Raw genomic sequence first — 111,710 nt, forward strand, 5'->3', positions numbered from 1 at the left:
AGCTGAGCAACATGATTGTGGAGCCTTTAAAGCAGAGAGTTATAGTTTGATAGTGAGTAAAACTTTATCAACAGTAATACTTTGACTACGAGGAAAAGCTGCCGGAAAGATCTTTAACAGATAACTTACCTGACTTACCTGAAACATCAGCCACCACCACACACGGAAACAGCAGAACGATCAACAGCAACAAGAAGAAGTTCATCTCCGCTGAATAAAGATTAACAATCCACCGACCGCAGTTCAGAGAAACTGGATGAGGCACCGCCGTCTGGTTTTCTTAACTCTTTCTCTCACTCTCACCTCGACACTTTCTCTTTCGATTTGCCCCACCCCACCCATGTGACCCTATTGCAACATGTTTCAAAAACAAAACAGTAAGAGCAACAGTCCTGATTCAGCATTGATACTGTGACTACAGACAGGACTTTTCCATTACTACATTCATTCATGACCGTGACGTCTATTATCGGACTTTATCAGAGACAACCTGGTTAAACATTAACTGGCTCAGAGTGAGTGAACTCTACTCTCAAAGCCCAACTTGATTTTTATCTAGTTTTAACTTTTGCCTGGATAATGCAGACAAAAGCTTTCCACTTGCTTGTATTTTGTTTAAAATTTCCTCAAAATTTCTTCTTTTAAACGTTAGTACACAACTAAAAAAAAAATCAAAGTGAAAAATCAAAAATTGGCAGAAGGCTAGTAAATTATCCATGTTGATTAGCTGACCCATGAATTATGACTTTTTTTTTTTTTTTTTTACTGTTGTTCTCAACAAAATAATGTTGAGCAGTGTAAAATCTTTAATCTGTGTTCACTATGTTGAATGAACAAAACAGTTTTTACAGAACATTGTTCCCCCCCCCCCTTTTTTTCATGTCACCACGTTCAGCACACACAGATATCATCACTTCAAGTTCACAACCAGTTTAACATTAACTACAGATGTTATTATTATTTAGGCTACATTTCCAAAGGAGCCTGTAACGCCGCATTATGTAATAATGACGCATTATGTAATAATGTAATAAATCTTCACGTCATTATGTAATAACGCCGCATTTTGTAATAATCTGCCGCATTTTGTAATAAAAATCTTGAACGCAATATGTAATAAACTTTGCCGCATTTTGTAATAAGTTGTTACATTTTACATCACTTATTACATATTGCGGGTGTTACACTTTTTTATGAAAAAAATGTAATAATTTGGTGCATTATGTAATAAACCACCAAAATGGATGTCTTCATTAGAAAAAACATTAACAATAATACACGCTGCTCCTCCTCCCCGCTGAGCAGAGCGGTCTCCTCCGACAGCGGGTCCCACGCGGATGGTAACCGCTCCGCGTCTCTTCCTCCCCCCTTGCCCACCGACAATAATACGCCCGGGTCATGTTCGTCTGTGGAGGGATGACATGGACCACGGTCCGACTGGAGCTCCAGGCCGGGTCCAGCTCTGCTCCAGCAGCGGCAGGGGCGGCTGGGATCACCGCCCCGGAGCCGCAGCTGGGGCAAGCTGGGGGGGGGGGGGGACTAGTTATTAGTCAAACTCTACATTTTTACCGTTCACTATGCATTTATATTATTATTCATATGGGCTCCACCTGTCAATGAGGGGTGTCGGAATGGAGAGCTGTCCCCGTCAAGGTGACACACGTGGAAGAAGAGGTGCAGTTTATTATGTTTCACCAACGAGGAGCTATCATTACGCACGACTTTTACGCACTGCTGCGCGCTCATTAGTGTCCGTAATTAAACCTTGACACTCATATCAAATCAAACTTACATTACAGACAGGTGGATTGGGTTCTCTGTCTCTCTCTCCCACTCCGAACAGACAGACGGACGCAATCAGAAAGGAAACAGAGGCTGCGCATTGATCCTTTTTTCCTTTCTGGGATCAAACGGATCATGTGCAAAACAAGCACTCCATATTAATAACATATAACGCTCATTATGCTTCCAGCCTGTCTAGCCTCTACCTGGTGTTTTTACTAAACTTAACCAACTCCTTTCTTCATTGCCTGAACCTAACCAAAGCGAAATTTACTTTTTTCCCTCCCTCTCTCTGCTGTCAGCAGCAGCGGCGGCTGCAGCAGGCTCGCGCCCGTGAAGTGAGCTCAAGCCGGCCAGGTTCAGCCGTGCTCGAGCGGAGGGGGGGAGAGAAAAAAAAGTGTATTTCTTTGATTATCAGTTTACACATCTTGATCAGCATTTATGATGGTTGTGTGCGATCTGACATGATCTGGCTCTCTGACTGAATATGGTGATATTCTGGGCCGCGCGTGTATGTGTGTGATGTGCGTAGAGAGAGAGAGAGAGAGAGAGAGAGAGAGAGAGAGAGAGAGAGAGAGAAAGCTGCATGCTCCTATCAATGGAAGAGCTTGTCACAAAGTAGCGATGACAGTTCGAACTAACGGGACCTCCCACTGGTTCGACCTCCTATTGGTCCGACTTGTGGTTGATTTTGTCGGAGTAACGGGAGGTCGAACCAGTGGGCAGTTCCCTCAGGGGAGTCAGTGGGATAGATAGATAGATAGATAGTTAGATTTGACCGTCCTACTGGTTTTAGAAATTAATTCATATTTATGATTCATGCATGCTGGTATGCTTAAAGTCAGTGTTATTCTGATGGTCCTAATGTCTTTTTTTTCTAATGAAGACATCCATTTTGGTGGTTTATTACATAATGCACCAAATTATTACATTTTTTTCATAAAAAAGTGTAACACCCGCAATATGTAATAAGTGATGTAAAATGTAACAACTTATTACAAAATGCGGCAAAGTTTATTACATATTGCGTTCAAGATTTTTATTACAAAATGCGGCAGATTATTACAAAATGCGGCGTTATTACATAATGACGTGAAGATTTATTACATTATTACATAATGCGTCATTATTACATAATGCGGCGTTACAGAGCCATTAAGAGATTTTTCATTACCATGGTAGCAACAGTAGTGCTAGCTTAGTAACCGACGCCGCTAACCGCTAACAAAACATCTCGCTCGTAAAATTAACGTCACGGTCACGCGTCTAAAAACGTCTCAACTCACCGAGTAGCGGAGAAACCCGACGTTTGCTCCGTCGAGCAGAAACTGAAGATGCTTGTCTTTGTTTTCTAACACATCCACAGTCCGAGGTAGTCCACTCTTCATGTTGTGGTGAGTCTTTCAAACGTTTTCCCTCCATTTCTCGACGTCTCCTTCTTCCGGTCTTGTGTGCACTTCACGGCCCGCTCCGGAAACAGCAACTTCTCTTACCATTACACTCCAAACGGATGTATCATAGGACACCAGTGGTAAAATTATCCCTTTTAACCTGAATAAACAGTGATGAACAACGGAGTTAACATTTCAAAACACATAATAGACTGTGTATCACACGATTCTTGGTAACCCTGAATACTGAGGGGATTAGTAGGCTACACAGAGCAAAACTGTATGGTGGCCCTATTTCAGGCAAGGGCAAACTAAGGCCCGCGGGCCAGATGTGGCCGTTGGGCTTTTTAATCCGGGCCCTACTGGTACAAAATTGTCCAAATAATAACAAAGACTGCCAACTTTGATGTATTGAAAAAGAAGAAAGAAGAAAAAAGAAAAAAGAAAGAAAAGAAAATGCAATCTGAATGCAAGTTTTCTTTTGCTTTTAGGTAGCTAATGGCTTTTACACATGCCTCACCCAAGAACAAAGGCCTTATCACAATCTTTTATCTATAGAGCAATAACTCTGTGGAATAGGCTAATCTGCCTCAATACCTCTGTTATACTGAAAGTAAACGGGTATTTAAAAAGAAATTGAGATCCTATTTTATATGAGCTGTACACAAGTACTACAAGTGGTTCCATTTTGCTGTCTAAGAAAAACAATGTTTAAGATTTGTGGAAATTTTCAAATGTTTGTTTTAACTTTTTAACATTAGGTAGCTATATTGTGATTGACTGTATTTGTATGATATGTTGAGTATGTGACGTTCTTGTGTAGCCTATATTCTGTGTTCCTTGTGGGCCCCAGGAAAACTAACTGGCTACTAAGGTACCAGCTAGATCCTTAATAAACAATTAAACAATTTGTATTAGTTCACACAAACACTTTCCATCCAGCTGATACTGGCCCGTCCGTCAAACTTTAAAACTCATTGTGGCCTCTGTGCCAAACTGTTTGCCCAACCCTTGAGCTTTGAGGGACACTGTAAAATTGTCATTGGGCTATCTATCTATCTATTTGTAGTGCAGGATTTTGATTTTTTGGGGTGTAAGTAACACTTTTAGCCACATGGGGGGGCACTAGAGGAAATGCAAAATAGTGCAGTCAGTGCATACTGAGTAGACCAAAATCCCCCTAATTAAAGCAAACAGTGCAGTTAGGTTTTACTTTGTTTTCTAACTGGTAATATTCTTGTTCTCACCGCAGAGAGATAAACTTTGAAGCTACATATGATAAGTTGGACACAGTCGACAGATCAGTCTTCAGTGTCGATGAGCGTTAAAGTGCAGACGTCTCTCCATTGCTCGGGGTCTTTAAATGAACTACTTTTGTTGCTTTGTTTCCTGTTTGACGGTAGACCACCTCTCTTGTGGCTGCGACTGCTGCTTTCATGTTTGTGACGAAGTTTGATTCTCACGTCAAAGTTTCTCAAGCAACTGAGGACACAATTATTTTGAAACAGCCAGTTCAAGTTCATCAACCCACAGTGAGACATGTTCTCTGTAGAGACAGTTCTGTCTGTGGAGCTGCAGCAATTAGCCAATTAACTAATTAACTGCTCATCAGAATAATAATCCACAACTATTTTTATAATCAATCAGTTCTCTTCAAGAAAAACTACCTCTCACACATTGTGGTTTGACTGCTGGTTGGCTAAAAGAAGACATTTAAAGAATCTCTGGTTTTCAGATTAGCAGCATTTAGAAACATATAGCCTAGTCTGATTTGTTCCACAACACTGATCATGTGATTTCCTGTCTGTCTCAGGCTGTGGTAGAAAACTGTTGAAGCTTCAAAAGCGGTCAACGCAGAATGGAGATCGCATCAGCCTGCCTACTGCTCTGTGAGTAGCTACACTATTTACTTTTACTTGACTAAACTTTTTCTTGACATCATAGTCAACACAGAGGAGTCCAGCATCTGGAGTCCTTTATTGACAAATTCATTCATACTGGAAGATCATTGGGGTGGGGGATGGGGGGGCTCTCATTTCCAATGTTGTTAAGTAGATTGATGAACATATACCAGTTAAATGCAGAACACCAAAGAGAACAAATAAGAATCAATGAAAACAGGTATAAACAAAAGACAAAAGGTGAGATTAAGGAAGTATAATGATAAAGAGGTAGGCTACCAACAAATCCAGTTTAAAAATCTGGATTTAGCATAATAGCCAAAAGTTCTTCAACATTCACTGTGGATTCAATGGACATGGAACATCAGCTCTGTTGTGATGAGTCGACTGAATTAACGTGTAAATGACATTTGATGGCAATCATGCCTTTCTGAGAAGGCCGACCATACAGGAAGTGCCAATGACTATTATAAGAATCACAATGAACCGAAGACAGAAACCTCAGCGTGGTTGACTCTGGTGCCTCTGTGTCTGCACCAACACGACTCACTTTAATTTCAACATTTAACACAGGAAATATCTACGGCTCCAAATGAAATGAAATCCATTTATGATTTTAATTTCTTTGTCTGACCTTCCCCTCTCGTGCAGCTGCACTGAGCATCAGCTTCCCCTGTTGTGCAGCCACACTGAGCATCACTCCCAACAGATCTCAGTTCTTCATGTATGATGAAATCCTTTTGAACTGTGTGAGCGGCTGGACCGTGAGGAGGAACACCGAATTCCAGAAGTCCCAGCCTTGCCAGTATGGCTGGGCGATCCCACGTAACTCCTCCTGCACAGTGGAGGCCGCCGACGCCACGGACACCGGAGTGTACTGGTGTCAGTCTGAGCGAGGAGAGCGCAGCAGCACCGTCAACATCACAGTGGCCGGTAACACTTTGTTTAGTCACTTAAATCATCACTATAGTCATAGCAATAGGTTCGTTACCTTTAATTGTCGGTGCAAGCTATTTTTAGAACGGCGGAGCAGAGCCGCTCCGCGAGCTGCTCAGAGCTAGGCTACGGAGGCTCATGGGATTTCTTGGTTTCCCTCATCAAACTCATCAAATACACAATCAAACAACTCCACAACGCTCTGGTGGACAAGTTGTGACCTGCACATTCACCACGCTATGAGATAATAACACAATGTTACCAGACAAAGTTGTTTTAGAGGGAAATACATGCAAAACCGCTGATGCACGTTGCCTTCAGGGACAGTTTTTCATCAAGCAGTCTCTGTATTTCCCTCTAAAACAACTCTGTCTGGTAACGTTGTGTTATTATCTCATAGCGTGGTTCTATAAGTAGCTCACACCAACAATTAAAGGTAATGAACCTACTGCTATGACTATAGGGATTATGGCGATGGGCCAATTTGCCAAAATGTTGAACTACCCCTTTAAAGCTAACAAAGCAAACCCTCATATCAGTACAACTGCTCCTGTATTTCAGACGGTGTGATCCTGGACAGCCCTCAGTTTCCTGTGATGGAGGGAGAGGAGGTGACGCTCGGATGCTCCTACAAGGAAAGAACCCAACCTGAATCGACATCAGACTTCTCCGCTAGCTTCTACAAAAATGATGTGTTCATCGGCAAACAGAGGAAGATCGTCTTCAAGGCAGTGTCCAAGTCTGACGAAGGTTTCTACCAGTGTGAACACCCCTCGAAAGGAAAGTCCAAGCCGACCTGGCTGTCAGTGACAGGTGACCATGCAATAGTCTACAACAGTTTTTCTGGATGTTTAGGTTTTATTGCTCTCTTGGTCGCATGTAAAGATAGTTAAAGTATTCAATATTACACTTTCTGAGTGATCCATTAAAAATAGAGCCGATTTCAGAATACACCCAGAGAAACCAAATCCTGTAAGTCAAAGTGGGCGGGGCTTAGTGACTACTTTGTTGTTAGAGCACTGGAATAAGAGAATAACGACACTTCCATTGACTCCCGTGGTAAGGGTTATGCGCGAGTGGCAGGATATGGGTATTGCAAAAGTGCCCAGAAAACCCATTCACTCCAATGTATGTGTGTTGCCCACTTGCTTCAAAATTGATGAAAACGGCCGTGTTTTTGTTTTTAGGTGTCTTGGTCATATCAAATTACACTTATTATTTGTTTATTATAAAATATAGATTCAAACATTCATGTAGAAAACTGTTTTTTTTTTGTTTTTTTTACTAGAATATGTGTTAATGTTTATCTGTAAGGTGTCCACCATGATGCTATTAACGTGGGTGATCTAGAAATGTCCTTAAATTATTGAAAATGCCGCACTTGCTCATTCACCAACAATGCAGAGATGTCAGTTCTTGGGCGCTTTTGCAGTACCCATATTCCACCATTAGGAGGCACTTCCATTGGACCAATGGAAACCGGCTGGTTTTAAGACTCAGTTTCTGGATCTATGGGACTTTTTTTGTGTAACATTTGAATCAAACATTGTTGTTTTCTTCCTCACAGTCAGAGCTGGGCCGACTGTTCCTCCGACCTCGGTGGTGCCAACCCAGAAAACGCCAACCCAGTTTAATATTTGGATTCTGGTGGGTAGCGTCCTGCTGTTGGTTCTCTACAGCATCCTAACCATAGTGAGCATTTACATCCACCGAAAGCTGGCTCGCGGTAAGGACATCTCTGAAAATCCAAATGTCAGTCGAATGTATTGATCTGTTTGTGTGGAGAAGTTTCCAGCTGTTGGTTCTTAGACTAAAACTCTGCAGCGAGCATCTGTTTGTTCAACAATAAGTTGAAAACTGCTGTGGTTAATGAGGTAGGACCACTAGCAGAAGCAGCAGCAGAGCTTGTTTCTATAACAACACCAGGAAATAAAATAATAACTAGGGTAAATGTTCATGCAGACATCAGTGTAGACCACTGACAGGTCGGGGTTGTGTTGGACCTCAAACACAGTGACAGGACGAAGCTCTCACTTTGTGTGTAATGTTGTTTATTGTGAATAAAAATATAATAAAATCAATGTTTCTGAACTTGAACTTGAACTCTCCCTTCACCGGTTTTCCACAGTTCGAGCTTATGCTAAAATGAGAGCTGCCAGTCGTCTTGTAGAAGAATGATGTGTCCTTGGTCTGACTTGGAAGAAGAAAAAGAAGAAAGGGAAGGAGAAGGAAGAATAATCCCTTTATATTATCCCTTAACAAATATAATTTCCACCTGCTTTTGAAGAGATATTGTTGTATTTTCTAATAGTGATGGACTCCAGGTCACCGTTCCTGTCTAAACTAGTTCTGCGATGTCTGTTGAGCATCTACCTGCAATGAGAAGAACCTGTCAATCAATCAGATGCTGTTGAAGTTTACATATGAGTGAAAATCAATTTAATTATCTAAGTGAATTTTATTTAGTCTTTATACTTTGACATCCTCCCCATTTTTTTCCCATTTTGATTTGTCTTTGGGATCATCAGGTAAGAGAAGAGCGGGAGCAGGCCCACTTTTTGTTCGTGGGTCAGTTCCCCCCACACAGTTGTTGTACACAGTCGTTGTAGTACCAGAATTTGGCCACTAGATGTCACAATGTTTTCAGAAAATGGATTTTGATGACTCAGTTTGCCTTTGTACCTGTTGCTTTGTTGCGTCACGCTCTTTTATTTCACCTTTATTGTCACTGTGTCTTGTTAACTATCCTCTATCTAATGAATAAATAAATCTAATTAACATCTGGTTGTTTTTATGTTACCTTCCCTTCACAAACACGTTGCACATGGACACATACTAAACATATAAAACAAACACAAAGCTTTTTGTTAAAATCTAAATCTAAAAAACACAAATGTACAGTTTTTTTTTGCAGCTTTTCATTTTTACTATCACATTATTTGGTGTCATGGGTGTTTTTTCCTTCTCATCTCAATCTAAATGTAGGCCTATAAACTGTATGAACTACATGAAACAGGAAGTGGTCACGACCCACATCCTCATATGAAACACCTGCTTATTCTTCGGCGTCTTTTGTCTCGCGGTGCAGTGTGATCATGCTATCAGTCTGATGTCGACTCTTAGCTGGTGATGACCTTCAGACTACAATAAGCACATATAGACAAAATGCAAATAAGGCACTGGTTTTACAAGCTCTCGCCTCACATCAAACCGAACCGCGGAACACTTTCTTATCACTGGATTACTTTTTGGTGAACCCTCGATGTGCGTGTAAGTTTTCATTTCCTGGTTTGCAGAGAAGTGATTGTGTAGCTCATCACATGGAGGTATCTGGTGGTCGTTGGTCGATAAACTCGACTTTATTTTGGTCATGGTTAAAGTAGGGTTGATGTTGTGTGCACACATCAAAGACAGAAACTAAAAAGCCAATGTTATCAAGGTCAAGGTCAACGCTATTGTCCCACCACGTGTTAAGTTTTTTTTTATGCAAACAACTGTGGTGCAACCATTAAAGAGGAACTAAGCAGGATTTCTCCCGTGGCTATGCTACATTTTTACCTTCTGGAGTAGTTAATGTAGTTAGTAAAGCTCTGGAGTAATTGTGATAGTTAACTACATGACTTGTTACGAGTGAGAACGGAGGCTCTCTGTCTTGCACCCAGCATCTCTTGGCTGAAAACCAACTTTGGAACATCAGTGTAGTACTTGGCTGCCGTTAAGACAGATATACACGTTTTAACATCGTATATGTTTTATAAAGTAATGCACCGCTCCATGGATTGATTTAAAAACACATGTAAGGGCGGTGGGTTAGCAAAACAGAGGAAAAAATCTTTAAAAATAAAATTACATATAAAACAATCATCAACTACTGTATAAGCCAATGAAAAAAAAAAGATAAAAAACAATCGTCAGAAACCAAAGACAACAATATAAACATGGAGCATAACGCATAATAATGAATAACCAGTAACAGACAGCAGCTCTTATGGTTTTCCTCTGCACCAATCCAGGGCTCATGTAGGTTCAACACAGTGAACAAAATGAAACGTGACAACATGATCACAACGACAATAAAAGAAAATTCCAAATACATGGATGGATGGATTTCAGTCTAACTAGGTTTTTATCTTAAATAACAGCCTGAATTATCATTGAGTTTCTGAATATTGTGAACACGTCATTGAGGAGTTGTTTCCCTCTGTAGAATAATACATTACCATACATGTTTCCATCGACCTGAAGTAACCTTGATAACCTGTGGCCCTGAACTCAGACCTGTGATGTGTGGTTGTATCTATTGTATCTGATTTACAATGATTTTAACAGTTACACCCAGAAACACTAATGTATGTTGAAATGACTTAGAGACTGGAACTCTTTAACACATGCCACTGAAACTACAAACACTTGTTAGCAGCTGTCCTCATGTATTTTGAAGCTGAAGCGATGACGGCTAATAACCAGATGAGATGTTTGTCTCGTCTTGTTCCTTGTTGTTTCTCACAGGGACACATGATGTGGATTCTGGTGGTACCAGTCACCATGTGTGAGTGTTTTTATTTCACTTTTTCCTTTGTTTTACTTCATAAATGTCATTTGGGGCACTGTATGACTTAATGTGCTGTGTCGCTCTATGCAGTGCTTCTTGCTATCAAAATGGTTCCGACCCTCTACGAAGCAGAAGAGTATGAAAACATCACCGTTGGATGGGACGCTGAAACCAAAACAGACATGTCTCAGATCAACATGATCTGCTTCTTCTTGTCGGAGTATCCCAAAGTTTTCTATCACATGATAAAAGGTGTGGAGGATCCAAAGTCTCAGGATCAGCAGTTCGCAGGACGGGTTCAATGTAACCGAGACGCTCTCAGACAAAGACAAATCAGGCTTCATGTGTCCAGAGTCACAGCTGCAGACTCTGGAAACTACAGGTGTGACGTGGCTGCGAATTATAACAAAGTCACGAAGCAATGGGAACTGGAAGACACGGGTAGGTGAATGGGTAGGGAAACTGATACGTACTATATACCACTGCTACTGTACTGATACAAACACTGTTTCACCCACAGAGGAGTTTGTCTTGAGCGTAAGCCAAACCAATCATGGTGAAAATATGGACGAGTCCATCAACACAGGTAGGTCAGGAGATGATCAAAAATGACCAGTTGGCCATGCATTATGCATTATGTCAAGGGCCAGTTGTTATAATGCAATAATGATGTCATGTTTGTTGAGAATCACAATGGAAAATAGAGCAAATGAGAACAGAGAGTGAGATTTTCACTCACTTCACTATTTCAACAACCCAACTTCCAGCTGCTTTGGCCCGGTCACGACTGAGAGATTGCATTGAGTGATAAAAGTTTAGTTTTGGTTAAATAAGTTCAAGATACATTATAAAGATGCGGTGCAGACTGTTCTCTTGTGTGTAAGAAAGAAGTGTGTCCTGGTAAACTCTTTGCACCACATATCACATCCAAACACTGATGTACTGTTTTCACGCAGGTGCTAACAAACCATCATGTACAAAGCAAAAAGAAGATGGATGCAGTTCTTCAAGGATATTTGGACCATGTCTGGGAGCTGTAGCCCTGGCATTATTAATTGGCGTCTTTGTGTATCTTGTGGTTTCAACTCTACGATCTCGTACAGTTACTTGGTTGACGCCAACGGTCAATTAAAGGTAACTACGGTACATTTAGATTTGTTGCAAGTTTCCTTTTTTTCTAAAAGTTGTTCTATACTGAACCTTGTCTCATGTTTTACCCCACAGCTCAAATGAATGGGATGAAAACTGCATTATTTCAGCTGTGCAAGAAGAAAATCAAATCTGTACGGTTTTTGAAGAGAAGAAGGTCGAACCCACACAATCTGTATATACGGCCACACACTAAGTGCATCAGACCTGTGAATGTCACTTTTTAACCCCTCTGTCTTTTTTTTCTGTGATAAGCCCACCATTAGTATGTGTTTGTTTATATAGCTAATGGTTTTGAATCCTTGGGCCCCTGAAAGACTCCCTCCCCCATTTTTTCCCCTTAGTTTTTCATTTGTGTTTAAATGAGTCAGTATAGCATTAATTAAGTATTAGGCATTAAGTAATGTAATAGTGTAATAGTTATGTAATACTGTAGTAATAGTGTCATGTGCAGTTGAAGCTGTCACCTGGGGGGTTATTAATGCCCAGTGCAGTGCTGTTACTTTATGGTTGACCAACTTTTAACGATGTATTTACCCAGCCAAGCGGCATCTGTAGGTTCAATCTTTTTCCTGAAGTTGCCAAGTAAAGACGTGTTCTCAAGTGCATCCCCGGCCTGATTATTGTCTCCTGCACAATATACTACAGTCAGTGTATTAAAAACTGTATGTCAGACTGAATTCTTCTTTCTTCTTCCTTAACCCTCTGACTGCCGATGAGTCATCATATTCATTTTACAATGTGAATACACAAATAATATTTTTCATTTGAAGCTTTCTGTCCCAAATTCTGCCGAAGTAGCTCTGTCTCCAGGTGGGCTCAAACCAACAACCTTCCGGTTAACAGCCAAGACACGCTAACCGATTGTTATGGCAACAAGTTTACAAAATAAAAGACCCACAACGTTCAAAATATAACACAAAAAAGAAAAGCTTACGGTAGTCATGTAGGCCTACCTGTCTTCATGCCTGATGTTTGAATTTATACCATAAAAGAATCATATTTAAGCCAACTTCTCCAAGAGCTCCATGATATAATATATTGATGTTTTGACATTTATTTACACAATTAATTGTGCATTAGCTATTTACGTGAGCAAATAGAGAATACATAATTATTTGGTGTTGATATGACAGATAAATATTAAGATTACGATTAACTTTATTGTCCTCAATGAGGAAATTTGGCTCAGGGTTAAAAAGTGCTGGTCACAGTCATATAATAGTTGTACACACATATTCACATACACAATTATGTAACAATAGTTGGAGCAGCATTTTGGATCAGAAAGAATCAGCTTGGGGCTGACTGTATTTTTTTTTAAATAAATAGTAATAGCAACATGATTTACATGATTCACAAAGTAAAAAGAACAACATGATTCACAGAATTAAAAAAAATTACATAAAAGTTTTTTTTTTTTTAACAAAATAGAGCTCTATGATGTAGAATAAAGACAGAATAAAGTGCACAGATTGAATGACACCTTGTGGCATCCACACAAGTAAACACACACACATTGCACTACATTCTTGTGGAACACCGCCACCTGCTGGAAGAGGCAGTGTCTGTTCTTTAACAGTTTGACAGATAATAAATAATAAAGATTTGTACTGTAAGCATCAGTGATTTGATATGACAGACACAGATCGTTGATGCTTACATTACAAAGCACCACAGTGTCATTGAAGGTCCCTTCTTGTAAAGTGCAGTGGTGTTGTCTGTCAGGATGACCTTTCTGTGTTTAACTTTGTTTGTTTACTTCATGAATGACGAGGTTTAAGGATGTCACAGTAAATATAAAACAGGGCCCTCAAGTGGTTGTGGATCAGGACACAACGTCTGACTCTGAATCCAGTGTGGATTCGACCTCCACACAGACGAGCACAGTCGTTCTCTAAAGCTTTGTGACGGCTACATGGTACTGGACAACACTTCATTTAAACAGCCATGAACATTTAGATATAAGCATTCAAATATTATTCCTGCTTCCTGTGTGTAAACTGTGTCTTCATGTTTCCCCTTGATTTGGTTCAATCATTTCAGTTGAGTTTTCTGTTTTTTCCTCCTCAAACATTGATTTATGTTGACGGCACCACAAGAACATACTAACAATAGAAACACCAGGGACAAGCAGCATCATAGACCCAAGTATCACATAAAGGATTTCAGGATTGTCCTTGATGAGATCACCTGAAACGATGGAGCACAGAGCAGCTCAGTGTTTATACAGAAAAGTGTCTTGGACATTAACAGAACCAGAGGAGAAGGTTGTGAAGATTTCTACCTGTGATGTGAATCTGAGTGTCTCTGGTCTGGTTGATGAGCTTCTGTTGGACTCTACAGGTGAAGTTGTTGGTCTTGTGTCTCTTCTCCACAGTCACTCTGCTGCTGACAGTATAGAGGACATCAGGACCTCTGACTGTCTCTGTCGGTCCAGCAGAGAGCAGCTTTCCCTCAGCGTCCAGCCACAGCAGCTCAGGCTCTGGATACCAGCCTTTAGACTCACACTGTAACAACACTGAGCCACTGGTGATGGGAACAACCTGTATGACAGGTGAGGAGACTGAACCTGGGGACAAGAGGAGAAAAGTCTCTTTAAAGGGATACAGTAGTTCACCCAAAATTGAAATTGGACTAAGGGCTGGGAGAAGTTTCAGAGTCCTCCGTGGCTTCTCTGAGTTACAGGGGGTCTCGGTGTAGCAGTGCATGTCCATATAACGGTTGCAAATGGATACCACCTGTCTTTGTAACAAAAAGACACACCAAAAAACATCCAAATACCTCCATGCTGCTCGTATGTAATGTCCGTCTTGTATTGAAGCCCCAAAATGCGAAGTTGTCCCGAAAAAAAATTAAATAAGTCTATATTTCAAGCTTGTTTTGTAGCAGAAGCTTATCGAAGTTCGTTTGAACCAGGAAGAGGAGCTTCCACTACAAACAAGCTTGAAAAATAGACTTATTTAATTTTTTTCGGGACAACTTCGCATTTTGGGGCTTCAATACAAGACGGACATTACATACGAGCAGCATGGAGGTATTTGGATGTTTTTTGGTGTGTCTTTTTGTTACGAAGACAGTTGGTATCCATTTGCAACCGTTATATGGACATGCACTGCTACGCCGAGACCCCCTGTAACTCAGAGAAGCCATGAGGACTCTGAAACTTCTCCCAGCCCTTAGTCCACATGAGGGGGAGGAGATAATGAGTGCAATTTCAATTTTGGGTGAACTATCCCTTTAAGTCTATTGGATCTGCTTTTGTCAGTCGCTAATGTTTGGTCGTGAGTCGTGACGTATGTTATGCGCCGGGAACAAAATGAAGCTGCTGCATGCTGTTTATGATGATTGCAATGAACAGAGCAAAGCGAGTGTGTGCTGTGAGCATGGCTTCGCAAACATCTCTGCGCTGCATTGTGTACAAACTAGAACTTCAAACTTAACACAGAACCTCAATGTCATTGTTCGTAGCCCCTCTGTCTGTTTGCAACGAAAACATTTCAATCCCTGGCAGAGTACTGAAGGGAAATGAAACGTATAGGCAGGCGGAGCCAGGCTGGTACTCACCAACAATGAGATGGACAGAAGCTTCTTCCTGCATTGAGTCAATGTGACATGTGTATTTTCCTTCATCAGACACTTTCACTCTGGAAATTTTCATGGAGATGTTTCCTCGTTCCAGTTCTTCCAAAAACACTTGAGTTCGATTTTTATAAGACTGATTTTGATTCCAATACTTCCGTCCCTCTTCATGAATATGAATGTACTTTGGGTCCAAACCAGGTTTGGTCCACATCACTGTCAAGCCAGAGGCACTGATGGGAGGTTCAAGGCGACATGGTAGGATGACATCATCACCAGCCAAAGCTGTGATTGGTTGATGTGACGAAAGAAACTTTGACTGAGCTGCAGCTGAAAGAACAAAAACAACAATTTTAATTCCAGTCATCACAAATAATCAAACTTGAGAAACAGAGAAAGAAGAGAGTCACATAAGAGAAGAGTCACACAGAGAAGAGTGTTGGTGAATCATGTCAGTGGCTTCTGTCTGTCTCTAATGTACTGACCTGACTTAACATATTTTAGTACTAGTAATGTGTTGTAATATTGTATGTGTTTATGCTATTTTCTACTTAAAATGTATTCTAACCTTTTGTATTGTATTGTAACACCAACCTGCCTAGAGGACTCCAGATGGAAATTAGCCCACGGGCTACAATCTGGCACATTTGCACGTACTACGGTACATGTTTTATTAATGTGCACTGTCCTGACCAAGGGGGCAGTTGTCGGTCTGAGAAGTGAAGCTCACTTCCGCGTTCAAAAAACTGCAATCCCCTCGGATTCCTCTGGGGGCTGGTGTCAGAAGGGAGCATTCCCCATAGACCCCCATGTTAAAATCGCCGACTTTACATCCTCAGTAAACATGTTAAAAGCCTGGTGTCAGAACGTTTTTTCGTCTCAATTGATAGTTTCTACCCCCGCACACACTCTGAGGGGGGTGAATTTTTTTTAACTCTACTGTTTTACTGTTATTAGGTTAAAATTCTGGCCAATCAGGGCGCGGAAACGTTGAGTGACAGGTCCGAGCAGCTCCGTGGACAGCTGCTTCGAGGCCAGTGGGCGGGTTAGGGTTAGGGTTAGGGCCGGCCAATCCAACATGGCGCTGTTCAGGCCGCCATATTTGAGTCACAAAAACGACTCCCCAAAACCAATGGGTGACGTCACGGACGCTACGTCCATTCTTTTTACAGTCTATGGTCCTGACTTCTAAATAAATAAATTACAAATTACAAATTACAAATGACTGTAGTGTTTCACATTACAAACATCCGACTCTCTACCTCTGAATATTTACATCTGTTTAGATTAGATCAGCTTTGACTTTACCTCTACACGCATGTGTCACAAGAATGATCTTAAGATGAAAAAGTGCAATACACAAATCACAAGACGGTCCCATTGCTGGAGTCCATCACATCATGAGGAATGAAGAATCACGGGTTTCTGAAAATTAAAAAGGAACACGTGAAGAACAAGTGAGTGAGGAACTAACGTAAGACACATGATCACTCATGGAGAAAACAAACAAACAATGGATCTTGAAAAGAAACGAAAGTGCTCTGATCGTTCTTCAAACCACAGACCACGGACCCACCGTCTTCTTTGTGTGTGTTTCTTCCTCACACACCCATTAGAGTTGAAACAATAAGTATATTTGTGCTTGAATAAAGCATTCCTGCAGTATTTTCTAAGCAGTTTTTTGGGTGTTGGCACCAGTGAAAACCACAACTCTTCCTGTCATAACTTTACTCAACATTGTCCTTGTTGAAAATAACGGTCCTGAAAGAGGAAGTGCTGTACATGGGTTTTGCGGCAGTTATAAGTTGAACTCGGTTACCAAGAATAAAAACCTCAGCCTGTTTTATCTCTAAGGCCTAAAACATTGATCCAACACAAGTCAGAGAACATTTAACAATTAGATCAACATTACAGGGACTTTATGATTTAAAAGTCTGCTATTTAACAAAGTATAAAAAAACAAAAAAACTGAACGTTTGTAACAGAGAAGGATTTTACATCAGGTCTGAGCTGAATGCAGGTTCAGGATTTCCAAACCAGTAAAACACCACACAAAAACTAACTCCTTTTCATTTAGACAACAACAGTATCAACTGCTTTTTAAATGCATCTAGGGTTCAAACCTGTACACACGTTAGGCTACATAACAGTCGAAGCTTTTACATGTTAAAGATGATTTTATTGACGGATTCAATATTTAACAGACAATTTAACAGAAATAAGCAGTTCTTACCGACAGAGTGATAACAGTTGGTCCTCTGAGAAACAGCATGGCATAATACTGATGAAATGAGGAAATGAGGGGCGGAGTGTGAAATCTCAACGGTAGTGTCAGAACGAGGGGGAGGGGGGGTGTTTTCTACAGAGGCTTTTGTGTAGTTACTAATCAATGAATCACAAAATGTTTACATTTGACAATAATATCATTATCACTGATTCTTTTGGCCACAGTTATTGTTAGAGAAAATAAATAGCTTTTTCTTCTTTCAAGGCTGTGTCACAAACTAATTTCCCCTTGGGGATAAATAAAGTATAATCTAATCTAATCTAATCTAATCTAATCCAATCTAATCTGATCGAACAACAGTTCATTTATGACAGTAGGACAGTGTGCACGTTCATGCAACACAACAAACACTGTTGTTCACACACAATAATGACTCCATACAATTGTGCACATATACTGTACAGTTGGTGATGAAGCACAGTCGACAGGAAACCACAGTGTGGGTGGTGTCCCACATGATGGGATGGATTTAGGTGTTAAATAAAGATTAACGGTTAAAGCGAGAGTGTAAAGGAAGAGTCTAGTAGGTGTGGACGAACTGAAACTGTAGTCTTACCATGCTGGTGGCAAACCGTTGGGTGTTTCAGATACTTTATGAATCTTTTCTGGGTCAAATAGCCTACAGTATGAGCTTGTCTAGCTCAGTGGGTAGAGCAGGCGCCCCACGTGCAAACGCTACAGTCCTCTGAATCGGTTGTGGCTAGATGGCGTACACGAGCAAATCTCGTTGAGAACTCCTGACTGGTTAAGTTTAGTAAAACTGACATGTCCAGGTGTAAAATAGGGGGAAAAAAAGCAAAAAGTAAGTGAAGCTATTGGTTGGGTTCAGGCACAGCTAAGTAAAGATTGCATGTTTTCTAGGACGTCACTTCCTGCAGCTCATGTAGCAACAACCCTCTAAATCCTACACCATAGTCCTTTGCTGCAATGTCGTTTCCCTATTTCCTGTCTCTCTCAACTAACCTGTCAATAAAATGCAAAAAGACACAAAAATAGACTTATTTTAGCTTTAAAAAAAAAACAAAAAAAAAACAATAACAACATCCATCATCCCACGTGGCTCAGTAAAGCAATAACAGGTCAGATGAGGAGCTGAGTGGACAGAGAGAAGCTGCTCAGTGGAGCTGTGAGGTGACTCCAGTGTGAGCAGCAGTGGCGCCATCTGGTGACACAAACACGTGACTGCAGCTCCTCAAGTAGTTTGCTCCTCCAGCTGCTACAAGGTCTGAGAGCTGAGTTAGTGAAGACAGAGACATGGAGGACTGACGTCAGGAGACAGAGGCCCAATTCCAATTCTAATTTTCATCCCTACCCCTAGCCCTACCCCTTAACCCTTGCCCCTTGAAATGGAGCAACAAGGGGTACAAATTGGGACACCCCTTCAACAATCACATACGTCATCAGTCGTCTCTGCGTGCTTTCACATAAGCAGACGCTTTTGCCACAAATCCTGTATTCAAAACCATGTTAACTTAATAAAATAAAATAAAATTTAATGCAGGCTACAGAGCCCCCAGGCAGCGCTGTCCAATACACACATCAAGATTCACTTTTCAAACAAACTAATGCGACTGCCACAATTGTTACATTTCATCAATGAGACCAGCATTTATCTCCTAAAAAGAATGTAACTACCCGGTGGTAAACCTTTAAAAACCTGCGGGTAAGTTAATTAGCGATTGTCTTTTCTCCCGGGATGACGACGGAGGTTGGCCGGCTGACAAACTCTCCGGACGGATGGTGTCTCTGTGATGAGCCGTTCGGCTGTTAACTGAAAGGTTGGTGGTTCGAGCCCACCCGGGGACGGAGCTTCTTTAGCTGAGGACTGGAGAGAAAGGAGATTGATACTATTTCATATTAACTGTTTATTTGAAGGACGGTATCCATGGCTACAACATAGAGCCATGCAGGATCAATGAAACATTCAAGTGCACCTGGACAGTTCACCAGTGTTCAGAAGCTGTTGAAGTGAATCTGTCAACAACAATTAGCTGCATCTCAGTAAATGAAAATAACATGGAAAAGTTTATTAAATTCAAAAAGTAAAACTAATACATTATATAGATCCATTACAGTTCATGTCTTTATTTAATTTCTGTTAATTGTAATAATGATTATGGCTTACATTTAAATCATATATTACAAAAGTCCAGTAAAAAATGCATTTTAAATATGGAAATGCACTTTTCCATGATAATCTAATTTATTGAGATGCACCTGTATAACCATGTAGGGTCAATTGAGGATTCAAGTGCACCTATACACTTCACCAGCCTTCAACCACTGTTGAAGTGAATCTGCCAGCAACGATTATATGTAATGTAACTGTGATTGATTTGTGGAAAATAAACTTTTATGTGTCAAGTTGGAGCAGAAGCAATGAGATATTTTTGACTGCATAAACCTCACACTTTACAGAAATATATCACAAAAAAAATCCAAAACTGCATTTATCCTGAAGTCTGCTTCAAATTGGATATTCTACTCCTGTGAGATCATAGACAGAGATTTAAAACATTATTAATGATAATATAATAAATATAATGTAATATAATATAATATAGTCAAATAATAAACCTCTGTATATATGCACAACTCACACATCTCAAAATAGATATTCAACCAGTTTAAGATTAAGATGAACTTTGTTGATTCCAGGCTGAGAAATGACTGACACAACAACAACAACATCAACACATGGGTCACACAGAAAAATAAGAGAAGAATAAAATAGAAACAATTTGTATAAAAATATAGCTGAACAGTTGTAAAGTGTAATGGCAGTGGATAGGAAGGATTCAAGGATTCAGGAAGGATTTTTTAATATACACACACACATCACAAAAAAAATCCTTAATACAATTTATACAAGGTGTAAATATCAGACATTTACAACTGAAAACTTAAAAAAAAAAAAGACTTTTGTGTCAAATCTGTGTTAGCAGGACAATAAACATCATGATACTGTTGAAGACAGCAGCAACTGCAGCAGCGACCTCCTGAGCAGTGTTGGGAGTTCCTACAACAATGAGAGAAGTTAAAGCTATTAAAACCACTGAGTTATGCATTTTATATAATATTTTATTGAATTAATAGCAATGTTTGGTATACTATTTTGAATTCAGTGACCCCCTGGCATTGTATTGTTCTCTGTTTTGTATTTTTTACTAAATGTAATTCTTGAATTGTCAATAAAATTTGCTAAAAAACAAAACAAAAAACAACAACGAGAGAAGTCGGGTTAAAGGTCACAGTGAATGTCAACAAACACCATCTATTAATGAGTCAATTCATATTTCACAGAGTTCAGTCTTGTTACCTCTCTGGTCGACTGTTTTTTCTGTCACTTCGTCTTCTTCAGTTACAGCTGTAAACACAACAAAGTGCTGATCAGACACAAGGCTTTGATTAAAAAAAGACTTTCATCACAGACACCAGATCATGGATCATGGACCAGAGAACGAAGACTCAACTAGCAGTGAACCAGTGTTGAGATAGCCGAGGCTCGTGGTGCGTTCAATGACATCCAGTCAGCGTTTGTATGAGAAAAAGAGCAACTCCTGTTGGTTGTAATATCTAATGTTTATGCTGCTGTGTAAAATACTTACAGAGATTCACACTGCTGCATTTTCTGCCCCCATATCCAACCATGAAACAGCAGCAGTACTCGGCCTCATCGGACGCCTCCACCGTCCTCAGTCCTAACGTCCAGTTTTCTCCTTTGGAGGGGAGCGATGGGACTTTGTCTTTGTACGACAGGAACTCCCTCCCTCCAAGAAAACATTACATCTTCACCACCTTTAATCCACTCCAGTATAATGTCCTCACTGTCAGTGAAGTGTTTACAGGGTAAAGTGATGTTTCTACCAACTGTCGCCTTTACTGGTGAAGTCCCTTCAAAGTGATCCTTTTCAACGGGACAGTTTGTGGGGTTACCTGTAACAAACAGCACAAACAACACTTATTATTATATTATATTATATTATACTATATTTGGATATTAAAACCTACATGTTGACACTTAACTGATTTCCTCACTGTGTGTTATTATCTATAGGGAAAGTCCTCTTGAAACCCTGTCAGGCTCAATAAATGAAATCATAGGCTACTATTATTACACCTACTGTTGATTGGTGTGGAGAAGATTAATTTCAAACTCATCTCTTAATCATCACTGTACTCATCACAGTGATGTTTGGATTGCTGACTCACAGTAGCTGTAGGCTATTCGTCTCGTGCTGCATCTCTCTACACCCAAGAAAAACGAAAATAAAATGACTTCAGTCAGTAAACGAACCAACATCATTACACTGTTACACAAGCTGAAGAAATATGTTATATGTTATTTACATCTTAACTTCAAACATTAAGATATAAAATGTTAAGATATAAAACGGATCTTTTAAAACTTCTAAATGTCATAATTTCAGCAGAACAATGCTCTGTAAAGTTGTACCAGCTATATGGCCTGCTCCTGTGGTGCCTGGTTTTTATGACTTTCTCACCAAAGTTTCATCTCAGAGTCAGAAGCTTTTTAAAGAAGCTCATTATTGAAAGGTTGAGTTTCGTTTTCTCCTCATCTCTCTGTTGCACAATTACACAGACAACAAATCCTGGAGCACCACATATGTAAAATAGATGAACACTTACTGCAGAGTGTGATCCCCAGAACCAGCACAAAGGTGCACAAAAGCACAAAAAGTTTGGTTTCCATTGAGAAAAGAGCAAAAAAAAAAATTCTGTCAGATGTTTATCCAACCAGTCAAAATACCTGTGGAGCTGCTGTCACGGTTTCACCTACAGTAAATGGCACATGCAGGAACTCAGGTGTTAAAAGGCACGGAGCCAAAATATGCACACGCCCATTTCATCTAGGGACTGAATGAGGATTTCTGAGGTGGCTAACACTTTACTTGACGGGTTAGTGCATAACGCATTCATAAGACTGTTTATAAGGTGTTTGTATCCATGACAACTTGATAAGGCATTCATGCATTGTTATGGTCCGGCTCAAAAGACCACAACAAAAACGATCAAACGGAGGATGGAGGAACAATAATAAAGGTACAATTTATTTACAACGTAGGAGAATGTGCAACAGAACCATAACCAAACATAAAACAAACGAAAAAAGGCAACAGTGGCTCGGACTGAGCTTCAGCTGGCGGCAGGCAGAGAGAGAGCGAGCAGACTGCCAACCATCTAATATAGACCCCGACACAGGTGTTTCACATCAGGGCCCCGCCTCGCATCAGCCACTGCAGGGGGGAGGGGAAAATACAGAGACAGAACACATAGACCGGCCTGGGCCGTCACCCCCCCCCACCCCCCATCAAAACAGGGTCCCACCAGGAACCCTGTGGACCAACCAGCCACAACAAAATTACAATAATATATATATATATGTAATAGGCTATATTACCCAATAACTACAATAATATACATTACCCAATACCCAGTTTTCAACATGTGAGGAAAACACCATTTACTCCCAATTCTCAACATCACCTGCGTGACTCCCATCCCTCCCAGCAACTGGTACCTGGAAGCAATTTAAGAGAGAGAGAGAATACACAACAGAGAAGCAAAAAATCAAACAGGAGCACGAGACAAAGCGTCGGCCACCAAGTTGTCCTTCCCTTTAAAATGCCTTATATCCAAAGTATAGGCCTGGGCTGTCACAACATTGCTACATTGCTATTCATTTGGGTTTGTAGGGTTAGGGTTAACTGAATGACACTTAATAACAACATTATGACGTTGACATAATGTTTATGACACGTTCATAACAGTGTCATGTCACTCTTATGATGATACCTTCAAGTAAAGTGTTACCTATTTTTTTTAACTGCGGAATGTGGACCCAAAGGCAGACCTCACCTCAGTAGTAACAACAATATATTTATTACTGAAAGGTCAACAAAAAAGTCTTCAAAGTGCAACAGAAACTTACAAAGTACCAACAAAACGGTCAACAAGCAATAAGTACAACAGAAAAATCTTGAAACTGAGAAACGTGAGAACTCAATACAAAGGAACACAGGAACAGGACATGACACACGGGCAAGATATGCTGGACAACAGGTAGCAACACAGACGGGCCGACAGACTGACAGAGAACACAAGGGCTAAATACACAAGGAGAAACAAGGCACAGGCGGGGAAATCAACACAGGTGAGATCATCAAATGGTGGGAAACTTAAGGGGTGGGACACATACTGTACTTCAAAATTACTGTAATTAATAAATAACTGAACTGAAATCCTAACAAGAGACAACATTAACTGACTAGTATTTTATATAAATCTTTATATTATCAGAAGTAAAAAACAGTTTTAGTTTTGTATTGCAGATTTTGTAGCCCATACCAGTATACATGATGACCTTATCTTTTATCACTTAAATAACTTGTCTTGACCCTCGAACACAACAATGGCACCCAGGACGGAGAGTACGCTAACATTAGTTAGCAAGCTAACACTGACGGTAGAGACATAACATGTCTGCTCTGGTGCAACGACTTTAAGGGTAGATTCACGATTCTAATATAAACAGGTCATCATAGAAACACTGCAGCTTTCATTAAAGGAGCTGTACGCTAACGTTTGCAACTGTTTACTGACCAATCTAGAAGAAATGTTGCTAGTTCAGCATCAAACGGACAACATCAATGTTTGCGCCTCTTTCCAAAGGTCTTGTTAGCCAGCTAGCCCTACACTTTCTGTTCTTGCCCTGGTTATGACATTTAAAACGGTCGCAGCAATGTTTACCAACATCTACTCCTGGCATCAGAGAAAGCTAAAGCTAACAATTAAAGTTTAGGTAAGGTTAATGGACTGAGCTGTTGAAAACAACTCTTCAACACGGACACAATGACTAATACATCTCCTAGTGGGAAAGAACCTGCTGTGGTTTTGCGTGATGGTTGTTGCTATGGCTATGTTTGTTTTGTTTTTCAGTTCAGTTCAGTTTATTTAGAGTGGAAATTCACCCGTATGGTCTCAATACACTTTAGTAGTCAATCACAATAAAATCAATCAATGGAAAAAGTTGACTGGCCAAATAAGCAAAAGAACACACAATAAGACAAGGCAATAAAACAGACGAGGATAGAACAATTAGAAAGTCAAATAACACCAAAAACATTGTGTAGAAAGGTGTTTTTAAAGAAGTGATTTAAATATTGCAGTGGAGAAGGCCATACAACCAATTCTATGACTTATTGTGAGTAGGTACTTCTGTCTTTCAGGCATATACTGTAAGCAGCATGGCTTCTTTAGGGAGTAGGCCTACTGTGTAAGTCACCATCGTTATCACCATGTTGTTGTCATGTCGTCATGTCAGAACTTCCTAACCATCCATCAGGAAGGTTATCAGAGCCATGAACAAGGCGGTAGACTCTTAGTGGTATAATCAGGACACTGCTCTGTCATTATTTATGAAGAATTATTTAGAATAGAGAGTTCAGGAAATTGATTTTCACCAGGTTGTATATGAGCTTTAGACTTAAGTCCATCCTGGCTGAGTTATTGTGGGTGTTAATCTGTTGTTCCGCCTGCCACTTCCGCTCTGTGCTCAGGATGTGGCGAAGAGTCAGAAACTGTGAAACTGATACAGAGAAACAAAGAAAACTTCAAAACAGAATGGACCTCTCGTCGATCTGCCTCTTTATGAGTAAGAAACTTGACTTTACCTACCTGGGCTGATTTTTCTTTTTCTAGTTGTCTCTTTCTTGTTGGTCTGAATTTGAATGTGTTGTTTTGGTTATTATTTGCTTGGACATCATTATACACTGCTGTTTACGTTAGACTTGATGTGTTACTCTCTGTCTCATTTGTGTAACTAAATTATGTAAATAAGCACAACTAACAGAATTAACTCTGTCATTCTCAAAACCACAGCAGTGAAACAAGGGGGCAAAAAATATCTCATGTTGTCAGACTGGCACCGATGTCAATACTCAGTGTTCAGCAGAAATAGAAAAGATGCATCTGCGGTAAAGGTGGTAGGATGGAGACTGGATTTAGACCAGATTTAGACAGGTTATAGACTGGCTGTAGACTGGATGTGGACTGGTTGTAGACTGGAGGTAGACTGGATATAGACTGGTTGTAGACGGGATATAGACTGGTTATAGACCGACTGTAGACTGGATGTAGACTGCCCACTGAGCAAAGAGACGTCCAAACGACGTCTTTTCTAAGTCATTTTTGCACGTCTAATATTGGTCCCCTGAAGGTGCAGACTGTTACTCCAGACGACGTCTTTTTCCAACGTCTAATGAACGTCCAGTATTGACGTCCACAGGACCGCCGTATAAGGGCTATTTGTTGTCCAAATGTGGTCATTATAGACGTCTTTTCTGCGTCAAAATTTAAACCGACATCCACTGAACGTCCACAGGACCGCCGCATGAGGGCTATTTGACGTCCAAATGTGGTCGTTTCGACGTCTTTTTTGCATCAAATTTAAACTAATTTTAGACTTCGTTTTTATACTGCTTCTAGGCTCTGTGCATAACTGTAGTCCCATTTCAGAAGGTGTCGGACTGTTCCAGTTCACTTTCCTATAGCTTCATTTGGTTTTCTCAGCAGCAGATTACCTGGAAATGCATGCAAAGGTGTAATGCATTTCCAGTTCAAACCTGCTGCTGAGCCAGATGAAGCTACAGGAAAATTAACAGGAAACAGATCCTCCACCTCCTGTAAACATATGGGACTACAGTTATACACAGGTTTACCAATAATAAATAATAAATCACAATTCAATCCCCATTCATTTATTTCCATCTTTATTTTCTTAATCACTGGCACAAACATGTCATTCTAATAAAGTTATTGGTATCTGTTGAAATTAATACTGCTGGTAAAATACTAATAAATACATAAAGTTACACAGCCCACCTTGCTTGGGTCTGTGGCACAACAACAAATATAACACAATAAAAATTAAAGTGATAAACTCAATGGGTCTCATTCATGAAACGTGAGTAAATCTGTGTGTAGATTTGCACATAAAAGCTCACTCTACTAAAACTCTACTCCGGATTCATGAACGGTGCGGGAAACTCAGTTTTGATCGTAAACACGTGTGTAACTTCATGAATGCCAACCCATCGTAACCTAACAACACGCCCCCGGTGATCAGCAATTAGCATAGATCTCCATACATGAATAGCCATATAAGGAGATCCTGACCACCATATTAGGAGGTAGGTGCATCCTGCTCACCTGCGGCCATGACGCAAACGAGGAAAGAGGGAGAGAGAGAAAAAAGAGAGATCACGGATCGAAGTCATTTTGGGTGAAGTGGAGTCCAGAAAAAATATTTAATTCTCTTCTGTTAGTCGTGGTGTGACTGGGACAGGTCAAAGGCTGGAGGGAAGAAACAGATTTAGTAAATTAAGTAGGCCTTTCCTTGGTTGATTAAAGAACCGTTTAAGAAGTAAAGCCAGAATAGTTCGATATGAAACATAAAAAAAAATAAAAATACACACAACTACAGAGCTACAGCAGCGACGGGAGGAGGAGGCTCTTCACAGCCTCAGCTGTAGAGGAGCATGGTTGTATCAACACATGAAGTTATATAGGCAGGTAACAGGTTATATTGTTACAGAAGCACCACCCGTCTGTCACAGCTCCATCCAAACCGGTGCCGACTGCGCTGCTGCGCAGGGTGAAGTGTGCGCCCACCGAGCCTGTACTGTAGCAACACAAAAAAGTTTTTTCCGGTTTTATATCAGATTATCATCATCATTAGATAGAGCCTTGACGTGTTTGTGCGTGTCCGATCCCTAAAACGTCTCTCTCTCCAAATATTTCTAATTGTTTGTCATGTTTAAATTACGTGTTTCAAAGGCGTCGGCGTATTTTGAACATGAGAGAGAGTAATATGGATTAAAATTGTAATTTTCAACAGTGACAAGCAGTATTTATTTGCATTCCTACATTTACACAAGCGCTACACACAGTCCAGAGCAGGTGTAGATTTTGTGAGTAGCTACGAAAAAATCAGCACTACTAAAAGATTGATGAATGCGGAAATCCACGTAAATTTGCGCTGCTCAGGGTTTACACACAAATCCGTGCTGCTCACATTTCATGAATGAGACCCAATGTGTTTTGAGAAGAATTACAAATCAGAACCAACTACTGCATACTTAACACAGAAAATACATGTACAAAAGTGATACAAAACTGTGACAAGATTCTCCAAAATGGATAATCAGTCCTGGGTGACTGCTGTGTATCCCTCTCCTCCAGCATGTGTCTTTATGAAGTCCTCTTTGGCTGTGTCATCAAAATGTATGGCTCCATCTGCACAAGAAGAAGAAGAAGACAAATAATTAGAAATATGCAAAGACAACCTGCAGCCTGTGTCTCCACTACCAATACTGGATTCATACAAAACCATATGTCATAAGATATGACATATGGGCTTACCTTGTATTGCTCTATAAACCTTTGTCTTCTCCCTTGATATTAGATGTCACCATCAGGTCATTAGTGAAGAGCCTATAGGGGAAAAAAACATTTATAAATAAATGTGAATGATACAGTGCTTTGCAAAAGTATTCATACACCTTGAACTTTTACTTTACACATTTTGTCATGTAACAACAGCTTGAATTTATTTTATTGGGATTTTTTTTTAAATACATGCAAAACTCTGGTGGAAACTGCACAACACACCATCCTCACTGTGAAACAGCACCCAGGAAGAGTAGCTAGTGGAAGCTTGTGTGTATGACAGAGCCCAGGAGGAGCTCTGTACAGCAGAGTATAGGAGGGCTGTTAGCACTGTTAGCTGTCCTGGATGCTAGTGAGTGCAAGCAGTGGATGCTATCCGCTAGCCCGATGCTAATTTCCGCTAGCACGATGCTAACTTCCGCTAGCCCGATGCTAACTAGCGGTGGCGACTAGCATCCGTGACTACCACTCACATCCCCGTTTACCACAACAGTCCTCATAGCTACTCATTACAGCAAATAGAGCAGACACCGGGGCCGTGAAGGTGCACGCCGCAGCGCGTCTTGTGTGAACGACACATTAAAATGGGCGCCGGAAAGAAACTGACACTATAAATGCATACAGTAAACATAAAATCAACTAAACCAACCGAACTTACCTTCCACTTAGTGGAAAACGATGTTGTTGTAACCAAAGCGTTATGTTGACCACAGTCTGCTTCTGCAGGAGAAGAAACGGCCAGTTGCTTGGTGTATTTCCTCAGCCAACCAGAGTGGCGTTTGCTGGTGCCTCAGCCAATCAGAGTATGATCACATGCTGCCTCAGCCAATCAGAGTGCCTTTGACTAGTTTAAATAATAAAGGCTCTTATCAAAGACTGTTCAAAATTATATTTACTTCTCCCTACTCTTATGAACCATGATCGGGTGAAATTATTTTCTGAAGCCATAATCTCCCACAAATTTCATTTCAAAATATATAAATTAAAATATTAATTAATTAATTAATTGAAATAAAATGAAATGAAATTGAAAAAAAAAAACAGTAGGAAAAACAAAGATGTAAAATAACAAAATATCACATGTACTCAAGAACAACAATGTCTTAAATGAGTTTAAATTGAACATAGAAGAGATGTCTACAATGCCCACATTTGGACGTCATCTGGAGTAACAGTCTGCACCTTCAGGGGACCAAAATTAGACATATAAAAATGACGTAGACAAGACGTTGTTTGGACGTCTCTTATAATGTTTAATCACAAACAATATATATTCGTATTTATTAATCATGTTGATAACAATATTGTTATTTGTCCACTACTACTATTACTAAAACTACTACAATCATTAATCATGTCAATTTCCTGCACCTGTCTTAGACGTCCAAAAAAAGTGACCAAGCCTGACGTCCAAATGTTTAACTGCATATTGACGTCCAAGTGGGGTCATGATTAGACGTCCAAATAGTGGACCTAGTTTGGACGTCGTTTAGGCGTCCAGAATTGGTCTTGGACCGACGGACGCAATATAGACATGATCTGCACGTCCATCAGACGTCCAATGTTTGGTGGGTGGTTGCAGACTGGATGTAGACCGACTGTAGACTGGATGTAGACTGGATGTAGACCTGATATAAACTGGTCATAGACCGACTGTAGACTGGATGTAGACTGGTTGTAGACTGGATGTAGACTGGATATAGACTGGTTGTAGACTGGATGTAGACTGGATATAGACTGGTTGTAGACCGGTTGTAGACTGGTTGTAGACTGGTTGTAGACAGGTTATAGACTGGCTGTAGACTGGATGTGGACTGGTTGTAGACTGGTTGCAGACTGGATATAGACTGACTGTAGACTGGTTATAGACCGACTGTAGACTGGATATAGACTGGTTGTAGACTGGATGTAGACTGGTTATAGACTGACTGTAGACTGCATATAGACTGGTTGTAGACTGACTGTAGACTGGATGTAGACTGGTTATAAATTTAATGTAGACAGAAGGTAGACTTAATTTAGACTGGATATAGACTGGATGTCGTCTGGTTTTAGACTGTAAATTTGTTGTAGACTGGCTATAGACTGGTTGTAGACTGGATGTAGACTGGTTGTAGACTGGTTGTAGACTGGCTATAGACTGGCTATAGACTGGTTGTAGACTGATTGTAGACTGGATGTGGACTGGATGTAGACTGGATGTGGACTGGTTGTAGACTGGATGTAGACTGGATGTAGACTGGCTATAGACTGGTTGTAGACTGATTGTAGACTGGATGTAGACTGGATGTGGACTGGTTGTAGACTGGTTGTAGACTGGATGTAGGCAGGATGTAGACTGGTTGTAGACTGTATGTACACTGGATGTAGACTGGATGTGGACTGGTTGTAGACTGGATGTAGACTGGATGTGGACTGGTTGTAGACTGGATGTAGACAGGATGTAGACTGGTTGTAGACTGGATGTAGACTGGATGTGGACTGGTTGTAGACTGGATGTAGACTGGATGTGGACTGGTTGTAGACTGGATGTGGACTGGTTGTAGACTGGATATAGACTGGTTATAGACCGACTGTAGACTGGTTATAGACCAACTGTAGACTGGTTATAGACCAACTGTAGACTGGTTATAGACCAACTGTAGACTGGATGTAGACTGGATATAGACTGGTTATAGACCGACTGTAGACTGGAAATAAATTTGATGTAGATTGATGGTAGATTTAATTTAGACTGGATATAGACTTGACGTCGTCTGGTTGTATTGTAGACTGGATGTAGACTTGTTGTAGACTGGTTGGCACAGGTCTAACCACGTCATGTCTGGTTTCAGAGAAAAAGCCGCAGCAAGTTTCCACCCACGATCCTTGATGATGTCACCCTGATGGTTTTGTTTTCATGTGTGTCACTTCCTGTGTGAACCCACAGCAGCCACGCTGAGTGTCCATCCAGACAGGACTCAGTTCTTCCAGTTCGAGTCCCTCAATATGAGCTGTGCATACCCGGGGAACTTCAGCAGCTGGACACTGAAGAGAAACACCTCCAGTGAGAAGTCTGTTTCCTGTGAGGTGGGCTGGGGTCGGCGCAACGGCTCTGCCTGCATCAATCGCAGTCTCTATGAAAGAGACTCCGGTGTGTACTGGTGCGAGTCCGAGGCCGGGGAATGCAGCAACGCCGTCAACATCACAGTCAACAGTAAGCACATGTTAAGCAGAAGGGAAGAACCAAACCAATGTATCACATACTGACAACCCAACACCAAACTTCAAGATGAGGCATGGGTGCAGATCCTGGGGGGGGACGGGGGGGACATGTCCCCCCCAATTTCTGAAAAACATGAATTGCCCCCCCCCCAATAAAAATACCCCAAACTATTCAAAATTTAAAGGGACAACGAGGAGTTTCTATTTGGTTATAAAAAAGTCTCACATGTGGATGAATCTACGTTACCCACACTTGTTAATGGCTCCATTTTCGATAAATATATTGTTCTGTCTCTATCGTTATTTTGTTATTATTAGTTGTGGCCGAATTGCTGGTCGAGCCGACCAGCGTTTCCTTACTTTCGGTTTTGCTTACATGAGAATAACGCAGCCAAATCGCTGTTTATGGTCGGAACTACGATGGTATGTGATCGTCTTCGAACCTCTGACTTTAATTCTTGATGAATGAAAACATGAGTCTGTCTTCACGGTGCGCGCGGAGGCTCATAAATGTAGTGTGAAAACACTTTGCTTTTCCAAAACTCCTCGTTGTCCCTTTAACAAATGTATTTTCAGACTTCACATTCTTCACATCTAAAAATAAATTATTGAAATGGTGGAACAAATAATGTTTGACAAAAATATTTCTGACTCCACATCCCATCTCTGGTCTCCTCCACGACGATGCAAATGAACGGGTAGTTTCTTACACAGACGCTGATGATATCAGCAGGCTTTAAAAAAACGACCCCCTCAATCTTAGGGCTTCATATTTTGATATTCATCCATATCAATGAATCATGCATAAAGTTCCATACACTGGGAGAAAAGGAAGATGGTGAGAAGAATTGGGGATCTGGGAGGGTCGGTGGGAGGCGAAAGATAAGAATGTGAGTATAGACATTACATGTCCGAGACCCTTTAAAATATAATTTACCAATATAACAGCAGTGATATAAGCTGTTGGCTGTTTAGGACAAATAAACAAGAAAGGTAAGCACAATAAATGATTCCCTGCGCAGGACTTTTTGAATGATATGCCGAGACTCTGCGGGGTTGTGATTTATGGCGGCATGGTATGAGTTGCATATGGGCAAAAAAAAAAAAAAATCTCTTTTGTGCCCCCCCCAATCCTGGCATCGGATTTGCACCCCTGAGATGAGGGATTGATAAACAAGGAAAGTCCAATGATCACGGTTCGCTGTTGTGTATTTCAGAAGGTGTCGTGATCCTGGGGAGCCCAACACTTCCTGTGGCCGAGGGAGAAGAGGTGACGCTTCGCTGTTTCTACAGGGAAGGAGCTCTGAGGCTCTTGTCAGATTTCAATGCTACGTTCTACAGAGACGATGTTTTCGTCGGCAACCACCCCGAGGGGAAGATGATCCTGTCACCAGTGTCCAAGGCCGACGAAGGTTCCTACCGGTGTCAGCACCCGACGGCAGGAGAGTCGCCACAGAGTCTGCTGGTTGTGACAGGTGACCATGATGATGATGGCGATGATGATGTCTTTCTTTTTATTCAGTAATGAACCAACCAACCTTGAAGCTGACCAGGTCAAATTAGACACTTCATAGCAAATCATTTGTGGCATTAACGTCTTAAAAGTATGGTGGCCGACACCATAGGGCAGGGGTGTCCAAACTTTTTGCAAAGAGGACCAGATTTGGTGAGGTGAAAATGTGTGGGGGCCAATCATTCATCCTGACATCCTTTGAACCATTAATGCAAATGAACTATTTAATACATTTTTTGATTGCAAATCACATTCTTTTCATTTCTTCACATTGAATACAAATAAATCTGAACAAGTTTTTACCAAAATCACTCTGCCTTTCATATTTGAAGACCACATAAAATGAGGAAAAATCTGTCTGAAAAAATTTGAAACATTGCATATTATATTTTATATTATATCATATTATATTTCAGAAATGGGCTGGAAAGGGTCAAGGGTCATGCGGCCACAGGTCTGCTGCCATCTTCTGGTTAAATATAAAATAGCTTTTTTATGTATGTGTTTTTTTCGGGGGGGCTTTTTGTACGTGCTGGCGGGTCTCATATTATTGATTTTATGAATGGGAATTTGAACATGAGCCAGACTTTGGACATGCCTGCCATTGGGCAAATGGCCAAATCACAGAAACAATGCAGAACCAAAAACTTGCAAAACCCCAAAACAAACGCAAGAGAGACATGCTGTGCGACAAGACCCTCCTTAAGTTTGGCTAACTTTTGGAGATATTTACAATATTATAAAAGAGCAACAGATTTACGTAGCTATGTATTTTAGCGTGCTAGAGACTTTGATTTATAAGAGCTTGCCTTTCTAATTGGTCAATTACTGCATTCTAAGGTCTGTATAGCAGAACGTTACTAGGGACAGTCTACATCTGATCGGCACTGACATTTGTTAACTTTCCGATAACGTAATCTGTATTGTTAGTGGGAGACAAGTGTCCGAGTGTTGTGATTGCATTCAACATTAGTTTTCTGTCGTCTACATCGTCTCCTCATATTGGTCACTTGGTCAAAGAGATGACATTAAATGCAATCACAACACTCGGGTGAGATTTTCTTTTTGCATTAGTTTTGTGGGTTTGCATTTTTTTTGGTTCTGAGTCGTTTCTGACAGCAGCGTTTCTCAGTTGCAGTGTTTTTCTGTTGCATTTGTTTTATGTGTTGTATTTGGAGCGTTTTGCTGTTGTGGTGTGTTTGCCCTTGTCGGCCAATGTATAAAATACCTGTCTGGCAGGTTTCCTGAAACTTCTTTTTGAGTCGGGTCTTTCTTAGTTTGTAAGTGGCTGGGTCATGGAGATGAAATCTGAGCCTGACCTGCTGTTGTTTCATCCTCACAGGCGGAGCTGGGCCGACGCTCAACACCTCCTCTGCTCCCATGTCTCTGCCCAGGCTGCTGTTCACTGTCCTGCTGATTGTCCTCTACACTGTCATAACCATCCTGTGTGTACACCTGTACCGACAGCGAGCTCAAGGTAAGAACCAACAACAACAAAACCAGATCATACTGATCCCTGTCGGTCGTTCCCACACTCTCTAAACTTTGTAAGCATTGTTAAAGGGACAACGAGGAGTTTTGGAAAAGCAAAGTGTTTTCACACTACATTTATGAGCCTCTGTAGCCTCGTAAACCAGCCGCTCCCGGAAATGCATTTCATTTCATTTCTGAGGGAGAGTCTGGCCTCATTGCTGTTGTAAGCGTTTGGCCTGAAACCCTCAGAAGGCCGAGCGAAAGTAAGGAAACGCTGGTCGGCTCGCCCAGCGTTTCCACCACCACTAATAATAACAAAATAACGATAGAGACAAAACGATATATTTATCTAAAATGGGCCCATTAACAAGTGGTAACGTAGATTCATCCACATTAATATGAGACTTTTTTATAGTCTAGTATAGTTTTTTATAGAATTTTTCGTTCTGCCACTGGAGAAACTCCTCGTTGTCCCTTTAACGTCTTAGCATTTTCAGTTAAAATTCCTCAGTTTGAGCTTCAGGTGAAACCTCACGGTCACAACCAGAACTGACTTGCAGTCTGCATCACAAGACAAAAAAAGCCCAACTCCCTTTGTGTCAGTCTCCTTGTGGTTAATGTGGTGATGTCACTTGCAGCAGAATTGACTGAAGGCAGCTGCTGCAAAAACAACAATGTCAGTTACAAGAAAGAACAAGTTTAAGACTGTAGTAGAGAGAGACAGTTTCAGACACCTGAACGTCTCACAGCCAGAGGACGTGATTTGAACATGAACAGAAATAAAAATCGGTCCTATAGAGTCAGGATGTCTGTCTTCTCTTCCTGCAGCTCGAGCTGATGCTGAAAGACAAGCTGCACACTGAGACAGAAGAAGCAGAAGAAGAAGGAGAAGAGCAACTGACCAGTTATATGCTGACCACTATTATTACTTACTTATAACTTTTACTCATCTGACTTTCAAAATGATGAATTTTATTGTTTCATCATCTAATAGCTGCTGTAAAATGATCATAACCAATCAAGCTTGATGCTTTATACATTATAATGTGTTGTTCCCTTGGTAACAGGGCTGAGTTGTCATCTGCATTTTATCGAGTGCTCCAGTCTTTTTTAATTTGGGTTCAGTCCCTGTGAAGTGACCCACTTGACTCCCACGCCTGAACAATAAATAGACTTCTGTTGTCTGTATTTACCTGCATGTTCCTGCCTTAACTGAGCTAAAAAAAATAAAATAAAAATAGGGATGGTTTCTATAAATTCACTTTGATGCTTAGAGCCACTGTAATACCAAGAACTGGCCACTGGGTGTCTCCAGCGGGCAATTTTTGGTTTTACATTCTGTTAGTCAATCACTGAAAGGCATCAAAGGCATCAGACCACAGCTGAATGATGGACAAAAAAACAGTTTAGCATCAACACAAGATCAAATCCAGGATGATCCAGTTGTCTGCAGGTTTAGAGGGGAGTCACTCACAGTTTGTAGGACACGGTTCTGGTTCTGGTTCTGGTTCTGTTCTGGAGTCTCAGATCTTTGGTGCTTTCTGGTGAACCAGCCCATGTTCACACCAGTTTAAGTGGAACTGGGAGGACGTTGCTTTGCATTACTCAGGAGGAAGTAAACACAACAGTGGCAATATTTTTGCTATTTTTGCTTTCTTTATTTGGTCTGGTGCTGGAGCGAACCCAGCCTTGACCATCTCTTACCCAAGTTCAAAGATAAGAATGACTTGACTTTATTAAGCCTCAAAGGGAAATTCGTATGACTTGTTTTTTCTTGTTCTGCTTTCTAGCTTTTCTTTATGACAGGCCGTTTAGGAAATAATTCATACTACACTATACTAATTGCCACCAAATATTCTGTTTCCTCAGCAGCGTATGATTTTCCTCCAGGTTGTCACACACTGATGATGTTCGCAGAGAAGAACCAAGTACTTTTTGGTTCTTTGGAACCAACTTTGATTTTGGTCTGATGCATCGGCCGGTTCAAAATTGTGTTCAGGAACTGAAACTGGCACACGGAGCCCTCCCGGTGTGAAAACCCTGTTGGAGGTGTTGAGGTGAGACAGTCTAAGTTGCTGAACAGGTGCTGTCAGATTTAATTGCCTCCCTGTGCTTTTGATTCAAACAGCAATTCTTGCAAATCTATACCGTTCATCATGTTATGGGTCCTTCCCTTTTTTGAGAGATCTACAGTAAAAGCTGTGGATTATTGGCCTCTGGTGTGCAAGGGCCTCAGATTGACCAGACTTTTACGTTTTTTACAGCTTGTTGTGATTATGAGAGCTGGTTAAAGCAGAAGTAAGCGGAATGTTTGTGTTAATATAAGTCTTAAATAGTTATATCTTCCGACAGCAATCACTTACATAGAGTGTTTGGTCTGAAACACGGGTCTGTCAGTCACTCTGCTCTGCTCTGAGCCGAGGAGAAAACTTTCCTTGTATCCTACAACCTTTATCCAATGAGGAGAGAGAACGGCATAAAGGGGCAGTCCTCTCTGTGTGTGCAGCCAAGGGATGCGCGTGAATGTGGTGACGTAGGGACGAGGGCGGGGACTGCTAACTCCATCGGCTGACAGGAAGTTAGCCAAAACCGGGGTCATTCCCATGTTCCCACAGCCTAATGTTCCCACATTTCTAACTTTTGTTGTCACTGAAAATTAGGCCCTATGTTCCCACAGCCCTTTGGTCCTACCATTGGTTGGGTTTAGGCAATGAAGAAAGGAGTTGGTTAAGTTTAGTAAAAAGACCCGGTAGAGGCTAGACAGGCCAGATAGATAGAGTCCAGATAGGTGGAGAGTCCAGTGGGAACATAGGACCTAATTTTGAGAAAAATCTTAGAACTGTGGGAACATAAGGCTGTGGGAACATAGGCATAGACCCGCCAAAACCACCGGATCGCTTACTTCTGCTTTAATCAATAATCAGTAATGGTAATATGCTCACAGGTAAATGTTCATACGTTGTTTAAAGCAGAAGTAAGCGATCCGGTCGTTTTGGCTAACTTCTTGTCAGCTGATGGAGTTAGCAGTACCCGCCCTCCTCATGGATCTATTGGTCCTCGTCCCTACGTCACCACATTCACGCACATCCCTTGGCTGCACAATACCTGCTAGCCAACATTAGCCAATACACACAGCCCTTTATGCCGTTCTCTCTCCTCATTGGATAAAGGTTGTAGGATACAAGGAAGTATACAAGACGTTTTCTCCTCGGCTTACAGCAGAGCAGAGTGACTGACAGACCCGTGTTTCAGACCAAACACTCTATATAAGTGATTGCTGTCGGAAGATATAACTATTTAAGACTTATATTAACACAAATATTCCACTTACTTCTGCTTTAAATAAAAGCTTCCATCCAACACTCTGGAGAGACCTTTACAGCAGTCTGACCTGACCTGTCTGACTGGTTTGTGGGTGTGTGGATATGTATACATGTAGGTTAAGATATGTGTGAGATAAATTCCAGACACAGAACCAGCTCAGGTTTATGTTATACCAGGGATTTCTCTCAGCACCAAAGGATCAGACATAAAATATATGCTACATGCTCCACCTACAAATACCTTGGCTTCTGGTGAGACTCTACGCTGCGCTTTTCACACCACATCTCTCAGTTACAGGCTAATATATAAGGTCTGGGCCAAACTTGGTTTCCTTTACAGACATCGTCATGCCTTCACCTCTTCTGCTAAACTGACTCTCATCAAACTGACTCGATTTCGATTACACTATCTATCGTGCAGCATGTAAAGGCACTCTTGCTGTTGTAACTAATCCTCACTATTAACCCTGTTTTTCTTTTCTTTTTCTTTGTCTTTCATGTTCTATCAATTTAGCCGCCCTAATGCCGCCCTAACCCTTTGTAATACTAGTGTGTTGTAATTTATCTGTCTGCGGGCAAAACGCGCAGCTTGCCTGTATGACTGAAAAGCCGTTTTGTTTAACCCTTTCCGTCCCTGTCACTCTCTTGCCGTTTGTCTGCATAGCCATGCTTGTGTATTGTCTCTGTTGTTGTCCTGCTACATGTCTGTATAGTTGTGCTTTGTGCCACCGTCTTTAACCGATTTTTTCACAGCCCTCTCTCCCCCTCCCCTCAAGAAGATTGTGCTTTTTGTCAGGCCATCATTGCAAATAAGAACTTGTTCTTAAAGGGATAGTTCACCCAAAATTGAAATTGAAAATTGAAAGGGCTGGGAGAAGTTTCAGAGTCCTCCGTGGCTTCTCTGAGTTACAGGGGGTCTCGGCGTAGCAGTGCATGTCCATATAACGGTTGCAACGGTTTCGTCAGATTTGGACGTACTGGGAAGAGGAACCAACTTTTTTTTGGTCTGATGCACCAGCCGATTCAAAATTGTGTTCAGGAACTGGAACCGGTGTGAAAACCCTGTTGGAGGAACTATTGAGGTGAGACAGTCTAAGTTGCTGAACAGGTGCTGTCAGATTTAATTGCCTCCCTGTGCTTTTGATTCAAGCAGCAATTCCTGCAACTGTCAGATGCCACCTTTAATTTATTACTGTCATTACTGTCAGTGCCAAATAGTCATCAGCATCAGTCATTGGTCAACAACAGAGTTTATGGAGTAATTTATGTGATTTATTTTATTTAGAAGTCAGGACAAGGCACATTAATGAAACATGTACCGTAGTACCTGTAAATGTGCCAGATTGTAGCCCGAGGGCTAATTTCCATCTGGAGTCCTCTAGGCAGGTTGGTGTTACAATACAGTACAAGAGGTTAGAATACATTTTAAGTAGGAAATAGCATAAACACATACAAAATTACAACACATTACTGATACTAATATATGTTAAGACAGAGCAATATGGTAGAGGCAGTTAGGACATTAACGGTGATTACACGTTTGGTTGGCTCTGAGCCACACCTTCAGGTGGCTCTCAGGTGGCTCTTAAAGGTAGTCAAGGTAGGGCATTCCTTTATGGGTATTCATTCAGTTGTTTCAGAGGAAAATGCAAAGACTGCTTGATGAAAAACTGTCCCTGAAGGCAACATGCATCAGCGGTTTTGCATGAATTTCCCTCTAAAACAACTCTGTCTGGTAACGTTGTGTTATTATCTCATAGCGTGGTGAATGTGCAGGTCACAACTTGTCCACCAGAGCGTTGTGGAGTTGTTGGATTGTGTATTTGATGAGTTTGATGAGGGAAACCAAGAAATCCCATGAGCCTCCGTAGCGTAGCTCTGAGCAGCTCACGGCTCTGCTCCGCCGTTCTAAAAATAGCTTGCACCGACAGTTAAAGGTAACGAACCTACTGCTATGACTATAGGGATTATGGCAATGGGCCAATTTTCCAAAATGTTGAACTATCCCTTTAAAGAAAACCCCACCTGGATGATTCTGTTGTCATGTGAGACTAAAATGGAACTTTTTGGACTAAATTCCAAGCACCATGTTTGACCCAAACACAAACGTGTCCAGAGCTAGAGAGACAAAGAGACTGATGGCTGTAATTAAAGCAATAGGTGGATATGAAGTTCTACATCAGGGGGACTGGTGACTGTTACAACTCTGTTAATCTGGTTAGTTAGTTAGTTAGTTAGTTAGTTAGTTAGTTAGTTAGTTAGTTAGTTAGTTAGTTAGTTAGTTAGTTTCATGTATTGTCCACGGTGTGGAAATTTGTTTTTGGTCTCATAAAAACAACAAGCAGGACAACAACAACAAGAACAGCAACAACAACACTTACACGCAGACATCTTCAGGGCAAAAAGCAGGACAGCAGTGGCAGTTACATTACAACACATCAACGGGGCATGGTGTTCAATGCCCCAATTGCATTAGGAATAAAGGAATTTTTTAAAATATTACGATTTGCCCTTGGCACTTTGTAACGTCTACCAGAGGGAAGAAGTTCAAACTCCCTATTGAGTGGATGAGAGGGATCGTTTGCTATTTTGACAGCTTTTTTCCTAAGCACTTCCTCGTACATACAACTTAATTGTTTCTGTCTTGTCCCTATTGAGAGTGAGGAGTTGTCGTCACAGCTCAGAGCCCCACCCCCCTTCTCCGCCATGATGGAAGGATTCCGGTGGCAAAAGCCTTACTAGTCTATGGGCAAAACAAAATCGTCTACTCCGTAATTTACTGTTTTACAATGCCTGGAAATCACTGCTGTGTTAAAAACTGCTCCAGTGATTTACTTTCTCCTTATTCTTTCTTGTAATTTGTTGATCTGTTGGCGCAAAAAAGAGCTAGAATTTAGTCCGTCTCTGTGCTGTTCTGATGACGTTGCCCCTGGCAACCGATAGCGTCTCCTTCCATCATGGCCGACCGGACTGTAAAAAGCTCAAACCCCGCCCAGATTAGACCAAATCGGCACGTGACTCCTCACTCTCAATATGATTTTTGAGGCAAGGTTTACTATAGATGTTGATGTTAAGAGTAAAGTCATAAAATGGGGTAAACCTGTAAAAAAGTTTGTGTTCAATGGGTTTTGAATGATTTCAGCCTGTGCAGTGTGACAAAGAATCCACTTCTGTTGCTGTTTCAAAGGGCGTGGGATGGTTTTCTATAGGCTGTGGCTCTATACATCTCTTGTCACCTACTTTGCCTTGGCATGTTTTTTTTTCTACCACGGTACGCCATTGTGCGATCTTTCATTGCATGCTATAGGCGTGACATCTTTCAGCTGTTATACCAGTTTATCAACAATTATGCTTAAGGACCGACTGAGTGTGTCAGGGCAGTGAGTTTACTGAGCTGAGAGCAGACAGGAGCTCCGTGTGTCTCCACCACAGTAAGTAGTGATCATTGTTGAATTGATCCTTGTGTAAATGTCGTGTAGACTCAGTGAGACTCAGTGTGTTGATGTTGCTTCACTTCTCTGTGGAGACGACAAGTAGAATCTGGTTGGTTCGGGTGGAGGAGACAGAGTTGATCAGGTTAAACTGTGTGTTATTGATGGTTTCACTTTCACTCCAACAGTAGAAACAGTGACAGTGTTCAAGTGGTGATTTAGGTTTTTTTCTTTTTCTTTATTAGTTTAGTTTAATTTATTTCGTACCAAAACAAAGAAAAGAACAATTATGCTCACAAAGATGTACAAGATACAGTGCAGGAAGAGGCAAAAAAAAACCACAGGCGCACTCACTTACTAATGACAAAGAAACATATAAGAAAGCTAAAACAAAACAAAAATAGAAAATGAACACCAATACTAAATAAGTTACTGATGAGCAATTCAATATTTCTTTAAACACCATTTAAAACATTTCATTGATGTGCCTTTATTTCTTAGATTGAGTATCTATTCAACAGTATTGCACCTTTGTATCAAACCTCTGGAAGTAAGACATTTAGGAGGATGAAGATGATATAATGCCTGTCGAGTTGAACCTCTGAAATTGGTCTAAAATAATCTTTAAAGTGAACGGGTATACACTTCATGTAATGTTTCATATGTAAAAAGACAGATGTCTGAAACAAAGGGGCATCAAATTCAAAGTGTTTTTTGGGGGGGTTTTGTATAAATCCGTCTGCAAAACTAGAATTTGATAAGATCGATTGTAATTCTTTGCACAAAGCAGTAGAAAAAACGTTATTATCAAAAGGTGTTTATATAAATAATTATTATTATAACTTTATTTAACCAGGTTTGTCCCATTGAGATACAAAATCTCTTTTGCAAGAGAGACCTGGCCAAGAATGGCAGCACATAAAGTTTCAACACATTGTCGCATTAATCATAGACAAAAAAAACAAAAACAAAAAGAATACAAATAACAATTGGATTTTCAAAATTAGTTAAAAGAATTTACAAGATTAGTCAAACATTTGCACTCAAATAAAACATTTGCACTCCTAAAGCCTGGATGTGATGGAATTTATCATGGACTTGAATACATTCAGAGTGACCAGGCTTTGGATAGAGCTTTCTATTTTTTATGAGTATATGTTTCTTTCTCATTAGTGTATTTCTCTGAATTTGAATTTCTTCTGTGTTTTTTTTGGCCTATCTCTGCACTGTATCTTGTACAGTATGTCCTGCATAGTTTTTTCTGTAACACTTCACTTGACAGGTGGGTGCATACTAAAGCACATTCATTTGTAATGCGTTCACGACAGCTTCATGAGGCATGATTCTCATACATCGGGTTAAACTGCTATCTAATGACGACCTGGAGATTCTTTTTTCAAAATGAGAGCGCCGTAATTGCATCTGGAAATACAAGAACAAAATATGGTTTATGAATGTTACTTTGCAGGTCACTTTAACTATACAAGTGGAGAGGGATTCGTAACTGAATGGCAAATGATGCTACCACTGGGATGTTTTGGTGTGTGAGTAACTTTGAAAAAAGCAAACAATGCATCAATTCTCCATACATGACTTCAACTCAGCCTTTGTACGAGTTGGTATAAGTAGGCCTACTTCCAGGTGCAATAAAGGCACTTTGATGAAACATCTGGGTAACACACTATGTATCTGTCACTGTTTCATTACATTTATTTTGAAAACCCCCCCAAAAATCTAGTTTGTTATTCCATAGCAATGTAACCTGATGTATGAATGCCTTATGAAGCCGTCATGAATGCATTACAAACACCTTATGAAAGGTCTTATGAATGTGCTATGCACCCACCCGTCAAGTAAAGTGTAATCATTTTTTCTTTGTTTTGTTTCAAAATGAATTAAACTAAACAAAAAAAATTGTCTTGACTTCAGCCTGAATAAGAAGTAAAGAAACGCTGTCACTGTTTCTACCTGAACCAGAAAAAAACATTTTGTCTACTGCTTTGCGCAATTAAAGGGACAACGAGGAGTTTTGGAAAAGTGAAGCATTTTCACACTACATTTATGAGCCTCCGCGCGCACCGTGAAATTCAAGACAGACTCATGTTTTCATTCATCAAGAATTAAAGTCAGAGGTTCGAAGACGATCACATACCGTCGTAGTCCCGACCATAAACGGCAATTTGACGGCGTTCTCATGACTCGCTGCAAAACCGAAAGTAAAGAAAGCTGGTCGGCTCGACCAGCATCTCCGCCACCACTAATAATAACAAAATAACGATAGAGACAAAACAATATATTTATCGAAAATGGGCCCATTAACAAGTGTGGGTAACGTAGATTCATCCACATTAATGTGAGACTTTTTTATAACCAAATAGAAACTCCTCGTTGTCCCTTTAAATACAAGTGACGTACACGCAATAGAGAGTGCTGACTTTTTCTTTGTCATTTTGCTTTTTTGGTCCGGTGCCCGATATCCATCCAGTTCTCTTCTTTTGTTTCAGAATACAAAACACACCATGTTTACTTCTCCCAGAATTTCAGGATTGGGAAGGTGAGGTACATCCTGCACATTTCAACAGAACCTTCAACAGAAGGGTTTTAAATAAAGTTCACCTGCTCTTTCTCAAGTTCACTCAATACAGAGCATCAGCACCATCTAGTGGTGAAAGCTGTGAACTGCACTCTCCTGACTGTAGTGGTTGTGTGAGTGTAGATGTAGTTGTTGATGTGTTGTTGTCTCCTGTGACAGGGAGAAGATGATGTGCTGCTTCCTGCTGCTCCTCACACTGACCTCCTGTGTCTGTGGTGAGTTTACTCCTTCACTTTATTCTCTACAAACTGATACAAGTCCTCAGTTAGTCTGCTCCTCACTTTCCCTCTGTCTCCTCAGAACCAACATTTGTAGTGAAGGTGACACAGAGCTCCTATCAGGCAGAGGAGAACCACAACATCACACTGGAGTGGACCTTCACCAACACTCAGGGTTCATTGGATTCCCTCATCGTCCTCTGTCAAGTGTTCAGAGATGACAGAGTCTCAGTCCTGTATTATCTACGTGAGGGCGTTGAGGTCTCAGAGACTCAGGATAAACAGTTCTCAGGACGAGTCCAGTGTGACAGAGACGTCCTCAGAGAAGGACGAGTCAGACTTCATGTGTCCAGACTCAGGACTGAGGACTCAGGACGGTACAAGTGTGAAGTTCTCACTGGACATAGTGGGTTGGGCTCTGACTCGTGTCAACTGAACGTCGCCGGTGAGTTGAATCAGTTCAGCCACCAAAACCCTCCAACATCCAAACACTAAATATTCACTTTACAACCAAAGTGTTCCACAGAGAAAATCTGTCACTAGAGAAGCAGAAAATATTCACTGGCGATGATGATTGGTTTAATTCAGTCTCTCAGCAGGAGAAAGGTTTCCTCTTAAACTATAACAGTTTTCTTGTCTGTAACAACATCTATTGCATGTCTGTCCGTCCTGGGTGTGGGATCCCTCCTCTGTTGCTCACCCTGAGGTTTCTCCAATTCTTCCCTGTTAAAGGGGACAACGAGGAGTTTCTATTTGGTTATAAAAAAGTCTCACGTTAATGTGGATGAATCTACGTTACCACTTGTTAATGGGCCCATTTTCGATAAATATATCGTTTTGTCTCTATCGTTATTATTAGTGGTGGCGGAGATGCTGGTCGAGCCGACCAGCGTTTCTTTACTTTCGGTTTCGTGGCGAGTCATGAGAATAAGGCAGCCGAATCGCTGTTTATGGTTGGGACTACGATGGTATGTGATCGTCTTTGAACCTCTGACTTTACTGTAATTCTTGATGAAAGAAAACATGAGTCCATCTTGCGGCGATCAAAGAAATGAGCGAGGCTCATAAATGTAGTGTGAAAACGCTTCGCTTTTCCAAAACTCCTAGTTGTCCCTTTAAAGGGGTTTTCCATGGAGTTTTTCCTCAGTCGATGTGAGGGTCTAAGGGCAGAGGATGTTGTTACGATGCCATGTAAAGCCCTTTGAGACAAACTGTTTGTAAAAACGGGCTATACAAATAAAATTGCCTTGCCTTGCCTCTTCAGATCAATCACCACATGTTTATGTCCTTTACAGCAGAGAGACCAGGACCAGTGAGATCTGAACCAGAGAGACCAGGACCAGTGAGATCTGAACCAGAGAGACCAGGACCAGAGAGACCAGGACTAGAGAGTAATGGGATGATCGGTTTATATGTTGTACTAGGACTAGTAACAGTTCTACTGGTCAGGAAACTGAAACCTCTCTGTCTCTGCATCCTTTCAACTCATTGGCCCACTCCTCTGCTTTCCTCTGAGTCCATCATCTGACCTTTGACTTTCACATCTCTCTTCATGCAAATGAACAGAGCTGTTCCTCTCTATACTCAACACTCTCCTCTTGTTACCTGTTGTCGAGGACTTCTTTTGTATGATCTCTTGTACTTTTCAATCATATGTAGTAATCAACAATGGCACTTAGGTTTCTACTGCAATGTTGTGTGATAAATGAATGAATGTAGATGTTATTGTAACGCTGTGCTCATGTTAGGGGTGTGGATTTTTCATTATGCGTATGAAATATGAACATTTTGCAAATAAACCTTTGTTTTCATGTGAGAAGTTGTCATCAGTCCCCTGTGTGCAAATCTTTTATGTTAGACTCCAAAGTTCTCAAAGGAGATTTTGTCCTCAACAAAAATGTAAACTGGAAAATGTGAAGAAATGCTGAAAAGGCTGAATCTATAGCTGAAGAGTCACACATAGAAGGTGAAATGCTGAATGTCAGAAATGATTAAAAAGCTGAAGAATCGTCTTGTATGTGTGTGTAGTATGTAGTAAGTATATTATACTCCTTAACTTTTTTTTTACTTTAATATCTTAAACTATAGTATGTACTTCTTTGTATGTATGTAGGCCTTTTCTGGACAGATGCTCTACTTCATGGGTTCCATAATTTGCTTAGAAGTCATCCGACCTAATGGGATATGCATGGTTCAATATGACTGAATGATCCTGTTGTCTTCTCTAATGGGTAAGAGACATGGGATACAGGATATGGTTTTCTGCTAGCCTAAAAGTTAAAAGGTCAAGTCAGAGGTCACTGGCCATCTGGACGGGAGCTTTCTCTCTGTCTGGAGAAGGTGGAGTGTTGGAGATAAGCCAACATATAAAAAGGAAGGTTTTTGAGTTGAGAGAGATAGATCTCATATTGGCACCAGAGATGCTCGGAGGACTTCTCACATTGGCACCAGAGATGTTCCAGGATTCAACATTTTTTGTACACTGTTCTTCTTCTTGTTAATAAACTTCTTTTTTGAACAAAGAGTTTGTTAACGAGCTCCATCTTTCACCTGTGTGACTGAAACTACAGCTCTCTGTGAGAAACAAGTTTGTCCTATCAGATAAATAGCCTAACACAACTGTGATCAGTCTGAGACGAACACATTTAGGCATTCATAGAGTAAAAACTGGATTTCTGAAGGAGAACTACCTTGCTTTTTTTGTTTGTTTTTTGTTTGTTCTTCTGTACCTAGTCCTCAGATGAAGTGGGCTGGGCTCGAACCACCAACCTTTCGGTTAACATTTTAACATTTAACATGCTAACTGATTGCGCCACAGAGACATATCCAATGTTGAAATCCACTGAATATTGGATCTATATTCCTAAATGTCTCTCTGTTTCCTGATGTCACTCATTCACTCTGCAGTCACATGTTTGTGTCACCAGATGGCGCCACTGCTGCTCACACTGGAGTCACCTCACAGCTCCACTGAGCAGCTTCTCTCTGTCCACTCAGCTCCTTATCTGACCTCTTATTGCTTTATTGAGCCACATGTCACAGAGTGTTAGTAATTTATGCCCAAATTATTGCATTTTAGAAGTGTTTCCAGTCAAATAGGCGGTTCACAGCCAATTATGACTGGAACACCCACTAATGTGACTGTTCACAACAGGAGAAGAGACCTGTTGACAGGGGCTGAAGGCAGCTAGGGTGGTTGGTTAATGGAAGGGCAGGGCCTCTGCATCTTATATTAATTACATACATTAGAATGAGACAATGCAGAAACATAAATGTTGATTTTACTCAGGATGTACTTAATATCAATTGGGAGCGCTTTGAACTTATTCCCTATGTCGAGGATGCATGGAACTTCTCGTATACTGACTTTATGAATATTGTTGATTTACATGCTCCATGGAAGACATGGAAGATCAGGATTAAAGGTCATCACTTACCCTGGATTAACCCTGAGCTAATTCATCTTTTTAAAACGAGAGGCAGGGCCTGGGCAAAATATAGATCCACAAGAGACCCTATTGACTGGGAATCCTACAGATCTCCAAGGAATCTATCTAAAAACAAAACCAAGTTAGCTAAATCCAACTATTACAAGGTCTGTCTCTATCAAGGTTTTCAAAACCCTAGACAATTCTGGAAACATATTAACAATATTCTCAACAGGTCTCAGAAGGTTTCCATAAACTCAATCAAAATTGATAATGAAATTGTAAATGACACCCCTATCATCTCTAACTTGCTCAATAAGCATTTCTCAACCATTGGAAGTACCTCATTTGTTGACTTCTCACACTCCCACAAATACTAGCATATAGAATATAGAATAGAATACTATAGAATATAGAATATAGAATATCCTTTATTGTCATCATACAATGCATGACGAAATTAGCTGCCTGCAACCCATGAACGGCGCATAAATAGATAAAAACAGAAAGTAGGAAAATATATACAATTTAAATAAAACAAGAAAACACAAACACATCAGTAGCACTCTTAGACTCCTGGCCTTCAGGAGTGTACTAATGCTGAGAGCTCCATTTCCCTTCGCAAAATCTCACCAATGGAAGTTTAGTGTGTAATCTGTGAACTGAAGGAAGGTGGTGCTGGTCCTGGTTTATCTACACAAGTGCTACACAGACTCAGGAGCAGGTGTAGATTTTGTGAGTAGCTACAAAAAGATCGGAACTACTAAAAGCTGCGCACAGTTTACGTCCAGTTGGTTCTGATGGGTCCTTCTTTGAGGGAGCTGAAAGGTCAAAGGTCAGACTTTTTGTCGAGTGAATGGAAGATTCATCGACCGAAGGGAAGTCAGTTCTCTGAGAATCAGAGTTTCTACAGCAGTGAACTGAAGTCCCATTGCAGGATCTATGAGTTGAGGAGCAGCAGAGTTTGACCAGTAGAACTGTTGTTACTACTGCTACTAACACCAGTCCCAGTCCAACATAGAAGCCGATTCTTCCCCAGCTCTCTGGTCCTGGTCTCTCAGTTGGTCTCTGAGTCTCATGTTGAGCAGCAGCTGCTGTAAAGGACATCAAAATGTGATGATTCATCTGAAGAGGAAACCTTTCACTTTGCAGTACAAATATTACACTCATAGATCTTATTTTATGTCTATTTTTAAAAACTTCCACTAGAAACCTTCAGAAATGTGGTCTTACAACATGTCTCTGTAAAAGGTTTAAATGTGTTGTAGAAAGTCCTGAAGGACAGAGGTCTGTGAGTCTCTGAGAGTGGACTCTGGGACTGGACTGATGTGTTTACACCAAACAGCTGGAAACTCTTTACTCGGATTGACTCACCAGAGACGTTCAGTTGACATTCATCAGAGCCACTCCCATGTTCAGTGATGATCAAACACCAGTACATTCCTGAGTCTTCTATCCTGAGTCTAGACACATGAAGTCTGACTCGTCCTTCTCTGAGGACGTCTCTGTCACACTGGACTCGTCCTGAAAACTTTTCATCCTTAATCTGTTCAACACCCTCAAGTAGATGATACAGGACTGATCGGTTCTTGTGATCATCAGTGAACATATGACAGTAGACGATGAGTGAGTCCAATGAACCCTGAGTGGTGGTGAAGGTCCACTCCAGTGTGATGTTGTGGTTCTCCTCTGCCTGATAGGAGCTCTGTGTCACCTTCACTACAAATGTTGCTTCTGAGGAGACAGAGGGAAAGTGAGGAGCAGACTAACTGAGGACTTGTATCAGTTTGTAGAGAATAAAGTGAAGGAGTAAACTCACCACAGACACAGGAGGTCAGTGTGAGGAGCAGCAGGAAGCAGCACATCATCCCTGTCACAGGAGACAACAACACATCAACAACTACATCTACACTCACTTTTTCCAGTGCTCAAATGGCCACATATGTGATTATATTTTGTGAGTTTGACATTACACCTCAGCACCATCCCTCACTGGGCTTAAATAAAAGATATAAATAACTAAATAATATTAATTAAAAAGAAACCAAAAAGAAAAAGAAACAAGTCTGTGAAGATGAGCTCACTAAGAATCACATTTCTTTACAAATATGTATTCTGATCAAGGAAAAGAAAAAAATACTGTATACTTAAAGAAAACATGTGATAATGAGAAGAAGAAAAAAAATGAAGAAAGCAGTTTAAATGTTGAGAATAAACTTGACCTTTTAAGAATAGTACTTTATCAGTCATCTTACTCAATCACAACATCTCATCTACATGTATTACCATAGAATACGGTGCTTGTTTGCCATTTAATGATCATAAAAATAATGTTCAGTAAATTATAAAACAGCATTTTTATGGTTAAATATTTATTTACACAGTGAAGTTTGGAATTAACCCTGAATATAAGACGTACAATCATCTGTATAGAAGTTCCAAAATTTGTCTGTGATATCAAAATAGCAACATCTGAGCAATAATTATGTGTCTGGTTCTCTGTCTGAAGTCGATCAATATTGTTAATATTGATATAAATAAACCAGTCCATAAGATTAGGACGTATTTAAGTCATGAAGTTAATCAAGTGTTCTCACCAACAACAGGAGCTCTTCGTGGGTTTAACCAGCTTCCTTGGTCCTCAGATCTTCAGTTATAGAGGTGAAGAACAGGTGAGTGTGGTAGCTACTCGACACATTGTTCCATTTTACGTAAAAAAGAGATAACAACAACAATAACCGATACTCTGGTGGCTCTGTGATTGTCCTCTAGAGTTTCTGGGTGTCGTCTTCTGGGTTGGGCTCGTTCCACGAAGGATAAAAATCTCATTATGTCACTCACATAGATATGAATCTACCTGACGCACAAACTTCAGTGTGAGTGTGCGTTACAGCAGATGAAGGTGAAAAAACACCAAAAAGAGCTTCAATGCAAAAATAAATGTATTTACATGACGTCTCGAGCGCACAGGCTCTTCCTCAGGTGTTACATATGCGATAAGAGCAGACCGATAAATATCTGTCATTCTCCACCACAGTAAGTTGTGATCATTGACCCTGGTGTACAAATGCTGTGTTGACTCTCTGAGACTCAGTGTGTTGATGCTGTTTGATCAATATCCATGTTAATCTTTATTTGATTGATTCACTGTTTCATATTTAAAGCTTCATATTGGACTTTGATGTGTAACTGTGTAAAAATAAAACATGAGTGATGATCAACAGAAACAGTTGATTCACCTGCATCTTCCTCTTGTTTGTCAGCTGCTGCTTCCTGAGCAGTTCACCTCACTTTTGTTCACGAGTCCAAAGAGAAAGAATTTCTTTATAGTTTTGGGGAAAGTAAAAGTTCATATAAATGATGATGGATCTTTTTCAGCTCTAAAGCTCAGACGGTGTCAAACATCATCACAATAAATAAAATAAAACCTTCTCACCTCCTCACATTACTTCCCTGTACTGACATGTCAGACCAGTATTTCAGTAACACATTACGAATGTCAATCTAATCAATCAAGTATCATATTATTATTTATAACAACACTGAGGTGAATTTAGGTTCCACTCATTAGAGACACTTTGTTTTGTAATTCCCAACCTTGTTTTTCTGTCACATGTTTTTGAGACTTGACCACAGATCCAGAGTCAGTTCCTCTCTTGTCTACGACAGAGTGGTGTGTGACAGACAGGGACAAATGACAGATACAAATCTGATCTGTTGTTTTAGAAGAAGTTGAATTCCATCACTTGTTTTTATTAGAGTGTCACAGTTTGACCTGAGTGATGTTGAAAACTGAGCTAACTCTGCCTGCCAAACCAGTTTCTATCCTCATGAAGTAAATATTTAATCTACATCTTAAAGCACCAGCCCAGTTATGCAACCAAGAATATTTGGTTGTGGTGGACTGTTTGGAAGCAGCTACTCTCAGTTCTGTTCTGTCCTTCTTGTGTCTCTCCTGTCTGATTTCTTCTTTTCTATCATGGAGTGATGCACGAGGACTGACTGGGACGACTGTGATCAGCTGTTTCTGTCAAGAGGAACTGGAATTCCGTGTGACCCGACAGGCAAGGGAACCTCCCTAACATTGTCTGTCAAAACAATTTTTTTGAAATTGGAGGAACTGATTCAAAACGATCCATAGAAAAGTACAAACAGCAGCCACTTCACTTCAACACACAGGAGCTCTGTGTGTCTCCACCACAGTAAGTAGTGATCATTGTTGAATTGGTCCTGGTGTAAATGTAGTGTAGACTCAGTGAGACTCAGTGTGTTGATGCTGCTTCACTTCAAGTAGAATCTGGTTGGTTCAGGTAGAGACTGTCTGAAGGTTTCTATTAGGGGTGGGCAAAAATATCGATATGGCAATATATCGCGATACGTTATACCGCGATACGATATCGATATTCAATATTTAAATATCGATTTTTTTTTTCAAAAAAAAAAAAAAAATTTTTTTTTCAAATAATAAATCATGTTTCAGACCTAAATCCAATTGAAATATGTTGTTGTAACTTGCACTTGTATAAAATGGCATGGATAATTTGAATTACATTGTTTTGACTCAGTTTGTCCCATGAATTATCACTATCGTCTGATGTACATACAACTCGGATTTTAAGATGCATAATGCCTTTTACATTTTTCAGTGAACTATGTAGAATATCGCAATATATCGCGATATATCGCGATATATCGCGATATATTGCAAAAATTTGGATATTGCAATATCGTATCGTATCGTGACTCAAGTATCGTGATGCGTATCGTATCGTGAGGTCCTTGGCAATACCCAGCCCTAGTTTCTATCAGTGCTGCTGCTGCTTTTATTCTCCACGACAGATGGATGTTGAAACTGATGGTTTCATGTCACTGTTACATTAGTTAATTGACTAATACTCATATTGATTTTCTTTTGACTGAACATCCATTGCTCATCAAAAGCTCAATTTTTGACTTTGATGTGACACTGTGTGAAAACAGCAACAAACATCAGTGATAATCAACAGAAACAGCTGGTGAGAGACAAATTAAGTCAAACACATATGGACTATGGATGGTAAAACAGATGCATAATAAGAGCATTTAAAGGGACAACGAGGGGTTTCTATTTGGTTATAAAAAAGTCTCACGTTAATGTGGATGAATCTACGCTACCCACACTTGTTAATGGGTCCATTTTCGATAAATATATCGTTTTGTCTCTATCGTTATTTTGTTATTATTAGTGGTGGTGGAAATGCTGGGCGAGCCGACCAGCGTTTCGTTATTTTCGGTTTTGTGGCGAGTCATGAGAATAACGCCGCTGAATCGCCGTTTATGGTCGGAACTACGACAATATGTGATCGTCTTCGAACCTCTGACTTTAATTCTTGATGAATGAAAACATGAGTCTGTCTTGCGCCGGTCAAAGAATTTTACGGTGCGCGGAGGCTCATAAATGTAGTGTGAAAACACTTCGCTTTTCCAAAACTCCTCGTTGTCCCTTAAACATTGCTATTTATGTAAAAAAAAAAGGGAATCATTTATATGTTTTCATGTAATTTGTGTTCTTTACACTGATGATTTCTTCCGTCTCAGACATCAACAATGAAACCTGCTGCAGTGTTGAAGAAGGACCATGTATTCCTATTTGTCTTTGACGAATGAAACTCAACGGATGAACACACAGTCTGAAGGACTTGTGATATATCCAGAGGTATGACAGACAGAGCATTAGCACCATCTAGTGGTGAAAGCTGTGAACTGCACTCTCCTGACTGTAGTGGTTGTGTGAGTGTAGATGTAGTTGTTGATGTGTTGTTGTCTCCTGTGACAGGGAGAAGATGATGTGCTGCTTCCTGCTGCTCCTCACACTGACCTCCTGTGTCTGTGGTGAGTTTACTCCTTCACTTTATTCTCTACAAACTGATACAAGTCCTCAGTTAGTCTGCTCCTCACTTTCCCTCTGTCTCCTCAGAACCAACATTTGTAGTGAAGGTGACACAGAGCTCCTATCAGGCAGAGGAGAACCACAACATCACACTGGAGTGGACCTTCAAAGACATTCAGGATTCATCAGACTCACTCATCGTCTTTTGTGAGCTGTTCACTGATCATCAGAATGAACCAAAAGTCCTGTATCATCTACATGAGGGTGATGAGGTCTCAGAGTCGCAGAATGATCAGTTTTCAGGACGAGTCCAGTGTGACAGAGACGTCCTCAGAGAAGGACGAGTCAGACTTCATGTGTCCAGACTCAGGACTGAAGACTCAGGACTTTACCAGTGTGAAATTCTCAATGAATATGGAGGGAACTCAGCCTCATGTCGACTGAACGTCTCTGGTGAGTTGAGCTGAGTAAAGAATTTCCAGCTGTTTGGTGTAAACACATCAGTCCTCTCTCAGAGACTCACAGACCTCTGTCCCTCTGAAAGACCACCAGGTCTTTCTACAACACATTCAAACCTTTGGACACATGTTGGAAGACTTTACCTGAGGGGATTACCCACAATTACTTTCATACTAATAGTTCTGCTATGTTAAAAAATACAGTCGGATTTTGCGTGGAATAATTATGCATTTAATTATGTTCATTTATGCAGGACGTACCAGAGGTGTTTTCTTTCCTGGTTCAATGAAAAGCTTTTTTTTCCAGATGAATCATCACATGTTTATGTTCTTTACAGCAGCTGCTGATCAACATGAGACTCAGAGACCAACAGAGAGACCAGGACCAGAGAGACCAGGACCAGAGAGCTGGGGAAGGATTGCCCTCTCATCTATCTATATTGGACTCTATATTGGACTGTCATTAGCAGTAGTAGCAGTAGTAGTAGTAGCAGTATTAGCAATAGTAACGGTTCAACTCTGCAGGTCATCTTCATGTCATAAATCCAGTGATGGGGAAAAGAACGTCAAGACAGTGGTGTGAAGATCAGCAGTCAGGAGCTTCTGTCTTTCTTCACCAGACTATCCAGCATCTGTTACAAATTTTGAATGTATGGTCATGTTACTGTGGATTTTTTTTTTTTTAATAATATGCCTTTAATAAATAAACCTTTATCTTTGTATGAGAACTTATTTGATTCATGTGTGTTAATCTTTTAATATCAGACCCCAAAGTTCTCAAAGAAAAGACTTAATTGTATAAACTGGTAAATGTGTGTGAATGTTGAACGCTGAATCAGATCGTTGAAGCAATGTGGAAGTAGCTGAAGAAATGCTGAAGGGGGCGTGGCCTTCATGTTCACACTCAACAATCCCTGAATACTGGATCTAATTTCTTCTTGACTTCTGGCTGATCAGTAATAACATCTCTACGTGTCCTCTGACTAACTCAGCTCTCAGACCTTGTAGCAGCTGGAGGAACAAACTAGTTGAGGAGCTGCAGTCACGTGTTTGTGTCACCAGATGGCGCCACTGCTGCTCACACTGGAGTCACCTCACAGCTCCACTGAGCAGCTTCTCTCTGTCCACTCAGCTCCTTGTCTGACCTCTTATTGCTTTATTGAACCATGTGTGTTGATATATGTTGTTGTTGTTGAGTCTTTGAGAAACTTCTCGGACTGAGATTGAATTATTTACAGACAAGAAACTAATGACAACTTTTATATGAATGTACAAATTAAGTTTTATTTACACTTACATATTTTATTATAATGATACATTCACATGGACGTAATATTCAAAACCTGAAATGTTGAAGAGACAGTCTCAGTTTGATGAGTCAAGAGTTGAGCTGATGTTCTCTGACTTGTGTCTGAAGGTTCTCAGTCATCAGGTCATTAAGAGCTGAAGTTAAAGGCAACTGGACTTCTTTTGGTTCTTGAAGACGTTTCCAAAAAAAAGAAACAGTGAGAGTCCCAGGTGTTTAACCATTAAGGTGGAGACGACACCTTGGAGGTTAGAACAGAAGAAGCCTTTTGGATGAGAGGTGAGATGTCTTCAGGACCCAAAAGAAGTCCAGTTGCCTTCAATATCAGCACTTAGTGAGTTCTGTTGACTTGTTCTGACAGTGAGAGGGTCCAGTTGGTTCTGTTGGGTCTGACCAGGTGCTGGTCTCCTCAGTCTGGTTGTATGAAGACAGCGAGGGAGGTGAAGGGTCAAGTGTCAGACTTTCTTTCTCAGTTCTCTGAGGAACAGAGTTTCTACAGGAGTGAACTGAGGTTTCATCACTGGATCTCTGACTAGAGGAGCAGCGATGCAGTAGAAATGTTGTTGCTGCTACTAACACCAGTCCCAGTCCAACATAGAGGCCGATTCTTCCCCGATTCTCTAGTCCTGGTCCCTCTGGTCCAGGTGTTTCAGGTTCTGGTCTCTCAGTTGGTCTCTGAGTCTCTGGTTGATCAGGAACTGCTGCAAAGGACATAAACATGTGATGATTCATCTGAGGAGGAAACTTTTCACTTATCACTACAAATATTTCACTTATAAATGTAACTTTATGTCTATTTTTAAACACTAATAAACACCAGTCACATTTAGAGATATGGACTTCAAGGTTAAAATGTGTTGTAGAAAGTCCTGAAGGACCTGGTGGTCTTTCAGAGTGACAGAGGTCTGTGAGTCTCTAAGAGTGGACTCTGAATTGTGTTTGTAGTTGTAGAATTGTGTTTGTAGTTGTAGAATTGTGTTTTTCTACTTGAATGATTTTTTTTCTTTACTTGAAGAAATATGTTTTTTTTCTGAAGCATGGTGTATTTATTCGATAGTTTGTTTGTGAATCGTTGGGCGCGAGTAAAACATGCTTTGTGGGGTTTTGGCAGTAATTTCACTCCATAACTCTGGGACTGGACTTATGTGTTTACACCAAACAGTTAAAAACTCTTTACTGGACTTAACTCACCAGAGACGTTTAGGTGACAGGTGTCAGAGCCTTCACCATATCCAGTAAGAACTTCACACTGGTACCGTCCTGAGTCCTGAGTCCTGAGTCTGGACACATGAAGTCTGACTCGTCCTTCTCTGAGGACGTCTCTGTCACACTGGACTCGTCCTGAAAACTCTTCATCCTGAGACTCTGAGACCTCAATGCCCTCATGTAGATGATACAGGACTAATGGTTTATCATCAGTGAAGAGTCGACAGTAGACAATGTTGGGCTCTGCTGAACCCTGAGTGGTGGTGAAGGTCCACTCCAGTGTGATGTTGTGGTTCTCCTCTGCCTGATAGGAGCTCTGTGTCACCTTCACTACAAATGTTGCTTCTGAGGAGACAGAGGGAAAGTGAGGAGCAGACTAACTGAGGACTTGTATCAGTTTGTAGAGAATAAAGTGAAGGAGTAAACTCACCACAGACACAGGAGGTCAGTGTGAGGAGCAGCAGGAAGCAGCACATCATCTTCTCCCTGTCACAGGAGACAACAACACATCAACAACTACATCTACACTCACTTCATCCAGTCAGGACCAGGCTGCTTCATCTTCATCTTCATCATCCTGCTGCTACAACCTGGCCATCAGAGGACAGGACCCCAGACCTCCATGCTGATGGAGCAACAACCAGCTACAGGAACTTTACATTCACACTGAGACAAACTCTGGAGCTGCAGTCACCTGCTTCTGACACAAGGGGGAGACAGAGTTCAATACTCCACTGAACTTTACACTGACACGCCAACAAACTGTTACCATGGTGACAATGAAAAGATTAGCATGATGATCTGGTCATGTACACCTGTTTGCACAACACTAGTGTGAAAACAACAAAAACAACAACAAACTGCTGTTCAAACACAATAGTAGAGCCTTTTCTGTTTTGATAATACAAATAAAGTATAAAACATCTACAAACTTGTTTGAGCTGCAAAATTCAGTTAGATTAACATCTATAATGTCATCATAACAGGTGTTTAGTGAAAACAAAAGCAGAGTGAATGAGTGTCCGTCAGCACCTGTCAGTAAGCCAGGTGTAAAAGAACACCAGACCACCTGTCCTTTGTTCCTCCAGGGTCCTTCCTCTACCTCAATTACCTGTATCTATTAAACAAACAGAAAATGGCTGAATATATTTTCTGAGTGTTGCAGTTAAAATTACACATTACACTTCTGCACCATCCCTCACCAGGCACAAATGGCCAAAACAGGAGTGTAGTATCACTGCTGTTTTAGAGGGCTGCGCACTGGAACCTGTGTACCCAGTGTATTTACATTACCCTGCCTGGGTAAATAAATAGGAAAGTTTTCTCCTCGGCTCAGAGCAGAGCAGAGTGACTGACAGACCCGTGTTTCGGTCCAAACACTCTATGTAAGTGATTGCTGTCGGAAAATATAACTATTAAAGACTTATATTAACACAAACATTCCGCTTACTTCTGCTTTAACAGAGGGAACAAAACTGACATTTACCATAAATAGTCAGGGACAGTTTTTCATCAACAGTCTCTGTATTTCCCTCTAAAACAACTCTGTGTGGTAACGTTGTGTTATTATCTCATAGCGTGGTGAATGTGCAGGTCACAACTTGTCCACCAGAGTGTTGTGGAGTTGTTGGATTGTGTATTTGATGAGTTTGATGAGGGAAACCAAGAAATCCCATTAGCCTCCATAGCGCAGCTCTGAGCAGCTCACGGCTCCACCGTTCTAAAAATAGTTTGCACCGACAATTAAAGGTAACGAACCTACTGCTATGACTATAGGGATTATGGCAATGGATATTGTGGAAATTTGCCACAATATCCCTTTAAATATTTTTTTTATTTTGTTTTAAATCAATCAAAGCTCCATGAGCGAAAAAAAAATGTTCTCACCAACATCAGGAGCTTGTTGTGGATCTTCCAGCTTTCCAGGTCGTCAGATCTTTGGCTCAGAGCAGAGGTGAGCAGCAAAGAACGGTGATGAACAGTCGGAGTACATCTTCACAATTCATAATTCAACTACAGGTAGGCTACTTATCCAACTCTGTTTTACTTTGGAATTAATTTGAATAAAGAAATACATGGAAATTTTGTCCAGAAATTTGTCCAGGAAGTCTCACTCTTCTAGCTGTTGTCACTCTCTCTCTCACAGGTATATTAGCTTTTAGTAGATAGAATGAGAGAAGTCATGTGGTGTGGAGTGAAACAGGCTGTACCAGCTGCCACATGTTTACAGAGGGGGTGTAACCTACCTTTGTTTCCTTAACAAAATGTGCAGGATGTACTATACCTCACCTGCATTGATCCATCCAATTGAATTGAATTGAAATTTGTTTATTTCGGTCATACAACACCAACATCAAAATCAACCATTCTGTGTGAACAGTTTACACACACACACACACACACACACACACACACACACACACACACACACACACACACACACACACACACACACACACACACACACACACACACAAAGTAATGATAAAAACTCAACCCTCCAATTATGTGGTAATCATGGTCTGTTTGCATTGTGCATGTAGTAGGAGAGACAAAGACTTTGTGAATCACTATTTGACTTGAGCCATTTTGAGGAAATTTGACAACTAAGAAGTAAAGAAACCTAACTGGGATGCTGTTGTAGTGAAGCTGTCCCCTCTGGGTTCATTTAAAACCCAACCAGTGCTGCCTTCACTGTCCTGGAGAATAAGAGGAGCAGCAGCACTGATAGAAACCTTCAGACAGTCTCTACCTGAACCAACAGCAGCATCAACACACTGAGTCTCACTGAGTCTACACTACATTGGTTATTACTGTGTGCAGTAGGTGTGTACTTTAGAGGTGATGCACTGTTGTGTGACCGAGTTGTCTCTAACTCACCAGCCAACAGAATTTGCATCTACTTCTTCTTTATGAGCTGCAGCCTCCTGATAAAACACTGCACTTCTGTTTGGGCCCAAAGAGGATATACATTCCCTCTCTTTTCTACCACAGAGTGTGGTGAGTGACAGTGAGGAATTACAGATACAAATCGAATCTGTTGTTTTAGAAGAAGTTAAAATCAAGCACATAAGAGTGTCACAGCGTGACCTGAGTGATGTGGGAACCTGAGCTAATGTTAGCTGCCAAACCAGTTTCTATTCATAGCTAAAGTTGATTATCTCACACGAAATCTTAAAACAACAGCGAAACCAAGAATGTTTGCCTGGTTGGTACCAGATAGCAAGTATTATTATTATTATTAGTTTATTTGGGAGGGACAGTGCATGCTAATGAACATTTTTTCACTAGGAATAAAATGTAAGCAAGCCGGAGTGTAGCCAAAGGCTAATTTCCATCCGTTGTCCCCAAGAACATTGAGAAGCAAACAAAAAACAAGTATAAAAGCAGTTTCTCCAAACAGTGACTTCCTGTGTCTCCACCACAGTAAGTTGTGATCATTGATCATTGATGGACTCTTTGAGACTCAGTGTGTTGATGCGTTTTATTCTCCAGGACAGTGAAGGCAGCACTGGTCAGGTTTTAGTTAACTGATCAATATTCATATTGATCTTTATTTGACTGATTCACAGTTTCACATTTAAAGCTTCATGTTTGACTTTGGTGTGAAAATCAAACATCAGTGATGATCAACAGAAACATCTGGTGAGAGAAACTCTGCTGCTTCATGATGGTTTGAAGGTTTCACTCCAACAGTAGAAACAGGGACAGTGTTTCTTTCTTCACAGGAGGATCATCACACAGACTGGAGATACATGAACTCGCTTTACTGTGACTTCCTCTAAAATCAATATGGACTCTGGTGAACTGATGCATAATAATAGGAGTTGACTTCCAATATGCATTAGTTAAAAAAGGTGATCATTTTATTGTTTTCATGTCGTTTGTGTTTGTCTTTGAGAAATGAACAGATCAGCACTCAGACTGAAGTTCTTTTGACTCATCCAGAGGTATGACCTCACTCAATACAGAACATCACCACCATCTAGTGGTCAAAGCTGCAAACTACACCTGTAGTTGTGTGAGTGTAGATGTAGTTGTTGATGTGTTGTTGTCTCCTGTGACAGGGAGAAGATGATGTGCTGCTTCCTGCTGCTCCTCACACTGACCTCCTGTGTCTGTGGTGAGTTTACTCCTTCACTTTATTCTCTACAAACTGATACAAGTCCTCAGTTAATCTGCTCCTCACTTTCCCTCTGTCTCCTCAGAACCAACATTTGTAGTGAAGGTCTCACTTCCAGCCAATTAGCTCAGTGAGTTAGAGGATGGAGCGACAGCCTTGCACTCAGAAACAAAGCTGTGCAGGGTCTTTAGAAAAAAATGGGAATCCCCGCCATTATGAAAATTGGAAGTCTATTTTCGGAATGGCTGGGTTTCGGAAAGGCGGCGTGTAACCAGAGGATGGTTCTTAGTGTCAGAGATTGTGAGTTCAAGCCTCAATTAACACAGAATTGACATTGTAATGTCTGTTGTCTTCATATTTTGTCTCTTCTTTCTCAGAACTGGCTAAATTTGTCCAAAATTGGCTGACCCTGACCACTGCTGCGAAGCAGCTTCAATTATTATTATTATTGGTGGTAGTATTATTAGTATTAATTTACAATGTTGTTGAGTCTTTGTGAAACTTCTGGGTCTGACATTGAAAGATTTACACACAAGAGATTGATGACAACTTTGTATGAACGTATAAAGTTTATTTACAACATGGGCTTTTTATAAAAAACAATGACACACCCACAGTAACATGAACATAATATTTAAAACTTTCTTGAAAACGTTTCTAAAAATACTGGTGAGAGAGTCTCAGGTGTTTAACCCTAACGGTGGAGAAAACACCTTGGACGTTAGAACTGAAGAAGCCTTTTGGATGAGAGGTGAAATGTCTTCAGACAGGAACCAACAGAAAACCAGTTTCCTTCAATATCAGCACTTAGCCCTTCAAAGTCTATTTTCTTCTGTATTTCTCTCGCCTAGTCTCCTTGTGTATTATTGTAATGTTTGTAAAGCCTCAGACCTGTGATGCACAATTGAGCAATTGACATTTTTCTTTTCAGGACAACCTGGGCTTTAAAGGAGAATTCCGACCATTTTTGACTGCAAAGGAGTTACACCATGGCTACCCTGCGCTCGGAATAGCGACAACGCTGACCTATGGGGGCAATTCTTTCAACCACAACAATCAAATATCTATGGTACATGACTGGAATCCTTAGAGACACCACTGAACTCATATAGTGTACAGTATAAACAGTATAAACTTTGTGTTTTTGCATCAGACAGCCGAACTCTGAAACATCCTGGAAAGACATTACTATCCGATCACAGAGCGCCTTCTCCCTGCCACAGAAACAAACACTTTTTCCTTGTTGTGATGATTTCTTTACAAAAATAAACGGTCAAGCAGTGCAGGGGTAATGTCAATAATATCTCCAACCATAATTGCATAATAATTGCAATCATACAAGGCAACAGAGTGAACACCTTGATGTAAATTAATACTGTGTGGCACAACATGTACGGCATACGGGTCTTCTATTGGACCCAGGATTTTAAGGCTGCATTACTTCTGGGTGAGCCACGGACATTAGTGTTGCGAAAACGACGTGCAGAACGATTCATGATTCAGTTCATGACTCAGCCATGAGGCTTGTGTTCACTGTGTGGTAGTCTACGTTCACGCTCACGTTCACGAACAAGATAACACTAACAGACTTGACAGCGAGCTTGTTTGATAGGCTCAAATGTCCTGTTTCTGATTTTGAAAAAATGATGTTGCTCCTTCAGCATTCTGGAGATATCCTTGATGAAGTGGAACATAACCCCCGCTATGATATATGATGGCGCCGACTTCAGAGGGTTTATTTCTGTTGACTCGTTCTGACAGTGAGAGGGTCCAGTTGGTTCTGTTGGGTCTGACCAGGTGCTGGTCTCCTCAGTCTGTTTGTATGAAGACAGTGAGGGAGGTGAAAGGTCAAGAGTCAGACTTTCTGTCCCAGTTCTCTGAGGAACAGAGTCTCTGCACCAATGAACTGAGGTTTCATCACTGAATCTCTGACTAGAGGAGCAGCGGAGTTTGACCAGTAGAAATCTTGTTACTGTTGTTACTGCTACTAATAACAGTCCCAGTCCAACATAGAGAGCGATCCGTCCCCAACTCTTTGGTCTCTCTGCTCCTGGTGTTTCTGGTCCTGGTCTCTCAGTTAGTCTCTGAGTCTCATGTTGATCAGCAGCTGCTGGAAAGAACATCAACATGTGATGATTCATCTGAGGAGGAAACTTTTCACTTTTCAGAACAAATATTCCATGCATAGATCATATTTTATGTCTGTTTTTAAAGACTTATACTAGAAACCTTCAGAGATGTTAAATTACGACATGTGTCCACAAAGGGTCATTGGAGAAAGTCCTGAAGAACCTGCTGGTCTTTCAGACTGGACTGATGTGTTTACACCAAACAGCTAAAAACTCTTTACTCAGCTCAACTCACCAGAGACGTTTAGGTGACATTCATCAGAGCCACTTCCATACTCAGTGAGAACTTGACACAGGTGCCATCCTGAGTCTTCAGTCCTGAGTCTGGACACATGAAGTCTGACTCGTCCTTCTCTGAGGACGTCTCTGTCACACTGGACTCGTCCTGAAAACTCTTCATCCTGAGTCTTCCAGAGCTCAACACCTTCACGTAGATGATACAGGACTTTTGGGGCCTGGTGATCAGTGAAGAGTCGACAGTAGACGATGAGAGGTTCTGCTGAACCCTGAGTGTTGGTGGTGAAGGTCCACTCCAGTGTGATGTTGTGGTTCTCCTCTGCCTGATAGGAGCTCTGTGTCACCTTCACTACAAATGTTGGTTCTGAGGAGACAGAGGGAAAGTGAGGAGCAGACTAACTGAGGACTTGTATCAGTTTGTAGAGAATAAAGTGAAGGAGTAAACTCACCACAGACACAGGAGGTCAGTGTGAGGAGCAGCAGGAAGCAGCACATCATCTTCTCCCTGTCACAGGAGACAACAACACATCAACAACTACATCTACACTCACTTCATCCAGTCAGGACCAGGCTGCTTCATCTTCATCTTCATCTTCATCTTCATCTTCATCTTCATCATCCTGCTGCTACAACCTGACCATCAGAGGACAGGACTCCAGACCTCCATGCTGATGGAGCAACAACCAGCTACAGGAACTTTACATTCACACTGAGACAAACTCTGGGAGCTGCAGCCACCTGCTTCTCACACAAGGTGGAGACAGAGTTCAATACTCCACTGAACCTGCAGGGACACAACAACAAACTATTTCCTGGTTCTGCAGCGAACCAATAAGTTGCAAAAAAGCGTGTCCACTGCTGTGAAAATCAAACAGCAGAGTGAATGAGCATCTGTCAACAACTTTCAACTAGCTGTCTCATTGTCTTTTGTGAGTGTTGGAGTTAAAATTACACATTACACTTCAGCACCATCCCTCACTGGGTTTTTGGCACAAATGGCCAAAAAAGTTATATATATATATATATATATATATATATATATATATATATATATATATATATATATATATATATATAAAGAATTAGCCTATTAGTATCGAGGAACTTAAGATCATGGATAAGAAAAAAAGAAAAAAAAAAATTTTTTCTCCATGACCTTTATACACGGTTAGAAATGTCACAAAAACTGTGAAAATAACATAAACCCTAAGAAGATTAAATACAATCTTTATAGCAGTAAAATATTGTAAATAAACCTCTAAACCCTACATCTCCACATCATAACACATATAGTGTTTTAAATGTTGTAGAGCAAGGGTTCTCAACTAGTCTCACTCTGGGACCCACATTTTCCCATGGTCATTCAGTCGCAACCCACTTTATAGAATTCAAACCAAGATTTTTTTTTAAAGCCTTTAAAAACTAATTTTGCTCTTTGTTGTGCAAAGTGCATTTCAGAGCTGGAATGAAACTGAGGAGGACCATGACAACTGCATGTACGGAAGTGAATAAAAAAACATCAAACTGCACAAAATGGAGACCAACAAAACAATATGGAGGCAACACTACTCAGAGCTTTTTAATTGTGTTAAAAGTGACCCCTACATCTTAGGCAAGATTTCCAGTGGTGATACTGTGCAAATCACAGTCAACAAAGTACTACAAGCTATTGCACAGTTAGCTGATAACAAGGCATGTGGGTCAGATACAATTTCAGCAGAACATCTTAAATATGCTAGCCCAAGAGCAGCAATTCTTCTAGCTATTTGTTTTACTAGTTTTATGACCCATGGAGTGCTACCAGACTCTATGTTATCTGTAACTCTGGTCCCTGTCATTAAGAATAAAGCCGGCAAGGTGGGCAGCATGGACAACTACCGACCAATTGCTTTAGCCAGTGTGCTGTCCAAAGTCTTAGAGAGCATCTTATTAAATAGAGTGTCTGTTTATGTACACACCTCTGATAACCAGTTTGGATTTAAGGCTAAACATGGAACTGATTTATGTATTTATGCTTTAAAGGAAATTGCTGATAGATATAAAAGACAGAATTCTTCCATTTTAATTGGTTTTATAGATGCATCTAAGGCATTTGATCATATAAACCATCATATATTGTTTTTAAAATTGAGTCAGAGGGGCGTGCCTGACAGTGTCCTAAGGATTTTGGTTTATTGGTATGCCAATCAGTGCATGCAAATAAAATGGGGGAATGTAGTCTCTGCTCCATTTGGGGTGAGTAACGGAGTCCGTCAGGGTGGGCTACTGTCACCTTGCCTGTTTAATGTTTATATGGATGATCTATCAGACCAGTTGAGAAGATGTAAAACAGAATGCGTGATAGGAAATACCATTGTTAATCATCTTATGTATGCGGATGATCTGGCAATCATTTCTCCCTGCGTTTCAGGAGCTGCTCAACATATGTTCAGAATATGGGGTAGAATTTAATGTTAGTTATAATGCCAAAAAGAGCTCTGTTATGATCTGTCGAACTAAAGGTGATAAGGAACTGGTGTTCCCATTATTTCATTTGTCAGGGAATGTGTTACCTTTTTGTCATACTGCTAAGTATTTGGGACACATCATCACTGATGATTTGTGTGATGATGAGGATATGTACAGGCAACAGCGTATTTTATATACACAAGCCAATGTGCTGAAACGTAAATTTTTCTGGTGTTCTAATGATGTTAAAATTAGTCTCTTCAGAGCTTACTGTACCCCCCTTTATACTGCCCCCTTGTGGGTTAAGTTCAAAAAGGCAAGCATTCGCAAACTACAGGTTGCCTATAACGATTGCCTACGAATTTTGATGGGAAAACCCAGGCGGTGCAGTGCAAGTGAGTTATTCTGTCAAGTGCGTGTAAATACTTTTCATGCTCTGTTGCGGAAATTGATGTATAAATTCATCTGTCGACTGAATGACACACAAAATTCTGTCTTAATGCTGTTGATCAATCCTGGACTCAGTGCTGTGAGATACCAGTCAGCCATGTGGAAACACTGGTATGACTGTCTCTTTTAAATTTGTATGTGTGTTTGTTTGTTTTTAATGGACCTTGAGTCTAATAATAAAGTCTATCTAATATATTTGACTTCTAATGCATCTCTGCATTCAGAGCATGTTCACAAAAGTGAATAAATATCAAATTGCACAAAATAAAGACCAACAAAACAAAACAAGATTCACTGCATTCAGACCACATTAATAAGAAACTGATATCTTTGCATTCAGAGCAAATAATAAGAAACTGAGGAGGACCATTACAACTTCATGTGACGCGTGCCTTTCAATGTAAGTTATTTTTCAAAATAAAAGACATGTCCAACATCAGATGTGCATTAAATATTATTTACTTTTTTGACCAACTGTCCGCGACCCATCCAGAACGGGTCCACGACCCACTTTTGGGTCCTGACCCACCAGTTGAGAACCACTGTTGTAGAGAACTACTTGTTAAAGCTTGTTATGAATGAGCAGAGATCAACGGAGCTCCAGTCATGTGTAGAGGAGCAGAACTGACTGAGACTCTGCAGAGGTTTCTCTTTCTATCAGTCACCGTCTCAGCAAACATTAGAAGTTTACCTTGGAAAAAAAAGCCATGTTTGATTGTTCGGTTAACCACAGCGACCTGTGACGTTTTCCTTTAAATTATCATTAAACTATCGTCATTAAACCTTAAAAACAGGTAGAAATTAAACTTCAACATCAAAACGTTGACATTTGGACTATTTTCCCCTTCACATTCATGAAAACAGATCTTCATCTTCGAAGATGAATGTGTCTGATTCTCTGTCTATAGTCGATTGATGCTGTTATTATTATCAATAAATCAATCAATACGATGATGAAGTGTTGAAGTCATGAAGCTAAAAATGTTCTCACCAGCATCAGGAGCTCGTTGTGGATCCTCCAACTTCCCTGATCCTCGGATCTTTGGCTCAGACAAGAAGAAGTGTGGGTGAACAACTGACTCCACTGTTGTATAATCTAAACACACACACACACAAAGTCATGCGCTATGGAGATCTTATCTAACTAGATACGTAGGCTGAATGAGGATCTTATTCAGTTCTTGACCTGTTTTCACAAGAGCGTCTGTATCTGTTGAGTAACATAAGCAGTGTGTGGCAAGGTGAAGAGGGCCCGGGTGCCCACATGTGTCTACTGTTGGAGTGAAGCAGTTAGATCTGTCTACATCAAACCATCAGCACTGATAGGAACCTTCAGGCAGTTTCTACCAAACCAGGCATGCAAACAATGGTGTCTGGTTATGCTGGTACTGTCAGTGGTAGGCAGCTGTTTGTCCCAGCAGTGAGTTCACTGACCTGAGACCAGACCGAAGCTCCATGTGTCTCCGCCACAGTAAGGGTGAATTCCAATTTCCCCCTTGGCCCTAGCCCTTCGTTTTGCACGTTCACGTGTGTCCCGATTCTGGTTCAGACGAGGGTTGGGGGGGGGGGGGGAGTAACTGTTTAGATGCCAAATATACGGCCAGTTTATCCAGATGACGGCTGTTTAGAAGTTTGCTCCGATGTTTCTCAGAGAGGTGAAGCTTTTTTTTTTTTTTTTCGGAGAAGTGAAGCTCCACCTGTGGAGAAACGACCGGGACATCACAGAGACAGTGTCCGCTCTGCAATGCTGCTTGGTCTGCCAGCCTCTGTCGTCCTCCCGGGATCAAAACGATGGCTAAATAACTTACCCGCAGGTTTTTAGAGGTTTACCACCGGCTGCTTAAATTATTTTTAGGAGATAAATGTTGGTCTCATTGATGAAATCTAACAATTGTGGCAGAAGAGCAGCCCAGCCTCGGGACTCTGTACAGAAATCACCCCATTTAACGTTACATCAATAAATAAATGTTTTACAATGAACACATCAGTCTGCATTAAATTTTATCATTATTATTATTTATTTATTTTATTAAGTTATGTAATATGGTTATGGTTAGACGTCAGAGTCTGACGTAGGTTACCCAAATCTCAGTTTTTCTCAGTTTTCCTCCGTTTACATGCAAACGTGAAAACGGCGTTTTCCAAAATCTCCACCCTGGCCGGAGTTTTCAGGGGCGTTTTCTCCGTTTGCGTGTAAACGGAGGGTGCAAACGATGGTTAATGTCTCTGTTTTTAAAAATACCCGGGTACGTATAAACGGGGCCTGAGATGGAGAAGGAGACAGAGACACGCAACAGAGACACGGACGCAGAGGAGGTCGCGCAGGTCGGTGCAGGGACGAAGTTGGCCACACTGAGCCGCCGCTTCTTCCGGGATCGACATGAGGGAGAGGCGAGCGGCGTGGGTCCGGAACAGACGCCATGGGTAGAGGACCAGCCAGATAACCAGGAGACCACCAGCGGGAGAAGACACACCTATACCTTACCTGAAGTGCAGCAGCCTGTGTCTGTTTGGCGCAACGACTCCAGCCAGGAAAAGCGTGAGTGTTGTTTTTCCCATATTGGGCAGCAGACACAGAGGGGACCAGCTGCAGGGCCAGGCGGAAAAGAGAGTAGAAGTGTGTGTGCTGGTGTGTTCGGAGAGCTGGTGGCTGTGTTTTCTGTATTAACAGGCAGATCGAGTGCCGGACCCGAGGGGAAGAGTGTGGACCATAGACGAAGGAAAGACGGCCAGAGTTGGGGATCTGACACCTGGGCCTGAGAGGAGCCATCCAGGACTGTGTGAACCACAGAGAGAAACTTTGGACTGTTTTCTGTAATAAATCTTGGTGAACTTCTCATTTTAATTGTGGTTTTTAACTCTGCTCAAATCTGATTTTAAAAAGAACTTGTGTGTCTAAAGCCGTTTTCCCACTAAAATTAGCGGGTCGACGTGGGTTTTTTGAACGCGGGTCGACCCGCTAATAATCGGCATTTGGCCCCTATCACATTGACCAAAATGAGCCGAGTCTGACCCCCCGCTGAGGGATCAGACAGAGCATAAACCAGTCGCCCCGCTCTCATCCGCGGTGCAAGAGACACACACAGTCATGCCACAGCCGCCCGCCGCGGAGTGAGGTCCGTCCGCCGAGGCAGACTCTCTGGCTGACCTGGAGCACCAGGACCGCGGAGGACAGAGAGTCTGCTGCGGCCGGATGACGGACGTCCGCGGCACAACACGTCAGTTAAACACACTGTCGCTTCTTTTCTTTTCTTTTTTTCTATCGTTTTTGGTCAGTGTTCTCTGATCTTTTGATCCCAGTCTCGGATGAGAGCAGAGCGGAGCGGAGCTTTGTTTTGGTACGTGATATAAAGGTAAAGGTACTTTATTAGTCACATATACAGCTAGTACAGTGAAATTCTTTCTCTGCATTTAACCCATCCCTGATCAGCAGTGGGCAGCTACGGTGCAGCGCCCAGGGACCAACTCCAGATTATGAGCCCATGCAGACACGGGGAGAACATGCAAACTCCACACAGAAAGGCCCTGGGCGGCCCGGGATTCGAACCCAGGACCTTCTTGCTGTGAGGCAACAGTGCTAACCACTGTGCCACCGTGCCGCCATATGAGATGCTACCGGCGCGATGACGTAGCGTCACGTAACGTTCAGTGTCATCACGTAAATTAGCGGGTTGACGCGGGTCTGGCGTTCCCACTGCAAGCCGGTCGGAGCCGAGCCGATTAAAGGCGATTTTAACCCGCGTCGCTTGCCGACGAGGCGGCGGAGTCATTTGCGCCTTTCCTACTGCCACCAAAAGCCGATTGTTAGCGGGTTTAAACGGGTTTTTTGGCCAGTGGGAAAGGGGTATAATAGTTATAGAGTCCTGGGCTCTTCAACCTAGGTGGCGTTGTCGGCAACATTCACTTTTAAACTATTTTTAATTCATTTGTAGTGAAGGTGACACGGAGCTCCTATCGGGCAGAGGAGAACCACAACATCACACTGGAGTGGACCTTCACCAACAACACTCAGGGGTCAGCAGACTCACTCATCGTCTTTTGTGAACTCTTCACTGATCATCAAAAAGAACCAAAAGTCCTGTATCATCTACATTTGTGCGTTGAGGTCTCAAGAGTCTCAGGATAAACAGTTTTCAGGACGAGTCCAGTGTGACAAGAGATGCCCTCAGAGAAGGACGAGTCAGACTTCATGTGTCCAGACTCAGGACTGAGGACGGTACCATGTGAAGTTATATGGTGGGAATTCAGCCTCATGTCGACTGAACGTCACTGGTGAGTTGAATCAGTTCAGCTAGAGTAATACTAACACCCATGCTAACAGCTCTGTGAGACCGTCCTCTTGGTCTCTACAGCTTTCACATGCTTAAAAAATTAGATGTAGAATCAAATCTTTAGTGGCGAAAGAAGCTCATTGGAAGCTGGATAATGTTTACAGGTTCAGACTCAGAAGCTGCTTTGTAGAGATTTGTTGACAGCAGTGATGGAGCTGAGTTCCTCTGATGAAGCCTCCAGAGATCCTGAACCGTAGAGCTGGGAGGTGAGACAAGGGTGAGGTGAGTGGTCATTTATCAATGACAGACCTCCATGCTGATGGAGCAACAACCAGCTACAGGAACTTGACATTCACACTGAGACAAACTCTGGAGCTGCAGCCACCTGCTTCTCACACAAGGGGGAGACAGAGTTCAATACTCCACTGAACCTGCAGGGACACGCCAACAAACTGTCACCTGGTGCAAAAAAAAAGATAAGATGCAAACACTCTGTGTGTCCACTGCTGTGCACAGGTGCTCAGTGAAAAACAAACAAGCAGAGTGAATGGCTTACTGACAACTGACCGTTGACAGTTGGAACATTCAATGGTCAATTGTCAGTAAGCCGGATATAGGACGTCAGACCATTTTGTGTAGGTAAATGAGTTAACACAAAATGGTCAAATAGCTATGTCATTGTCCTATCTGAGTGTTGGAGTTGAAATTACACATTACACTTCACCATCCCTCACTGGGTTTTTGGCACAAATCACCAAAAAAGCTAAAAATAAATAAATAAAATAATTAGCCTATTAGTATCTAGGATCTTAGGATCATTGATGAGAAAAAAATATATTATTTTTTTTCTTAGGTGTTAGGGTTTCGACCCGAGTCTTAAATCAGCTGTAAAATACACTAAAAACACTTAGTTTCTCATCATTATAACCGAGACAAAATTGACCCTAACACCACAAATGTATTTATTTTGTTTAAATAGAGGTTCTTGACAAAGTCAAAAAGCCTTGATGCTATAAACAAATTTATGTGATACATTTATGCATTTAAAACCTGAAAACAGGTCACTGGTGACACAAGAGGAAGGTTAAAGAGAAAAATGAAATAAATGAGAAAATCAAAAGGAGAAATGAAGAGAAAACAGATATTGATTGAACAGTGTGATCTTCATGAGCTTTCTACACCGTTACAAATGTCACAAAAACTGACAGTAAAGATTAAAAAAAAACCATAAACCCTTAAAATTATCATTAAATCATCGTCATTAAACATTAGAAACAGGCAGAAATTCAACTTCAATATCACAACGTCGACATTTGGACTTTTTTCCTTCATGTTCATGATAACAGATCTTCATCTTCAAAGATAAATGTGTCTGATTCTGTCTAAAGTCAATCAGTGCTGTTATTATTATCAATAAATCAATCAATACGATGATGACGTGTTTCAGTCATGAATCTAAAAATGTTCTCACCAACATCAGGAGCTCGTCCTGGATCCTCCAGCTTCCCTGGTCCTGAGATCTTTGGCTCAGAGAAGAAGTGTGGGTGAATCAATATCTCTATTGATCTTTATTTGACTGAACAGAGAGAATCACATTTAAAGTTTCACATTTGAGTGATGATCAACAGAAACTCGGCTGCTTCTGAACCTTCAGACTTTCTGCACGACGTGCACACACACACACACACACACACACTACTCAAATTGGCAGCACATATCTGCAAAGCCATGCTTTGTTGCATCCTGACTGAGTGATCTTATCCAACTTGCGTAGATAAGGAGAGACTTTGTGAGGATCTGAATCACTTCTTGACTTGTCTTGACTTGAGCCTCGAGCCAGAGGAGTTAGAGGTGCATGAACTGTGTCTGCTGTTGTAGTGAAGCAGGTCAACTCTTACCTCCATCAAACCACTAGTTTCAGCATCTAGCTTGATTCTCTGCCTTCACTGTCCTGGAGAATAAGAAGAGCAGCAGCACTGATAGAAACCTTCAGACAGTCTCTACCTGAACCAACCAGATTCTACTTGAAGTGAAGCAGCATCAACACTGAGTCTCTGAGTTTTTTTTTTTTTTTTTGGCTACTTTTTATCTTTTTATCAATATAAACAACAACAACATGTGGTCCACATCGCTGCGTTATTAGACTATGGTTTAATAATCATTCTGACACAGCAGCACTCCTTCCTGCATGTTCTACCTGGTTCCAAATGTGCGTACACCTGGTCAGAGCTGGCGTGAGATTTGTGCGTACCGTACGCTCACGCTCAGATTGATAAATGCCAATCCTTGCGGTGAATTTGTTGTACACCCATTTTTTTTGTGTACGCAAGTTTGATAAATGAGGGCCACTGAGTCTACACTACATTGGTTATTACTAGGTGTGTACTTTAGAGGTGATGCACTGTTGTGTGACCAAGTTGAACAGCAGCCAACATGATTCTCCTGCTGTATCCAATTCTGGAGCAGCTCTGATAAAACCTTTCACTTCTGTTTGAGACCAGAGAGATAATTTCTCTGTTGTCACAGGGAAACGTTGAGTCTGAACTTGTTCAATGAGATTCCTGCATCGCTTTACTGTTATATGACACACTTCACTCCAGTCATACACACATCTCAATTTGGTTGATTATCTAAACTGCTAACATTTCCCATCATCCTCTTTGCTGCCAGTGACACTGCTGTCCTGTACTGTGACCTACTGCCTGTTGTTACAACCCCACCACCACCTGCAGCATCCCAAAAGGGTGGAGGTTAAGATTTTGAAATCCTGTTCAGGCAGTGATGAGCTCGGAGCCCAGACAATAAACTTTAAATAGAAACTGAAGCTGTAATATATATATTTATAACAAGACTGAGGTGGAATCAATGCATTTCAGAGACACTTTGTTCTGCAGTTTCCAACCTTGTTTTTCTGTCTCATGTCTTTAATGACTGACCACAGACTGATCCTGAGTCAGTTTCTCCCTTTTCTAGTGACAGTCAGGAGTTACAGCTACAAATGTGACCTGTTATTTTGAATTCCATCACTTTTGTGGTAGCCTGAGCCAACTTGGGTCATACAAATAAATCTCTCCTAAGACACAAGTGAGATCACACTTTGTATCCGAAATAAACACGTTTTTTTTTAAATGGCCGCCGACCATACTTGAGAGGCCCATAGCTTTGCTTCTGTTGTAGCTATAATAACTAATTTGGTGACAAACTGTACATTTTCAGAGTCAAGGAATCCAATAGGTTCCAAGACTAAAAAACAATGATGTTTTCCTTACCATGACTATTTGAGCTAAAATATGCTTCTTTTTTTAATTAAGAAAATGCATACTAAAAACACATTTTGCCCACCATACAGTAAACTATAATGCCTTCAGCTGGATGTGCTTATTTGTAACATGATTGCAATATTTCAGGATTGTTTCTCAGTTTGAATGATGAACAAGGATCTAATGTTTTTCAATCTGTAGGGTGGACTGACATAGGAAGCCTCAAGTCCAGTCACAACATTCCATTATGGTTACAGTAATTTGAAGTAAGAAATAAAGATACTGTAACATCATGAGATTGATAAGATGAGCATTAACAAGCATTCAGAAAAGTAAAAATCTACCAAAATAATGAAGCTTACCAGTTTATCAACATTACTCTAAGAGAGGATCTTAGCCAGCTATACTGCGCTGGTGAAATAAGTCAGTCCTAATCATATGCTTTATGTGGGAGCTGCAAACCTAAACTTCCCTATATGTACATAAAAGCTGAACATTGCTTATTAAGGGCGCTCTACACTAAAATTTGTTAGTTTACTTTAGGAGCACAATGTAAAATGTATTCAGTATCAGGTTATATAAGCCTTAAATAATGTAGAGGGTCCAATGTGACCCATGTTTACATTTGAGAACAGTAAAAACTTTTTTCCTTTGACTTTAACTTGACTTCTATATGCCCCAGAATGGGTCATACATGTAAATTCAACTTTTTTTTTAATCAACATACACAAGCAGTTACTAGTTCTACTGTAGGTATAGGCCTATACTTTGACCAACACAATATTTGGTTAATTGGTCTTTCCTGACACCACTGTGATATGAATTACATCTTATTATTTAACTACTTGTAGGCTATATTTGTTGAACTCCGCCTGATTTTTAACAAATCAGTATAAGTATAGTTTTATTAATGTTTTTACATTAATAAAACCCAATATCCTGTCATACAAGCAGCTCCATGTTGTCTCAGAAGCTGTAGATCACATCCAGGAGCTGAAAGCTCACATCTGCCTGAGTTTATATGGACATTCTAAATGGAATGTGTTTTTGGCATGCATTTTTATCTTAGCTCCAATAGTCATGGTAAAGAGAACGTCATTGTTTTTTTTTGTCTTGGAACCTATTTCACTGGATTCTTTGACCCCCAAAAGGTACACTTTGACACCAAATTAGTTATTATAGATACAACAGAAGCAACGATATGGTGCTCTTAAAGCAGAAGTAAGCGATCCGGTCGTTTTGGCTAATGCTGCGTTCCAGGTAGGCTTTTGAGACCGTAAATTACAGCTTCAAGTCACAACTTACGACTTTGTAGCGTTCCAGGCAACCCACTCGTGTTTTTCCGACCTGTTTTACCAGTGAAAGTCACTATAACGGCCACTCGTAACTTCTGACCCGTGAACTCGTACCAGATTGAACTGGTACAACTTCACAGGTCGGAAAAACACGAGTTACGAGTTTCCTTGAACGCACCATAACAGTCCTCGTCCCTACGTCACCACATTCACGGCGTTCCTTGGCTGCACACACAGCCCTGCATGCCGTTCTCTCTCCTCATTGGATAAAAACTGTAGGATATGATAAAAGTTTTCTCCTCGGCTCAGGGCAGAGCAGAGTGACTGACAGACCCGTGTTTCGGTCCAAACACTCTATGTAAGTGATTGCTGTCGGAAGATATAACTATTTAAGACTTATATTAACACAAATATATCACTTACTTCTGCTTTAAGTGTGGTCGGTGGCTAAAAAAAAAAAAATACAAAGTGTGATCTCACTTGTGTCTTAGGATAGATTTATTTGTATGACCCTAAGGTACTTCCATGCCAAAGGGGACCTTTGCATCATGACTTGAAGTCAAAGGCCTATTTCTTGGGCTTAACCTCCCTACTACTTGTGTTCAGGTCACCACTGACCCGTTTTAAGTTTTTAAATGCATAAAAGTACCACATAAATTTGTATATTGTATCAAGGCTTTTTAAGTTTGTCAGGAACCTCTATTTAAACAAAATAAAACAAAACAATTTTTTCACAAAATTCTAAAATACTCTCGTTAAAATTATGACATTTATTGTGTTAGGGTCAATTTTGACCCGGATTTAATAAGAACAATAATGAGAGTTGCAAAACCGACCTTCTCATGGATAAAGAAGCCTGACAACGTAAAGTGATGAGAAACTAATTGGATTAAAAAAAAAGTTTTTTTTGGGGGGGGGGGGGGGGGGCGAGCACCAATGCGTCTATGTCACAAGATGCATGTGATTGGTACCACCTGAAAGGGGTGGGGAGTCGAGAACAAGTACAAGTTTCCTGTGAAAAGCAGCAGTTTTCCCAGCAGTGACTTCACTTCACTTCAACAGACCGGAGCTCCATGTGTCTCCACCACAGTAAGTAGTGATCATTGTTGCATTGATCCTGGTGTAAATGTAGTGTAGACTCAGTGAGACTCAGTGTGTTGATGCTGCTGTTGGTTCAGGTAGAGACTGTCTGAAGGTTTCTATCAGTGCTGCTGCTCCTCTTATTCTCCAGGACAGTGAAGGCAGCACTGGTTGGCTTTAGAATCAAGATGAATGATGAAACTGATGGTTTGATATAGAGTTGACAGCATTATACTGTGTTTATACAGCAGTTTATTGATGGTTTGACTCCAACAGTGGAAACAGTGACAGTGTTTTAAAGCCCAAGTTTAGTCTCCAAACGTCAGCAGGTGGATCATCACTCAACTAAACTAAAAGGGTGAACAATTTATTGTTTTCCTGTTTGTGTTGTTTACATTGATGTTTTCTTCTGTCTAAGACACAAAAGTGAAACCACCTGTTGTGTGGCTCACAATGTTTCTATGTATATTGGAGGAATGAGTTCTCGTTATTCATCCAGAGGAAAGACATCACTCAAGACAGAGCATTACCACCATCTAGTGGTGAAAACAGTGAACTGCACTCACTTGGCCTCTGACACTGAGGCCTTGTTCAGACTGAAATCCGATATTTTTGGCAAGTCTGATCAGGATCCAATCTCATAAGTCCACATGACATGTTACAATGATCTGCTTGTGTCAATATTGCGTATCATATCCACATTGTGTTCTATGGTAACAAGCTATGCCCAAACAAAAAATCAAACAAAGTGGATGACAGTGGTGTTCATGTCCCAAGTCGTTATGTGGAGCTGTGGTGTAAATAAACTGCTAATTGCACGAAAGCGACAGAAATAGAGAGAGACAGTGGAACGGTCCGTTTGGTGCAGGCAGACCAGCGACGCCTTCCGTCTCCGGAATTACGTTGTACATCTTTTGTCGTGCTGCAAGTGATGCAGAAGACGCATTCACATTGAATCGGATCTCTACAAATTTGATCAGAATCACATTTGAAACCACCTCTGTATGGTTGTCTTTACTACAGGCCTTGATGTCCAATTCAGATTTTTTGCCTATATCTGATTTTCCGTGAAATCAGATCGTGTGTTTTTTGGCTGTTCAGACTATAGTGGTTGTGTGAGTGTAGATGTAGTTGTTGATGTGTTGTTGTCTCCTGTGACAGGGAGAAGATGATGTGCTGCTTCCTGCTGCTCCTCACACTGACCTCCTGTGTCTGTGGTGAGTTTACTCCTTCACTTTATTCTCTACAAACTGATACAAGTCCTCAGTTAGTCTGCTCCTCACTTTCCCTCTGTCTCCTCAGAACCAACATTTGTAGTGAAGGTGACACAGAGCTCCTATCAGGCAGAGGAGAACCACAACATCACACTGGAGTGGACCTTCACCAACACTCAGGGTTCAGCAGAGCCCCTCGGTATCTACTGTCGTCTGTTCACTGATCACCAGGCTCCAAAAGTCCTGTATCATCTACATGAGGGTGATGAAAACTTAGATTCTCAGGATGAACAGTTTTCCGAACGAGTCCAGTGTGACAGAGACGTCCTCAGAGAAGGACGAGTCAGACTTCATGTGTCCAGACTCAGGACTGAAGACTCTGGATGGTACCAGTGTGAAGTTCTCACTGGATATGGGAGGGGCTCTGATGAATGTCACCTGAATGTCTCTGGTGAGTTGAATCAGTTCATCTAGAGCCATGCTAACAGCTCTGTGAGACCGGACACGTACTGTAAGTCCAAATCACTGAAGGTTACTAGACACAAAGTCAGATTTATGCATGGAATATTTGCACTGAAAAATGAAAAGTTTCCTCCTCAGATGAATCACCACATGTTTATGTCCTTTACAGCAGCTGCTGATCAACCTGAGACTCAGAGACCAACTGAGAGACCAGGACCAGTGACACCAGAAGCAGAAAGACAAGGACCAGAGAGCTGGGGACGGATCGCCCTCTATGTTGGACTGGGACTGGTGTTTGTAGCAGCAGCAGTAGTAACAGTCCTACTGGTCAAACGCTGCTCCTCAAGTCGTAGATCCAGTGATGAAACTTCAGTTCATTGGTGCACAAACTCTGTTCCTCAGAGAACTGGGATAGAAAGTCTGTCTTTTGACCTTTCACCTCCCTCACTGTCTTCATACAAACAGACCGAAGAGACCAGCACCTGGTCAGACCCAACAGAACCAACTGGACCCTTTCATTGTTAGAACAAGTCAATAGAAGTCATTAAAGCAGAAGTAAGTGATCCGGTCGTTTTGGCTAACTTCCTGTCAGCAGATGGAGTTAGCAGTCCCCGCCCTCGTCCCTACGTCACCACATTCACGCGCATCCCTTGGCTGCACTCGGGTCTCATTCATGAAACGTGAGCAGCACGGATTTGTGTGTAAACCCTGAGCAGCGCAAATTTACGTGCGATTTCCGCATTCATCAATCTTTTAGTAGTGCTGATTTTTTCGTACACCGTAAAAAATAAAGGGCTGTGAAAACTCAAAAATTCTAGGTAACTGGCTGCAATAGATTTTTGCGTTTTGAGTCCAACTAAAACTCTCAAGTTTTGAATAAAACCACATAAAGTTAAGCCAACAAATTATCTTTTGTTGAGATAACTTGTAAATTAACTTAAAGATAACTTCAAATTTTGAGTTTTTTAAACACTTAAAATTTAGTAGTCTCAACTTATTATTTTTGTTTCAGATAAGTTACCTTTCAAATGCATCAAAACTCAAAAATTCAAGTTGTACTTATAAATACTCTCAAGTTGTGGCAACTAAAACAACAAATAATACAAATACAAATAATACTAGTTAAGTAAAACATCTTTATTTAAACATTTAATGCAATATTCCAGCAAATATGATTAAATCTATCTAGTGCAAGTACTGTACACTGCACCCACAAACAAAAAGATGCAGACTGGTGTGGCCAAACTTGTTAAAAGAGTCCAAACCACAACACAGTCAAAAAGCACTACAGCAACACCACAGCAATGCTGTTAACAGTTTGAAGCGAGGCCGGTGCACCATCCACGAACACGGTGAGCACTCCCATTTGGACCCCTTTTGTTTGTCTGTCTTCTGGATCGGTGTCCTGTTGAAAGCAGAAATTCAACCAAATTCAATATAAACACTGTTAAGATAACTAAACACCTATGTCAGCGTGTAATTTTAAATTTGTGTCTCAGCCTGAGTAAACCTGTAGTGTACAGTTACTGTGCTATACAGTTTTTTTTGCCTGTGATTCTAATTGCTATTCATCCCTGTAACAAGCTACAAGTCATTTATCTAACATCACAATAGTCTGAAGCTGTTCAATGGCGGTAAAAATGAAACATCAGGTAACTAGCCTTGTTGGCTAACTCTGCCCCACTTACAGTTTTCTTTTAACTCTGTTGATTAGTGGTGCACTGTCCCTATGAAATAAACTAATAAATGAAATGAAATATCCTAAATAGTTTTTCTCTGTGCTACTCTGGTCAGAGCGGCGTCCCAAGCAACAGTGTGCTACACTAAGCAGCGGTCTGGCAACGGACTGCAGGAATTATTCTTCTGTTGTTGTTGCCTACAATGATCAATAGATTGTGGTATTCTGGTAAAACTCCATATTCAACCTTAAATTAAATGGCTGGTTAAATAAATTACTTGTGTTCCAGGGAGAAAGGAGGCTCTCAGCCATTAAGCTGGGTTACGCTACTGTAGGTGGAAGGCAAAAATATATGGGGCGTTGGTGATTAATACGGTTTTTTGGGAGCTACAATCCAAGGTGTGGATATTTCATCTTTTCTATATTCTAAAGCAATATGGCATAGAGAATTATATGTGCATGATAATTAATGTGCACTCATGGTTGACCAAAAATAAAAACAGACATTCTGTACTCACCAGGCGTTTCAGGAAAAGTGTCTCTGAAATCTGAGGTCTAGACATGCTCTGCTTTGATGCATTGTGATGTCTGGAAATTGGACACAGGAAAGCCATAGGACATTTGGTTAAAAACAGTGCAGCTGAGATTAATTTGTGACTAGTTTAAACTTAGGTCTTATATTGGGGTGGCATCCATCAAATTTGGACGAACCGGGAAGAGGACAGACAGATTTAATTTTTTTCAGGACAATATCGCATTTCGGGGCTTCAATACAAGAGGGACATTAGCACTATGGAGGTATTTGGATGTTTTTTGGTGTGTCTTTTTGTTACGAAGACAGTTGGTATCCATTTGCAACCGTTATATGGACATGCACTGCTATGCCAAGACCCCCTGTAACTCAGAGAAGCGACAGATAACTCTGAAACTTCTCCCAGCCCTTAGTCGACACAAGGAGAGAAATTTCAATTTTGGGTGAACTATCCCTTTAAGGGCTTGCTCAGGTAACCCTGAACCATAATCAAAAATACATGATATTTATAACATGAATTCACCTGTTCATCAAGAACAGCCAAGCGTCTCTCCCTGTCTTGTCCCTTTTCCTGGCACGGCTGCTCTAAATGTCCACAACAGTTCCTTGGTTACACATCAGAACTTGCTGCAAATCTGAAATAAACAAAAAACAGCACACATTAATCCAACCGAACCAGTTCACATGGATTTTCTCTTAAGTAGTCAGTTTCTGAATACCTTTATTGGCAAGGTGCTGAATTACTCGTTGTATAAGGCAAGCAATAGTTCTGTGATATAAAATAGTTAGCAACTTTTTCACACACATTTTCTTACCTGTTCCTTAAGACACAGGGCAGGCCATCTCTCCTGGATTTCTGTGACCATGGGCTGCACCTCAATCTTCTCCTGTCAGTCCACCAAGACAATTAACAACAATTAATGTCATATATATTCATGTTTACATGACACCCAATTGTAAAAATGAGTCTCTAAAGTAACATTAAACTTTAACATCAGAGGCACACATAAGCAGTATACCAGTTATTTGTAGCACTGCTCATTGTGTTTAATAAATGAGCTCCAGTTCCACTGTAGCCGCACTAACGGAGCTAACAGAGCTAACGGAGCTAACAGAGCTAACGGAGCTAACAGAGCTAACGGAGCTAACAGAGCTAACTGGTAAACAATTAACATCTACAACTCTCTTTAGCCGTGAGGGGGACAATAAATATATAATAATGTATAATCTGCACACGTGAACCCTGACTTTTAGTACCATATTGAGCAAAATACTCACCTTGAGAGTAAGAAGTGTAAGAGATGTCGGCAGCACATGGCAGCAGTGTCGTTGTGGTGGAACCCCTGCAGATATGCATTGGAGACCCCAGTTCTTGTTGTCTCAACTTCTAGAACTTGTCCTGACCTCAAATGCACAGTTTTGAGGTTTGCTAACTCAAGTTATTAAGTTAGGCCAACTTTAGCCAAAAAACTTGAAAAAGATAGTTGAAATAAATAATGTTTATTAGTTTACAACACAACTCAATGTTTTTTGTTTAGTCAGCTGAAAAAATATGGTAAGGCCAACAACTTTAAGTTTTCATTTTTAGAGTGTAGCTACTCACAAAATCTACACCTGCTCCGGACTGTGTGTAGCGCTTGTGTAAATGTAGGAATGCAAATAAATACTGCTTGTCACTGTTGAAAATTACAATTTTAATCCATATTACTCTCTCTCATGTTCAAAATACGCCGACGCCTTTGAAACACGTAATTTAAACATGACAAACAATTAGAAATATTTGGAGAGAGAGACGTTTTAGGGATCGGACACACACAAACACGTCAAGGCTCCATCTTATGATGATAATAATCTGATATAAAACCGGAAAAAACTTTTTTGTGTTGCTACAGTATACCCTGCGCAGCAGCGCAGTCAGCACCGGTTTGGATGGAGCTGTGACAGACGGCTGGTGCTTCTGTAACAATATAACCTGCCAATATAACTTCATGTGTTGATACAACCATGCTCCTCCACAGCTGAGGCTGTGAAGAGCCTCCTCCTCCCGTCGCTGCTGTAGCTCTGGAGTTGTGTGTATTTATTTATTTTTTTCATGTTTCATATCGAACTATTCTGGCCTTACTTCTTAAACGGTTCTTTAATCAACCAAGGATACTTAATTCACTAAATCTGTTTCTTCCCTCCAGCCTTTGACCTGTCCCAGTCACACCACCACTAACAGAAGATAATTAAATATTTTTCTGGACTCCACTTCACTCAAAATGACTTCGATCCGCAATCTCTCTCTTTTTTTCTCTCTCTCCCTCTTTCCTCGTTTGCGTCATGGCCGCAGGTGAGCAGGATGCACCTACCTCCTAATATGGTGGTCAGGATCTCCTTATATGGCTATTCATGTATGGAGATCTATGCTAATTGCTGATCACCGGGGGCGTGTTGTTAGGTTACGATGGGTTGGCATTCATGAAGTTACACACGTGTTTACGATCAAATCTGAGTTTCCCGCACCGTTCATGAATCCGGAGTAGAGTTTTAGTAGAGTGAGCTTTTATGTGCAAATCTACACACAGATTTACTCACGTTTCATGAATGAGACCCACAGAGGACCGCCCCTTTATGCCGTTCTCTCTCCTCATTGGATAAAGGTTGTAGGGTACAAGGAAAGTTTTCTCCTCGGCTTACAGCAGAGCAGAGTGACTGACAGACCCGTGTTTCAGACCAAACACTCTATATGTGTGTGATTGCCGTCGGAAGATAGAACTATTTAAGACTTATATGAACACAAATATTCCACTTACTTCTGCTTTAAGTGCTGATATTGAAGGTAACTAGACTTCTTCTGGTTCCTGAAGACATCTCATCTCTCATCCAAAAGGCATTTTTAAGTTCTAACCTCCAAGGTGTCGTCTCCACCTAAAGGGTTAAACACCTGGGACTCTCAACGTGAGAAATAAATACACATATGACAGTTACGTCCATTGGGCATAAACACTCACACATACATCCAACAGAAGAAAAAAAAGGAAAACAAACAGAACACCAAGTCATTGCACCCTTGGAAGCCTCAGCATACACAGCCTGAAGAGGCAATGAGTTGTAGTAAGAGAAATAACAACAATAAAAAGAAAGGTCCCTATGTCTTTTTTGATTGTATATCTGTAATCTGGAGAAGGTCTGTGTAATTTCATTCTGACCTGAGAGTCATTTTTTTTTTCAAACAAATGAAATTCCTGTAGCCATGTTCAACAGGTCCTTCAACTACAGAGATCTGATGTGAAGTAAACTGCCTAAAAGTCTCTTTGAGGGAACCAGCTGCCCTGATGCAAATTTAAAGTATTTTATTTTGTCCGGGAAATATTTCGCATCAATGGTGGCATTTCATTCTCTGACAGCAGTTTAAAACGTGACATTTCTTTAGGACGTAGCCTGTTTTACTTTGGAGGTTACTAATCATTGTTGCAGCATTCAACACGTTGTGTTACAGTGTTGTCACAAGATTTTAGTGTTTGTTTTGAGAGATTTCTTTGTTTCTTTGTCAGAACTGCCTAATGGTAAATATACCTGCTATACATTTTACATTTCACATTTTAAATGTACAATTTCCTGTTTGTTATCAATTCTATAATCGCCAATGTAGGATATTTTATTCTGAACTTGTATGAATGTAATCCCATGTTTACATTCATACAAGTTCAGAATAAAATATCCTACATTGGCGAATGAAGACAAACATTGTATATCAATGCAATGCTAACATGTGTGTTTGTGTGTTAGTGTGTGTCTGCACACCACTAGGGCCACCCCGGTCAGAAAGTCTGGACACACCCCTGCTACTTTAAACTTATTTGCACAGTTTTTACGCTAGTTTTTGTTACTGTTAATGTTTCTCATACGTGGACATTAGAGTTTAACCTATTTGTCCATAATTTCTTTTACTCTTTGGCAAATCCACCAAATTCATCCTTTTTTTTAGCCAGAGCTACAATAAGTCAATGTATGTTGTGATTGCAGCAATAAGTATAGCGATTTGTCCAAAGCAAATGTTACTGCGTGAACAATACATTGATTGATTGTGATTGTAAATAAACATGTATTTATACATGATGTCAGTTGTGTGTAAAAGAAACTCAACGATGTAAACAACAATAATAACAACCTCCATCAATTCTGAAGCTTTCACATGGTTCAATATAATTTGATAAATGAATGACTACAACCAGAAGTGAATTTAGACAGATGCCTTTATTGTCCCACAGGGAGATTTGCCCTGACAGTCTGTTAAGCAATAAAAACATAGTGGAAAACTTCCATCAGTAAAGTTTCCATCTCTTGAATCAGTGTGGGAACCAGGGAGTCTGGAGGCTCAGAGAAGCTCACAGTGATATTACATATAGGCTCAGATGTATCAAATCTTAAGGTTTCCTCTTCTCCAATCCTCAGATAAAGAAGCTCTGTCCCTGGATGGGCTTAAACCACCAACCTTTCGGTTAACAGCTGATCGCGCTAAACAATTGCGCCACAGAGACATATCCATGTGTCTTGATGTCACCTGCAGTCACGTGTTTGTGTCAGCAGATGACGCCACTGCTGCTCCCACTGGAGTCACCTCACAGCTCCACTGAGCAGCTTCTCCCTGTCCACTCAGCTCCTTATCTGACTTTTTATTGCTGTGATGATGAATTAAATATCTCTTGAGGCTGCGTATGCTGAGGCCTCGGAGAGTCCAATGACTTGGTGTTCTGTTTGTGTGTGTGTGCGTGTACGTCTCTAACAATCGCAGATATATTTATTGTCTGCAAGGCATCTACTACCATGCAGTTGAGTCCTTGACAAATGTCCTCTATGGGACAATAAAGGTTAGTCTATTCTACTTTTCTATTTTGTTGTTATTAACATTTCCATTGTTGTCAAGAGACTGGTGACAACTTTTGTAAACAAAGGTTTATTTCGAATATTTAAAAAACAAAAAACAATGACACATCCACATTAACGTGAACATAATATTGAAAACCTCAAGCAAATGTTAAAGAGAGAGTCTCAGTTTGATGAGTCAAGAGTTGAGCTGATGTTCTCTGACTTGTGTCTGAAGGTTCTCAGTCATCAGGTCATTAAGAGCTGAAGTTGAAGGCAACTGGACTTCTTTTGGTTCTTGAAGACATTTCTAAATGTGGCAAGGTGAAGAGGGCTCGGGCGGGGATTGAACCCACACCTCCCGGGCAAGAGTGATGCACGCTTGCCAGTCACCCAAAGGGACATCCCTTTGGCCAAGTAGCCAGGGCACACGATCAATTGGAGGCATAGTGACAGGAACCTCAACTGTCACATCTCTCTCCCTCTTTTCACAAGCACGTCCTTGTGCTTCCACGCAGGCTGCCACACATTAGGAATCCATGGACCCACCACTAGTACTACATGGATCCTGCCAACAACGCCAGAATGTGGCAAGGTGAAGAGGGCCCGGGCGGGGATTGAACCCACACCTCCTAGGCAAGAGTCATGCGCGCTTGCCAGTCACCCAAAGGGACATCCCTTTGGCCAAGTAGCCAGGGCACACGATCAATTGGAGGCATAGTGACAGGAACCTCAACTGTCACATAAAAAAGAAACAGTGAGAGTCCCAGGTGTTTCACCCTTTAGGGGGAGACGACACTTTGGAGGTTAGAAATGAAGAGGGGAAAGGTCTTCAGGAACCACAAGAAGTCCAGTTGCCTTCAATATCAGCACTTAGTGAGTTCTGTTGACTTGTTCTGAAAGTGAGAGGGTCCAGCTGGTTCTGTTGGGTCAGACCAGGTGCTGGTCTCCTCAGTCTGTTTGTATGAAGACAGCGAGGGAGGTGAAAGGTCAAGTGTCAGACTTTCTTTCTCAGTTCTCTGAGGAACAGAGTCTCTACTCCAGTGAACTGAGGTTTCATCACTGGATCTACAACTAGAGGAACAGCGATGCAGTAGAAATGTTGTTACTGCTGCTAATAACAGTCCCAGTCCAACACAGAGGCCGGTCCTTCCCCGATTCTCTAGTCCTGGTCCCTCTGGTCCAGGTGTTTCAGGTCCTGGTCTCTCAGTTGGTCTCTGAGTCTCTGGTTGATCAGGAGCTGCTGTGAAGGACATCAACATGTGATGATTCATCTGAGGAGGAAACTTTTCACTTATCAGAACAAATATTACACTTATAAATGTAACTTTATGTCTATTTTTAAACACTAATAAACACTAGTCACATTTAGAGATATGGACTTCAAGGTTAAAATGTGTTGTAGAAAGTCCTGAAGGACCTGGTGGTCTTTCAGAGTGACAGAGGTCTGTGAGTCTCTAAGAGTGGACTCTGAATTGTATTTGTAGTTGTAGAATTGTGTTTTTCTACTTGAATGATTTTTTTCTTTACTTGAAGAAATATGTTTTTTGTTTCTGAAGCATGGTGTATTTATTCGATAGTTTGTTTGTGAATCGTTGGGCGTGAGTAAAACATGCTTTGTGGGGTTTTGGCAGTAATTTCACTCCATAACTCTGGGACTGGACTTATGTGTTTACACCAAACAGTTAAAAACTCTTTACTGGACTTAACTCACCAGAGACGTTTAGGTGTCAGGTGTCAGAGCCTTCACCATATCCAGTAAGAACTTCACACTGGTACCGTCCTGAGTCCTCAGTCCTGAGTATGAAGACATGAAGTCTGACTCGTCCTTCTCTGAGGACGTCTCTGTCACACTGGACTCGTCCTGAAAACTGTTTATTCTGAGATTCTGAGACCTCATCACCTTCATGTAGATGATACAGGACTAAAGGTTTATCATCAGTGAAGAGTCGACAGTAGACAATGTACGGCTCTGCTGACCCCTGAGTGGTGGTGAAGGTCCACTCCAGTGTGATGTTGTGGTTCTCCTCTGCCTGATAGGAGCTCTGTGTCACCTTCACTACAAATGTTGGTTCTGAGGAGACAGAGGGAAAGTGAGGAGCAGACTAACTGAGGACTTGTATCAGTTTGTAGAGAATAAAGTGAAGGAGTAAACTCACCACAGACACAGGAGGTCAGTGTGAGGAGCAGCAGGAAGCAGCACATCATCTTCTCCCTGTCACAGGAGACAACAACACATCAACAACTACATCTACACTCACTTCATCCAGTCAGGACCAGGCTGCTTCATCTTCATCTTCATCTTCCTGCTGCTACAACCTGACAATCAGAGGACAGGACTCCAGACCTCCATGCTGATGGAGCAACACAAGGGGGTGTCAGAGTTCAAATTTGAAATCAAATCAAATTTTACCTTTTTATGTATATTTATATATTTTTATCAGTCTACATATACATCAACATTTCTTCCACACTCACCAGGGTTATACAGTATATATATTAAAATATAATACATACACATACATACACACATACACACACATAAAGTAAAATACAGGAAGTAAAGAAAACTGGGGAACAAATATATTAAGTGAATATACAAACAAGCACATAGAAGGCAAAAACATTGCCTGTCGACTGTTGAGGATGATCTGGTTGCTGTAGACAATTATTTGCCAGAGTTCAAACACTGTGTCCAGTGTTTGAACTGTGCACCTGCATGACAACCATGTTACTCAGATGAAATTAATCAACAAACTGCTGTTCAAACACAGAACAACTGCTCAGGTCAAACAGATTGATTTCTGTTTTGAAATCTAAAAGCTTGCATGCTTTTGTTGTGATGTCTGACACTGTCTGTGCATTAACCCTCCTGTTGACCTAACATTGGGACATACAACCCCTGATCTTTAGGGTCAAACTGTCTTCCCTCTAGGTCAGAATTACCCAGCTATGGCACAGGCCCGTGTGTGTGTGTGTGTGTGTGTGTGTGTGTGTGAGAGAGAGAGAGAGAGAGAGAGAGAGAGAGAGAGAGAGAGAGAGAGAGAGAGAGAGAGAGAGAGAGAGAGAGAGAGAGAGAGAGAGAGAGAGAGAGAGAGAGAGAGATACGGTCACACACACACGCTGTCCCCTGCAGTAGAGAGAGGTAGAGAGAGAGAGGTGCAACATTGTTACCCACCAAGGGCAAAGGAAGATATTATTATTATTATTATTATTATTATCATTATTATCATTATTATCATCATCATCATCATCATCATCATCATCATCATCATCATCATCATCATCATCATCATCAGTCTCTCCTATTCTCTCTGGGTCTCCTTTACCCAGCCAGGGCACAGGACTTTGTGTATGAATGGAAAAGTCAGGAAACACACGCGTGTCCTCTCGGGTCAGAGTGTCCCATTTCTCCTGTCCGGGTCAAATGTGGGGACTGTGTGTGTGTGTGTGTTGTGTCTGTGTGTGTAAGATAGAGGACACCTGCACGTCTCTAGGGTCAGAGTGACCACCGTGTCCTCCCCCCGGGTCATAGGTTCCACTTACTGCAGGGGACAGCGTGTGTGTGTGACCGTATCTCTCTCTCTCTCTCTCTCTCTCTCTCTCTCTCTCTCTCTCTCTCTCTCTCTCTCTCTCTCTCTCTCTCTCTCTCTCTCTGTCTGTGTGTCTTTCTCTCTCTGTGTGAGACAGAAGACACCTGCACGTCTCTAGGGTCAGAGTGTCCACCGTGTCCTCCCCTCGGGTCATAGGTTCCACTTACTGCAGGGGACAGCGTGTCTGTGTCTGTAAGATAGAGGACACCTGCACGTCTCTAGGGTCAGAGTGTCCACCGTGTCCTCCCCCCGGGTCATAGGTTCCACTTACTGCAGGGGACAGCGTGTCTGTGTGTGTGACCGTATCTCTCTCTCTCTCTCTCTCTCTCTCTCTCTCTCTCTCTCTCTCTCTGTGTGTGTAAGACAGAAGACACATGCACGTCTCTAGGGTCAGAGTGTCCACTTTCTCCCGGCTGGGTCATACGTTCCACTTACTACTGGAGAGGACTGTGTGTGTGTGTGTGTGTGTGTGTGTGTGTGTGTGTGTGTGTTGTCTGTGTCTGGTGGTTTTCCCATCGAGGACAGAGAGCGGTGAAAGATAGAGATGACACAAAAAACACAAATACTTTGGTTTCTCTTTTCAAATCAATGTTTTTATTTTATTTTTTATTTCATTCTTGGTTTATTCCTACATGGTAACACATCACTTATCATCACTATTGCCATCAGAATCATCAGCTGTAGCCCTGAGGGTCAGTCAGTTAGTCAGTCAGTCAGTCAGTCAGTCAGTCAGTCAGTCAGTCAGTCAGTCAGGCAGGCAGGCAGGCAGGCAGGCAGGCAGGCAGGCAGGCAGGCAGGCAGGCAGGCAGGCAGGCACTCAGCCAGGCAGTCAGGCAGTCAGTCAGTCCGCTTCAGCGCATAGGTCAGCCTGGGCAGCGCACGCCGGGCAGAAGGGAAGCGAGCAGCTTTTGCACACGTATTTCCTACAGCCACAGCACTTTGTGTGGGTTTTGCTGTCTTTTTTCGTAGGGCAAACTTGACACCTCTTCCTCTTACTCGCCGCGGTCGCGGCGGTTTGAGTACGCGCCGCCGCCGCCGCCGCCGCCGCCCCCGCCGCCGCCGCCGCCTCCTGCCGCCGCTCCTGCCGCCGCTCCTCGTCCTCCTCCTCCTCCTCCTCCCTCCCTTCCTCCTCCTCCCTCCCTTCCTCCTCCTCCTCCTCCTCCTCCTCCTCCCGGTGCCCCTCTCGTTCCCCCTGACCAGCAGCCGCGCGGGCTGCGCGCAGATCGCGAGCTTGGACCGCTGCGGCGCGAACCTCTCTGACGAGAGCGGCCGAGGCTTGTGTGCGCGGCACGCGCGTCCTCCTTTCGATCGACGGGGTGACGAGCGCCTTTCCCAGCCGCTCGAGGAACACTCTCCTCTTGTTGAGCTTCCCGGTCAGCCACTCGGGGTGGGTCTCTCGCCAGATCACGAAGGCGTTGTAGGCGGAGACGTCGATCATGTTGTAGAAGACGACCAGGGGCCAGCGGGCCGTCATCCTCCTGCAGCTGTAGGTGCCCACCACCTTGTCCAGGTTATCCACGCCTCCCTTGTTGCTGTTGTAGTCCAGCACGATGGTCGGCTTCCTGTCGCGGCGGGTTTCGCAGACCTCGTCCGCGGTGTGTTTGGTGCTCATGAGAACGACGTTCTTGTTTCTCTTGGACACGTAGGACACCAGCGCGGTGGTGGGCGTGAAGGCGAACCGGGACGAAAACACGCCGCGCGGCGGCCTCGAGGGCAGGACCAGCGCGGGCGGCAGCTCGGGTTTGTTCCTTCGCACCGTGCCGACCATGGTCAGGTTCCTGCTCAGCAGCCGCTGTCCCAGTTCGTAAGAGGTGAAGAAATTGTCGCAGGTCACGTTGCGATCCCTCAGTCCCTCGGTGAGTTGGAGCACCACCCGCATCCCCTGGTTCTTTTCTGGGCCCGGGCCCGTGACCCTGCCCCTGCCCCTGCCCCTGCCCCTGCCCCTGCCCCTGCCCCTGCCCCTGCCCCTGCCCCTGCCTGGGCCTGCGCCTCTTCCTCTTCCTCTTTCTTCTTGTTCTTCTACTACTCCTCCTCCTCCTCCTCCTCCCCCCATTCCTCCTCCTCCTCCTCCTCCTCCTCCTCCTCCCCCCATTCCTCCTCCCCCCATTCCTCCTCCTCCTCCTCCTCCTCCTCCTCCTCGTTCCTCTCCCCCTGCTGCTCCTACCCCTACCCCTACCCCTACCCCTACCCCTACCCCTCCCTCTCCCTCTCCCTCTCCTCTCCCAGGTTTCCCGGTGTAGACCTGCATCTTCCAAGCGTAGCTGCTTTTGGCGTCGCACGCCACCCAGGACTTGATGCCGTATTTGGCCGGCTTGTTGGGCATGTACTGGCGGAAGGGACAGCGGCCCCTGAACGAGACCAGCTGCTCGTCGACCGTGATCTCGGGCCCGGGCACGTACAGGAGCGGCAGTCGCTCGGCCCACGCGTCCCACACCTCCCTCACGGCCGCCAGTTTGTCCGTGGCCTTTCGCGCGGCCCTGGTCTCGCGGTCGTCGAACCGCACCAGTCTGGCGTAGCGGTGAAAGGTTTTGAGCGACATGGTGGCGCGGAACAGGGCCCTGCCGCTCTCCGCGTCCCACAGGCTGGCCGTGGCCTCGCCTCGGGACCTGTACACCCCGGCCAAGATCAGCAGGCCCACGAAAGCTCGCAGGTCCACCGGGTCCATGGGTTTCCAGCGCTCTCGTCCGTACCTGCGGACGCCCTCCCGGTTCGTGGTGTCCAAGATGATGTTCTCTATGTCGGGCGTCAGGAACAGGGCGAACGCGGAGGCCGGGTTGCGGGCGTGCGCGCGCGCGTATTCGGTTGGACCCGAGGGTCCGGTCTCGGTGTTACTCTCCGTCGCCGCCGCCGCAGCCGCAGCCACAGCCACAGCAGCGCCCGCCTGTCGTTCTCTGTCTCTGTACGGTACGCACGACCATTGAATTTGACCGTGTTTTGACACAAAATTCTCTCGTTCCACTAGACCGCCTTGTCGGTCTCCTTGTCTTGGTCTTGGTCTCGGTCCTGGTCCTGGTCCTGGTCCTGGTCCTCCTCCTCCTCCTCCTCCTCCTCCTCCTCCTCCTCCTCCTGCTCCTGCTCCTTCACCCGCTTCTTCTCTTCCACCCACTTGTTGTCTTCCATCCGCTTCTTCTCCTCCGTCTCCTGCCACTTGTCCATCGTCTGTCCCCCCTATTTCCATTTCTCCATCTCTCCCGTCTTCTCCCGGGCCTTGTCCCGGTGACAATCCGTCTTCTTCCTCTTCTTCTTCTTCTTCTTCTTCTTCTTCTTCTTCTTCTTCTTCTCTGACCTCCTCTTCCGGTCCCACCGGGTCCTGCTCTCCTTCCGATAATGTTGACACGTCGCTCTCTGGGTTACATTCCACCTGATCCTCCTCCTCGGACACGTCCTCCGGTTGCTCGGCATCGTATTCATCCTCGGGTAATGCAAACAGTTCTTTCAAATACCGGAAAGCGGTGCGACCCTCGTCCATAGCTGCCGCTGCCGCTGCCGCTGCCGCTGCCGCTGCTGCTGCTGCAACACATCACCTCTCCAAAGATCAAACACATGAATAGGTGAATAGGAGGATAGGAGGGAAAATAATTATTTTTGTTTTGTTTTGTTTTGTTTTGTTTCTTTGCTCGGTTGTACAGCACTGAACGCTGCCAGAATGTAGCTTGGTACGGCGCAACAGTTGAGTCGATGGACACATGTCGAGTCGAGCCTCTGTTTAGATAGAAACCTGAAGATGATGATAATGATGATGATGATGATAAAACCATAACAATGAAAAACACTTTGTGACTTATATTTTTTTTCTTCTTCTTCTTCTTCTCCTTTGTTTCAGTATGAACCCTGCCGGCACCTGCTGCATCCCCGTGTTGTGCTCCCCAGCCCCTCCGGTACGCTATCTCTCTCTCTCTCTCTCTCTCTCTCTCTCTCTCTCTCTCTCTCTCTCTCTCTCTCTCTGTCTCTGTCATACACACGTGCTCGGATCCACCTCCTCTCACCGGTCCAGCAGTTTGCTCCCAGCGTTCCCAGCCTGCAGGGCTACAAGCCTCTGGAATTCCCCGAGGTCAGAGAGGGTGTGTGTGTGTGTGTGTGAGGCTAAATGCAGGCTAATTGTGTACATGTTGGGACCGTATGGTTTCTGTAGGCCAAGGGGAATGTGTCGGAAGAGAAATAAAGACCTTTACCTAAAATGTGTTGTGTCTATTTGTTTTTCTTGGTGCATCCTTTTTTTTTGTTCACACTCTGTCATCAACTGTTTATACGCCTGTCGGCAAGCCACTAACAAGGAGTGCAACACCTTAGACCGGATCACCACCTCCACAGCCACATGAGTGACGGCAGACAGACTCAGAGCCAGAGGCAGAGGCAGAGGCAGAGGCAGAGGCAGAGGCAGAGGCAGAGACAACCGCTGCCGAGACACACAGAGACACAGACACGCAGACCCACAGAAGCGCAGGGACGTGGAGCGAGAGAAAGGGAAGGGGAGGGTGCGAGGGAAGGGAATGTGTGAGATACACACACAGCAGGCCGCTCCCGCTGCCTGCCTCTAACCACTGGGACTCACAGAGACACAGACAGACAGACTCACAGAAGCGCAGGGACGTGCAGTGAGAGCTGCTGCTGCCGCCGCCGCCGCCGCCGCCGCCGCCGCCGCTGCTGCTGCCAACTGCTGAGACACACAGAGACACAGACTGACAGACACACACACACAGGGACACAGAAGCGCAGGGACATGGAGTGAGAGAAAGAGAAGGGAAGGGGGAGGGGGATACACACACAGCACGCCGCTGCTGCTGCTGTTGACTCTCTCAGAGGCAGAGGAAGAGACAGAGACAGAGGCAGAGACAGCTGCCTCTAACCGCTGAGACACACAGACACGCAGACTGACAGACACACACAGGGACACAGAAGCGCAGGGACATGGAGTGAGAGAAAGAGAAGGGAAGGGGGAGGGGGATACACACACAGCACGCCGCTGCTGCTGCTGTTGACTCTCTCAGAGGCAGAGGAAGAGACAGAGGCCGAGGCAGAGACAGCTGCCTCTAAACGCTGAGACACACAGACACGCAGACTCACAGACACACACAGGGACACGGAAGCGCAGGGACATGGAGTGAGAGAAAGAGAAGGGAAGGGGGAGGGGGATACACACACAGCACGCCGCTGCTGCTGCTGTTGACTCTCTCAGAGGCAGAGACAGAGGCAGAGGCAGAGACAGAGGCAGAGACAGCTGCCTCTAAACGCTGAGACACACAGAAGCGCAGGGACGTGCAGTGAGAGAAAGAGAAGGGGAGGGGGCGAGGGAATGGAATGTGTGAGATACACACACATCAGCCGCTGCTGCTGCTGCCGCCGCCTCTAACCGCTGAGACACACAGAGACACAGACACGCAGACTCACAGAAGCGCAGGGACATGGAGTGAGAGAAAGAGAAGGGGAGGGGGAGGGGGATACACACACATCAGGCCGCTGCTGCTGCTGCTGCTCTCTCTCTCTCTCTCTCTCTCTCTCTCTCTCTCTCTCTCTCTCTCTCTCTCTCTCTCTCTCTCTCTCTCTCTCTCTCTCTGTCATACACACGTGCTCGGATCCGCCTCCGGAATTCCCCGAAGTCAGAGAGGGTGTGTGTGTGTGTGTGTGTGTGTGTGTGTGTGTGTGTGAGGCTAAATGCAGGCTAATTGTGTACATGTTGGGACCGTATGGTTTCTGTAGGCCAAGGGGAATGTGTCTGAAGAGAAATAAAGACCTTTTCCTAAAATGTGTTGTGTCTATTTGTTTTTCTCGGTGGATCCTTTTTTTTTGTTCACACTCTGTCATCAACTGTTTATACACCTGTCGGCAAGCCACTAACAAGGAGTGAAACACCTTAGACCGGATCACCACCTCCACAGCCACATGAGTGACGGCAGACAGACTCAGAGCCAGAGGCAGAGGCAGAGGCAGAGGCAGAGGCAGAGGCAGAGACAGAGGCAGAGACAGAGGCAGAGGCAGAGGCAGAGACAACCGCTGCTGAGACACACAGAGACACAGACACGCAGACCCACAGAAGCGCAGGGACGTGCAGTGAGAGCTGCTGCTGCCGCCGCCGCCGCCGCCGCCGCCGCCGCCGCCGCCGCCGCCGCTGCGACACACAGAGACACAGACTGACAGACACACACAGGGACACAGAAGCGCAGGGACATGGAGTGAGAGAAAGAGAAGGGAAGGGGGATACACACACAGCAGGCCGCTGCTGCTGCTGCTGCTGCTGCTGCTGCTAACTCTCTCAGAGGCAGAGGCAGAGGCAGAGGCAGAGAAGGAGACGGAGACAGAGACGGAGGCGGAGGCAGAGACAGAGACAGAGGCCGAGGCAGAGGCAGCTGCCTCTAACCGCTGAGACACACAGACACGCAGACTCACAGACACACACAGGGACACAGAAGCGCAGGGACATGGAGTGAGAGAAAGAGAAGGGAAGGGGGAGGGGGATACACACACAGCACGCCGCTGCTGCTGCTGCTGACTCTCTCAGAGGCAGAGACAGAGACAGAGACAGCTGCCTCTAACCGCTGAGACACACAGACACGCAGACTGACAGACACACACAGGGACACAGAAGCGCGGGACATGGAGTGAGAGAAAGAGAAGGGGAGGGGGCGAGGGAATGGAATGTGTGAGATACACACACATCAGCCGCTGCTGCCGCCGCCTCTAACTGCTGAGACACACAGAGACACAGACACGCAGACTCACAGAAGCGCAGGGACATGGAGTGAGAGAAAGAGAAAGAGAAGGGGAGGGGGGTGGGGGATACAGGCTGCTGCTGCTGCTGCTAACTCTCTCTCTCTCTCTCTCTCTCTCTCCCTCTCCCTCTCACACACACACGTGCTCGGATCCACCTCCTCTCACCGGTCCAGCAGTTTGCTCCCAGCGTTCCCAGCCTGCAGGACTACAAACCTCCGGAATTCCCCGAGGTCAGAGAGGGTGTGTGTGTGTGTGTGTGCTAAATGCGGGCTAATTGTGTATATGTTGGGAGCGTATGGTTTCTGTAGGCCAAGGGGAATGTGTCGGAAGAGAAATAAAGACCTTTTCCTAAAATGTGTTGTGTCTATTTGTTTTTCTTGGTGCATCCTTTTTTTTTGTTCACACTCACACACAGAGGCAGAGGCAGAGGCAGAGACAGAGGCAGAGGCAGAGACAACCGCTGCTGAGACACACAGAGACACAGACACGCAGACCCACAGAAGCGCAGGGACATGGAGTGAGAGCTGCTGCTGCTGCTCCTGCCGCCGCCGCTGCTGTTGCTGCTAACTGCTGAGACACACAGAGACACAGACTGACAGACACACACAGGGACACAGAAGCGCAGGGACATGGAGTGAGAGAAAGAGAAGGGAAGGGGGAGGGGGGTACACACACAGCAGGCCGCTGCTGCTGCTGCTGCTAACTCTCTCAGAGGCAGAGACAGAGGCAGAGAAGGAGACGGAGGCAGAGGCAGAGGCAGAGGCAGAGGCAGAGGCAGAGACAGCTGCCTCTAACCGCTGAGACACACAGACACGCAGACTCACAGAAGCGCAGGGACGTGCAGTGAGAGAAAGAGAAGGGGAAGGGGGGCGAGGGAAGGGAATGTGTGAGATACACACACATCAGCCGCTGCTGCTGCTGCCGCCGCCTCTAACCGCTGAGACACACAGAGACACAGACACGCAGACTCACAGAAGCGCAGGGACATGGAGTGAGAGAAAGAGAAGGGGAGGGGGAGGGGGATACACACACATCAGGCCGCTGCTGCTGCTGCTGCTGCTAACTCTCTCAATTCAATTTCAATTTCACAAGCTTTATTGGCATGACTGTCATTACAATATTGCCAAAGCATTACAAAAATGGTAAAATAAACATACAATATAAATAAATAAACAGATAATATAATAATACAGATGATACTAATAAACAAACAGTGTAGATATCATTTAGCAGGTAAAACTCAACAGTAGCAGCAGCAGCTGCTCATATAGAGGAGCTCATGTTGAGCAGCTCTTCTCTCTTTTTGTGACAGGCACAAACATATTTTGCTGCTTCTAGAGCAGTGGCTCTTTGTTCTCCTAACAAATGACAGAATTTGTCCTGGTCTGAGAGTTGGGTGAAGTTGGGTGTTGTTAGTGTGATGTTAGTGTATGTCTGTGTCCTGATGTGTGTGTATGCGTCACAGTGCAGCAGGAAGTGCTGCTCTGTCTCTACCTGTCTATGTGGACAGAGCTGACAGAGGCGCTGGTCTCTGGGCAGCCAGGTCTGTCTGTGGCGGCCGCTCTCTAAAGCCAGGCTGTGGCCGCTGAGTCTGTACATAGTCAAGGTTTTCCTCAGTCTGGGGTCAGTTACTGAACTCAAGTAATCTGCCATGGAGTATTCTTTGTTTAGGGCCAAATAGCATTGCAGTTTGCTTTGGGATTTGGTTGTACATGTCCAATAGTTGATGTAATTGTCTTTTTGTTTTTCTATAATTTGGTGGGGCCGGATTGTGTGAGGGTGGTCTTGGTGCTCGGTGCTGGTGGAGCTGAGCCTGTGGACCAGCTGGCTGAGGGGACTCCTGTCTTTGCTCTCCTCTTGGCACTGCAGGGCTTTATAGTGGTAGGAGTTGGGGTCGCTGGCTTTGAGGTGTTGATAGAATTTGATTGCTCTTTTTTGGATCCGAATTAAAAGGGGAAATTGGCCTAATTCAGCTCTGCATCCGTTATTGGGGGTGTTCCTATGGACTTTGAGGATGTTTTTGCAAATCTCGGTATGCAGGCTTTCGATCGGGTGTTTGTCCCATTTTTCAAAGTCTTGGGTTACAAGAGGACCCCACACCTCACTACCATATAGTATAATAGGTTCAATTACCGATTTAAATATTTTCATCCAGACTCTAACGGGGATATCAATGCAGGAGGATTTTTTAATGGACCAGAAAGCTCTTCTGCCCTTGTCTCGCAGATCGTTAATGGCCAGATTGAAATTTCCTGTGGCTGTAATGTTTAATCCCAGGTATGTGTAGTTGTGTGTGTGTTGTATGTCTGTAGAGTCCAGGAGGAACCTGTGTTGGTCTTTCTGACACTTGGGTCGTTTTTGGAAGACCATGACTCTGGTTTTGTCCAGGTTAATGGTCAGGGCCCAGGTCTGACAGAACTTTTGCAGATGATCTAATTGCTTTTGTAAAGCCTCCTTAGATGGAGCGAGCAGGATTAGATCATCTGCAAAGAGTAGACACTTGACTTCAGTGTCAGAGAGGGTGAGACCAGGGATGTCTGACTCTACCAGGGATTTGGCCAAATCATCAATATAAATATTGAACAGGGTGGGGCTGAGACTGCAGCCCTGCTTCACCCCTCTACTTTGGGGGAAGAAGTCGGTTTCCATGATTCCAATTTTTACAGCGCATTGATTATTTATGTACATTGTCTTGATTATATCATAGGTTTTTCCCCCAATACCTTTTTCTAGTAGTTTCAGAAACAGACCATGATGCCAAATTGAGTCGAATGCTTTCTTGAAATCTACAAAACAAGAGAAGATTTTGTTTTTGTTGTGGTGGACGTGTTTCTGGATGAGGGTGTGGAGGGTGTAGATGTGGTCAGTGGTTCTGTGTTGTGGAGTGAATCCAATCTGACTCTTGCTCAGGACATTATGTTCACTGAGGAAGTTTTGCAGACGGCTGTTTAAGATGCTGCAGAACAACTTCCCCAGGTTGCTGCTGACACATATGCCTCTGTAGTTGTTGGGCTCATACTTGTCTCCACTTTTATGGATTGGAGTGATAGTTGGTCTCTCTCTCTCTCTCTCTCTCTCTCTCTCTCTCTCTCTCTCTGTCTCTCTCTGTCTCTGTCATACACACGTGCTCGGATCCACCTCCTCTCACCGGTCCAGCAGTTTGCTCCCAGCGTTCCCAGCCTGCAGGACTACAAGCCTCTGGAATTCCCCGAGGTCAGAGGGTGTGTGTGTGTGTGTGTGTGTGTGTGTGTACAGTAGACATGGGTGTTTTCCATATCGATCTAGGCTAAATGCGGGCTAATTGTGTATATGTTGGGAGCGTATGGTTTCTGTAGGCCAAGGGACCTTTTCCTAAAATGTGTTGTGTCTATTTGTTTTTCTTGGTGCATTCTTTTTTTTTGTTCACACTCTGTCATCAACTGTTTATACACCTGTCAGCACCTTAGACCGGATCACCACCTCCACAGCCACATGAGTGACGGCAGACAGACTCTGAGCCAGAGGCAGAGGCAGAGACAGAGGCAGAGGCAGAGGCAGAGGCAGAGGCAGAGGCAGAGGCAGAGGCAGAGGCAGAGACAGAGGCAGAGACAACCGCTGCTGAGACACACAGAGACACAGACACGCAGACTCACAGAAGCGCAGGGACATGGAGTGAGAGAAAGAGAAGGGGAGGGGGAGGGGGATACACACACATCAGGCCGCTGCTGCTGCTGCTAACTCTCTCTCTCTCTCTCTCTCTCTCTCTCTCTCTCTCTCTCTCTCTCTCTCTCTCTCTCTCTCTCTCTCTGTCTCTGTCATACACACGTGCTCGGATCCACCTCCTCTCACCGGTCCAGCAGTTTGCTCCCAGCGTTCCCAGCCTGCAGGACTACAAGCCTCTGGAATTCCCCGAGGTCAGAGGGTGTGTGTGTGTGTGTGTGTGTGTGTACAGTAGACATGGGTGTTTTCCATATCGATCTAGGCTAAATGCGGGCTAATTGTGTATATGTTGGGAGCGTATGGTTTCTGTAGGCCAAGGGACCTTTTCCTAAAATGTGTTGTGTCTATTTGTTTTTCTTGGTGCATTCTTTTTTTTTTGTTCACACTCTGTCATCAACTGTTTATACACCTGTCAGCACCTTAGACCGGATCACCACCTCCACAGCCACATGAGTGACGGCAGACAGACTCTGAGCCAGAGGCAGAGGCAGAGGCAGAGACAGAGGCAGAGGCAGAGGCAGAGGCAGAGGCAGAGACAACCGCTGCTGAGACACACAGAGACACAGACACGCAGACCCACAGAAGCGCAGGGACGTGCAGTGAGAGAAAGAGAAGGGGAAGGGGGGCGAGGGAAGGGAATGTGTGAGATACACACACATCAGCCGCTGCTGCTGCTGCCGCCGCCTCTAACCGCTGAGACACACAGAGACACAGACACGCAGACTCACAGAAGCGCAGGGACATGGAGTGAGAGAAAGAGAAGGGGAGGGGGAGGGGGATACACACACATCAGGCCGCTGCTGCTGCTGCTAACTCTCTCTCTCTCTCTCTCTCTCTCTCTCTCTCTCTCTCTCTCTCTCTCTCTCTGTCTCTGTCATACACACGTGCTCGGATCCACCTCCTCTCACCGGTCCAGCAGTTTGCTCCCAGCGTTCCCAGCCTGCAGGACTACAAGCCTCTGGAATTCCCCGAGGTCAGAGGGTGTGTGTGTGTGTGTGTGTGTGTGTGTACAGTAGACATGGGTGTTTTCCATATCGATCTAGGCTAAATGCGGGCTAATTGTGTATATGTTGGGAGCGTATGGTTTCTGTAGGCCAAGGGACCTTTTCCTAAAATGTGTTGTGTCTATTTGTTTTTCTTGGTGCATTCTTTTTTTTTGTTCACACTCTGTCATCAACTGTTTATACACCTGTCAGCACCTTAGACCGGATCACCACCTCCACAGCCACATGAGTGACGGCAGACAGACTCTGAGCCAGAGGCAGAGGCAGAGGCAGAGACAGAGGCAGAGGCAGAGGCAGAGGCAGAGGCAGAGGCAGAGGCAGAGGCAGAGACAACCGCTGTTGAGACACACAGAGACACAGACACGCAGACCCACAGAAGCGCAGGGACGTGCAGTGAGAGAAAGAGAAGGGGAAGGGGGGCGAGGGAAGGGAATGTGTGAGATACACACGCAGCAGGCCGCTCCCGCTGCCTGCCTCTAACCGCTGGGACACACAGAGACACAGACACACAGACTCACAGAAGCGCAGGGACATGCAGTGAGAGCTGCTGCTGCTGCTGCTGCTGCTTTACATGACACAATACATTAGTTGCACATTGGCTAGTTATAGTCACAGTAGAAGGTATACCAGTGTGTGTGTGTGTGTGTGTGTGTGTGTGTGTGTGTGTGTACAGTAGACATGGGTGTTTTCCATATCGATCTGGGTTAAATGCGGGCTAATTGTGTATATGTTGGGACCGTATGGTTTCTGTAGGCCAAGGGGAATGTGTCGGAAGAGAAATAAAGACCTTTTCCTAAAATGTGTTTATGTGTCAATTTGTTTTTCTTGGTGCATCCTTTTTTTTTGTTCACACTCTGTCATCAACTGTTTTTACGCCTGTCAGCAAGCCACTAACAAGGAGTGCAACACCTTAGACCGGATCACCACCTCCACAGCCACATGAGTGACGGCAGACAGACTCTGAGCCAGAGACAGAGACAGAGACAGAGCCAGAGACAACCGCTGCTGAGACACACAGAGACACAGACACACAGACCCACAGAAGCGCAGGGACGTGCAGTGAGAGAAAGAGAAGGGGAGGGGGGCGAGGGAAGGGAATGTGTGAGATACACACACAGCAGGCCGCTCCCGCTGCCTGCCTCTAACCGCTGGGACTCACAGACACACAGACTCACAAAAGCGCAGGGACATGCAGTGAGAGCTGCTGCTGCTGCTGCTGCTGCTGCTGCTTTACATGACACAATACATTAGTTGCACATTGGCTAGTTACAGTCACAGTAGAAGGTATACCAGTGTGTGTGTGTGTGTGTGTGTGTGTGTGTGTGTGTGTGTGTGTACAGTAGACATGGGTGTTTTCCATATCAATCTTGGCTAAATGCGGGCTAATTGTGTATATGTTGGGACCGTATGGTTTCTGTAGGCCAAGGGGAATGTGTCGGAAGAGAAATAGAGACCTTTTCCTAAAATGTGTTGTGTCTATTTGTTTTTCTTGGTGCATCCTTTTTTTTGTTCACACTCTGTCATCAACTGTTTATACACCTGTCAGCACCTTAGACCGGATCACCACCTCCACAGCCACATGAGTGACGGCAGACAGACTCTGAGCCAGAGCCAGAGCCAGAGGCAGAGGCAGAGACAGAGGCAGAGGCAGAGACAACCGCTGCTGAGACACACAGAGACACAGACACACAGACTCACAGGAGCGCAGGGACATGGAGTGAGAGCTGCTGCTGCTGCTGCTGCTAACTCTCTCAGAGACAGACACACAGAAGCGCAGGGACGTGCAGTGAGAGAAAGAGAAGGGGAAGGGGGGGGGGAAGGGAATGTGTGAGATACACACACAGCAGGCCGCTCCCGCTGCCTCTAACCGCTGGGACTCACAGAGACACAGACACACAGACTCACAGGAGCGCAGGGACATGGAGTGAGAGCTGCTGCTGCTGCTAACTCTCTCAGAGACAGAGCCAGAGACCGAGGCAGAGGCAGAGACAGAGACAGACTCACAGACACACACAGAGACACAGACACGCAGACTCACAGGAGCGCAGGGACATGCAGTGAGAGAAAGAGAAGGGGAGGGGGAGGGGGATACACACACATCAGGCCGCTGCTGCTGCTGCTGCTAACTCTCTCAGAGGCAGAGACAGAGGCAGAGGCAGAGGCAGAGGCAGAGGCAGAGACAGAGGCAGAGGCAGAGGCAGAGGCAGAGGCAGAAGCAGAGACAGAGACAGAGACAGAGGCAGAGGCAGAGGCAGAGACAGAGGCAGAGGCAGAGGCAGAGCAAGAGGCAGAGGCAGAGGCAGAGACAGAGGCAGAGGCAGAGCAAGAGGCAGAGGCAGAGGCAGAGGCAGAGGCAGAGGCAGAGACAGAGGCAGAGGCAGAGCAAGAGGCAGAGGCAGAAGCAGAGACAGAGACAGAGACAGAGGCAGAGGCAGAGGCAGAGGCAGAGACAGAGACAGAGGCAGAGGCAGAGCAAGAGGCAGAGGCAGAGGCAGAGACAGAGGCAGAGCAAGAGGCAGAGGCAGAGGCAGAGGCAGAGGCAGAGACAGAGACAGAGGCAGAGGCAGAGCAAGAGGCAGAGGCAGAGGCAGAGGCAGAGACAGAGCCAGAGACAGCTGCCTCTAACCGCTGAGACACACAGACACGCAGACTCACAGAAGCGCAGGGACGTGCAGTGAGAGAAAGAGAAGGGGAGGGGGCGAGGGAAGGGAATGTGTGAGATACACACACAGAGACACAGACTCACAGACACACACAGACACGCAGACTCACAGAAGCGCAGGGACATGGAGTGAGAGAAAGAGAAGGGGAGGCGGAGGGGGTTACACACACATCAGGCCGCTGCTGCTGCTGCTGCTAACTCTCTCTCTCTCTCTCTCTCTCTCTCTCTCTCTCTCTATCTAGGCTAAATGCGGGCTAATTGTGTATCTGTTGGGACCGTATGGTTTCTGTAGGCCAAGGGGAATGTGTCGGAAGAGAAATAAAGACCTTTTCCTAAAATGTGTTGTGTCTATTTGTTTTTCTTGGTGGATCCGTTTTTTTGTTCACACTCTGTCATCAACTGTTTATACACCTGTCAGCAAGCCACTAACAAGGAGTGAAACACCTTAGACCAGATCACCACCTCCACAGCCACATGAGTGATGGCAGACAGACTCTGAGCCAGAGGCAGAGACAGAGGCAGAGACAGAGGCAGAGGCAGAGGCAGAGGCAGAGGCAGAGGCAGAGACAGAGGCAGAGGCAGAGGCAGAGGCAGAGGCAGAGGCAGAGGCAGAGGCAGAGGCAGAGGCAGAGGCAGAGACAGAGGCAGAGGCAGAGGCAGAGGCAGAGACAGAGCCAGAGGCAGAGACAGAGGCAGAGGCAGAGGCAGAGTCAGAGGCAGAGACAGAGGCAGAGGCAGAGGCAGAGGCAGAGGCAGAGGCAGAGACAGAGACAGAGGCAGAGGCAGAGGCAGAGGCAGAGGCAGAGGCAGAGACAGAGCCAGAGGCAGAGGCAGAGGCAGAGGCAGAGCCAGAGCCAGAGAGGCACAGAGACACAGAGACACAGACTCACAGACACACACAGAGGCACAGAAGCCCAGGGACATGGAGTGAGAGAAAGAAAAAGAGAAGGGGAGGGGGCGAGGGAAGCGAATGTGTGAGATTCACACACACACACACACACACACACACACACACACACAGCAGGCTGCTGCCGCTGCTGCCTCTAACCGCTGAGACACACAGAGACACAGAGACACAGACTCACAGACACACACAGAGACACAGAAGCGCAGGGACATGGAGTGAGAGAAAGAGAAAGGGAAGGGGAGGGGGCGAGGGAAGCGAATGTGTGAGATACACACACACACACACAGCAGGCTGCTGCCGCTGCTGCTGCTGCCTCTAACCCGGGGGTTGGCAATTATTTTTTCCAGAGGGCCACACTGACTCCGATAAAGTGAGTGAAGGGCCACACGATTCGAAATCAAATTGAAACATCAAATATTTATTGCTGAATTATATATAATTATATATAACTACATATATTTGGTGGAAACAATTGCATTACAATAGGCTGACTGCCCACAATCCATGTAATCTCATTTTCAACTTATATCCATCATAGATCACTGATGAAACATGCTGTATTATGATATAAATATGGACTCAAGGCAGATTGTTTTATCAAAACTTACTGACCATAAATGACTGCACCAATTAATAATGTTCACAGACACCTGAATATTATAATTAAGCACTCAGATCCTTTTCAGATCTGATTCAGTGAGACTGTTCTATTTGTATGTAGATAACCTTTTATTCATGAAGAAACACAATACTCATTTGCTGCTGCCTAACAGCACCAACATGAAAAAAAAAAAGACTGATTTGATTACAAGCGTAGCCATTGGTGAATGGAGGCTTCAGATGCACGTGGCTACAATCAGTCCCAGCGATCTCATAAAATGCTCTTTTAATCACAGTTTGCTAAACCTTAGTGTTTGGGAAATAATAATTAGGTGCCGTGATGAGGCTTTGTAACCGCCGGCAGTTACGATTCGGCTGACGGAGGGTTGTGAAACACCGGCCCGGTCTAGGCTACCGCTGACAGGTCGTGGTGGTCAGAAACTCCGCTGTGGAGAAAAGCTGCACCAGAGCGGCTGCTCTCTCTCTCCTCCGTCGGAGCTCCGGTGTCTGACAGAGAAAGAGACTGAGCAGCCGTTCATCTCTGTCTTCTACCTGGAGGAGGCTACTTTCTGTCTGCGATGCGCAGGCTCCTGTCCTAACAGGGTTGTCACTGTTTCAAACAGCTGATTAGTGCGCATCAACGTAATAAAAGTAAAAATAAAAATCGGGTCACGATAGCAGTTCGGCTCGCACATCGGCTCGCGGGCCAGATTGAGACTGCATGGGGGCCGTAAAATGCCCATGTATGCTCTAACCGCTGAGACACGCAGACACAGAGAGACACAGAGACACAGACTCACAGACTCACAGACACACACAGAGACACAGAAGCGCAGGGACATGGAGCGAGAGAAGGAGACGAGGGAAGCAAATGTGTGAGATACACACACACACACACACACACACACACACACACAGCAGGCTGCTGCTGCTGCTGCTGCTGCTGCTACTGCTGCTGCATTTAACTGCTGAGACACACAGAGACACAGAGACACAGACTCACAGACTCACACAGAGACACAGAAGTGCAGGGACATGGAGTGAGAGAAAGAAAAGGGGAGGGGAGGGGGCGAGGGAAGCGAATGTGTGAGATACACACACACACACACACACCAGGCTGCTGCTGCTGCTGCCGCTGCTGCCTCTAACAGCTGAGACACACAGAGACACAGGCTCACAGACACACACAGAGACACAGAAGCCCAGGGACATGGAGTGAGAGAAAGAAAAAGGGAAGGGGAGTGGGCTAGGGAAGCGAATGTGTGAGATACACACACACACACACACACACACACACACACACACACCAGGCTGCTGCTGCTGCTGCCGCTGCTGCCTCTAACCGCTGAGACACACAGAGACACAGGCTCACAGACTCACAGACACACACAGAGACACAGAAGCCCAGGGACATGGAGTGAGAGAAAGAAAAAGGGAAGGGGAGCGGGCGAGGGAATTGAATGTGTGAGATACACACACACACACACACACACACACACACACCAGGCTGCTGCTGCTGCCGCTGCTGCTGCCTCTAACCGCTGAGACACACAGAGACACAGGCTCACAGACTCACAGACACACACAGAGACACAGAAGCCCAGGGACATGGAGTGAGAGAAAGAAAAAGGGAAGGGGAGCGGGCGAGGGAAGGGAATGTGTGAGATACACACACACACACACACAGCAGGCTGCTGCTGCTGCCGCTGCTGCTGCCTCTAACCGCTGAGACACACAGAGACACAGAGACACAGACTCACAGACACACACAGAGACACAGAAGCCCAGGGACATGGAGTGAGAGAAAGAAAAAGGGAAGGGGAGCGGGCGAGGGAAGGGAATGTGTGAGATACACACACACACACACAGCAGGCTGCTGCTGCTGCTGCTGCCTCTAACCGCTGAGACACACAGAGACACAGAGACACAGACTCACAGACACACACAGAGACACAGAAGCCCAGGGACATGGAGTGAGAGAAAGTAAAAGGGAAGGGGAGCGGGCGAGGGAAGGGAATGTGTGAGATACACACACACACACACACGCACACACACACACACACACACACACCAGGCTGCTGCTGCTGCCGCTGCTGCCTCTAACCGCTGAGACACACAGAGACACAGAGACACAGACTCACAGACACACACAGAGACACAGAAGCCCAGGGACATGGAGTGAGAGAAAGAAAAAGGGAAGGGAATGTGTGAGCTGCTGCTGCTGCTGCTGCTAACTGCTGCAGGCACACAGACGCACGGGCGAGCACACACACACACACACACACAGAGGCTCACACGTACGGTGGAAATAATGTCAAGTAAGGGTTTGTTTGTTTGTTTTGATTTTTCACTCCAAAGATTTTTATTGCAAGTCTTACACACAAATCACAGATCACTGTTGGCTGGACAAAGCAGGCTACAGGCGGGGGGTAAAACAAAGCATCTACACTGTGGTACTCAAAACTCACAAGAAAAGAAAAAAACAAAAAAAAACAGAATAATGCAATGACTTGAAACGAAACAATGAAACAAAGAGCGTGTAGACTAAGTGCAGCGCGAATCACGGGGTTGTTGCCGGTGTTTGTTGTTGAGCCTCCAGGTGTGTACGATCAAGCGTTGTTCCAAAAGGCCCTGGTCGTCCTCGGGAACCTCGTGTGCACGTATGTAGGATTCCTGGATCGCGGTCATCGCGTAGCGGCCGGACCGTATGAGCGTGGCGAGCGTGGCCTCCACCGCTCCTGCGATTTTGCCCCGCGAGCACAGTATCCGCTTCAGGAAGAGGTAGCTTCGAATCGTGTGGATAAAGTTCTCGTTCCACAGGTGGTTGAGAATGGCCTCGTGGTTCGTGGCGAAATAATCGCTCGGCACGTCTTTCAGGCAGGCGTGTTGTTCGCCGCCGCTCGGTTGGCCCAGGAGACAGGCGCCGCATTCGTTCAGCCACACCGCGTTTGCTGAAAAGCTGAGCAGCAGAAGCACCGCGTATCTCACGTGCTCTAGGAATCGGGCGCGGGTCTCGGTGGGCATGAAAGTGTCTTCCTTGTCCACAAACACTCGGTCCGCCTCGCGGGCTGCGCTCGGTGTGTCCGGAGACGCTAACCCTCTAAAACGGAATAAGATCTTGTCCTCCTCCTCCTCCTCCTCCTCCTCTTTCAGCTCCGGCTGGCACTCCTTAGGGATCCGGCCCGCTGTAGAGAAGCAACCCACACACGCACACGCACAAAGAATAAGATGAAAAAATAAATACATATCAGGAGAGCATGACAAAACTGTTGATTTCTTTTTTTGTGTGTGTTAGAAAAAAAAATTAAAAACTAAAACATGATGTGTCATACGGTATGAGACACTCACCGTCAGTCATCTTTGTTGTTTTCCCCTGGGGAGAAAAAAAACAAACGAGCTGGGGTCTTGCAGTACACTGTGTCAGGGGATGGATGGTCAGCCTGTATTCTTCTTCTTCTTCTTCTTCTTCTTCTTCTTCTTCTTCTTCTTCTTCTTCTTCTTCTTCTTCTTCTTCTTATATAGTATCCAACATCCGACTGAGCACTTTGGAGAGTTTCGCAGTTAGGCGGTGTTTGGGCGGCGGGTGTTTGGTTGCAGCTCTAGGGGCTCCATTCCAAAGGCTAGGGTATTTCTGACCCTCTAGGGCGGTACACTGGGGTAAAACCGTTCAGGCTGGGCTTTTCTGACCCACCGGGACAACGGGAAGGAGATGTTTGGGTTGTCTAGGGTATTTCTGACCCTCTAGGGCGGTACACTGGGGTAAAACCGTTCAGGCTGGGCTTTTCTGACCCACCGGGACAACGGGAAGGAGATGTTTGGGTTGTCTAGGGTATTTCATACACTCACAGCAGGCTGCTGCTGCTGCTGCTGCTGCTGCTGCTGCTGCTGCTGCTGCTGCTAACTGCTGAGACACACAGATACACAGACTGACACACACACACACACACACACACACACACACACACACACACACACAGAGACACAGAAGCGCGGGGACGTGGAGTGAGAGAAAGAGAAGGGAAGGGGGAGGGGGATACACACACAGCACGCCGCTGCTGCTGCTCCTGCTGCTGCTGCTAACTGCTGAGACACACAGAGACACAGACTGACAGACACGGGTATTTCTGACCCTCTAGGGCGGTACACTGGGGTAAAACCGTTCAGGATGGGCTTTTCTGACCCACCGGGACAACGGGAAGGAGATGTTTGGGTTGTCTAGGGTATTTCTGACCCTCTAGGGCGGTACACTGGGGTAAAACCGTTCAGGCTGGGCTTTTCTGACCCACCGGGACAACGGGAAGGAGATGTTTGGGTTGTCTAGGGTATTTCTGACCCTCTAGGGCGGTACACTGGGGTAAAACCGTTCAGGCTGGGCTTTTCTGACCCACCGGGACAACGGGAAGGAGATGTTTGGTTGAGGCTCCATTATAAACTCCATTCTAAACTCTCGGGTCTTTCTGACCCTGGAGGGCAGCACAAGGGTTATTGTAGTTCTTGACGATAAATGGTAACATGCTGGCATCTGTCGGTCTTTTCTGGTGTCATGTGCATGAAAAAAAATTTTTTTTTGCCAGATAAGTGGTCAGATGCTGCTTCCGAGGTTGTGAACCTCTGGAGATTTTTTTCTCTCCTGTGTAATTCATACTATCCGCAGACTAGCCGGTTATACATTTTTTTCTGTGTATATTATACAGATAACATGTTGTGTTTTCTATCCATATAACAAATGAGCAAATATATGTCTTTCGCGTGTACACATCTTACCAAAATAAAGCTCTAAAGGTAAATGGTAACTGAACACATATTTAACACTTTAATCTACTGCCATCTAGAGTATAAAATGTGAATGAATATTTTTAATGTGACCATTTAAAGTGTAAGTAGATAAATATGAATTCCCCCTGTCAGGTGCACTGCCCTTTGCCGCCCTGTTCACCTGACAAAACCAGACACACCTAGCTGCAGTGTGAGGAGCAGAAAACTGGAAACACTGGAACCGGAGAAACGTTGAGCGTCAGCGTGCAGAAGTGAAAGTAAAGTGTGAGAGGAGGACGAGTGAGCTGCAGCAGCAGAGACGAGACAGAAAGTCAAAGTGAGTCCATCGGGTGTTTGTCAGCAACACAGCAGAGTCTCTACCAAACATATTCTCCCGGCTAATCGTATTCACTGTGTGAGCAGCAGCTTTAACACAGGGTTTCATCTCTACTCACTCTCTTCATGTCACACTGACTCTAGTGAACTGGCTCACAACAGACCTGAGGCTGTTTGTCCACGGAGACACTATAGTCCACCTTAAACTGTCTCCGTGTCTCTGTTCAGGACTTTTACAACTCCTCACTCGGTCTCTGAGCTTCACTCTCTACTTCACCTCATTTGCTGCTTTCATGCTGTCAAGGTATCACTTCCTACCGCTGCCTTACTTCACACTTCCTGCGGCTCTTTCACAATAAGAGCCTCACACTTTTATTGTGAAGCAGCCAGAGGAAACACAGTGTCCTTGTCACTCAGCTCAGCTCTGTCAGAGGTTTTCTCTGTTGGGAGATACTCATTCACACACAGCCACACAGGGCAGGTGTGGGTTCAGTGTCTCGCACATTAAGATGTTAACCGGGCGAGGAGACAGCGGTGTGGATGTGAGGAGCAGGGAAACTGAGGGACTCTGTCCTTTTCCTTTCACTAACTTGTTTTTTTTTCACTTGATACGGAGGGTGTAGCAGGGCAGGCTGTGAAACGGGAAGACTGTGGTTGCTGTCAGTGATGCTGGATATTCGTGCTTGGCATGACAAAGGAAAGAGAAATTTTATGTAATCCTACTACTTATGCGTTGTCACAGTCCAAAAGTCAAAAACTTTATTTGCCATTTGTGCATAGCTACACACATAGGAACCTTTGTGCGGTTGTTCCAGGTCAGGTGCAAGAACACAAGGACATAGAAGATACAACACAACACTACCGTCCACTGCTTACCCTGATATTGACAAACGCGACAGCGACCTGTGTCCTGCATTGAGATCATGATGGAGGATTCCACAATGTATTACAAAGGCTCTAATGGTAACCACTGTTGGATTTCAGGAAAGGACATCTGGCTGAAGCTCATTGTCGTAGCAGTGGCGACATTGATGATAGTGTTGTTCCTGGCACTGATTACTCAGAGGTGCTGCAGAAGGCAGAGACAGCCCATTCCTACAGTGCATGTTCACGGCCGTACATCTGCCACCAGTCACCTATGTTTGTGTGCCTACTTCACGCGCATTGGATGATGAGGCGGTTGAAGTGAATAACCCCAACTGTCCATTGTCAGAAGACACCCGATGAGCTGAAGGTAATGCATGTCCTACAGTGTAGATTTGAGTAGATTTGTTTCTTTTTCTTCACTCTTACACTGTTTTCTGCATTCATATACACTCAATATGGTTTCCGTAGGGGATGGAGCCCTGTTATACCGACCCACTCACGCCCCGTAGAAGCTCTGGATGCGCATTGTGTGTGTGTGGTGGTGTGGTGGTGTGTGTGTGTGGTGGTGTGTGTGTGTGGTGGTGTGTGTGTGTGTGGTGGTGTGTGTGTGGTGGTGTGTGTGTGTGATCTAGAGAGAGAGGGGAGAGAAGGAGGGAGTGAGAGGGCCGGGGGCACTGGCAGCACACACAGATGTGGATGTAAGAGAGCAGATAAGAAGTGTGTCAGGCTGTTGTGGAAAAGGAAACAAAAAAAAAAACGAACAAATACACATAACTTTAGGTTCTTGTTCATTGTTTTTGTTTTCTTTATTATTCAATTCCTTTTTAGTTACATCTTAATTACTCTGCTGGCCTATATGTACATGATGCCGTGTAAGTACGTGACACGTATCTCAGCTTCTGTGGAGTGGATGTTGTTCACGTCAAGTGGTTGCTGCTCGGCTGCCGTTTTTTGCACATGTCTAGCTGGATATTCGCACAGAGCTTTCGGTGGTTTGGAATCCACCGTAGCATGCTATCACACATGGCTAGCATAGGCGTTTGAGATGGTGGTGGTATGTGGGGACTCTATGCGCCATGGGTCTGGCAAAGGCCGCACCCGTGGGGGTCCTATCATGACATCCAGTCCATCGCTGCGGCGGCATCGTAACATTAGCTCTGGCCGAAACATTTCTGATTTGGAAATCCGTGAGGGTCCCTGTTCTTCAGGAGGCAGGCAGTCATACCTTTTGTGCAATAGCGAAAAATAGATCCTTGCTTACGTGGGAAATCGGGGAGAGGAGACGTGGTTCAGTGCCTGGTGGGACCTCCGCCAGCTGGAACCGTTAATGTAGGTTCTGTAATTTTGTCGCGGTGAATTGTGGTCTAAGCATCCTTTGTATGGGTATTCTCTAACTCCACTTTTGCGCTTATCGGAACCTGGCATTGTCTGGCTGCAACTTGTTATCCAATACGAGGTCCGTGCCTCGATCGCAGTGCTTCGGGACATGGACACGGTCCATTACGTGGGCTATCGGCCTGCTGAAATGTACACGCTTCATGTCGTGTGTTGTCTTTGCCAACCCACTGGGACAGGTTCTCACATCCCCCCTCCTATGTCTTTCCCCCACTAGTCAGTATCTTCCCCATCTATCTTATCCTGACCTGGTAGCGATATTAATCTGCGCTGTGGGCCTGAGACTTTGCAGTACATGATAGTACAGTGGCCCGAGTTAGTGGGGAGCATACATCAGTCCGATTTACGTGCCAAAAAGTCTGAGAGCAGCCCCGAGTTAGTAGACACACCACACCTCTCCACTTTCACTTGTCACAACAGAGCTCCATTCTTTAATATCCTATGAAGCGCACTTTGGCTCCCCGGGCATACCAGTGTCATGTCAGTGGCCCCCAGTATCTTTAGCCTTACAAGTTACTGCACTCTCGACACAAACACACACACCACAATCACACACACACACACACACACACACACACACACACACACACCCACACACACACGTTCAATTTTCCTTTGCACCATCTAGTTTGACCGTTGGTGTCTCACATCCTCTCTGTGTTTCCACAGGTTTGTCTGAGTGCGAGCTCCATTTCCACCATCGGGAGCCTGCATCGCCGCCTCTTCCCTCTGCGGTTTAATACCGGACTTGGCCCGGGGCCCATGTGCAAAGATATGTTGAGAAGAAATAAATAAAAGAAAATACCATAGGATACAGTTACATGAACGTGGCCGCACGTGGGAAATTTCTACCCGTGTGTGTTGGTGGTTTTTTGTTGTAAAGCCTGTGTTGATGATGTGCATTCTGTCACTTTGCCATCGTTGTTTCCTTTTGGATTTGTGGTCAATAAGAGCGACATACAATCTAAAGACTCTTTTTTCCTCTCGAGTTTATTTTTCCACCCCCCCCCAAAAAATAACCACATAAGGTCATGACAATGAAATCCCACAGTTTGTTTATTAGGACCCTGGGTGTCTGCAAAGAG

General features: G+C 43.5%; 6 protein-coding genes and 2 long non-coding RNA genes across 8 annotated transcripts; 4 read left to right on the forward strand and 4 right to left on the reverse strand.

Annotated features, from left to right (window-relative positions):
• The first annotated feature begins 3,061 nt into the window (after positions 1 to 3,061).
• On the forward strand, positions 3,062 to 11,011 carry LOC146968572 (uncharacterized). Its single transcript, XM_085759275.1, has 7 exons — positions 3,062 to 3,154; positions 4,997 to 5,062; positions 5,726 to 6,007; positions 6,572 to 6,823; positions 7,578 to 7,762; positions 10,520 to 10,559; positions 10,653 to 11,011. Exons 2-7 carry the CDS (start codon positions 5,032 to 5,034, stop codon positions 11,009 to 11,011), a joined length of 1,149 nt encoding a protein of 382 aa, XP_085615401.1. The 5' UTR covers positions 3,062 to 3,154; positions 4,997 to 5,031.
• Positions 11,012 to 13,960: 2,949 nt separating this feature from the next.
• On the reverse strand, positions 13,961 to 16,719 carry LOC146968573 (butyrophilin subfamily 1 member A1-like). The gene is made up of 3 exons (XM_085759276.1): positions 16,602 to 16,719; positions 15,279 to 15,623; positions 13,961 to 14,283 (listed from the first exon to the last, which is right to left on the reverse strand). Exons 1-3 carry the CDS (start codon positions 16,672 to 16,674, stop codon positions 13,961 to 13,963), a joined length of 741 nt encoding a protein of 246 aa, XP_085615402.1. The 5' UTR covers positions 16,675 to 16,719.
• Positions 16,720 to 25,175: 8,456 nt separating this feature from the next.
• LOC146968574 (Fc receptor-like protein 5) lies at positions 25,176 to 34,309 on the forward strand. The gene is made up of 4 exons (XM_085759277.1): positions 25,176 to 25,255; positions 30,980 to 31,246; positions 32,472 to 32,729; positions 34,110 to 34,309. The coding sequence occupies exons 1-4, from the start codon at positions 25,225 to 25,227 to the stop codon at positions 34,307 to 34,309; spliced, it is 756 nt and encodes a 251-aa protein (XP_085615403.1). The 5' UTR covers positions 25,176 to 25,224.
• Positions 34,310 to 43,635: 9,326 nt separating this feature from the next.
• On the forward strand, positions 43,636 to 44,243 carry LOC146968575 (uncharacterized). The gene is made up of 3 exons (XR_015034294.1): positions 43,636 to 43,659; positions 43,747 to 43,802; positions 43,888 to 44,243. It is a non-coding gene; the product is annotated as an uncharacterized LOC146968575 (long non-coding RNA).
• A 1,852-nt stretch (positions 44,244 to 46,095) lies between these two features.
• On the reverse strand, positions 46,096 to 49,101 carry LOC146968576 (uncharacterized). Its single transcript, XM_085759278.1, has 4 exons — positions 49,053 to 49,101; positions 48,608 to 48,964; positions 48,019 to 48,327; positions 46,096 to 46,136 (listed from the first exon to the last, which is right to left on the reverse strand). The coding sequence occupies exons 1-4, from the start codon at positions 49,099 to 49,101 to the stop codon at positions 46,096 to 46,098; spliced, it is 756 nt and encodes a 251-aa protein (XP_085615404.1).
• Positions 49,102 to 62,545: 13,444 nt separating this feature from the next.
• Positions 62,546 to 63,075, reverse strand: LOC146968577 (uncharacterized). The gene is made up of 2 exons (XM_085760373.1): positions 63,011 to 63,075; positions 62,546 to 62,925 (listed from the first exon to the last, which is right to left on the reverse strand). Exons 1-2 carry the CDS (start codon positions 63,057 to 63,059, stop codon positions 62,546 to 62,548), a joined length of 429 nt encoding a protein of 142 aa, XP_085616499.1. The 5' UTR covers positions 63,060 to 63,075.
• Positions 63,076 to 76,485: 13,410 nt separating this feature from the next.
• LOC146968578 (uncharacterized) lies at positions 76,486 to 78,167 on the forward strand. The gene is made up of 4 exons (XM_085760375.1): positions 76,486 to 76,582; positions 76,668 to 77,030; positions 77,211 to 77,390; positions 78,118 to 78,167. Exons 1-4 carry the CDS (start codon positions 76,534 to 76,536, stop codon positions 78,165 to 78,167), a joined length of 642 nt encoding a protein of 213 aa, XP_085616501.1. The 5' UTR covers positions 76,486 to 76,533.
• Positions 78,168 to 78,194: 27 nt separating this feature from the next.
• LOC146968579 (uncharacterized) lies at positions 78,195 to 80,585 on the reverse strand. Its single transcript, XR_015034302.1, has 5 exons — positions 80,530 to 80,585; positions 80,067 to 80,138; positions 79,775 to 79,886; positions 79,238 to 79,307; positions 78,195 to 78,446 (listed from the first exon to the last, which is right to left on the reverse strand). It is a non-coding gene; the product is annotated as an uncharacterized LOC146968579 (long non-coding RNA).
• Positions 80,586 to 111,710: the final 31,125 nt, after the last annotated feature.

This window comes from Trachurus japonicus, chromosome 18, assembly GCF_045865225.1.
Source record: "Trachurus japonicus isolate A0001 chromosome 18, Traja_1.0".
Classification (NCBI taxonomy): Eukaryota; Metazoa; Chordata; class Actinopteri; order Carangiformes; family Carangidae; genus Trachurus; species Trachurus japonicus.

Excerpts from the sequence above, each read along its gene's own strand:
- LOC146968572 (XM_085759275.1), top strand. The coding sequence starts at position 5,032 with ATGGAGATCGCATCAGCCTGCCTACTGCTCT. Across the intron at positions 6,824-7,577 it reads GACCTGGCTGTCAGTGACAG|TCAGAGCTGGGCCGACTGTT; the intron begins GTGACCATGCAA and ends TCTTCCTCACAG. Across the intron at positions 7,763-10,519 it reads ACATCTCTGAAAATCCAAAT|GGACACATGATGTGGATTCT; the intron begins GTCAGTCGAATG and ends TGTTTCTCACAG.
- LOC146968578 (XM_085760375.1), top strand. The coding sequence starts at position 76,534 with ATGATGTGCTGCTTCCTGCTGCTCCTCACACTGACCTCCTGTGTCTGT. Across the intron at positions 76,583-76,667 it reads ACTGACCTCCTGTGTCTGTG|AACCAACATTTGTAGTGAAG; the intron begins GTGAGTTTACTC and ends CTGTCTCCTCAG. Across the intron at positions 77,391-78,117 it reads CAAACGCTGCTCCTCAAGTC|TTGTGGCAACTAAAACAACA; the intron begins GTAGATCCAGTG and ends AATACTCTCAAG.
- LOC146968577 (XM_085760373.1), bottom strand. The coding sequence starts at position 63,059 with ATGATGTGCTGCTTCCTGCTGCTCCTCACACTGACCTCCTGTGTCTGT. Across the intron at positions 62,926-63,010 it reads ACTGACCTCCTGTGTCTGTG|AACCAACATTTGTAGTGAAG; the intron begins GTGAGTTTACTC and ends CTGTCTCCTCAG.
- LOC146968573 (XM_085759276.1), bottom strand. The coding sequence starts at position 16,674 with ATGGGACCGTCTTGTGATTTGTGTATTGCACTTTTTCATCTTAAGATC. Across the intron at positions 15,624-16,601 it reads TGTGACACATGCGTGTAGAG|CTGCAGCTCAGTCAAAGTTT; the intron begins GTAAAGTCAAAG and ends TTGTTCTTTCAG. Across the intron at positions 14,284-15,278 it reads TTCTGTCCATCTCATTGTTG|GTTCAGTCTCCTCACCTGTC; the intron begins GTGAGTACCAGC and ends TCTTGTCCCCAG.
- LOC146968576 (XM_085759278.1), bottom strand. The coding sequence starts at position 49,101 with ATGATGTGCTGCTTCCTGCTGCTCCTCACACTGACCTCCTGTGTCTGT. Across the intron at positions 48,965-49,052 it reads ACTGACCTCCTGTGTCTGTG|CAACATTTGTAGTGAAGGTG; the intron begins GTGAGTTTACTC and ends TCTCCTCAGAAG. Across the intron at positions 48,328-48,607 it reads ATGTCAACTGAACGTCTCTG|CAGCTGCTGCTCAACATGAG; the intron begins GTGAGTCAATCC and ends TGTCCTTTACAG.
- LOC146968574 (XM_085759277.1), top strand. The coding sequence starts at position 25,225 with ATGGACCTCTCGTCGATCTGCCTCTTTATGA. Across the intron at positions 31,247-32,471 it reads CGTCAACATCACAGTCAACA|AAGGTGTCGTGATCCTGGGG; the intron begins GTAAGCACATGT and ends TGTGTATTTCAG. Across the intron at positions 32,730-34,109 it reads GAGTCTGCTGGTTGTGACAG|GCGGAGCTGGGCCGACGCTC; the intron begins GTGACCATGATG and ends TCATCCTCACAG.